General features: G+C 48.3%; 1 protein-coding gene across 1 annotated transcript; it reads right to left on the bottom strand.

Annotated features, from left to right (window-relative positions):
• Positions 1 to 29,707: 29,707 nt before the first annotated feature.
• LOC146822052 (uncharacterized) lies at positions 29,708 to 79,298 on the bottom strand. The gene is made up of 3 exons (XM_085613169.1): positions 79,148 to 79,298; positions 38,010 to 38,111; positions 29,708 to 30,452 (listed from the first exon to the last, which is right to left on the bottom strand). The coding sequence occupies exons 1-3, from the start codon at positions 79,197 to 79,199 to the stop codon at positions 30,250 to 30,252; spliced, it is 357 nt and encodes a 118-aa protein (XP_085469295.1). The 5' UTR covers positions 79,200 to 79,298; the 3' UTR covers positions 29,708 to 30,249.
• Between the last annotated feature and the right edge of the window lie 64,881 nt (positions 79,299 to 144,179).

Below are 144,179 nucleotides of genomic sequence, written 5' to 3'. Positions count from 1 at the left end.
TGGGACTCGCTCTTCCCCGGGTGGGGGGTGCCTTGACAGGAAATCAGCCGGGTTGTTGGCCCCCGGCCGGGAGTTCAGCTGGAATGAGTAGGCCTGCAACTGCACCGCCCATCTTTCGATTCGTTGAGGTGCCAGCCTGTTCGATCCGCTGAAGAGTGGCACCAACTCCGTGATGACTTTGAACGGGTGTCCGAATAAGTACAAGTGAAAGTGCTGGCAGGCCCAGCGAATAGCCAGAGCCTCGCGCTCAATCTGCGCATATCGCGTTTCAGTTGGCGACAGCGCACGGCTGGCGTACGACACGGGAGCATACACTCCTGGTCTTGCTTCCTGTAGCAGCACCGCGCCAAGCCCTACCGGGCTGGTGTCCACCACCAGCTCTGTGTTCCGTCCTGGGTGGAAGTATGCCATCGTTGTCTGGTCCAGAAGGGCCTTCTTCGCCTCTTGGAAAGCTGCATCCTCCCGTGGTGTCCAGGACCATGGCGTCCCGGCCTTTGTGAGCTGCCTCAGGGGCTCCGCCAGCGTGGCTAGGTTCGTCAGGAATCAGCCACAGTAGGTAGCCATGCCTAGAAAGCTCCTTATATCCGTGGGACTTTGTGGCACGGGTGCATTCCGGATTGCCGCCGCCTTCCGCGGGTCCACCTTCAGCCCCACCCTGGAGAACACGTACCCGAAAAAGTAAACCGAGCTCTGGTAGAACGCACACTTCTTCCTGTGCAGCGTGAGGCCACAGTCTACCAACCGCTGCAACGTCGCTCGAAGCCTGGCGTGGTGTTCTTCCCGGCTCCTGGAGTAGATGAGGATGTCGTCGCTCAAGTTGATCACTCCGACGAGCCCTGACAAGGTTTCCTGAATTGCATTCTGAAAAACCTCTGCCGCCGACGACACTCCGAAGCTGAGCCGGGTGTACCTCCTCAACCGCACGTGCGTCGAGAAGGTGGTAATGTACCTGCTCTCCGGAGCCAACTCTAGTTGGTGGTAGCCCGAGTTGAGGTCCAATTTCGAAAACCATTGCGCTCCGTTCAGATCGGCCACGATGTCATCCATCGTCAGGGTTACATGCCGCTCCCGCTTGATGGCTAGATTGGGAAGTCGCATATCCACACACAGGCGGATCACGCCAGGCTGTTTTGGTTTGGGCGCCACCACCAGAGGGGACACCCACGGCGTGGGCCCCGATACCTTCTCGATGACGCCAAAGTCCTCCAATGCTTGCAGTTCTTGCTCCGACAGCGGGCGGATGTGCAGCGGTATCCTTCAGTGCCGGAGCGCCCTTGGTTGTATGCTCCTATCTATGTGTAGCTTCACCTGCATGTTCTTTAGCTTCCCTAACCCGTGAAGAGCTGGGAAATGTCTTTCAATATGTCCTCCGCGTGACTCTCATGCGCCTGTTTGGCGAAGAACACTAGTTCGAGGTCTTCCGCCGTATGGCACCCTACGAGCGTCTTCGTGCCACCCTCCGTGACGTGGAACGTCGCCGTCAACTTGTTTGTGACACTGGCTACTTCCACCTCGATCATTCCCCGCAGGGGAAGTGGTTCCGTTCCCCCGTATGTAAAGATTTTGGTTTTGCTCGGGGACAGCTTCGGTTTCGGCTGTAGCCGGTCAAATTGGTGGGAGTCCATGACATTCACAGACGCCCCTGTGTCTATCAGTGCCTGCACCGGCGAGCCATTGACTAGGATGTGACACATAGGTGGCGGGCGCCTCTTCTTGCCTCCACGTCCTGTGAATGAGATGACGAAAGCGTTGTCGTCGTCTTCGTAATACGCCGTGTCTGGGGCTTCGTCTGGTAACGCTCCTGGCTCCCTATCCTCTAGCGTGAGAAGCTTCAGGCTTCCTGGGCGCCCTCGTGGAGCGCCGCCACGTGCTCGGCCTCCTCGACCTCGACACACGCTCGCATAGTGGTTGGCTTTTATGCATTTTGCACACGCCTGTCCTCTCGCGGGGCATCTCTCCTGGTCTCCGTGATTGAAACCGCAATACCCGCACCTGTTCTGGGATCGTGGCCCAGTCCCTCAACGTGCTGTGCCTCCGGGGCGCCTCTGTATGGCCTCCACCACTTCCTCCTTGACTCGCACCGACTTGGGTGTCACTGACCCCGACGTATTCCTCAGCCTCACCGTTTCCATTTCTTCTGCTCGTTTGTCCGAGAGTTCATGCGAACGCGCTAGGATCAGGATGTCATCCAGTGATATCCCTGGTTGCCGCAGGATAAGGCGCCTCAGTGACACGGCCTTGCATCCGGCGATCAGCTGCGCCCTGATCTCGTCATTTACATCTATGCCTGTACACGTGGCCACTAGTTTCCTGAGCCTCGCATAGTACATGTCCATCGACTCGGTCTCCCCTTGGCGGGCTTGTCGCAGATTGAACCGTTCATAGTCCGGGTTCATTTGGGGATCAAAGTGCTTGTTGAGGGCTGTGATTGCGGCGTCGTAGTCGTCCTCCTGTCCCGTGTTTGGTAACGTCTCGAACAGCTCGCAGAGCTCGTCGCCTCTAAAGTGCATAAGGAGGGACCTCTTCACCTTTCCATCGTTTTCCCGCGTTCCCGTGAAATAGTGGTTCAGGCGGCCCACCCAACGCTTCCACCGCGGCGCCGCGGTTGCTGGGTCCGCCAGCTGGCTGAAAGGAGGCAGGGGCGTTACTGAGGCGTACGAGAAGACGGGTGGGGTTGCTTGGTCGTCCGCCATGCTGCTGCTCTCTGTGTCCCTGTCCCGCACCGCTAGGCACCTTGACGTCGAGTTGAAAAGAGAAGACCTCCTGCCCTTGCTCTGTCTCACTGAGTTTCGTGTGTGCACTTGACCCTGGTGCTGTGCGCACTTGAGGTGCCACTCCCTTCTCACTGGCTCCGGGTACTCTGCTCCCGTGCACCTCCTTGTATTTTTTTTTTTTTTTTTCTGGATGCACTGGCCGGTCCCTGTTCCTCCTTTGTCGCTGCACCGCTGTAGCCTCCCCCACTGTGACTTAATCCTGGGAGTAATGCCTCTATTCCGGCGTGGCCGGTGCTGTTGTGCCCCTCTGTCTCGCAGGGTCACCTTCCCTGACACTAGGGTCATCTCCGCGCCCTCACCGAGTCCTTCGCCGCATCCAACTCTTCCTGCCAGCCCCTGTTTGCACTGCGCGGTGCTCCTGGCCGTCCCAGCCTCTTTGCGCGGATCGCGCCACTCCCCTGAGCGCTCCCGCGCTACACACGCGGAAGGCCGATTCCGGCACCACGATCACGCGCGTGCGCACCGCCTTACCGGGACAGCAGGGCTTCACAGGACGCACGCACCGATCGCTGCAGACCCGCGCCGGGGATGCCGTCTCGGCGGGGAACCTTGGCAGCCGCAGGACCGCTCCGGCCTCCGTCGCACCTTCTCCGAGCACCGCGTCGGGCGGGTGCGCGCGCGCTCTCCTCCAGGCAGCAGAGACGAGGGGCGCTGCAACGTGGATCCGCTCCACACCTTCGCCGTCAGTGTGGTGGTTCTGGTGACGGGGGTAGCGGCCTACACTCGGGACGGACAAGTAAGGACACGACTACTCAGATGTATGGTCCGGCCGTAAGGTCACGTGCGACCTTCGCCCTTTTATTATATACCCCGTGACCACGCCCGGCCACAAGGGGTGCGTGCGTACGCCTGAGCGCGTAAGGGCCGGGTGGCCCGCTACAGTTGCCAGACATCCAACATCCGTTATCCTTCCTCCACCACCCAACCCTTCTCCTCTCTGTGCCCCACCACGTGTCCTCTCCACCTTAGTGAAACGTGATTAACGTCTTGTGCTGCATTAGTTTGTAACTTGTCACAGCAGGAGGCTCTCACCAGCCCCGGAGCTCTGCCCTCCACCCCTGACACTGGAGTCAATGCACCAGGTACTTTCACCATGGGGGCGGGGGAGAACATGAGCGTGGCTTCGAGCAGACAGCGCGCCTCCGGGCAGGCCCAGTCTGGCTACAGGATTTGTAAACAGACACATTCCAGGCTGTAATCATGCAAACAGCAGCGCCAGTCTGATCCGGGGCAGGAAGTGCCCGCTTTGTGCTGCCAGCCATCACAAGGCGCACACTCAAGAAGGGTTTACATTCAGCCCAGGGTTTCCTCTCAGCAGATTACGCGTGGTGGTGTCTCGAGATGCAGGTGCCCGTGAGTGACAGCCCCATTATCCAGCATTCGCGGATTCTTCTTCTGAGAAACGAGTAGGTGAAGGAGGCAGAAAACTGCCCGTGGAATTATTAAATGGCGGCTTCTCTACTATGAGCAGGACTGCGCAGAAGCTATCTTCATATGCTTTTACTACGTTTTACTGCAGTTTCCAGTTGTAAATAACCACGTTAAATTACGTTTGAAGCGAAAAGGCTGAACCGAAAGTGGATACCGTATTTCAGGTTTCTTGGTGTTTTCTGAACAGATCAGCTGATTTAAAGAAACAGCGCCCTAGAACGGCAGGTCAGCGCGTGGGCTATGCCGAGAGAGTCTGATTCAGTTCCTGGACTTTGCAGAGACAGTTGGGGTTGAAGTATAAATTGCACAGAGACAATCATGGTCATTGTATGGACTGCACATTGACTGTTTGGGACAATGAATGTATAGGCTGCCCAGAGGCAATCACTGTTGATGTATGGACAGACAAGCTCCTCGCGATAGCAGCTATATTAACCATGCAGAAAAAGGCCAGGCCATGAACTTTGTCGAGATTGTTGAGTCATCGTGTGCAGTACACCAGGACACTTGAGTAGAAAGGGGCCCTTGCAGTGTGTTAGTGTACTGCACATTAATTCATATGAGAATTGCACGCAGAGCCGTACAGTCCATTCAGTGTATAAACCCTACCTATAGTCAAGCCACGGTACAGACTGCGCCAGGTGAGCACCTGTCACATTAAATAAAAACACATAATCTTACCGACTAGAGATGTACGTTAACATGGTGCATGATCTCTGTATGGTGCTGGCTGGGAGGGCACGTTAAGAGGTGATTGAGACGCATTCAGTTGGCCGCAGTCAGGCAGAGTTTACTAACTACATAAGTGGAATACAAGTGGCACAGCTTTAATGTGTGTACAGTTTCATGTTGAGGGTGCCATGTCTGTGCAAGAAGGGTGATCGCTCTCCGCTTTGGCTCTCCTTTAGAAGATGGATTTTCAGGGAAATCCTGAAAAGAGGGTGTGAGTGAAGTGATTGCTTAGACCTTGCGTCGCTTGAAGTGAACTGAAGCCATGTGTTTTGCAACTTAAACAATCTTGACGTGACATTAAGATTGTTAGAATCTTGAAATACGTGTTGGCTACAGTTTATTGCTTTAGTAAATTGAATTATTGAACAGCTCGATGCCAGCACAGAAAAAAAACAAGCATTGGCATAGCCAATAGGTCTCGCCTTTGGAACCTTATAAGTGTTTAGTTATCCAGCAGAATATCCTTGTTGCAACAACATCAACTGTTGCATGGCTAAACACTTATAAGAGGGAGAGGTGTGGCTCCACTGCCAGGATGACTGACGCTGGAATCTGGGGATCATGATTCGATCGCCGGCGGCAGATTAGCTCAGCACCATGTCACTCTGGGCAATAGCTTGCTTAATCTTACCGACGGCCCCCAGGCGCCTGGACACCCTTACGGGTGATTGTTCGCGCCTTACAAATGTGGATGATTATTATTATAAGGTCCCAAAGGCGAGACCTATTGGCTATGTCAATGCTTGTTTTATACGCATCCAGTGCTCTAGAAAAGGTTGTCCATAATCAGAATGTTATGGACATAATGTTGAACAGGTTATGGTCAGATTCTTGGTGGGGATGATCCGTGTATTTGTAAGGACTTGCCCAGACTGGCTGAGTTTTAGGGGTGCCAGTGGATGCCTTGCTTCAGTCTCCTGCTAATGCCGATTTCTTTCAGATATTCAAAGTCTCTCCTCCAATTTTCACTTGTCCCTAGGCCCCTTAACTTTTCTCACAACAGACCCCAGTTAACACTGTAACAGAGGTTGTGAAAAAAACAACTGAAAACTTTTTCAGGTGGACAGGACGGGGGGGGGATGGTTACGGTCGGAGTGGTGCATTTAGATGTCGTTTTCACCAATATGCATGTAAAATATGGTAGAGTCTTGCCGTATACAGAGCGCTCATTCTCGAGTGAAATGGCCGCTTTCCAGAACTTAATAACCAGACATGACTACTGTAAAACCAATTCAGTTTGGATTGGGAAATAGCAAGTTAGTTCCACATAAATATATAAAACATGAACCTGTGTGTCTCATGGGAGTTGTGCGTGGTGTTTGTGTATAGGAACAGTACACAAATATACACACAAGTTAGAATGTACAAACTTACAAGAATCTAAGCTACAGGAATACTGATACAGAAGCATTGATGAACAGTTACCATGGTAACATTATACATCTGAGAAGAACAAGAGAGGAGTAACTAAGTGATGACACAAACATTGGCTTCCCTCAACCGCAAAGTCCAGCTTTAAGACTGACATGGAAAAATGCCCCTGAAAACATATTTTGTTTCACTTTTGAAGGCTTAATTGTGAGATAGGTTTGAACAACAAGCAGGGTGGAGTTCCAAACCTTCAGTCCACTCCCTGGGAAGTCTTGCTTAACCGCTCCCTCCTTTGTTCATGTTGTTTATTCAAGCATGAGAGGATCAGAGCTCTTCAGTGGACACGGTCTGCCTGAGATAACCAACTTAGATGCTAAATAGTCCAGCGCCCTAAACAGTAGGGATTTGTAAATAAAATAGGCCAATTGAATATACTCCTAGCCTCAGTCGGGAGCCACCTGCAAGAAATCAGGGTTGGAGTCAGTGACCATCCTGGCTTCCTCATCTTATGATCCTCCTACAGACACAGAACTAAGGTATACCCTTTCCATTATTGAAGATACTGCTGACAGCAGGACAACGCAGAGCCCCGACAAACCCTCCTGCCTCCAACCGCTCTTGGTCAAACCCTGCATTCCATTTCCCATGGCAACCATTACATCCCAGAAGGAATGCAAGAGCCCAACACATCTATCCTGCAATTTTTTCAGAGGATTCCTTCTCCTGGTGGACACCCTCCTAGGCACTCCCCCTTCAGCAGCCCCACCACACCTCTCATAACTACTCTGGGCAGACATCCCAGTACCACCTCCAAACCTTTCCCTGCCAACATCTTGAGCTATGGCAAGCTTGTCTTTATTCCACCACTTGCCATTTTCCACCACTTTCTTGGGTGTGAGAATTGAGACCCCTCGGGGTATGACTCAGGGATTTGGTGAGTATTTAAATTCCCAAACAGTCACCTTTGACATACGTTCTTGGCTCCTGACATTTGTCCTGAGCTAGTTTTCTCTTTCTACCAACATATCTTTGGAAATGGAAAAATCTCCCATCCACGGTCTCTTCATTTCGGACGCCGAAACTATGCCTCTCAATACGAAAGGTGACACACCTGTCTCCGAGTTGGGAGTTGTACGAACATCCCACAACAACTTTCTTAACTCCATCTTACAATTCAATCTTTTCGCTCTAGATAACTGAATATTGTCCATGAGGACTTTAGTGAACCTTTTAACTAGACTGTTACTCCTGGGATGGTATAAAGACGTTCTGGTATACTAGATACCAAAAAACCCTAAAAACTCAGACAATTGTGAAGATGTTAACTGACAACGATGGTACAACAGAATCTCCTCAGGTATACCTTCCTTATCAAAAAGGGAATCCAGAAAAATCAATGATCTTAGAAGTATTAGGATTTCACAAATTTGACCTCTAGCCAATCAGTGGCTTAGCTGCGGGGTGCCCCCCATGCGGAACAAGTTTTGGGGGAGACCGCCTCCCCTGCTCTTACTTGCCACCCCGGGTCAGCAATAGCAAGCCCCACGCTCCTCAATGCATTTGCCATGGGGCGGCAAACAGAGAAAACTCGCCAGCACCCCCACACTCCTCACTGCGGCCGCCACTGGGCAGCAAACACAGGGACCAACATGGGTGGCCAGAAGGCTAGCTACACCACTGCAGCCAATGGCTGAAAAAAATCCATCACTACCATTCCATGCTCTTACACTTCTCTCATCAAAACAACGGGACCAATAATATCAATGGCCAATTTGCTCCAAGCCTTAGATGGTACCTCTATCTTCCACAGGTCTAGGAACAGTAACCTGGGATTTATCACTGCTAGCATAATTAATGCAATCACATACACAATGCTCCACACACCTGCCCAACCCAGACCACCAAAAAGGTTCTGTATCCTTCTCTTTCATTGCTTACATGCCTATGTGTCACTCATGAGCTAATGCCATTACCGTACTTCTCATTCCCTCCAGCACCACCAGCACATTGACTGAAACAGACCATTAACTAGGGACAACTCTTCAAAAACGTGCTTCTACACAACACTTTTCACCCCATCAGATCTCCATTGTGACCAACCTTGAAAAATGCCCTCCCTTGCTTCCTTCAATTGCTCATTCTTTTCACACGCCACAACCCATTCACTCTCAGATATAGCCCTATGTCCAATCCTACATAACAATTCTGCTTCCACTCAGACTTCATCCATGTCTTCATCATTGCCTAGCTGATCAGAACTATGAAGGTGAGACGTGAAATCCGGCAACACATTTTTAGATCCAGGTACGTTCTCCACAGGATGATCATATTGCTGAAGTCTGTATTGCCACTTAGCAATTCTTGATGTGGCACGTTCCAGGCCTTTGGTAGTAAAAAGTTGAACCAGAGGTTTACGGTCAACTCACAATGAAACGTGTGCCCCACAAATACATTTTAAACTGTGCAATATCTCACCAACACACGAATGCCTCTCTTGGTAACTGAATAAGATAACTCGGCTCCCGTCAAGCTCCTAGAAGGGAAAGGTACAACATCATCCTTGCCATCCCTCCGTTGCATTTATTCAGCACCAGGACCCAACTGACTGGCATCAGTAAGAATGATGCTTTTGTCCTGAGTATCAAATGGTTTCAAGGGTATGACATGCATAACCTCCTTTTTAATGCACTCAAATTCTTGGCTGCACCCCTCACACCATACAAATCGAACTTTTTAAAGTTAAAACGACATGTTGAAAGTTTTTTTGTGCACACCTGGGAATTCACCTGGTGTAGAATTAAATAAAACCTAAAAAGGATCGTAACCGAGCTTTGTTCTCAGGAGATATGAAACTGCCAATGGCATCCACTAATTTGGACTTGTGTTCTACACCCATAGCAGACAATTTGTAACCCAAGTAATCAATGCTAAGAGACCTGAATTTGCATTTTTCCACACTCACTCAATGTCTCCCCCTTCTCTCTTAAAATGGACAAGACTTGCCACTCTCTCATTGTGTTGATCCTGGTCCTTGCCAAATACTAAAACATCATCCTGGAACGCAATAACTTATTCTTGGCACTTGACCGAACTCTCTACAACCCTCTGAAAAATGGCTGAAGTGGATGCCAATCCAAATAGCATACACTTGAAACTAAACAACCCCCCCTGGGTTATGAAGGAAGTTAGGATGTAATCAATCCAAGTCCACACATATACCAACAGTGCAATTAGCCTTGCATGCTAAAACAATGGGAGCTACCCAATCTGAACATTCTATAGGTTCAATGACGCCTTGCTCGCATAACTTGTGCAGTTCCTATATTAACTCAGCGCGCAAGGCTAAGGGTACTCTCCTAACATTCTGTACCATAGGGCACACACCCTCCTTTACTTTTATTTTATGCATGAAGCCTTTCATTGTGCCCAACTTCTCTTGAAACCCCTCAGCATACTCTTTCCATATGTTCTTCTCGCTAACCGGAAGAATCTGTAAAAACTCATTCCTCAAAACAACCTGAGCTGGATTGTTGGGCTCGAACACTTTGTCTAAATTCTTCCGAGCTTGCCAGCCCAGTAAACAAGCGCCGTCTTTTACTCCATATACCACTTCATTTCTAGTGCTAGTCTGGAATCGAAATTCCACTTTAAATTTAGATTCTTTTAAATAACTCTGAAATCATTTCTCCACACTCTGACCTAACAGTAAATGGGGATTCTGAGTCCGCCATGACCTTAACATCAAACCCATTGATGTTTAAGGTACAAAGAGGCCTTACAAGGGTATCCTCAGAAACCCTGTATACAGGGTCACAATTCGCATCCTTAACATTCAATACCTCACACTCTCATTGCCAACTTTGCTGGAAGCTACACCATGAATTTTACTTTGATCCACTGCCTGACCTGCAAACTCTAGCAAAATGCCCCTTGCACATACACTTAGCGCATGTATGATCACTGCATTCCCAAAGTGAGCTATACTACCACATCTAAAACACTGCCGATATCGGTCGGAAGGGCTCAATCAGATTCAGGTTTGCCAAAACTGATCTGAGTCAGGTCTGCGAAAACTGATCTGGAGTCATTGTTCCCAGCAGACTCGTTCCCAGTTCCGAAAGACCCAGTACGATGGCTGGAAACCATTAGGGCTCGCCAAATCAGTTCCAGAAGGCATTCGAAGAGGTTGAGCCTTTCCGGAGCCGATTCAGACAGCTTTATGGACTTGGTGTCCGAACGAGCGAGTACAATGACCGATTCAGACAGCCTTTCCGAATCGATTTTCCCAGAACGGAAAGGCTGCCAGAATCAGTCTTTGGGGGGCTCGTAGCAGGCTCCCCTTCACCCAAGGCCCTCCAAAGCAGGCCTGTGGGGGTACTCAAAGGACCCCCCCCTTTCCAGCCATACACAATGTGGCAGGAACCATGGGGAGCCCGCCAGAGGGTGCAAGGTTTTCCCCAGCAATCCCTTTCTTCAATGGGAGACTGTGTTCATGTTTGGAAAAAAGGCTCCCATTGAAGTCAATGGGAGTCCCACCAAATTGTATCCGGATGCATCGTACTTGTTTGGCCGGGCTCCCCCGATCAGAGCCGTACGGAAAGCATTCTGTAACTCATTTGGTTGGCATGCTTTCCAAACGAGATCGGCATCGGTGCCTCGGTCTCAAAGATTGAGTTTTGTTAGCCCCACCGGATGTTCTCTCCTTGACTTTTCCTTTCCTGTGTTTCAGCTTCACAGCTAAGATGTCCTGAGGTGGGGACTTCGCATCTGACGACGCCATTTGGTCCATGGACATAGTTGTGCTTTCTATTCTAGACACTATTTTGAAAGCCTTATCTCACATGAAGTTTGGTCTGGACAACACCGCCTGGATTTTTTTTTTTTATTATTAGTTCTCAACCAGTTAGTCTCTTAATATTTCTTCAGAATCTTTGTATTCACGCAAAACTGATAACATTCTTAAAGCACCAACATAACTGGCAGCCCATTCACCTGAAATGATTGCCCCTTCTGTAAAACGTGTGCCTCCCTATAACAATATTCCTAGCTTTGAATCTTACATCCAAGGATTTAATATCCGTTGCATTCTCAATTACTCAGTCGCCCTCTACTTGCCCATCAATAGACAAGACAACCTCGCTAGGAATAGGATTTAGACTCTTCCAACCATCAGAACCGAAGCAGTGATGATTAGCACATTTTTTTTATTGGTGAAGGAATCACGCTCAAAGCATCCGAATAAGCTTCAAAAGCTTCTTTCCATTGTTCCCAATCAGACTCAGGAGTTGCTAGACTAGGAGAAACGCCCGGGGGAGGAACCAATGAATGCTGCGTAGTAATAGGAACATTTGTAAAACCTCGAGCAAAGAAGCAAAACTGTCACAATGATGAATCTTCAAAAGATGGGCTGAAGATATGGAACTATGCTGTGGATTGAGAGGACCTGTGGAAAATGCTTTAACAAGGTGTGCGTGTCACCGTGTAGCAGGCAATAAGGGCTCCTTGTTGACGGTTCAATTACTGTGCCAAAATCTGGTGTGGCTGTCGCCATCAGTGCAGGCGGAAATATTGGCAAATAGTGGTTCCCAAATCATCAGCGTGTATATGTTCAATAACATGCAAATAGCAACAGGTAGTGTGTGCGTGTCATTGAACACACCCAAAATGGCCAGGGTGCTTTCAGTGTGGCAAGAAAAGCGCGGCCTAGATGCAGACAAGTCACGTGATGCATGCAACCAACGGAGCATGAGCGCGAGGCAGTTTGCAACAACAGAGCTCCCGCTAGAGAACGGGAGTAAAAGCAAAAGCCAGCAAATTAAATTACACACTGTACCTCATAGGGCAAGACTTGCTTTACTTTTCCTGTAACACCAATGGGATGCAGAGCCAAAAGCGCACCAGGAACTCACAGGAGCAGTGCAGCTTGGAAGGAGAGACCGCAAAAGCTTGACACATGGTTTTATGGGAGACCTTCCTGCTGTTCAATCCTGTCACCACTAAAAGGATGCACAACAAGGGTATATCCTTTCCTTTCATGCTACAGCGGACAGGACAATGCACAACCCACTAACCCTCCTGCTTAACACTTGCCTGCTGTAATGTTTCCCAGGCAGTCTCTCTTAAATTCAGTTTCCTTCTTTTCAGGGCCTGTTTGTTTTCTGCTCTGCATTGATGAACCTCACTAGTGCTCCTGGGTGTTTTGTGTAATGCCTCCTTCAAACGTTTGTGGGGTTTTGTGCATAAACCTTCAAACCACCCTTCTCCCCCCCCCTATTTGTTCTTCCATTATTAACAGAGACTCTCCTTTACACCCTGCAACACAGTCAGGAAGGCCGCAATGATTGCATACGAGGGCATGGTATCATTTATGCACAGATCAAATGCTTCTCTGTTATCGCTTATCAGTTGTTTAAGGAGTTCTTTCTGGATAACTGGAGGCCAGCACAAGGTAGAACCATTGGGCCGTGCTAATTCAATCCTTTCTGCCTGTGGGATGATCTTGTCGGGCCCTTGTTTAAAAAAGTTCCGCCGATAGCTGTAAGGATTGCTTTGACAATAGGACAAGACCTATGATGCTAGTGCTTGTCCTCCCATTGAAAGTATTCTTTCTGGTAGCATAAGTTGTTGAAATCTCATTTGCAAATGTCAATTCAAATGTAAGTCTCAATTCATTAATCTTATCGCCATACATACTGTGTATGAAATGGGGCCGTTCTTGATCCTCAGAACATGTCATACCACACATTCTGCCCGACTGTGCATTACACTGGCACTTATTAAAATCACCCCTCCATAAAATAGTCACATTTTGTTTTCAGTGACAATACCCTCCAAATCATTGTTTATTTCCTGTATGACCTCAGTTATTCTCGTGGTGGCATGGTTGCAAAAATTAATTATTGCTAGTCTGGCAACACCTTTCGAGTTACATACCATTCGTCGATAGTGCAGATTATCTTTAGCAAAAGCAATATTACTAAATTGTAAGGACTTCGAGGCGTAGGTGCACAGACCCCCCTGTGGTAATGCTAATTCATTTCCTCTCTCTCACATATTGATGTAGCTGTGCATGGAACTCGGGTACTGAGAAATCTAGAATGTTTAAGTGATCTATCGGATTTGCTTAGCAAAGGAGTTACTACTAGCCCTGCTGTGGATAGGACGTTATGTTATCTATAGCTTAAATAAAGAAGCTCTTCACATCTTTCTGCTGTCTGCTGTACTTTTCTACACTGGCGACGATCGTGGGATTCATCACAACCCTACATTAACTTCAAGCATCATCACATCAAGTCTTCTACAGAAAAGTCAGTAAGATCTAACTGCCTCTTCATGATCTGAGGAGCTGTTCTAATTTACTTCGCCATAACATCTTAACACGAACAACTCGACGTGAGCCAACAAAGAACTAAGGTACTGTTGTTTTATTTCCTTAAAATTGGGTCTCACGCTCAGCGCTACAACGTCACTGTAGACACTCTGCGATCTCTCTCATCATCGCGCTACAAGTCTACTTCGTGATTCCTAGTAGACTAACATTTTGTTCACCTCCGATTTCATTTTAATGGCTTTTGCCTGATTCTCACACACAGAGCTGCACCGATACTGTAATTACGTTGTGATGCCATTTCAAAATAGTATTAAGTGACTACTTCGTTATTTCTCCGGGGCTCACATTTGTCACAGCTTCAATTTTCCGCTTATATGTCATCATTTATTATTGTTTGACATTCGTTCTTAATTGCAAGGACACTGGAAAGCACAGCGGCATAGTTAAGCATTTTTTTTTTTAAAAACTCGCTCGAGCCTTACCTACCTCTGCTGTGGAACAGGCCCATTCTTCGTCACAGCGCTTCTTGGCAAAGGAAGTGGAACGTCATATGTCAGCACAAAGAGATTCGTGTTTCCTCGACGCTCCGTGCTGTTGCTAAGAAACCAAAAGATGCACTGATTTTGCTCGCATTGAGTGACAGAAGGCTAACTCCAGAGGCCTCGCTCTTCAGTGCGATAACGCGAACGGGTTATAAAAAAAACTTTCTACGTGACCTACGTTGCAGAAATTTATTGCGCTGATGCGCACAGCCAAAATTTATATAAACTAGTCGGCACATTGAGAAAAGAATTACGCTGATGTGCTCAGCTGTTTGAATTTAGCTGCGCTGATGCGCACAGCCTATTGAAGTCTCCCATACATCAACTTTTTTTTGTTTTGTTTATGTTTGGCCCTCACATCTATCGGGCGCTTTTCCGTGGGTCCCCTACCTTCTTTCCAGCCGGGCTTGGCTCCGCATCCTGCTCCATCCTGCTGAGACGACCGGCTGGGCTTGGCTCCGCCGGTCTGGTTGCCCAGGACTTCATCCCCCAGGATCCTTTAGGACCGGACACTGTCACTGCAAAGCGCCAGGAGGCGCATAAAGCCCCGCCTGGGGCCGAGTCCTTTGTTTGTTTGTCTGTTTGGCCCTCACATCTATCGGGCGCTGCTCCATGGGTCCCCTACCTCCTTTCCAGCCGGGCTTGGCTCTGCATCCTGCTCCTTCCTGCTGAGACGACCGGCTGGGCTTGGCTCCGCCGGTCTGGTTGCCCAGGACTTCATCCCCCAGGATCCTTTGGGACCGGACACTGTCACTGCAAAGCGCCAGGAGGCGCATAAAGCACCGCCTGGGGCCGAGTCCTTTGTTTGTTTGTCTGTTTGGCCCTCACATCTATCGGGCGCTGCTCCGTGGGTCCCCTACCTCCTTTCCAGCCGGGCTTGGCTCCGCATCCTGCTCCTTCCTGCTGAGACGACCGGCTGGGCTTGGCTCCGCCGGTCTGGTTGCCCAGGACTTCATCCCCCAGGATCCTTTGGGACCGGACGCTGTCACTGCAAAGCGCCAGGAGGCGCATAAAGCCCCGCCTGGTCCCTCGTCGCACGCGGGACGCGCCGGGCTAAGCTCGGGCAAAGGGCGGGCCGTCTACGGCCGGAAGAGGCCGTGCCGGGCTCTCCCTCTAACATCTGCACCCCGTTATCGGATTGCGGACTACCCCAAAAGGTACATTGGACGGACAAAAGGTGTCTTTGTGGTACATATAACCAGTATCATAGCTGCCTTATTTTGCTATTGGCCTATACTGCTTACAAATCTTGTGGGTGGCAAGGGGACATTCCTTGAGCGAGACTTGTTCTGTCCAAAGTAGCCCATTAGTATCAATGGCCACAATGGGTAAAAATAGTAATAAATCTTATCCGATGACCAGACAACATGTTGCCGCGACTCAACCTCTTCCGAGTCTAACAGCAATCGATAAGATGCTCCAAAAAACGATAGGGGTGGTGGCGACAGCAATAGAAAATACGGAGAGGCGATTATCGATCACACCAGCTGGCCCCCCATTACAACCAGTGGGGGACTCTTCTGTAGTCACGGTTAATCCCCTTGATTGTAGTTTTTTTCTTACGACATCCTTTTCTGAACTACCTTGTGCCCAGGCCGCTATCAGTACTACCAATAGTCCACTCTTGTCCAAATCCCTCCTGCATGCTTTAGTGGAAAAGGTACCCAAATCTCGCCCCAAAAGCAAGAAAAGTAAAATCCAAAAGAAATTAACTAAAAATATACACCCCCCCACTGAACCTACACAGGTTGTTGACTGCCCTTTATCATCTCCTGTAGGAACCCCTCTTTGGATTGATTTTCAGATCCATATCGAACAGATTATCAGCTCACTTATTAAACCATTGGCATCCAGATTGGATAGACTGGTTTCCACACTTAGTAACATTGATCTAGGGAAGGCGAAACCGGTGAGCTTAATAGTAAAAGAAGTTACTGGACTGAGCTCGAGTAACACCAATCCTACCATACGAGTTGCTAATGGAGCAGATGGGAACCTTGCTGTCGGGTCAACCCTTGACAGCACTAAATTAATCGATGGTGCCCGGGCTCCATCCAATAGTAACAGCAACAACATTGTACTTGCAACCTCTCAGGCAATAGGTAACCCAATCACAGGACCGGTTCTGCCTTTGCCTAGTGATGGGAAAGTAGTGAGTGGCCCTAATACAGCATTGAGGGGAGGGTCTAACAAGGGGACAAGAAACCCAGATCAACAAGATTTAGGTAGCATAAATAGCCCACCAAAGGGTTATACCATGAAGCTGCCCATCATTAACCTACCCCCTGAGTCCCTGCCATATGTTGTGGTCCTCATTGGGGTTTCCCCCCTAGCATATGGGAAAAGTGAGGATCACAGTGACCTTAAAAATAAATGTATACATTGGTTAAGGACCAACAGGCCTTCTCCCCCTAGCTCTTCAGGAGAAATTCTATTTGTTAGAAGAGTCGACTGGATTGGGTCGGGACCTAAAACTCTGACAGGAAATTGTGTGGTTATAAATTTTAGGCACAAATGTGCCGTAGAACACATATGTAATGGATCGCCAATCTGGTCGAATACTCAATCTTCCCCCTGCCTCTTTCATATTTTTATCCCACTGCCCAGAGAAGAATAGGTTGGGATCTGAGTTCTAGGCAACAGGGCGCTTACAATGAACCTTCTTATAGTACCCATCAGGGAATTTCATTTTGGGAGGGCACAAGCCCACATATCCCCTTACTCTCCCTACTCCCTCAAGAAAATAGGTTCAGCCGCATGGAGTTAGTGGATTGACGCCCCGTGGGGCATTACTCTATACCTTCTATGGCTAATAGTACTTATAAACAAGTCGATGAAGTGGAGGGAAAGGATTCTAGCACTGATCTAGTGAGAACAAGTATACACCATCTTCGTATTCCCGAAGATGGGATGCAATTGGGGGCACCAAAACAACTTGTGGAGTCTAGTGCCCCTAATGATCCACTATTTTGTGGTGAGACCAAGAAAAGGATATCTGAGCCTAGAAATCTAATTCCAGGTGTCGGGATTCGCCCAGGCATGGAACGAGCACCATCCGATCCTGTGAGACTTGATGGTAATATAAAAATTTTGTCCTGGAATGTGGCTGGGCTGAAAAATAAACTGCTGTTGCCCGAGTGGGGTTCCTTCATGGCTTTGCACGATATCTGTTTAATGCAGGAAACCTGGGCTTTGGAGGAGAGCGTTAGGTTTGGTTTTGCCACCTTTGATATCCTGGCTAAAAAAGGGGGTAGGGGCAGACCATCGGGTGGGCTTACAATATGGGTGGCCACGTACCTGGGTGTCAGGGCTGTACAAATGCCTACCAACTCCCCAGATGTCCAATGTGTACTTCGAACCCCAGAAAATAGGCCCCAGGTGGCTATACTGAATATTTATTCAAGACCAGTTAAGAGTGGGCGGGAGTCCGTTGCATTGGATGCACTAAAAAAAATGTTATACAGTCACTTGACCCAACAACGGTTTTGGTTATTGGAGGAGACTTCAATTGCCAGTTTGAGCCCCTGGCGAGTACAGAGCAGGGTGAACAGGATGATGAAGATCAGTTCTGGCATGTTCCTGATCCACAGATCCCCCCTGTTAAGGCATGGTCTCCATTGGTCCTACAATTACAATCATTCACTCTCACAATGTCAATGCGGGCATGCAATGGGCGGGTGGAGCCGGATAGACCTGGGACAGCTACGTTTAACAGGCTACGCCAAACTTTCATCATCGATTATATAATGATGGAAGTAAAATATTCGGATAGGCTGCTGGAGTTCAGGGTGGTACCAAGTTATGATAGTGACCACAATGCCCTCGTACTAACATTGAAAGCTGGAAGTTTTGGGCTGACAAATTTGGTGCCCGAAGCAAATAGTGTAATCCCGCCCTACATTATGGCTAACAATAGACGTAGGGTAAAATGGCCATATCTACAGGAGTCCCCCACTAAACTGGTTAAAATATATAATATAGCCATACCATTGATTTCCGAAATGGGGGATGATGTCTCTAAGGGCAGAGCTGTGAAAATTCACAAGCAATTGGCAGACGAGCTAGTGGATGTGCTTTGCTCCGCGGTTGTGGTAAACCCACTGCGGGCTAAGACACACCCCTGGTACGATGCCGTCTGCAGAAAGGCAAAAAAAAAGAGCTATTAGCATCAATTAAAGCCCAATATAAAGTAGGTATAAAGAATTCTCGACTTCTCTATAAAAAAGCAATTATAGGGCGTAAGAAGGATTGGGAGGATAAGATGTGGGAGGAGCTCGGATCTGCACTTAAGCGCAGGGACACCAAATCCTTTTGGGCCATTGTTGCTACAGGCACTAGCGGGGGCGACTGGGTATGCACCCCTAATATAGCATCCACAGTGTGGGAGGCACACTTTGAAGCTCTATATGCTAGCGTTGAATTAGAGATTATATTAGACCCAAGTAGTAAACTCCCTAAGGAACCAGGATTGATGGGGTTGCCTGTTTTGGAACATGGGGAGGACGGGGTGCCTCACCCGCCGGCCTCCCCGGGCTCCCGCCATGAGTATCGACTGGTGGGGGCCTTGGGCGGCCGGCGGAGGAAGGAACATAATGAGGTTGGGGAAGTGTGCCATCTTCAATGGCACGAGGTTATTACCCTGAAGGAGGTTGAGTTAGCAATAGGAAGCTTATCTCCCAATAAGGCCCCTGGTGTGGACAAACTGCCAGGAGACCTATTTCGTACCCAGCCCAAAATTTGGGCCCCTGTAAGACCTGGGGGTCACCAGGCCCTAAGGGGGTAACGTGACTCGAGCGGGTGGGCACCCGAAGGCTTAAGTGTAAAGCGACCATACAACACACACATCCCCTGAAGCAGGAAACGCACACAATAATGGACGCCACACAGTAGGTTCAATGAAGATCAATCAAGTTTATCTAAGCAGTTAGATGCAAATGCAGTTCATTGGATGGCAATGGGCATTACTTGAATACATTAGCGTCAGATTCACCAGCAATTCATCATAGCTCCACTGGCAACACCTGGCGAACCTGGGGGAGCGTTAAACACAGCGGTTAACCAGCGCGCTGCGCCCCTCCCACCACTAGCGTTTCAATACGCCGTGGGCACCTCGCGCGGTATTTAGTAATTACTAGCGCTTTGACCTAGGACTGGGAAACGTAGCGCCCCACCTGGGAATCTAACAGCGTTTCAGGGCACAACTTGCGGGCTTACCGCTTCTCATGACACCGTTGGCGCTTCAGAGCAGAACTTAATAACAGCACTACTCGTAATAATCAAGCATTAAGCACTTCAGAGCAGAACTTGAGAACACAGCGCTATTCATAATAATCAACATTAAGCACTTCAGAGCATAACTTAAGAACACAGCGCTATTCATAATAATCATGCATTAAGCACTTCAGTGCAGAACGTGGGAACACAGCGCTACTCGTAATATTCAGGCCTTAAGCATTCAGAGCAGAATGTGGGAACACAGCGCTACTCGTAATAATCAGGCCTTAAGCACTTGGTCCTCTTGTACGCGGCAGTCAAGAAGCAAGGGGGCAATCCCACGGAGGGGAACCAGAGTCTCGGTTGGCCACCGGGAAGCGGTTGCAGTAGTGCGGTGCTGCTCCCGGTCACTAGGGGGCACACCGGGTCCTCCTCAGACCTCCCGGGGAGCAGGGGGGTGAGTCCCAGGCCTCAGCACGGCCACGCTACCTCCCAGCCCCCGGGGGTTACCTTGATCTCGGCGTCCTCCCCAGGCAGACACTCTGGGGACCTTCACTGTTCCGGCCCCGCAGTCAGAGCGCTCAGCGGCGGGGGCGGCGACACGCAGTACGCCCTCGTCACGTGGGTGCAGGAGCCGGCTTCACAGCCTTCCACGACTCCGGCAGCAGCTGCAGCGGCGGGGCCCCGGGCTTCTCCGCGGGCCCCAGGTCGATGAGGGGCAGACTTCTGGGTCCTGGGCCGCGGCGGTGAGTGCGCCTCTGGTCCCCGCGCCAGGGGTGGGGTTACAAATTAAGCAGGGGCAACGGCGGTCTCAGCGCCCGATGTGGGACTGACTCGGGGGGATCCCAGGCAAGGTCGGGGAGTGCAGGGGTCACAGCACTAGTACCTGGTTGATCCCCCAGCAGTCCAGCAGTCACTTTCAGCTTAGGTTTCAATAGGGAGCTTCAGCATTAGGTTTCAGCATCCAGTTTCAGCATGAAATTCCAGCGTTTAGTTTCAGCATTCAGTTTCAGCATGAAGTTCTAGCGTTTGGTTTCAGCATTCAGTTTCAGCATGAAGTTCCAGCAGTCTTACTGGCGCAGATGTCTTTGGCGCCCTTAGGGGTTCTGTTTCTTGGGGGGTAGGGATTGAGTTGGTGACTAGTTCCTTCCTAGTCAGGTCTGGCAGATGGCCCCTGGGTTCTCCTACCGCCGGGCTAGATCAGTGGGCTGTACAGGATCCCTCACTCACTGAAAAGGCAGTACCTAAGTCCTGTCACTTTCAGAGGCATAAGTCCCTGGCTAGGCCCTACCGCCTAAAACTCCTGCGTGGATCCTCCAGGTCTGCTTTACCCCAACTGGCCAACTGACTAGAAAATGTTCCCTCCCTCTGTTAAGTAGCCCTAGGTCAGGTGACCTCTATCCAAGGCGGCAAAAGTAAAAACCCCACCTCCATTCTAGAAGGTTCCAGCACATTCCAGGAGCTTCCCCATTCTACCTATGGGACAAAAAAGGCGGGCTGGTGTCGCAACATTGTTGTGGGGTTCCAGCCAGCTCCTGGCAGCTAGGGTGCTACTAGAAAGACCACTCTGCAGTAGCAGGGGCCTGTGGCAGCCATCTTGGGAGAAGGGAGCACCTGCACCTTAACACTGATTGGCAATGAAAAGGCGCCCGGAGACCTAAGTCCAACACAAAAATGAGGGTGGAAAAAATGAGGCACGATCAAAAATAGAGGGGGAGACCACCCTAAGGCTGACAGGTCTAACAGCCCCATATTTGGTTGTCTTGTTCAATGAGATTCTATCGGGGACTGATTTGCCGGGGACATGGCTCGGAGCGGAGATCGTTCCCATTTATAAGAAAGGTTGTCCGTTATCCCCATCCAACTATAGGCCAATTAGCCTTATAGATACAACCTAAAAACTAATGGGCAGGATTATTCTGGATCGGATTTTGGGTTGGATGGAGGAGAATGAAGTATTGACAATTCTCCAGGCTGGTTTTAGGCCAGGCATTTCCACCCTGGACCAAATATTTCGTCTGCAGGTTTTATTTTGTAAAACGGCAAGGGTGGCAGCCTCTACCTTGTCTTTGTTGACCTGCGGGCTGCTTTCGATCTTGTGCCCAGGGATAAGCTATGGAAGTGCCTGACAGATCTGGGTCTCCCACCCTACTTCTTGGCCACACTAATTAGACTACATACTTGTTGTGGGAGGCATGGGGACCTTTCAAAACGTTTCCCTGTTCTGAAGGGAGTACGCCAGGGTTGTGTTTTGGCCCCAACACTATTTAGTCTGTATATCAATGGTCTTGTAGATCATTTGTCTGGTATAATAGACAATGATGCTCCTAGACTAGCGACCGGGCAAGAGTGCCCGCTCTGATGTTTGCGGATGACACTCTGTTGTTATCCAAAACATCATCGGGCATTCAGCGTATTCTGGACGGCTTCGCGGCGTTCTGTGCTTCGCGGGGTTTGGAGATTAACTTGGATAAAACCAAGTTTATGATCTTCAATCCCCCCCGAGGCAAACACGCCCGATCCCTGTCCTCAATGGTATTTCCCTGGAGAGGGTCAAAACCTTTGTTTACCTTGGCATAACCATAACGGAGAATTTTGATTGGGGCTTTCAAAATTTCCAAATTGGCCCTCAAGCGAACACAAATAATTGGGGGCATTAGCAAAGTTCGTAGAATATCTGATCTTAAACCGGTTGCCCCGGCCCTTGAAATCTATCGACTTCAAGCTACAATGGCCTCAATCTACGGCGCTGAATTATGGGGCCATAAAAATACATCTAATCTATTGAGGGTGGAACAGAATTTTATGAGGAATTTGGTAGGATTACCTCTAAGCACACCACTCATTCCTCTGCGATTCGATCTGGGGCTGGAGTCGATAGAGGAGCTTGTAGCTGCAAGACCTATGCTCTATTGGAAGAGGCTGTGGTCTTTCCCTGAATTGGCTCCCTATAGAGCAGAGTTTTGGGAGATTTGGCCCTTGCTAAAAAGTAAAAACATCCCATGGTTGCTCCATATTAGGGCTCTTAGTAAGCGGGTAGGTATCCCACAACTTTGGGAGACACCTGAGCTGTCTTGTCCGGGGTTGCCGAAATTGGAATTACAAACCCAGTTGAGGAGGCAGAATCTGTTAGCCCTGCAGACATCGGTAACCCTGGGCAGGCTGTCCGCTGAGTTCCTCCTAGCAAAAATGGAACCCCGATTCGAGGAATTCCTAGATGCAATACAACCTCCCCTAGCAAGGAAGTTGCATCTCCAACTAAGGTATGGTAGCCTGCCCATTAGGTCTTTTACCTCTAAATGGTCCAAATCAGATGGGGAAGCTTGCCCTGTATGTAACCATAAACGTGAAGACGTTCCCCACGTTATGTTTTTTTGTACTGCATATGTCAAAATAAGGAAATGTTGGTTAATCCCACTATGTAGGAACTTTGGATTTCGCCATTGTGCGCAGGCCAATCGAGTCTTGACTTTCGATACTCATCCCCTTGTTGTCTTTTCTGTATCCCGCTTCCTACATGGCATGTGGCGCAGAAGGCAAATCTTTGTATAACATATGTGATGGAGTATGGTTGTTTTTATTTTTTCTTCTGATAACTTTTGAGTTTAATTCTTGTTTTTAACAATTGTTGTTTTGTATTGTTTTAATCTCTTGCGCTCTGTATGTATTTTATATGCACTTTTATGGTCTTTGACCGAAATAAAGTTATCAAGAGAGAGAGAAAATCTTCGCGCTGATGCGCACAGCTTAAATTCAACTCCATGCACATTAAGCACAGTGTTACGCTGATGTGCACAGCACCTGGTGTCAAATTTTCCTTAACTTTGTCTTTAAACTACACCTACTAGTTAAGTGGGTTGACAACAGTAGAAAACAAAGTGAATAGCACAACATTTCTCTGACTGCTTGTTTGGTTTAGTCCATGGTTTGGGTGTATTTGTATTCACCGCATTCTGATTCACTTTCCCATACTTCCTCATAAATAGTGTGACTTCTACCTAACACTCATACACTTTGCTCATAATTTACAGGAGATATGTTTTACATTTGCATTTCTGTTCATTAACAAAAGCTTAATTTAATTAGTATCTTACATTATTCTGCACTGTGTTAATTAACCATTGTTAAAAAATGCAAAATGTTACTTCTCCATTCTTCTTGTCCAATCCTGGTGCCCCAACATACGCTGGTCAAAATGGAAAAAAGTGTTCTTAAATTATGCGCGTGTTTGTGGTGTATCCTTGAGTGCAGAAAGGAAATCAGCCTTACTCCTACATTGTCTAGGTTCAGAGGGACAAGAAGTCTTTGAGCATCTTCCCGGTCTAACTGATGAATTAGAAATCTGTCTCAAAAAAACTTGACAAGCATTATCTCCCAAAAGTTAGTACAATCCTTGAACGCTATCATTTTGGGAGGAGGGTACAAAATCCTGATGAATCAGTTGAAAGTTATGTTACAGCTCTTCGTAAATTAGGTGCCACCTGCAAGTTCGATAATACCATTGAAGAACGCATACGTGATCAATTCATGCTGGGTTGTTCTGTTGAAAAAATTAAGGATGAACTTTGGCAGAAAGATGACCCAAAACTTGATGAAGTTCTAGAGATTGCGAAAAGGTTAGAACACTGTCTAGCCTGCGTGGAGGTGATAAAAAAAAAAAAGAGAAAATGTCTTGGTTGATGAAAAAGTTCACTCAGTTACTAATAAAACACCTAAACCGGTCTTTTAGAAAAGTGAACCCAATCACATTGATCATTCATCTAAGTCTCAACCTTTAGCTGGTACAAAAACCAAATGCTATTGTTGCGACATGTTAGATCATCTTGCCAATGAGAAGTCATGCCCTGCTATTAGATTTACGTGCAAAAATTGTGGGAAAATTGGCCATTTCACCAAAGCGTGTAGGTCTAAAAAATATAAATCCAATAGACGTGTTAAAGAGGATTTGGTACAAAGTGAGAATGAATCGGGATCAGACGATAACGAACTGCACTGTGGTGAAATTGTTTCACCCATGAACAAGAATAAATGCAAAGGTCCCATTGATGTGGTCACAGTAAATGATTGCCATATCAATATGCTATTTGATTCAGGAGCCAAAATCTCCCTTATACCGAAACAATTCTTTGAATCAAAGTTATGTGGGAAGGTCACCATCTATAAACCAGATATCAAACCTTTAGCCTATGGAGGTCAGCCAATAAAGTTATTTGGTTATTTCATGGGGAGCATTGAATACAAAGGCCGCATGACTGCTGGGAAAATATATGTTTCATGCAAGGGTGACAGTATAGTCAGTTGGTTTCACCAGGCAGATCTTGGTATATCTTTGGTCCCTGGACCTGATCCTTGCATAGTAGCTCAGAAATAGGTCAGCTGGTTCAATTTCAAACAATGTACATTCTATTGAGGAGCCTTCAAATTTTGCTTCCAAAATTACAGACTTGAACACTAAAACTATTCCAATCATCAATAACTCTAATGAACATCTGCGTTCAGAGTTCAAGAATGTGTTCTGCGAAAAATTGGGGTGCCTTTCAGGATACACCCATAAAATTATGCTGAAACCTGATTCACAACCTGTCGTTTGTAAAGTACGTAGTGTGCCATTAGCTATGAAAGAGTCAATGTTCAATGAACTTGAGAAATTAAAATGGGAAGGGATTATCACTGAAGCAAGCAAATGGATTTCTCCGGTAGTCTTAGCACGCAAAGCTTCAGGCGAGGTTCGCTTATGTGTGGATCTTCGTGCTCTTAACCGTGCTGTTGTCGCTGATAGATACCCGCTTCCTAATATAACCGAAATGCTGACTCAGCCGAATAATGCAAAATGTTTTACCTCGTTAGACCTACGCGCAGCATATCACCAGGTTAAAATTTATGAAAAATCTATGGACCATACTGCATTCATAACTCCTTTTGGAACGTTCAAATTCACACGTCCTCCCTTCGGGTTGATTTCTGCCGCATCTGTTTTTCAGAGAGTCATGGAAGATGTATTGGGCGGTGTTCAAGGTGTTAAAATATATCAGGACGATGTTCTAATTTATGGCTCATCTCCAAAAGAACATGATGCAAGACTTCGGAGTGTGCTTGAACGTTTCAGCGAGAGGGGTCTTACATTAAGGGAGAACAAATGCAAATTCAATCTAGCTGAAATTGATTACCTAGGTCACTGTTTAACTAGTAAGGGTGTTAAGCCTAAAGTGCGCCTGGTAAAAACTATTGACGAACTTCCTACCCCAGAGTCAAGGGATGAATTGGTCACTTTCCTAGGAATGGCGGAATATTACAACAAATTCATTCCGCAGTTTGCCGCTCCTACATCGGAGTTGAGGGCACTGCTAAAAAAAGGGTGTCAAATTCTCTTGGTCCCATCTATGCCAGGTGGAGTTTGATTATATAAAAAAAGCTCTTTCCTCTGCTCCGTCATTGCAAAGTTTTGACACCAATTTGAGCTCCATTTTAGTGACCGACGCAAGTTCACATGGTTTGTGTGCCGTGCTTAAACAGATCAGAGATGGGAAAGAAATAACCATACTCTCTTTCAAGAGCTCTTGTTGGTCCAGAACTTCAATATTCGGTAATCGAAAAAGAAGCGTTATGCCTTTTCTGGGCAATTAAGAAGCTGAAAAAATTCCTTTGGGGCACTCCCTTTGTTGTTCATTCAGACCATAAACCTCTAAAAGAGGTCTTTAGCAAAAAATCTTTGGATACAATTTCCTCTTGCATATGCAAGTGGGTAATTGCACTCCAGGACTACCAATTTATTGTTAAGTATATACCGGGTGTCGACAACAAAGTTGCCGATTGTCTTTCTCGCCTGGTCTCAAAAAATGGGGTAAACTCTCTTGATCCTAAAGATACGTGGGAAATTGACAATTTTAAAGTTAGTGAAGTTGTTGAAGGAGTGGTTTCTGAATCTCAATGGCGTGACATTCCATGATGATATAGATTTACTTAGTGTGAGTAGGCTTGTTTCTGAAGGATGGAACAGTGTGCGACCTTTGGGTGAAGGTGTTCGTAAGTTTTGGAATGTAACAGACGAACTTTCTCTGAAGGTGACTATCTTTTATCAGCAGTGTTTCCTTAAGCATCTTCATGGGGGTGTTTACATCAATAGGCATTTCAATAACAAGACTTTTCTGGCCGTTCTTTCTGGCTAGGAGAGCCACCTCAAGTCAATCCAGACCATCCGAGGACAGGCATTAAAACCTATTGTGGGTTGGAATCAGAATTTGGAAAACTCGGTCTCTGCCCTATGTTAAAATGTGGTCTTGAGCTATTCCTTGGGTATACGGGGCGGTAAAAGTAAGCCAGAGGGCGAGAGGAGATTCCATTCCCATAAGTGTTGGTAGACCCGGCCCCATTCAGGACTGCCTCCACCAACTGAGGTGATCCAAAGGACAGTATCACACAATCACCACTCTGGTCTTTTTTCCCTCTCCCTACACATTTGGCTCTCCTTCCCATCTTAAAATTGTTAAATAGATGGTTGGACCCGATCTAACGCCCACCCAATTTAGGGACTTATTTCTTAGTGAAATCCAGTTCTCCTTGTTGTTTAGGGTTAAAGGAGGAACATTAGTCAAAACTACCACATATGGGGCTGCCGCTAGTGGGAGGTCCAGACGGTCAGATAATGTTCTGCTGGCTATCTAGACTAGGCAATAATTGCTGGGGGTGACTACTGCTAGGCAAGGATCGTTGATTGCCCAATCAGTCTCCTGGAAATACCCCATCTCTCCCCCTTCTGATGTTTTTGATGCCTATATGACCAAGAGGACCTGTAGTAGAATCTGTTGGTGCAATGTTATCAGTTGCCCCGTTAGATGATGCTTCAGTCGCAGGCATGGGATCTACTCCGTGTCACCTTTGTCTTTTGCCAGTTACAGAAAAATTGTCAAAAGTTCCAGGAGGAGCTAGTTCTCATTTCTTTAATCTATATTGTATTGTCCCCAGGATATTATTCACATGCTGGTCAAGAGTTCTAAATGCCGCCACTAAGGCATCCAATTTTCCAATACTATTATGATTGGGGTCCGGAAGGCTTTTAGCTAGCGTTATTTCTGTTTGGACCGATCCCTGTTATTGGTCATTTCCCTTCTTATTCCGGGTGGACTCTGCCAGGGCAAGTGTCTGCACAGTGGGTTTGAGGTTTTTGGACCCGTTTAGTTGGCTGTAAATTAGATCTAGATGGGGACACTCATTCAGGTATATATTGTATACAGCCATTTGCGCCTTCCCCTTTATTCTCCCTTCTAGGTTCCTTCCCTACAGATGTATCTCCAGGGGAGTCAGTCATGGACCAGAACATGGGCTGTTACCTGGGCCACATTGCTTCCTCCGTTTGTTAAAGGATTCCTCAACTGTTAGAATCCGCTTCTCGATAGCCCCCATCGCTCCTGGGATATATTTTATCAACGACGTTTGCGTCTTATCTGGGAATGTGTTTTTCCTACTGTGGCTAAAGCTTTTCTTTAACCATTTTTTTAAGGCTATTATAACCAGAACAGCGAGAGCGTGGCAAGAGCACAATTGTTTCAGGTTAAGTCCAAGGTAAAGTCAATATGAATTAAGACTTTTAGGAAGGAGGGGGGGGGCGCGCGAAATACAAGTGATTGTAGTAACCGCATTACTCGGCTGTTAAGCAACCCACCCTCTGGTACAATATTTGCATAAATATTACTGCCCTTGTCTCTCCTTCCCATTCAAAAGTTCTTAAAGTCCCGAGGTCACACCTTACTTGCCTGTGTGTATTGAGGCCAGGACTCCACTTAGGACGATACAAGGAACGCCCGTCGGCTGGTGTGTTCTGGTGTAGCTAATAAGTGTTGTCACACGGTCTCTGTTGCTCGATCAAAGATGGAGAAAGAATGGCCTGTCGCAGGACAGGCCCGGGCTTCGCCAGGGCGTGTCCCGCCACGCGGGGGCCCGAAGTAGGATTTATGGGGCCTGTCGGTGGCGGCGGGGGCCCAAGTTAACTGGGGATGGTAGTCCTAGTCCCTTCTCGGGCTCAGCACGCTTTTGGCAGACTTAAACCAGTTTGCATCTTTCTGTTTGGCACTCAGCCCAGCAATGTTCATCTTCCAACATATTAAAGTACTCTGAGAAGCAGGAGGTGGGCCCACAGAGGCAGACTGCCACATGGAATTCGTTGGCGTTGCAGGAGTGCTTGGACCCGTTGCCCCAGCTTACGATGTACGCAGTCCCCCCGGCGGCAATCAGAGGGGGAGTATATCCCGCGTCTGCGGAGGTCTTTGTGGTTTATAGGGCATTGGTGATGAAAGAGCGCTTGACCCCAGCTTGTGATGTATTGTGGGGTAAACTAGTACTTTAGCCAAGAAGGGTAAAATAGACAAGAGGCAGAAGTGTGCAGGTATTCTAAGGCTGTGCCCGCATTTTAAAAGAGTTGCCTGGTGTATTACAAAACGCACACCAGGTCCCTCCCCCCTGTCCCCCCACCACACCCGCACTGCGCCACCAGGCCCCACATCCCCTACACCCCTCATACCAAGCCCATCACAGACCAACATCGACACACACCACCCCACACGCGCACATGCCACCCCACATGCTGCCTCACACACCACCCCACACGCATATGCTGCCGCGCACACCACCCCACACACACGCCGCGCACACCACCCCACACGCCGCGCACACCACCCCACACACACGCCGCCACGCACACCACCCCACAAGCCACTGACATGCCCACCCCACACGCACATGCTGCCACACACCTACCCCCAAACCTCCAGCCACCCCCACACACACAGCCACCACCCCCACACACACACAGCCACCACCCCCACACAAACCAGCCACCACCCCCACACAAACCAGCCACCACCCCCACACACACACACCCAAACCAGCCTCCACCCCCCCCCCACACCACCCCACATGCCGCCGCGCACACCACCCCACACACATGCCACCCCACAAGCCACCGACATGGCCACCCCACATGCACATGCTGCCACACACCTACCCCCAAACCTCCAGCCACCACCCACACAAACCAGCCACCCTCCCCACACAAACCAGCCACCCTCCCCACACACACACAAACCAGCCACCCTCCCCACACACACAAACCCAAACCAGCCACCACCCCACACACACAAACCCAAACCAGCCACCACCACCACCACACACCCACACACCAGCCACCAGAGCCCATGCTTTTTTCAGCCTAGCACCAATGCTCCTGATAACATCGGTCCAGTGTCAAGGGACGTTCTCTAGTACTGCATATTCCAGTGGCAAACCTCGACTGGTCACAGTAAATAATTGTTGCCCATAAATAATTTGATATAAAGTCTTTATAACAAAAAAAAGATTTAAAAAGCATGGTTATTTCAGACTGCGTGTTAAGCACTACATTTGCTACAAACATTAACATTAGTACATGTGCAACTCAAAGCAAGGCACTGCAGTCAAGCAAGTGCAGGAGGGGCTGGGGCACCAAACAGGGAAGGAAGAGGCGCAGAGATCACTGGACAGCAGTGATGGGTACAGATTGCGGTTTCAAAGGACAGCCGACCCTGCTCAGATTCAATGAGTGACTGGAGCCGGGTGGGAGCCTCGCCCTCTGCCGCCTTCTTCCTGCATGTTCTGGTTCTGAGAGCACACGGTTCAGGAAGGTTTGGTTTCTTCCAGATAAGGTCCATTAGAAGAACTACAAATCATCGAAAAAAATGGAACTGTTAACAGTCGAAACATTTCAGGCCACACACAGGAGAAGAGAACTGTAGTTCACATTCAAGGCATCAGACTGAGTAGCTATTCTCCCGAGCCAGTCCGACCAACGTCTCATCTCAAAGTGCCAAGAAGCCATCATGATCCCTCAGAGGAGCTTTAGCAACACCAGCGGCAGGAGGGCAGCTAGTCCAGCCAGCATAGAGAGTTTGACAGCAGTGCCATGGTTGCAGAGGTCACCGGCACAGCAGGAATGGGTGACCGTGTAATCTATGCCTACAATAGAGTTGGTCTCTGTAGAAAGACACTTGGTCACATCCAGGCACCCCTTGGCCTTCATCTTCATGTCACCTGCAGAAAGAGAAAGGGTGAAAGTCAGACTCGATGAGTTCAGATCACAGTGAAACAGGGAAGGGCACGTTAAGAAAACAGGAGGTGTGCCCTCTGGCATCACCCACTTTGTTCTCAACACTTTAAAGTTCATAGTGACCTCATGTGGCACTTAGCACACCCTTCCTACCCAAGCAGAGACTGGACCAGAGCCCCATTAGATGGTAATTCAGGGGGTTGTTTTTGTCTGCCAGCAGCTGGCATGGACAACTTTTTGCAGGGCCTCTGGAATATGCGGCAATATTGAGTAAATTATGCAGCAAGAAAAGACAAATTTCAGTGTAATGCAGCAAATTGTGATAGTATTACTTTATTATTTTTTTATTTTATACTTTTTAACATAGTCTGGTTTCCAGTAGTGTAGGAAGGTGGAATCTGACTACATGGTTGCCCCCATTTTTTTCCTGGTGTTTTGCTGGTTTTTGACTTATTTTGGCTGGCATCCTGCTATTCCGGACCCCAGCCTATCTGCTTTCCCCTTTAAAGGGATTACAAGTACTTTAGGTACACTCCAGATTGGATTCTGGGGTACCCTTAGAAGTTCCTAGTATATGGTATACTATGTCCCCAGGGAATAGGTACCCCAGAGGCCTACCGGGGGCTGCAGCATGTATTATGCCACCCCTGGGAAGCCTTCTAAAATGACACCATAGGACTTCTACTGCAGCCTGGGTAAGGTGGTGCATGCACCCCTTACTGAGATATAGGTTCACTATCTCTCTCCATATCACTGCACATATAAACCGATCAGTCACCCCTATGGCAGGCCTTACTTATCCTGAAGGCAGGGTGCTGGGTTTTATGCGAGAGGGTGCCCATGCATGAGCAGAGCCCCTCTGCAGCCTTCGGAACCTTGATTCCGGGGGTGGTTTGTGATGCAGCCAAACCATATGTGCATTATAACCAAACGGTAAATGCTAACTTTGGGATTGTTGCACGGAAACATGTCGTGTTTGGTGTCAAACACCTTGGAATCATACCCCCACACCAGTAACTGGTGTGGGAGTATGATTCCACCCTTCCAGCGGGAGAGACATGACAGCACCGGTATACCTGGTACCAGCTAACAAAGCCCTGACATCACAAAATGGATGCTGCCACCCACAGACACAGGTCTGCCCTCCTGCTGCTGGACGAAACTCCGGCAGGGGAGGCCTGGACAATAGGTTTCCTGTCACAGGGAGGTGTCTCCACCTCCCAGACAGGCTTTAGTGTATTGGGGCTGGGTGGGTGCACTCCAAGAGTGCTTTGAAGTCAGCACTGGGGGCACATTTGGTGTCCCTGTGGATAGTCCAGCTCAAACAGTACCAACCTGCTCTGGCGCGAAACTGGACAAAGGAAATTGGTGTAGCCACCCCGCATTCATGACCCTCCCATAGGTGGTTCCCTAGAGTTTGTCCCACCTCTTCCTTGGGTATGAGATAGGAACCCCTGGCAACAAGACTTTAGATTACACCTGGATAAAACTCTGATACTGAATCCTGCAACTTTGACGATCTACATTGAACTAGATGACTGAAGAATCTCCCCTGCAAGGCAGGCACCAAAGATGCATCTGACCGGTTTGCATCTCCGAAGCTCCCGCCGGACTCCAAAGAATTTTGCAACACAGGAGGTGGGTTTCCGTGATCTTGGAGGTCGATCAGTGCCCACAGCAAGTCTGAGGCCCGTATCCCTTGTGGCGACCGTGCAACCTGAACCCCTAGACACCGCGTCACTTTGCAGAAGCATCAGCTTTCCAATGACTCCTTCAGCTGAGCTTTGGGTTACTTGAAGCCCTGCCCCAGAGCAGCATTTGCACCGAAGATTGCCCGTCTACACTCCACGAGTGTTCCGTGAGCTGGCCCTTTGTGTTTTCTCTCGAGGTCCCTTCGCGATCCCTGGTCCGTCAACTGGTGGGTCCCTGTGAAGGTAACTTTAATTGGGCTTACCTGGTTGCTCCAGACATGCCCTGACTCTCCATGTGGGGAGTCCCCAGGAGCTTGCTGGTCCGCACCGAGGCATCTTTTCTCTTCCTGCGTGGGTTGCTGTTGCCAAGACTTGTTGGGTCCAATCCGGGCACCGACACCACAGCACCTGACATCCTTTGTGGGACAGCTCAAATCCAGCTCCTGGTCATAGTAGACGCCTCCTGGTACTCGTGGCTGCAGAGTCAAGCTTCACCTCTTCGCATCTGAAACACCAGACATCGGTGGGCATTCGTCTATCGTGCCCCTGGTCACTGGCAAGTGACCCAGACTCTGTCCACTCTGCTTTCAGGTTCTTCTGATCTTCGATCCAGGATTGGATCACACCGGACACTTTCCTCCTTCCCGGCAGCAGCAGATTGCCATTGAAATCAACGAAGATTCCCGACACCATTTGACACCTATGCACCCGGCTTCCCTGGGTGAGGTAACTCAAGTACTACGGTGCTCCAGTGTGTGCTGGCCCAGAACCCCTCTCCCCTCCAAGTCTAAAGGGGTTTGCTCAAAGTCCTCTCCTAAGTGTCCTTAACTTCTAAAATTCCAACCGCGTCTTTCCCATAGAATAGTACGGGGCTGGCGGCTGCGTTCTCACACTGCACACGTCCCCCGTGGGTCTCCTGTGTCACTACCTTGGGTGGTTCCTTGGGGGTCCCAGCGATTCTACATGCTCTAGGCACTGTCTAGTCAAGTCGTGGTTCTTATACCACTTTCTTAATATATGGTTTGGTCCGCCCCTAGGGCCCATTGTATATTGTGCTATTTACTGTATTATCTTGGACTCTAATCCCATAAAGAGATTAGTAGGGAGTGTTTAGAAATAAATACATATATTTTATATATACCTTGTGTGGATCTCCTTTCCTTTAGTAATTCAAGAGGTTATAATCTGGTAAACCAAGCTGCTTTACACTCCTTCAAGACTTAGCCTGAAGGCTGCTCTCCATTGCTACCAGTAGGATAGCTTTCAATAAAGGTGGTCTTTAAACCTATCATCAATAAGGGTTGTTTGGACTGGTGCAAGGTGCCCACTATAACTAGTGGACAGCATATGCCAGGCCAACTTCTCACAAGAAGCACCTTATTAGTGCCTGTTAAACACTCAAATATAGAAATACACAGAAATATGTTCAGTAAACCATTGCCAAGGGCCTTTCTCTGCACTCCACTTTGTCTCGCTGCATTTTTAGTAATTTTAATCCTTTGCAGATTTTAATTTAAAAAAGCCTCAGCTCAGATTATGCAGCAAATTACAATTTTGTGGTAAATCCATAATCATGTGAAAAACAGAGGACGCACAAGCGCATAACTCCATTGGCCGGGGCTATCGAATGTCTTGTTACCCCTCAAGTAACTTGAAATCTATGCTCTTGGCAAATTAGCTGCAGCTGTAAAGAGACAAAAGCATGTAAGTAAGGGGGGGGAGAGGGGTTCAGTCGATCAAAGTCATTGGCAAAGCGGAGCTCGCCCTTAGGAATTAAGGGTACTAATTCACTATATTTCTTAGTTTCTTGTTCAAGTTTGTTTCTAATACTAAAATGTTTACCTTCTGCATACATGCACCAAGAGCAGACTGTTTTTCGCTTTCGAAATGGTCTTTCTGAATATTGGACTAATTAGAAATCCATTAACTCCTCATGAAGTTCTCAGAAAAGGGTAGATTTTGCTAAAGATTTGAGAACTTGGAAAGTGAATCATTTTCTCTCAGCTGCATGAATGAGTCACTTGTAAAGCTTTGCAGCGACCAAAAACAGGCATCCAGGAGCTACTGTAATTAGGAGGCACAATGAGTGTAGGTTAGGCCTGGATGGGAGGGGGGGGTTACTCGTCTGTTGAAATACAGGGATCTTTGGGAGACTTAACCGGCCAGTAAAAGCAGCTTGTTTTATCAGGGGCTGAAAATCTCTTCCGATTCTGCAATATGTTCTGGATGACGTTTGGGTTTCCAGTTCAAAAGGAGAAGCTTCTACCGAGTTTCTTCAAAGATTTGCCTCATGGGGGGGGGGCGTGGTTTGAGCCACCGCGAGATGGCCGCGCTCTCTACTGAGGCTCTGCGCCCGATCTGGACCTTTTTTGTTCGACGGAGCGGCATTTCATCCCGGTCTCCGTTATGAATTGAGGCATCAACTAAGCAGGCGCGGGGGAACAGGTAGCTTATTCATTTTTTTACTTTTGTGCTGTTCTTTGCCTGTATTCCCCCACGCCGATCCACCTCATTTTTTCTGGTGACGCCCGCCATTTTGAATATCGGCGGGACGCGACCCCTCAGCGTTGCTTCCCCGGTGCTGCCCACGGGGAAGACTTTCTGCACGCCGCTGTGGTTCATTTGGAGGCATTTCTCCCTGAAGGGACAAATATATTTTAAGAAGCCTTACTTTTGTGGCACCTGTCTCCTCACCTCTTAGACCTCTGCAAGCTCTGCTACCCAGGAAATATACCGGTATTGTGGTGAGCTCTTTGCTGAACCTGCCGTTACCATAGTTTAACTCAACGCTGCATCACTGTCCTGATTTGCCGTTTACGAGAATACCTTCACCTGTTTAGCCAATGTATTTCTCCTACAGACATGCAAGATAGCACCTTGTTTATGCATATTTAGTAAGTCATTGGGACTGTTTATTCTGCTCAGCTGGAGTCATATGGCGAAGCAACTTATGTAGTACCATATAGCCTTAGTTTTATACCTCATATTTGCTTCTTCCCTGGTCTATGAACTGCATCTTGATATCCATGGTCGAATTGCCCTCTTTAATGGTTCAGAGTTATTTTCAGATATAGGAAGGCTAATACAAATTTCAGTAGATTGAGAAAAAGTAGGTCGCACACCGCTCGTCACACCAGCAAGTTGCCCCAAAGGACTGTCCATTGCAATTGTTTCTAAAAATTGGCTCCCTCGAGCTTTGAGCTGACGAGCTCCTGGACGACGCACCTGCGTGCCTGTGCGGGCATTGAGGCCTTTGACGGTTGTTTGGCGGCCCTCTCTTCCACCCCTAACTATTTTCTCTACTGATGAGGGAAGTTATCCCGAAACCCGAGCCATGTCTCGTGCGATATTCTAAAACCCGGGACATGTATCGGGTCTAGAGATCATCAGTCTAACAAGTACTTACTTGCACCCACTGGGGTGAACCACTCAAGAACTCCATGTACCAGATTCCCCAGGGGCGACCCGGAGGAGGGGCTAGCGGAGTGCGGTCCATTGCAATTGTTTCTACAAATTTCAGTAGATTACTGATTTTTTACATAACTGTATGTACTAGCAGCGTCCGGTTATTTCAGCTTTGTTGGACGAGGATCAAATATTTGACGGCTGTCTGTTCGACCTGTACTTGCTCTTATACACTGTATTCTTGGAATATCTCATTATCTCAACATGCTCACTGAATGGAGCACTCTTACTCTCTGTCAAACTCCTTCGACAAATATATCCTCCTCTCACAAGAAAACCAATCCTGCTGCTCCCCCACCAAACGTCATAAGAAAGAACCTAACTCGCCTACCAAATCGCCTTTACCCATAACTATGGAGGATCTAATGGAAGAGATAAAGCAGATTAAACCTTTCGTCATTGAAACTAATGCCACCTGTTAGACCTGAACGGGTAATTGGGTTTCCTATTATATTCACCTGTTAGACCTGGCACCTTGGCGTGGGTCTCCCATTTTTTGTTGCCTCATGTACTTTTGCTGGTGTTAGATGCTTTGGGTGCTGTGCCACTGCTGTCCAGTGCCACAGTGCAAGTGCTCCCTATTGTAAATTGATGTGTGGATTAGTGATTCCATGATTGGCTGGTTTGGGTTACCTGTCAGACCCTAGTACAGTGCACCAGGAGTGCCCAGGGCTGGTAATCCAAATGCTGCTGGTGGGCTTGCAGCACTGGTTGTGCCACCCACAGAAGCAGCCTGTAAAAGTGTGTCTAAGGCTTGCCATTGCAGAGCCTGTGTGCAGTCTGGTACTGTCATGCTGACTGGGTATTACACCCCACTTGCCAGTCCCTAAACCTTCCCTTTTCTTCATATCAGACACCCCTATGGTAGGCCCAAGGGCAGGGTGCATTGTAAGTGTAAGGTAGGACAAGCCCTGGTGTGTGTGGCATGTCCTAATAGTGAATTACAGCCATTTTCGTTTTTCACTATTGCAAGGCTACTGTTCCCCATAGGCCAGAATGGGCAGTTTGATGATTACATCTTATAATCCTGACTCAGGGAACATGGTAGAAATTAGAGTTTAATATGCCCGAACTCAGAATGATAAAATACATCTTTTAGTGAAGTTGGTTTTAACATTGTGTTTGAAAATACCACTTTTAGAAAGTAGGTATTTTCTTGTCTAACCATCCAAACCTGCCTCTGCTAGGTTGTGTATTCCTTGTCTGGAGTTTGAGTGACAAGGGGGTTCCAGGAGACAGGGTGAGTCAGCACAGGGTTGAATAGAGAGATCTGCATCTAGATGGGTGGGAGGAGTTGCACCTGCAACCTGAATAGGGCTGTGCCTTCCCTCCACAATGCTGACTCCATCTCCTGTGGTGCGTCTGATGTCTCTGCCCTGCACTCTGAAAGGAGAGAAGGAGTCTTGTCAACAAAGTGCTCCAGGACTGACCAGAACTGGTTTGGACTAGGCAAAGGCCTTCAGAGAGCAAAGAGAAACTGGATAAAAATATTGGGACCCAAGAACTTTAGATCACTTTGGGAACCGAGAAGAAACCTTTGTTGAGGAGAGGAACCAGAGAGACTGAGGATAGACTATCCCTAAGCTGAAGTGCTGGTTGGTGGGGAGGGGGTTGGGGGTGGGGGGGGGAGGATTGGCCTGCAGTGGTTGCCTGACTGCCAAAGAAAGGAGAAAGGAACTTTGTATGTACTTTATTCAACTTGTGAAGGATCTCCAAGGGCTTGAGAAAAGAGCTTGCCTCCTGCTGAAGTCTCAGGGACAGATTTCAACCACCAGCTCTGCAGAGTTCTTTGAAAGTGCCTGCAGCTGTATTGGGGCCTTCTGAGGGACTGCGTGTCGCAAGGAGCTGGAAGCGCGACTCACGAAGCAGAAGCGTGTCGCCGCCACAGCCGTCGCATCACTGAACAAGGGTGTCGCTGCTGTACCTGTCACACCGCATCGTGAAGAAGCGTGCTGCAGCCACTGCCGTCGCATCACTGAAGGGTGTCACTGCTGCAGTTGTCGCAAAGAGCCGAAGCGCCTCGCATCACCGGAGAAGCGTGCCGCCGCCACGGTCGTCTCATCACTGAACAAGGGTGTTGCCGCTGCAGCGGTCGCATCGAGTCGAGACGTTTCGCATCATCGGAACCCCGACTGCAACATTCATTGCATGCCCCTTTTATGCTAAGAGAAGGGTGAAAAGGGGCGTATTTACAAGGCGGCATTAAGCGGCTTAATGCCGCCTTTTAAATAAGGCGATGGGGTTAGCGACTTCAGAATGTCAAAAAAGTGACATCCTGGTGGCAATAACTCCTTTTAAATATGCCCCTTAAAGTCCCACCCACTGACCGTACCAATAAAAAGGTGCACTTGCAGCCACCAGGGGTGCTAGACTTCCTTCACCTACCTTTAGAGGCCGTGCGGGTGTCGCACATCTGGAGGAGGCTACAGGTGGCAGTGGTGGTGATCAGACATGGATAGTCACACTGCTTGCATTCCAGCCCCTCACCTGAAGGAGGAAAGGAAAGATTAGAAGCCACGAAGTAATGGATAGCATTTCAGGCAGACAAGACGATTTTTGGGCTTTCAAAGAAAACTGCTTTACAGAAACTCTCCACCAAGTCACCCCCTCCTTCGCACACCCCTAGACTAAACAGTTTGCATAAGGATTATAGGATCAAATACAGTGCAGCGTAATGGGCCGGAGCTGCCGCATTTGGAAATGGGTTCTAAATTGGAGTCTTGGCGCCAGTCAACATCTTGTGATTTTGGGCAAATCGCATTCCACACACTTAGTGGCGATCGTTAGCCACTGAGCCGGTGGTGGCCCCCGTTACGCCATCGTAATGTGAAATACCCCCCACCCCCGCTTTAACGCCGGCCATCGAGCCAGTCAGGCGGTGCTGGGCCAGTAATATGCTGGTGGGGGCCCCCGGGGGGTGGGGGGGGGGGGTGCGCTTGGGGGGTACCCATGCTCCCCTGCACTTCCATGCACCAAGTGGCAGGCACAGTGTGGTGTCTGCCACGTGGTGTGGGGAAATGCCAGGCATGCGATTTTGACATTGTGGCGGCTGCTGCTTTAAGCAGCACCCGCCACAATGTTAAAATGCAGAATGTGACCAGGGTGGCGGTCGCATTCTAATTCACGGTGTGGGACTGCCGCATGTCTGGCGGCCGGTCCCAACACCACGAGGATGGCGGGCAGACTCAGGTCCACCCGCCATCCTAATAGGCCCCTAGGTCACGTAACTCGTGCGTTTGTAAAGTGCTCCGATGCCTTCGGGTAGTGTCCACGCTATAAAAACTACATAAAGAAAAAGGTCTTCCAAGTTTGCAATTCCAAGATTTGTTTTGAATTAGCTTAACTGGGCAGTAAGAAACAAACAGTGGTACAAATGGTAGCATGAGGCACAGAGCCAATTACACAGGATGGTACATATGTAACAAGACAATCACATTGTAATAAGAGTCTTATGGTCCCCTCCATGGGATCAGCCCATAAAAATGCGGTCCACAGGAGCGGTGTTGTATGGCAAGGGTTAAAGCAGTCCAAGGTAATCTCTGCATGTGCCCTACACATTCGTGCATTTAGGAGTGCAAGCTCTTCCTTCGTATACAACTCTTTTATGGGCCATAAAAGAAAGTTTGAGCACGATCATTCAATTTGTGGTAATGTCGAAGCTCCTTATAGTTGTGCCAAGTAGCATTGTGCCACCACTAAACCCAAGTTTCGAATCATGTGTTGGTACCTTCGTGGTGTCCCCCATAACCCCAGGATACGGAGCTTCCCTTCTGGGAGCAGCATTAGGCCGGTTGCCATCTCCAGGGTCCGCACCACCCTCCAATTTGTCTGCCAGGTGGGGCACTTCGTGTGTATAGATGTACCCTTGTGTCCACAGCCTCTGAAGCACTTATGACTATCAGCCCTACCGACTGCAGTCAGCAGCATTCTGGTGTCATAGGTTCTATGCAGAATGTTTAGCTGCACGAGGCATAACCCCGTCTTAATCGTCGCCCACGTGGGTCCAAGAGAGGTCTCATTCCACTCCCCCACCCGAGAGTTTGCCAATATTCCGTTCCCATAGCAGCCCTCCCCTCCCCCCCCATTGCCGACAATCCATCCGGCATATGGTTGCTAGCTTCCTATAGATGAGACCGCCTTTCACCGAAGGGCCCCATCCAGTAGTCGAACCGCTAATGGACTGGCCTTGGGGCTCCTTCGGAATATCCTTACCCAAGGCACGGCAGAAGCCCAGGTACCTGAAGTACTCTCCCTCTGACATGTAATCGTCCCTGTGCACTCCGAATTCCTTCATGGTCGCGCCCACCCACACCTCACCAAGCGTGCTAATCCGGTCCCAGTGTCGGAAGCAGGCTAAGGCCAGTTCTTGGGTAAGTTCCCAGAGTGCCACAGTGGGTAGTTGCCTGTGAAAGTAACAAACCATCCAATCTGTCCGAGAGCCTTATCCCAAACCTGGAGTATCATTTTGGAACACGTTGGCCAGTAAGAGCTCCTCCTCTGCCCATACAGGGGGTGTCATGGCCCACTGGACCAGAGGTGCCCTGTCACCGCCTCATTGAAGGTTCATGTAAATCTGTGTACACCCAGTCATTACCTACTACCAGTTGGGCAGCCCAATCCCACAAGTGGAGATTTGGGAGGGCAATCTCTTCTCTGTATCCCTCGTTGGTGAGTTTGGCCAAGGCAATCGTCCGGGATTGTGAGTTCAAGGAGTTATCGTAATGCACATTCTACACATTGGAAGAAGCCATCTGAAATGGTATATACTAGGATACGCACAGGCATTTACACAGGATGTTCACTTTAAAACGGAGCCAACCTTCCCAACAGAGAGTGCTAATGCTTGTCAGAGCGCAACATCTCTCCGGAATTTTTCCAATGCATCATAGGATCTCCCCAAGACATGCCTCAGGAGTGGGGAGTGTAAATGCCCGAATACCAAAATCCGTTTTGAGATTAGAGGTTTCCCTGTAGTGATGAGGCAGCGCTACATGTCATGAGGCGCTAGAGGACCGATTTTCGACCAATTACAAAAGCCGCTGCATTTCTCAAATATCCGTATAACTTGCATTACCGGTCAATGGAAAGTTCTGGATGCAGGACTTAAGATAGTCAGCGGCGTACAATGAGATCTTCTCAGCCCAGCCCAAGACTCACTGCTGACTCTAAAGAAGGTCTCCCCTTGCCCAACATGCTAGTGGTTCCATTGCTAGGGCGAACATCCTGTGAAAGTGGCCAGCCCAGTGTAGGTCCCCATGTACAAAGGAGGAAGTGGCGTAGTGGCCATGGAATTTTAAACTGGTCAAGGATCAGAGAAGTTTCCTTTCTACCTATGCACATATCGTGGTCCAATGTTTCAAATGGGTAGGGCCGCTTGAGTTAGTCAAACAAGCAAGACGCATCCAAAGAGACAAGTACATCCGGTGCTAGGACGTAAATTGTCCTTGCAAGACCTCCAAACAGTCCGGTTCAGCTCGGTACTCCTCCCATGCATAAAACCAGACTGGTCGGGATGCAACAGGGCTGCAATCACCCATGATGGGCGATTTGCCAGGACCTTGGCTATGATTGTTTTTTTCTTTTCTAAAAGCTGAGACCAAAGAGCCAGGAGGAGCTACATAGTTCAATGGGCTTTGTGGATAACCACAGTTGCGGCTGGGCGAGTCTCCCACGGCAGGCAGCCATCCTCCTGCGCCGCCGTACACACCTGGAGAAAGTATTTGGGAATTCCATTAGCAAGGTCTCCCAGGCTAATCTGGACACGGCTCTCAGGACAGACTCAGGACTGGCCGGAGGGCAGGCTGGGAGCCTGTGGTGGAGCCAGAAGAGCTGTGATGCGACGAGATTCAGGCAAGTTTGCTTTTTACATTTTGTTTTAGTCCTCCCCCGCCACTTTACCAAAACAGCAGCTGCTACTGGCCATTAGGGCCAGGAGCCTTGCCAGACTGTAGGGCTCCAACCCAGGGTCAGATTGGCAACGCGAACAGTGCCCGAGGGGCTGGTGTCCGAGTTCCAGCTGTGGGCTGCTTTTTTTGCGCAGCCTTAGGGCCGATTTGGGTGGTTTTGCATTGTTCGATGGGTGCCCGAGTGGCCTTTCTGGAGGTAGATGGATGTCCATTACCTCCCTTTAATCACTGGGCAGAGGTGCCACCCTTTCTCTTGCTGGGCCGGCCATTTAATATATGCATATTGAGCGGGGTCAGGGGCCCAAGCAAAAAGTGGCCTTACTTGTTTTCAGGTGTTCCACCATGGTAAACTAATCCGTGCCCCCCCCCCCCCCCACCACCTTTTTTTTTTTTTTAATAAAATTTCGCTGGAGCAGTGTTTTGCGCAAAGGCAATATGCAAATATGGGCCACCCTAAAGGGTTGGCGTTTTAGAAGGATTGAGTTAGTAAGAGCAAGACGCATGTTCACAGCGGCAGTACCACTGACTGCCAACTCAACACCGAGCATTGCCACTAGATGGCGCTGAACGCTTAGATAGTTAATTTAGGGGTTTTGTAAAGCGGCAGACGTAAGAAAACTTCGGAGCGAAGAGGCAGACCCAAATGCAGAGCAAACCACTATATGTAAATATAAAATACATCAGCAATTTAATGCATGCTTCAGGTCATGATTAAGGAGCCTACATTTGAGGCAAAGATGGTTCCACAATAAAGCTGGTTTGTTATTCACACGTGATGGAAATTGGGAGTGCTCAAAACCCATGCCAAGATGCAGGCCGTTTTTAATTTCAGTTCAACATGGTTGATTACCCGTATTATAATGGGAATTAAAGTATATATTTTTTTAAAGTGTGCAATAAGGTTGTGGCTGAAAGACCCACAAAAAAATTTTACATGAAAATGAATTAAAGTGTAACAAGCATTGGCATAGCCAATAGGTCTCGCCTTATAAGTGTTTAGCCATGCAACACTTGATGTTGTTGCACCAAGGATATTGTGCTGGAAAACTAAACACTTATAAGGTCCCAAAGGCGAGACCTATTGGCTATGCCAATGCTTGTTGGTTATTATCGGCCCAATTCCCTCCCGTACACGGTTGCTGGGTGACCGGTATCTTAGCACCCACTTTGACAGGAACAGATGCGGATCTGATCAGCAGATTTCCCAGAGGGGCCTGAAATCACAAACAACTTTGTCGGAAAACAAACAGCGTGGATGTCTTGTTCGCCCAACCGTTCTTCTGTCCTTGCCCCCACCTCCCCCCCACGCACAGCCTTCTTGCACAAGTCTCAATGCACAATCACGCCCATCACACCAACATTGATGTCAGCCCCTGCCTGCAGAAGCTATGGTTGCCAGGGGCCAGCTTAGTGTAGGCAAAATGGATTCCTTCCTATGCATATCGAATTAGTCATATAGTTTGTTTTAAGGGGGTGATTGGTTGGTTGCTTAAAGTTCTTGCCTAGCGTTTGATAAATGTAATGCATTAGGTCAATGCAGAGGCATATTTTTCTACTATATCGAATATTTCAGATGTCATGTCCTGCTATGAAGTTAAGCAAATGGGTGTTTCGGTGAAATTCTGCAACATGTTTTTCACCTTTGTAGGTTTTTTTAATCCTGTGTTCATGAACAACTACTGCCATCTGTTGTCAACCATCTGCTTGTCTTTTAGCGTCTGGAATAGTTATGTGTTTGATTGAAATTGATCTAAATGTGTGTCATACATTTTTAGGACATTTGGGATGGTCTATTTATGAATTTGGTAATGTGCAATATGTCTGCAAGAATGTAATTCTTGGAAATAAAGTATTGTGATTGAGTACTGGCATCTGTGTGTGATTATATTTAGGTCTGTGCGTATTTCTTGATTTTTGTTTGTTTTACTTGCATATGAATTAATGGGTATATAATTGTGTACGGAACATAAACATGGCAATAATTGGCATGGTTAGGTCAGGAATTTCAATGAAAAGTCGTTTGTTTTCTTAAAAACCTTGATGACGTTCAATGAATCTCAAAAAAACTAAATCTACATGGGGTCATGTTAAGTTTCCAGCAGAGCTGTAAAGAGGGGCTTAAAAGGGAAATTTTCCGCGCTGGCTCAGGCGAGACCTAAAAACGGGTGGGAGTTGGTGGTGTGGGGACGGCTCCGCACGGGGAGATTAAGTGAAGTGGGAGCATACCAACTGTGTTTGTACCACAGAAATGAGCAGTTTCCAACGGAGATGGCTGCTGCGTGTAGGGGGACGATGCAATGGAAATGCAAATAACATTAAATGGGATGGCGGGGTCATTAAAAAACACAAGACAAGATCAATCCGGTGAAAGCACACAGTAAATCCAGTAAGAAAACAAGATGCGGATGCCTCTTCTACGAACGGATACAAACTAAATCCATCTTTGCACTACAAAAATGCATGTGCGGCTGATGCAAATAAAAATAAAAGTGGCTGCTGTGAAGCACTGGTCATGCAGTTTGATCCAGGAGTCCATGCTTGCCTCAAACACTTATGGACACTAGAGTACTGAACAGGAATCTAAACGTCACACCTAAGCACCATAAAACATGGAAATGTTGCATACAAGCAAACTCAGAACTTGGCAGCTGTGGCTCACAAGTTAAAATGTTTTGGGGTACACAAGTGAAAAACCGAACGTTCAAGTGTATACAAACCTATGAGCAGAAATTAAGGTCGCAAATTTTTACCCACCCATTTTCATCACAAAAACCCTGCTATTCTGAGCCGCCCCTGGTTTCACCTTATAACAAGGCATTGAGGAATTCACATCACACAACCTCAAGTTTCACAGAAATGGAACAGAAAGCAAACTAACATTACATTAAACTGCACGTTCCCTTATAGGTCAAAAGCGCCAGCCATTTTGAAAGAGTAAAAACCGCTCTTTTATGTGCCAAGTACACATGCAAACCATCATCGTCGCTATGTTCGAAGTCATTGAAATATTCAAAAATTACGTTCACAATAATTAAACTAAATAAAAGTAAGCCCTAATCTTTGCTACGGAAAGTGATGCAAATAATAGAAAGGTGCAAGACGGGTATGTTCGATGATTCAAACTCGTTAAGTAATAACGATCGTCGAGAATGAGAGCTACGTAAACAAAAGCAACGGGTAGGAGGTGGTGGTGTGGGGACGGCTCCGCACGGGGAGATTAAGTGAAGTGGGAGCAAATTAACTCCATGTTTGTACCACAGAACGCGCTGCCAATGCAAACAAAAAATAAAGCGGCGGCCATGAAGCGCTTGCCATATGTTTGTACCACAGAAATGAAACGTTTACGCCGGAGATGGCTACTACGTGTAGGGGGATGATGCAACGCAAATATAAACCAGAAAAGAAAAACGGCATGTTGTGCTGCTCAAAAAAAAAAAAAATAATGAGAAATCAGAGTTGGGAGAGCCGTGCGACCGCCATTGTTTAAGATTAAGAGAGGTGTGCTGCGCTACTTAAACAAATACAATTTAAAAAAAATTGAGTTTGGCGAGCCATGCAAAAGAAAAGAAAGGTGTGACCTTCATTGTTAAAGATGCTGGGTCGTGTGCAGCATCACCGTGCATTTAAACTGCAGGGTGGGTTGCAGAAGCGGGATAAGCTCACAGTTAAAATAAAATTATTTTTTTTAAAAAGCTGCGAGGCACTCTGTGGTGGGGGAGGGGCAGGTGACGGTAAAAGGAAACCAGGAGTTGTATGCGCGCGGTGAAAGTGCATCGCGATCCACTTAATGACCCATGACAGGAGGAAAGACAGATGCACGCAAGCTTCAGGCCACCAAAATGCCTGTGGTAGCACTTTGAAATCCCGCTTTCTAAATGTCTCGCAGAGCAGCACATGCGCTGGCTCAGGCTCAGGCGAGACCTAAAAATTAATTGGAATAAGGACCGGCCACCAGCAATGGTGTGCATGCATTGGACGGACTAGCATGTTTATATAAAAAAATAAAAATAAACCTACACCTGAATCCAAGGACATAGTAGTCAGGGCTTTCAGTGGGCCGGATCTCAACAGTGCTGAGCACCAGTAGTTTTTAAAGGGGGCCTCGAAACGGGTCTATCGGGCTCTGTTTTGAGCCTGGCCACAGACGGTCCGTTTTTTTCCCGGACTGCAGTGAAAGCAGGCACATGTGCACGTGTTCACACTGCTCGCTTCTCACTAGTGGCGAAGTTACGGCATGACGTCATGCCAGATTAGTGTTGTAGAGGAAGAGAAATCCTTTGAAGGGAGTCATTTTCTCTCTGGATTTCCCTTCTTTCTTTGAAACTCAGGAGCAGCAACATTGTTGTGGTGTCACCAGGGCTTTAAGTGGAAGCTTTTTCAATATTATACACAAGTCATAGTTGCTGCTTATTTATCTTATAAAAATAACAACCATTGACAAAGCCCATAGTTCTGACTTGTTGTAGGTATGATGTTACTTGTTGTATCATATAGCTGGATGCAATGACAGAAACGGCAAAATACAAGTCGGGCGGCACAGTATTGTAAACAGATTTTTGATTACGTGTTTAAGCCACGCCCTTAATTACATTGGCCACGCACCTTTGAGAGATCCAGCAGTTTTTTCATCCCACTTAAAGCCCTGGTAGTATTGTCAAACGTTAAATATGCACGAAACATTGCTGGGGGTTACATATTTAATTATAAGGGCAGGCATCTCGCGGCCAGGATGCGCATCTCATCATAAGGGTATCTCACTACTAAGGGTTACACATTATAAGGGCAGGTGACTCACTGCTAGGAGCTACACATTTTATCATACGGGCAGGGCTTTAAGTGTGCCGGATCCATCCGGGTGTCAGACCCGGTAGTAATTAACGGCAGCCATTGAAACGGGTCCCTATCGGGCCCAAATTTCATGTACTTAACTTAAGGCAAATGCTCTGATCGATTTATGAACAAATGTTAAAAACTTGTTAAAGTAATCCACGTCCGGTATTTACTTCACTGTTTTTCACTTTTAATTAAACTTGCATTCTCTAAAAATATTAAATTTCTTTCAGGATGTGGTTTATTTTATTTTTATGTAGCATATCACCCTTGCGAAGTGAACTTCAATGTTGGACGGGCTATGATGAAGAGCAGTGGAGGCTGAAGACAGATTTGCCAGAGTGCCCGTCAGTGGTTCATAAAGTGCCTCAGAATGCATGTGGTCATCCAATCTTTGACCTCCGCAGAGCGCACAGGCCTCATTAATGTTTATTCAGCCTCCAAATTACAAAATGTAGCCATGCCCATAATTATATAGACGTCATTTTAGAGACCACCCCCCCCCCCCCCAACATATGCTCCAATACATTCATGCCCAGTTTGCACTATACAACTTCAAGAGTCACCACTGATAAATCTAACTTGACCATAGGGCCTAGAGCCCTAAAAGCACAATTACTGGAGAGGCATGCTGGTTTGGAACAAACAGTTAGGTTTAAAAAAAAAAAAAAAAAAATTTTAATTAAAAATAAAAAAATTAAAAAAAAAAATCCACAGAGTACAATAGTCTTAAATCAAGTTTAACAGCTTAATGGATTAAAACCAACATGACTGAGGTGACAAGGTAGAACTCCGCATCAAAACACGGAAAGGTAGGAGACACTTCAGAAGAGCAGCGTCAATGGCTGGGAGGGAGGGATTCAATCACATCAACGTTTAAAGTCCACTCTCCCTAGGAGTGAAAACCCCTTTTCTTTTAATCTCTTTCCAACATGAGGGCTGGGGTGGGCGGGTCACAACGCCGTCCATTTCTAACCCTGACAGCCCAAACCTTGACAGCAGAACCTAACAATCAGCACATAAGGCGGGTTCCCCGGGCCCCGACTCCTCATGGAACATAGCAGGCTTGGTTTAAAGGCACTGGTATAGTCAATAGCAGTGCGTCCCTTGGGGCGTTGCTCCACTTGTATTTTGCCTCTCTAAACCCCCAATTAAATGTGCATTATTTTTTTAACCTGCCCACACACTGCAGCAGTCAGCAGGGTTAACACAGCCCCCCCATACCCCAAGCTGCAGCCCCCCCTCCCAAGCTGCAGGGGCCTCCCCCAAGCTGCAGGGACCCACCCCAAGCACAGTACTCAGACCTGAGCACTCCAGCCCCTCTGTGTGCATTGCAGGGGGTCCCTTACGCCACTGGCAGTCAGCCTTCAGCCAAGCAGAGCAGCGCAGCTGAGGCAAGTTGTAAGTCTGCATGGAATGAGGGGTTGGGGCTTAAGTTGCTTGTTGTCAGAGTCAGCTGCAGATGGGTCCAAGTGCGCATGTCAGATCGCCTGGCTGCCTCTCCACCAGCCCGACATGAGCACAAGAGGCACCTTCACCAGCACATTCAGTCGAGGGAAAAAAGTCGCATCTCCCCCAGTCTCACAAATGGGCAGTGAGGCCACCTGCCCCAGCGAACCCGGACGCTGCTGGCAGCAGCACCAGGATTGGATTAGAGATCGAGAGGTGTGTGTTCAGGGGAGGCAGCACAGGTTTGATGAGGCTCTCTCAACACTCGCCCCATAGAGCCCAAAGAATCCGCTCACATTCCGGCAGCGTGGAGAGCGGGGCCCGCGCCCTTCGTGCTCCGCGGCAGATTGACAGGCCGCGTTTGGCGCAGTCACTCCGCATGAACAGGTCTGTTCTGAGAGCATGGCTGGTTCAAGGAGTCGCCCAGGTTCCATCTTCCTGTCCCTGCAGTTTAAAAGCACCGCAGTGAATCAGACACCATTGCAACCACAGGCGCCCCTCCCTAGCAGACCACCTTTGAATCCGAATCCATGCTGCACAGCCAAGGCGGCCCCCGGGGAATGTAGGGTCGGCAGACCAGTCTTACCCCAGGGTGTTTACGCGAGATCAAAGGACAGAGCTGAGTTTAGGGTTGTTAGGGGTGGGGTTAGGAGTTGGGTATAAGGAGGGCAAGGAAGTAGTTTTCCACCTCTTCCTGCCCTCAGCGCCATTAGGGAAGGGTCATAGCTTAAAATTGAAAGCCTAGTCAGGGAAAGTTAGTGTAGTTCGGCCCATCCTGTCGGTTGGGGTGGTGTTTTTTTGTGCACGAGCAGCCGGTGTTGTGGTCTGCGTGCAGTTGAGGCAGCATTTCCTCTGATTTTCAACCTTGGGAGCCGACGCTCGGAACATGGAAATGGCAGCGCCGGAGGCGGTCCGTGCTGCAGCTCCTGGGCCGGGCAGGGAAAGCGGATCTCCTGCAGCCCGGGGTTGCGTGGGTCAGGATGTCCCACACGCCTTAATCTGCCTCTGCTGGTGTTGCGGCGGTGGCATGTCAAGAAGAGCCACCACCGCCATGGAGAGGTATGTCTGAGTGGGGCTGGGGCAGGGAGACACGGGGAAGCGCGGCGGAAGAGCCTGCCTCTACATGGAGATGCGGCTGCACCCCTGGCTTTTATGGGCTGGGGGGGGCGGCTAGACACGCCGGTCCAACAGTGCATGGTGGAGGGAGAGGCTGTGAAGACCGCCCCTGGCCCTTCACAGTTACAGGGGGTGGGGGGGGGGGGGGGTGAGGGAGTCAGCTGAGGAGGAGGGGAGGGGAGGAGGTGGGACGATGTGCCCATCGACCTCTCCAGTGGTGTGGGGAGGGCCCCCGCCCCAACGGGCAGGGGGCAGGCAAAGCCAGTTCTAAACAGTAGCATGGGTAAGCATCCAGTACAGTGTGCAAGGCCCTTTTGGTTAAGGGATAGCTGGGACAGGCGATCAGCAGCTTCTACCCACGCTGCCCAGATTGTCAGATATGTCTCTTGAAGAGAGGATATGCGACCAGCGTCGCATAATTCAGGAGATCGTTGAGGTGGCAGATAGTGTGTGACCAGGGCAGGGGGCGGAAGGGGGGGCTGGGCCACCAGCCCCCGGTTTGGAGGGAGAACCTGGTCGAGAGGTCAAGGGACCCCAAGGTAAATGGGCTTGGGTGGACGAGGTGAGGCCCACGTTAGGGGTAGGGATGGCCGCAACAGCTCCGAGACCTCATGGCGCTGGGGCCCCCTCAGGTTCCAACAGCCTGGGGTGGGGTGGGGGCGGGTACAGGCCAGCGGTGGAAGCTGGTAGAGGCATGGGAGGGCTGGCGGGCGCAAGGCGGCTCCTAGACGCCAGGCAGAAGTTGCAGGGGTGCACAGCAGCCTGCCCTCCACTGAGGGAGCAGGCATCAATGGCGCCGGATTGTGATTTTGTACCTGGTGTGAAAGGGAAAGGTCTGCAGAGGGTGGTGCAGGATGTGTTGGATGCGTCCGCTAAGGTTGAGCAAGAGGAACAACTGAATTATGATGGAGTGATATGAGCTGGAAGAGGGCGAAGCCGAAGGCAGCAACAAGAGGGCTTTGTGTTTTGTAGGCTACACAGGCCGGAACCAGCGGGACCAAGAAAGCAAACCAGAAAACGGTTGACGCCCGAGGAAAGGAGCGGAAGGTGCCTACGAAGCTCTCAGGTGAGGGTGCTTGGTGGGGCGCATGGGATGATGGCTCTAATTGGGGGTGGGGGGTGGAAAAAAGCCTGCGGGTGGGTGTGAGGGAGGGGTCCGTGAGGGACCCATGTGCACCTGCTAAAGCAGCAGTGGAATCAGTGGGTGGCGGCAAGCATTTGATAAGTGCAGGCTTTCAGACGGACAAGACTGACGATCAGGATAGGAAGGTTGACACGGGTGAGGACAAACACCGTAAAACATTACGGTATATGGTGTTGACGATGGCACTGGGGTCACATCTGTTGGAAAAAAATAAGTCCAGGATTTGGAAACACGGATAAGTGGATGTATTCATGCTCTTGCATAGGGAGATACAGGCCAAGGAGGGCTCTAAGGAAGAGGAAAGGGAGTTGACGAAGAAACCGCGGGTGCCGGTGAACATGGAGAACTGGACGTCAGCATTTTTGATTTGTGAGAGTATATATTGTGAGAAGCATTTAGATCGCGCTATCGCATTGCTTAAGTACATGGACATCATTCAAAAAGCGCAAATGCATTTCAGGGCGTTGGCTTGGCTCAGTTAAGACGAGGAGTTTAGGGTTAGGATCAGTGTCAATCCGGAAAAGCCATGGGGGGCGGCGAAGTTGATCAAGAGCTTTGGATGCAGTGGACGTCCTCCACTCAGTCGTCAGCATCCACACACACGGCTAGTGGCTTGCCAGTTATTTACCGGCCTTTTCAATCGCGTCCCGCCCAGACTGGGGGTGGGGGGGTGCAGAGCTGGTACACCGGAGCAGGTGGTCAGATCAGTTACACTGGGTCCACAGGCCAGTCGCCCAAGCCCGTGGGAGTTAGTACAGGTGCATGTTGGAATTTCAACAAGGGATTCTGCATGCGGCACCCCTGCAAATTTAAGCACGAGTGCTCAAGTGTGGCAGACGCCATCCTCTCACGCAATGTTTCACTCTGGCCACGCCCTCAGAGCAGTGGCGAATTACCAAGGGACGGGGCAGGCTGGGCCCAAGGGCTCCTACGCCGGTTAGGGTGGGGGCCATGGGTCCGTGGCTCCCACGATATCCTGACAGAGGCCGCGCGGAGGATCCGTTGGGGGTTTTACTGAGGGTTTTCGGGTGGGTTATCAGGGCCCCCGGGAACAGAGATGGGTGGAGAATTTGAGGTCTACAAAAGAATTGGCAGGTGTTGCAGCAAAATTGCAGAAGGAGGTGGAAGGCAGGATAGTCGGCCCTTTTGACCACTGGCCTGATCATATCACCTTTGGGAGTGGTGCCCAAGAAAGAGCCAGGGGAGTTCAGGCTGATCAATCATTTGTCCTGGCCGGAAGGGAGGTCTGAATGATTTCATTGCCAAGGAGGATTCCAGAGTTTTGTATGCTTCTGTTGAGGATGCGATCAGTTAGGTACGGGTGTGCGGGCAGGGCGCAGAATTGGCCAAGTGTGACATTAATCGGCCTTTCGCCTACTTCCCGATGGACTTCTCGTTGTTGGGGATGCAGTTTGAGGGTGCCATCTTTGTGGACAAGGTTTTGGTCCATGGGTTGTGCCATTTCCTGGTCCTTATTTGAGGCTTTCAGCTCCTTTTTGCAATGGGCATTCACAGACAGGAGTGGTCATCGTGCGATCTCATTACTTGGATGATTTTTTGTTCGTCGGGAGAGCGCAGTCTGGTGAATGTGAGAGCTCTTAGGCAATTTCAGGTTCTGGCACAGGATTTCGGGGTTCCATTGGCTCCGGAGAAGACAGCTGGGCCCAGCTGCAGATTGGGCAATGAGTTGGATTTGGTCACATGGGTGGCCAGGTTACCGGAACAGTAGGTGACAGACATGGAGTTTTTCTGCTGCACGTGATTGGTGAGAAAAAGATCGATTTGTGGTCGGTGCAGCGACTCCTGGGTTTCCTGAACTTTGCGTGCAGGGTGGTGGTGCTGGGAGGACTTTCTGCAGATGCCTCGGCATGGCCATGTCAGGTGCGGTGCTTCCACATCACAGGGTCCAGGTCTCATTGGGGGTCAGGGCGGACCTTCGGGTGTGGCTGAAGTTTGTCGGACTTCAGCGGTGGGTCACTGGACTTTGTGGATGACAAAATGGTTTGGCAGGTGCAACTTTGATGCTGCGGGGGCTTCTGGTTTTGGGATCTTCTGGGACAGGAAGTGGTGTGCAGAACAGTGCCAGAACATTGGTTGAAACAGGGAAGGAGTATTGCTTTTAGATTTTTCCCACTGCTGGTCGCATTAGGTGTGTGGGGCACGGAGTTCCAGGACAGGTCAGTATTGTTCCATGTGGAAAACAGGACGGTAGTGGACTTGGTGAACAATCAGAAAGTAAGAGACCTGCGGGTGCTGCACCTGTTGCAAAGTTTTAGGTTGCAATGCCAGCGACTGAATGTGATGTTTCGCACGCAACATGTCCCAGAGCAAGCAATGACATTGCGGATGCATGGTCTCGTTCGTAGTGGCAGTGTTTTGACGCCTGGTGCCGAGAGCGGATGCTTGCAAGACCAAGGTGCTGGATGGCATCTGGGCCTGAGGGGAGTGAGAGTGGTGGGCCTCATCGAGAAATCCGTTGCTGAATCTACGAGGCGCACTTAGATTGGCGTGGTCTGAATTCAGAGCGTTTCTGGGATGGACCAGGGAGACGTGGCGCATGTCGCGACAGGACTGAACAGGGAGTTCTTTGCTTTGAACTGCATTGACAGGGGGTTGTCTCAGACGACGATTGGGGGCAAATTGGCAGGATTTTCCTATTACAGCACGTTGTACATGGGTTATGATCCAGCCAAGAGCGAGTTGTTGAGCAGAATGTTGAAAGGTTGGGAGCTGAGTAAAGGGGGGGGGGGCGAGGTGCCTTGGGAGGTGATTACTTTTGATCTTTTGCAGGGGCTGTTGGTGGAATTGCCGCACTGTTATGATGAGCACGAGGTTGCGTTCTGTTTATGATACGGTAGGGTGCACGAGGGAGGGGAGAGTGTACGATGACGTGCGACTGGATGGGACGAGTTTGGGTATTTGGTTGGGCTGTTCTAAAACTGACCAAGTTGGTAGGGGTAAGTGGGTCGGGCAGAGTGAAAAGAGTTGCAGGGCGGCGTGGAGCGGTTTTTGTCAGAAGGTCCGGAGTGTACCTGGTGAGATTTGTCATGTTTAACAGAATCGTGTGACTGCGTATCAGTTGCTGGCAGTGTTGCGAATGGCGTTTAGGGCAGGAATCCTGCTAGGTATGGTACGCATTCCTTTAGCATTGGCTCGGCGAAGGCGTGCTTGGGATGGTCCTGGGAGAAGATATGGCGGATTGGGCAGTGGAGATCTTGCTGCTGCAAGCGCTACGTGCAAAAAATTAGTCCAGATAGAATGGGGAGAGGCACCAGTGGAAGGTTTTGCTGTATTTGTGGTGCAGTTTGTATTAACAAATGTTTTTCTTCGTAGGTTGCGTTGGGGGCCCAGGGGTCAAGACTGTTCCCTGGATTGTTGGGCACTCACTTGTACATTGGGTGTCAAAGTACACGGACAGGCAGGTATACGGCCGTAGCCTGGGCCTGCGCAGCAGCCACCATGAAGTGCATTGGTGGGGGGGTGGGGGAAAGGGAGGAGAAGAGTGGAATGCGCTGGGGAGCATTGTTGCCCTGGCTTACAAAAAAGGTGGCACAAAAGAGGCTGCCCGGACATGTTGGTAATTCATCTGGGAGTAAATTACTTTAAAAAGCACTCGTGTGTCCCTGTTACATTTGATGTAACGCGACTTGGAAGCCAAGAATAGCAATCTTGTGGGCGCATGTATTGTTTGGACAGAAATTGTACCAAGGAGAGTCTGGAGGTGAGCTCTTAAGCCAGCTGCAATTGAAAAAGCGAAGGAAATTGAACAGCGCAATGAGTTTTTTGTGGGAACGCAGGGATCAAGGAGATTGCACATGTGGGTTTGCGGCTGGAAGAGCCATTGCTTTTTTGCAATGATGGGGTGCACCTTCGCACATAGGTAATGCATATTACATGATGGAAACGAGGGCTGTCATCAGTAAATTGTGCAACGAGTCCATTTGGTGCTGCCGGGTTTGAAGGCGAAAGGTGCACTGAACATGGGTGGGGGCAGGTAACCACCCTACGGGGGTTCCCTGTTTGGCAGACTGTGGAAGGGTGGGGAGTCTGACTGGCATACTCACCCCCCCCCCGGGGAGGGGGAGACAGGTGCATGATGGGGTGCGGGATGCAAGAGTGTGATGGCTGGAGATGCTGGAGGAGGTTGAAAGATAAGCGTGGAAGCGAATGGAAGGAGGGAGGAGATCGCGGAGTGAAGCGGGAGAGAGTAACTGGAGTGTGGGAATGGATGAAAGACATGACGTTGGGGATTGTTGATAAGTTAGTGATGTGTTGGTTAATTGTTGTTGTCAACCCTGTCCTAATAAATGGCCTTTTACGCTAACATTCAGCATTGGAGTGGTTATTGCGCGATGTAAGCTTTTGTGTTCCTGTCGGTTGTCACTAGAAAGGCTCCGAGGACTGCCACCATGGTCTGACCTCCTTTGAATTGCAAACGTTTGGATGTATGCAACCCACAGGCACGCAGGGCCGGTTTTACAAGGCCCAGACAATGCATAATTGTACCCGATTATCTCACCTCTTAACAGAATCAGAGCAACCCGGCTGGATGGAAGGATTAGGAAAACAACTGGTAGAAGTAAAGTCTGCACTGCTCACGTAGAGGCAGTGATACCAGCCAAGTGGGCAGAGCAGGGACAGCTTTGTGACAGCTCTGAAGTGTGCTTGGGCTTTTAAAGGGGTCGGAACGCTGTCTGAGCTCTTAAAGACCCAACACGATTCAGAATACGTACAGCGTCACAATGTATCTCGAAAGACAGAGCGCTGTTCACAGATTACAGACACTGTCGCGATAACCTAAAACATAACACGATTGAGGGCTGGACTAAAACGCATTCACTAAACTGCAGCACGACCACAAATTCCAGCTGGCCAGTAAGCCATTTACTCGCTCGACGGAAAGCCACACTCCAACCCTTCATTCAGAAGGTTTACTTATTGCTACGAATCTCAAATTGGTCACTTGTAAAATACTAAAATGTAGTTTCTAATGTTTCAGTACCTTGACAATTAGTGGCTGGATGAAATTCCTAAGATATAACCGCAGTATCTCTGCCGACATGGAGCAAGGTGAAATAAGGGACTTCAAAGAGGTTAAACACGCCCGCTCCCTAGTTGCAACTTTGTCGAATGAAAGATATTAAATTATTCCTTTTACAGAAAACTAGCTCCTCATGCAAGAAGCCTCACTTCAGGTAAAATATGCAAAACGCGGGGACAATCGAATGGAAGGTGCAGTCTCATGGGAGAGTTAAAACAAACACCACAGCCGACAACTACTCCAGAGATGGCTTCAGCCTCCCCCACACTCCTTGCCCAGTACAAGAATACGCACCCTCTTTTGCAAGCAGGTAAACAGGAGCACTTTTTTGTAAAGAGAAAAAAAAAAAAAAAAAAAAACACACAACCAACAAAAAGACCAACCTTTGGAAACTACGGAAAGCGCTCAAGCATTCGACCACAAGATTCTGCAATTAATAAACAGCCTGAGTACCGGCCAGCGGTCATTGCTAACTGGTCCTGCCTGCAAAAACCAGTTCAGTTCTGCTGCAGCCGCCCTGGCCGCCACTCTGGGAAGACATGGCTTGGCAGTTCAGGCTGCACTGTTCCCATGAGGCACAGGGTCGTTTCTGATTTGCATATAGCTGTGTCTGAACTGGGGTGGCAAAGTGAGCTAAAGAACGATGATGGACTCGACCCAGATCTGTGACTGGGGGTGAGTGTTTGAAAAGTTTCAGCGCTCCTTGTGTTTGCTTTGTGTGCCACTCTGAAGCAGCCAGACTTCTCTTCATGGTCCTTGATGGGGAGGGGAGGGCAGAAGAAAGGCGTTGCATGTTTTCTGAAAGGAGAGCCTGTGTTGGGCTGCTCTTACTGCAGAATTCAGGCTGTGAGCAGGTGTATTTGGGAAGCGTGCCCTGCCGGGGACATCAGTCTCTTGTTGCCGCCCCTCTGGTGACATCTGCTGCCTGCGGTTTCTAAACAAACCGAACATGCATTTCTACCAGCGATATTCCTAGAAAGGGGCGCTCTGTAGCACTGTAGCTCCCGGAGGCAGGAAGTTCTCAGCGCAAGCAGTCTGTGGGCACAGCCTTCTGGGAGCAGCAGGGAGGGGATTTGTCCTGCTAATCCACTCTTCACGAAAGAGGGCACCACTCGGACCAGAAACCTAATGCAGAGGATGTACCATTCCTTCTACTTAAGTGTGATGTACAACACTGAGACACATCCCCACACATCCAGCCCGAAACGGGGAGCATGTGACTCATGTGAGAGAAGTGACCCACGAATCACCACTTCATGTGCGATAGATCAAAGGAAAAGACCCAGAATGCAATAGTACGAGCATTAGAGGTTGGGGCGAAAAGAAAGAAGGCCTGCTCGGGACAACGCGTCATGACTGGTTTAGAACAGAGTTCTGATGTAAAGTTTATACAGCTTCAAAGCACTACGTGGGACTTGAAATGAAGTAAAGAGCTATCCACTTCACCAGCACCCACCGCCTAACACTAAACTTGAGTAATCAAGGGAACTCCCTTCCCATGCGCTCAGGGAAACAAAGGGAGGGAGAGGTTAAGGATGGGTGCATGGAGGGAGGGTCACTAGGTGAGGGGAAAAAAAAAATGCTCGTTGTGAAGAGAGGATGTGGTATAACATCCAGAGCTTCAGACTGTTCCTCAGATTCAATGACCTAAGAAAAAGGAACTAAGAGCCATGCAGCAGGAAGATGACAACTGACTTGCCCCAAGACCCACCAGCCTGTCTCCACCTTAAAGGACCCTGCTCACAGATACCAGTGTCTCGCAGCCAGCAACCTCGAGGAGCCCTAGAGACCTGAAGTGCATTCGACATACTCTTTAGTCCCATGGACACCAGATTTGTCCAGGAAAAATCCAAGGACCCCGGATCCATGACCCTTGCACCACTCTGCACTCGTTCCCCCATGGCCAGAGGCCAGGTGGTCCATTGATGTCTCCCCGGCGATCCGGACCTGGGATCCAGCATTGGACAACCTCTCCCGACCTCCCACGATGCCTGCAGCCTCATCCTGAAGGCCCCTGACCAGATATGGTGAGAGAAACCAATGCCTTAAGACACCCCTGCACCTGCAGCCCAGAGGCATCCCCCCCACCATCCAACTCACCTCTGCAGTAGCTGGATTCCTTCTGCCAGTCTTCTGGACTAAGCCTGCAGCCTTTGTCTCCAACTTAGGATCTCCGTTGCTTTCTACAGGGCACCTGACGCCCCCTTTGCACCCTGCCGCTCCTGTGCCCCTGGTGATGCATCCTTGGTGCTAATTGATGGCCCCTCCAGTGCTGTCCTCAACCCCCAGGGAATGTGTCTCTGAACCGCAGGTACTTACCTGCAACTGGTGCCTCTTCGAGGTACCCCCCAGCTTCTATAGGCTAACATTGGGCTCAGTGACCCCTGCACCCTGCCGCCCCAGTGCCGCTGGTGGTGCAGTATCTACCTCAGTCCCACCCTTGCCCAGTGTTGGTCAAACCCGTCGAACACTGAACTTTTAAGTCTAGTGCTTACCTAAAAAAAATTACTCAGTCTTTCCTCCCATATGGATTGCATTGGTCTATGAATTGCACTAAGTGGATTCGGAGACATTGAAGCATTACATGCACCTGTAAAGTATTTTTAATGCTTATACAAACAGTTGCCAACTGTATATTCAAAGTATTGTATTTCTGAAAAGCCTACTTACCTGTAACTGAGTTCCACTCGGTTCCTAATATAAAAGTAACTAAAGTAATATTTTTGCAAACATTGGCCTCGAGTCAGTCCTTGAATGTGTTCCTGCCTTGAATGAGGAAGTGTACAACAAATGCATTCACACTACCCTCGGATGAGCCCAACTGCTCAGCCCAGCTACAACTACATTTAGTGCAAGATCTTATCTACTTTATCCTCTGCTAAACCTTTGGCAACTTACAGGACACTATCTTTTTCATGTAATATATATTTATTTTAAATAGGAACTGTAACCTGGCAGGATGATGATCTACTAATAACGCTGGATGTCACTGCCCTATATACCAGCATCCATCATTTGGATGGAATCAGGGCAGTAGAACACTATTTGCGGACTAAATCTGTTCACATGTTGCAACACAGTAAAATGCTGATTGATAGGATTCAGACATGTTTGAACAACAACTACTTTCTTTTCCAAAGCCAGGTGTGTCAACAAATGAGAGGCGTGGCTATGGGGGCTTGCTTCTCCCCCAGTTACGCCTGTTTACATATGGGACTGTGGGAGGAGCAGATCCTCAGGGCCCGCTTCGGCTATGCTTTGGACAATCATATAGTAGCCTGCAATCGTTATATAGACGATTTGTTTGTAATTTGGAGAGGGTCTGAAACAGCAGCCAATGTGTTTATTGAAGAAATCAATGTGAACAACCTGAATCTAGAATTCACGGCTCACGTGAGCAAAGCTTCTGTCAATGTTTTAGATGTAGAAGTGTTTTTCAAAGATAATCACCTAGAGACCAGATTACATCACAAGGTCACGGCAGGTAATACAGTTCTGCATGCCTCCAGCCACCACCCTGACCATCTGATACGCAGTATCCCCTATGGGGAAATGCTGCGCATCAGACGGATCTGTAGTATGGACACTGATTATGTGGAGGCTCAATTGAAGAGTAGGCAACGCTTCTTGGCCAGAGGATACACAGCTAAAATGCTTGACATAGCAATGAAGAAAGCTAATTCCATCTCTCGCTCTGTAGCGCTAGAACACAGTTCTGTTTCTATTGCATCATCTGAATCATCTAGTTCCAATCTAGAGCCACCGAGGCTATTCACCACCTACAACCGGCAACATAACAAATTGCGTATGATCTTCAATAGAAATTGGCCGGTTGTTCGTAACGATCCAATACTGGGTGATCTATTTCCTGAATCCCCGGCTATCACATTTTGGAGGGCTCGTTCCATGAATGACATGCTGGTAAAGAGGAGCCCAGAAATCAACACAAGCAATTTGTGGATACAGAGCTCTAAAGGTTTCATCAAGTGTGCTAGTTGCAAAGCTTGCAAATTGGGTAGGAACAAGACAACATATAAAATTCCTTTCAGTGACGTTCCTGTCAAGATATCGAAAAAACTAACGTGTAAAACTGAATATGCCGTGTATGTGCTGGAGTGTGCGTGTGGCCTGCAATATGTTGGCAGCACCAAGTTGCAGGCTCACAAACGCATTCTCCAGCACATGCGGGCTATCAGTAACAACGATGCAGCATACCCAGTTGCTAGACATTTTAAAGAGATCAATGGTAGCTGTTTAGACTCTTTAAGTTATTTTGTAGTGGATGCAGTCCCACGGCTACGCCGGGGGTGGGGGTGGGGGGGGGGGGGGGGGTGACCGCGAGTCCCTGCTTAGGCAGTTGGAGACCAGGTACATTCTTGAGTTGGATTCCAGAACCCCCAATGGCCTAAATTCAAGTGAGGATCTTTTTACCTGTCTATAATGTCATTCAGTACCCCATCAGGCAGTTGACTGTAACGGCACGACATTGAATTGGGTCATATCCCGCTACCACATATGGTTTAAGCATGTGTTGTCCCTTTCTGCCGCTCTTGCTGTATATATTTATAGCACAGATACTAGTATTTTAGTTGTCTCCATTTTATAATTACTTCACTCCTCCCCTTTTTTTTTTTTTTACACACTTCACTGGTTCGTGACTTTTTAGGGCAGATTAGATGTGTGGTCAACAAGGTGTGTGGTCAACAAGGTTTTTGGTATCATATCATCGCAGCTTTTTTTATGGTTTAAATATTTATGAAATAGATATTTAGCAATGCTCTCCCAGAGACTTAGTAATCTTGTTCTTTCAATTAGAAAGTTGTATGAATCTTTCAATTAGAAAGTTGTATGAATTTTACAATCAAGATGGCAGATATTAATTTTCTTCCAGTAAAAGATTCCAGGTCTAGTATGTGGGGAGTCTTAGGGAAACTTGTCATTGTTTAATGTGTGTTTTTTTCTATCTTTAAGTGCGATGAGATTATAGGCTAGATACTCGGATGACAATCTTGATAAATTGTGTGTCAATATTGGGGTCACTGAGAACAATAAGTGTGGTGATGTTGTTGCTTTATGAGGATCGATATTGCAGCAGAATTGTTTGGTAAAAGATGCGATTGCATTGCACTTTAGCATGTTATATATTATTTAGTTGTTACCTCATTATGGGGAACATTTCTGACATGGCCATACTTTGTACTTGCGGAAATGTGCACATTGCCCAGTTTGCAGATTTGCTCAATACTGCTGCTATCACACTGAGTAACTGTCATACTGTATTTTGCACAGTCTTTGCATTGACTAAACAGTATTATGTATTAGACATCTAGCATTACTATCCCAATAGAATACCATTGTTTGTCCACATGGACTTTGAACTTTGATGAACTTGGCATATTCTGTATTTTGCACAATTGTTTTTTGCACGCTTTGCGCCTAAATTGACAAGATTTGTATCAACATTGTAAATCCTTGTAGTTACCAAGTCCGGTTTTAAGATCTCATGGCTATATATACACGTATATATATATTTTTTCTATATCTATTGGCCCGAATATCACGCGATACAATTACTTGCACTTTAAATTTCTTGGCTTCTACCACATGCGTCATGTGATCAAGGCCTCCGTGTTGAGGCCGAAACGCATCATGGTGGTGCGTGGTGCACCCATGGTTATATAAAATTACCTTGCACTGAATGGATCTGGGTCCGTTTTCGTCTTTCCAGTGAATGTGGCAGGATAGATAGAGAGAGCCAGCTTCCTACAACCATCCTTAGGGAGAGTTGAACACCTTAATCTTAAAATATAATCACTTGTGGTAAATTAACTGTCCCCACCTGTAATTGAATTACCATCATTTACGGTGGGAGGGGGGGGGGGGGTTTGCAGTCAAATAAAATAGACTTATCCCCTCACTTATTGTGGAACGTCACATTAGAAGGTGTTAAATCGTGAAAGTGACCAATATCCTTTGATAACTACACATTTAGATAAGAACTTGATTCTTCAACTCAATTACTTTTGAATTTAGGGTGGGCTCAAGGGCTACTAAGAAAATAGGCAAACGCCAATCAATTGACTGTTACGCGCGATTTGCTATTGCTCAATAGGCCCTGTTTGAGAGGTCTCCAGGAAGGAACAAACACAGTAGAACTGTGGGCACCATTACGGTGTTAGGGCAGTCCTTACTCTGTTCCCCCGCTCTTGCTCAAAGGCGGTGATTCGAATTTAAGAACGGAGCCAGGAATTACCCAATTTATATTCCAATCTCAGTCCTGGACATCTCGGTAAAGATCTTGGGGGACGGTCCTGCTGAACATATGAGAAGAAATGCCCTGTGTATTTTGCCTTTATGGACCTCCGTGCGGCATTTAATAATGTTGACCGATCAAAACTTGGGAATTAGTGCTAGAGATGGGTTTAGTGTGTCAAATGTTTAACCTGTAGATGGGGGATGCCCAAGATAGTTTCAGCAGGGTTTTTTTTTATGTCTTTAAGGGGGAAATGGTCGACCCCTTTAGCAACAGGGGTTGGAGGGGTTGGGTTCATCAAAAGGTATGTATTGGCCCAGTTCTCCGAAAATTAACAAGAAAACTTCCTTTTGCAGCGAGAAGGAGATTTCGCTCAGCTTGAGAGAAGAGCCACCCCTATACTCCTCCCCGCAGAAGTCGCAGTACGTATGACTGGAACCACAAACAGATTAATAGGTTTGTGTATTTAGGGTAGTCAATAAACATATCTAAATCTCATGTGAGGAGCTGGGCCCCAGAAATGATGAAATCAAAGGCCTACCAAATTAATGGTATTAGGTGGAATACTCACTGGTTTTTATTATCAAAGGATACATTTCAACCATTTTTAGGTCTTGCCTACGCAGCGCGCATGTGTGCGACTATCACCAGGTATGTTAAACGTACCATACGATAGGCTGTACGCAGGCGAGAGGTTGGAGCTCGGTCTTCGAGGAGGCATGGCTACTCAAGCACATGTTTTAGGAAGCGGCTTAAAACATTTTACTTTCAGTAGCAATGGCTTTGACCATGCACATAAGCAGTCACTCCTTTTTGACAATTTTGTTCTTCAAAGCTACAAGTGTGAAGAAAATTTAGATTTTATTAGACCCAGGGTTCAAATTAGCTCTCCCCGAAAACCCCTCCTTTGTTGAGGACATTCAGATTGACAATTAGTTGGATAATTTGGTTTAGATAAATGTTGTGTACTTCTCTGGTAGATTTTGAAAGCTATTCATCTTGGGTGTACAAATGGATTCTTTTATTGCAGGTAAAGCTCGGAGGCTAACTCATCAGTTCTTTAATGGAGGAGAGATGTTCTGGTTAAAAATGACGAGTTACTTCAGATTGCAAGAAAGCCATTACTTTAGAAGACCCATTTAAGAGGGGGTACCCAGAGCTGTGGAATAATCTAAAATGATCTTCAGTTGCTATGGATCTGTGCTGATCGAAGAACAAGCATTAAAGGAAACTGAACATAAATAGAGCCTCCGTTCTGAACACAACTAGTATTTTTCTGTGTGCCTTAAGCCTGGGCTGTGGCAAACACCTGCTAGAAGGAAGTCAGGCAGCCTCGAGGAAGGACACATCTGAAGCCAGGGGTTTCTGAAATCGGATCCGCAGACCAGTGCTGTTTGCCGAGCAGCTGCAGGAGCATCCGGTTCTTTTAATTAGGTTGATTGCGAGTGCAGTCTGCTTTCCTCAGTTGATTTGTGAGTAATATTTTCATATTATGGCTTTTTAGCGGTGACAAATTTGACTGAGAGTAAGGGTCGGGTTCAATTGTAAACTAGTCTATAACCTTGGGGCTGGTTCGTGTTATAGAAAACAGCTAAAACTGATAAGTCCCTGGTCTTTTCACGGATGTGTATTCAAGCCAGACTGCCGTGGTTACAAATAATTCTAGAGGTAGTGTGATGGGACAGTGATGTGAGACACGCACAGACAGAAGACATGTTACTGTAAAGTTTCAGCGCTCCGTCCTTTATCTCCTTATGTTTGATTTTTTTCGCCCTAAGTTGGCAGGGTATGTCCAGACGTGGGTCCCTTGCTCACTTTGCCACTGGATTCAAGATAGCCTGGCTGATGAGGGGGGGGGGGGGGGGTGTTACCCCGAAACTGGTCCCAGGATGCTTGTTTCCAGTCCAGGGGAGACCTAGTTTGGCAGTTTGGGCTGGTCTGTTCCCATGAGTTAGTGAAGACTAATGTTCCCATGAGTTAGTGAAGACTAATTTGCATATAGCTGGGTCTGAACTGAGGTGGCAAAGTGAGCTAAAGAACGATGGATTCAACCCAGATTTGTGACTAGGGGAAGAGGGTCTGAAAAGTTTCATCGCTCCGTCCATCATCTCCTTGTGTTGGTTATGTTACTGTTAACGCCTAAACCCTGCACTCCAGCAGAATCCAAGGTGTAGTCATGACCCGATTAATCACAGGATGCAAGAAACATACAACCCACTCTACCCCAAGAACCGAAAGTGAAGGAAGGTGCTGGCAACGACAACAAAATGTCTCACATTAATGACACTAGATTTTTCCATTAGATGTACTAAGGGAATTACATTTGTCAACCCACCATCAGCCTCATGCGGGTCCCGGGCACTGGAGTTATGGCAGGGGGCACTCGTCATATGACGGACCTGCAGACCGGTAGCAGGCCAGAATCCCCCCTCTCCCAGCTACAAGCAGCGCAGCACACGTCACATGTGATGGACTATGTTAGGTCATTGGCAGGGCATGGCCGGGGCGCAAATTGTTACTTCGGATAACTGAAAGTGCTAAGTTTCAGAGCTTTGTTTTTAAACAATGGGGTTAGTAATTTCAACATCCAGCTATGACGTATAACCTCACTAGCCTCAGGTTGTGTCACTGTATTAACAAGTTATAATTAAGTTACTTCAGTCCATTACAAAAAGTGTACCTAGAAAGAGATAGATACAGTCATACATCAGGCGTGCAACGGCCATTGGGCTAAACGGACACTAAATAGGGTTATAAAATAAAAAAAGTATGTATTCATCTGTAATGTGACTTTTCTTTTTGTTGCCTTTAATTATCAGTCATGGGTCATTCAGGCAGCACTAGGACAATTAAGAGTGCTTTCTAGCTATAATTACTGTTCGAAGTATGCACAGATAAGTGCTAAAAATACAGCTTAGCTTTAGGTGACTGCTTATTTTTGTACTGTCTGGGACATCAAAATAATGAGCTGGCAACCCTAATCATGAGACTGGAAGTTTGTTGCAGGATCAGCACATTAGTTCTTCCACCCTCGATCCCTGGTTCAATCAGGCGTTTGTTAAGCGCAACTACTCACCTGTAAGGGTCTGTCGAAGAGCCAGGTCTTGAGGTCTCCTACGAAGATGGGAAATGTCTGTCTGAGGTAGAGCGAAAGTGCATTCCAGGCCTTGGCTGCGAGGAAGGAGAAGGAGCGGCCTCCTGATCTGGCTTTCTGGTGCAGGGGGGGGGGGGGGTGGGGGGGGGAACCCAGCGTAGGAGAGCTGGGCTGATTGTAGGGTCCCTTGGGGTGTGTGGAAGTTGAGTCAGCTGTTCAGGTATGCTGGTCCAGTGTCGTGTGGGGACGAGTATCTTGAAGGTGATTCTAGCATCGACGGGGAGCCAGTGGAGTGTGCGCAGGTGCTGGGAGATGTGGCAGGTTGGGGACCAGTCTTGCGTCGACGTTCTGGATGTTCTGTAGCTTGCGGTGAGGTTTTTGTTGATTCCGGCATAGAGTGCATTGCCATAGTAGAGTCTGTTTGGTGACCAGGGCGTGAGTGACGGTCTTGCTGTGTTCGAGGGGGATCCATTTGAAGGTCTTACGAAGGAGGCAGAGGCTTTGGAATCAGGAAGACGAGACGGAGTTGATCTGGCGGTCCATTTTGAGCGCGGAGTCCAGGAGGATTCCGGGGCGCGGAGGTTGGCGGGTTTCCAAGGGCAGGGGGCCACCAGGTTTCGCTCCAGGCGTTGGGGTTTGGGCCCCATGACGAGTACTTCTGATTTGTTGGCGTTTTGTTGTATGCAGCTGCTTTTCATCCATTTGGTAACTGCTTCCATGCCTTCTCGAAAGTTGTCTGGCGGTGTTGGATTCGTTGGATAGGGAGAAGACGAGTTGGATGTTGTCTGCGTATGACAATGTTGCGTTCGTAGGTCCTGACAATGGGGGTGAGTGGAGCCATGTAGAAATTTAAGAAAGTCAGGCTGAGGGAGCTGCCCAGGCAGGGGGGGGGTGGGGGGTTCTGACCAGTCGAGGTCCTTGTTCTGGATTCCTGCGTCGTGGAGTCTGCGTATTAGGGTGCGGTGAGAGACTGTCGAACGCCGCTGAGAGGTTGAGGAGGATGAGGGCTACTGTTCCTTCTTTGTCCAGCAGGGTGCGAATGTCGTCTGTTGCAGCGAGGAGGGCGGTTTCCGTACTGTGTTTTTTTCTGAAGCCGGATTGGGAGGAGTCGAGGATGTTGTGCTCTTCGATGAAGGTGGAGAGTTGGCTGTTGATGGCGCTCAATGACTTTTGCTGGGAACGGGAGCAGGGAGATGGGTCTGTAGTTTGGAGGTCGGTGGGGTCTGCCTAGGGTTTCTTCAGGAGGTGGTTGACCTCTGTGTGTTTCTAGTCATCGGGGAACGAGGTGGTCGCCAGGGAGCGGTTGATGGTGTGGCAGAGCATGGGTGTGATGGTGTCTGCGGCTCTGTTGAAGATGTGGTGTGGGCCCGTTAATTCCATAACAGAAATAGTTTAACATATCTGAAAACCTACGCCACCGTCAATAACATGCTGAATTACTTCAACGTTTGTCTCAATGCAAGGTGCATTCCAACAGCTCTCCTCATTCTCACCCTGCACTCACGCTAAATCACCCTGTGTTGGAAAATGAGGCAGCATCTGTGAGGCCTGCACAAATAACATGACTACATTTGTCCTTCACTGGGAACCAAACACCCAATTGTAGCGCCTGACTCGGAGGGTAACGTTGCAGAGCAGTCTGAGGCTTACTCAAGGGAGGTGGTGTGGGCTAGTAATCGCCATTTGCAGGTGCACAAAAATAACACTCAATAATTGATTGTCCAATCTGTACTTTGCTTTATAAAAGAGTACATTTATTAAACAAACACACACACACACCTCAATACTATGCACAAATTTACAGATATACATAAGCTGTTGGAATTACTTTGTGACATTGCATAACATCTTCACCCCTCCCCCAGTGGGGGGGGGGGGGGGAAAGGGGGGGGGGGAAGGTGGGGGTCTAGTACCACCACTCCCATGTATGCACATCAACTTGGCCCCAATGCAGATAGTTGAACATAACCTGGAGCGAGGGCCCTGCGCACTGGCACCATCCCAGTGGCGACCCACCCCATTACCTCAACAAGCATTAAAAAGGGGTAAACCTGCCTTGGTAACACATGACCCTGACTTAGCATCTCCTACTGACCATAAAGTATGCACCTCTATATCTTAAGGGCTAGCAGTCTGGGGTCTTCACCTAAGCGCAGCAGCAAGAATCCATGTTTACGCACACTTTAGAATGACAGTACTCATCACCTTGGTTGATCATTTGAATGCATTGCAATTACAGCCCCTAAAGGCACCACAGATTAAATCACAGGATTGCGCATATACAGCCAAACACCCTAGCAGGACTGTCTGGCAACATAACCCCACTTGGCTTATGACATCTCCTTACACATGTGACTTAGTCCCTTCAAAAGAAGTACTCCTGGCAACTACACTTCTCCTGCAGTGCGCCTCTTCACTGTAAAAAGAATCACAGGTAAAAGCAAGATCCAGCAACAAAACTCCATTTAGCTTAACATCACTTTACACATGGTTTCAGTCCACCTAAAAAGAAATAACCAATAGTAAATGCATTTCTTTACAATTACACCACTTTCCCTCCAGGGGATGCACTTCTCCACACATCCCCAACTCAGCCCTTCACTTCATGATGCACTTCTCCACACACACTCAGCTGTAGAACAAAAGTTCCAGCCTAGAAGGGGTTTAAATGCTAGCTGAGCCCTCGAGGGGTAGTTTCCTTTAGGCCCCCATGACACGGAGGGTGGGACTTTTCTCCGTGCGGGAAAGGGGGGGGGGGGGGGGGTGAGAAAAGAAGACCGCTTCTCCAGCAGCTCCCCCCAGCACCTTTTCACAAGTGAGGGTGACCCCCCTCCTCTAGGGGCCACAAAGCACCAAAACGGCAGATTTCCAAATGCCTGGCGAGGCATTATGGGGCGCTTCATGCTCCTCTTTACCAGCCCCAGCCACTGGGAACACTCTCCTCCGCCCTCGGGGTCTCTGAGAGGGTGGAGTCAGCAGGGAGCTGTCTTCACTGGCTCCCTGCACCAGCTTGAAGCCTGGCTCTCCTCCTTGGCCTCTCTTCTCCCTGCGCAGAGGCCACTGCTCCTGCACACCGGTCCTGGGCTCTTCTTCTGGTGCTGTTAGGGTCCTGGGGGCAGTCAGGGGGGGTCTCTCCTTCCAACTGCCCATTGCACCAGGCTCCAGCACCTTCAGCAGACCAGACCCCAGAGAGCTTATCTTCCTGTGCAAGCACTTTTTAAAAGTGGAGTAGGGGGCTGGCAGGAAGTCTCTGTTGGTCCTATCAAACAGCAACACATCACTTTCCTGCCCCTGCTCCCTCCTTCTTGCCCAGCCTCTGGGTTTGTTCAAAATGGCGTCATTCAGTGTCTCGGACCACATGGCCCCTGAAACCCAACTCCTTCCCCCCATGCTGCCTTCCCTCCTTGGTGCAGCCTGGTGCCTGGCACCCAGTGACAGTTGCTAATGGATGAGCCTGTAGCCCCACCCATCTTCTCTTCATGGAGAGGAGGCCCTTGCTTGTGGAAGAAAGGTTATCAATCCATCCAGCTAAAGGGCAGCCCTCAACCTGGGTCTGTTCATGGCTGGCTCAGAAAAATAAGACCGTTCTGGATGACCCAAAAAGCAGTACAAATATGACTTTGGACTCTGCAGAATACTTATGGTCACATCCTCTACAGTGACTTAAGCGCATGTCTGGAATCTGTAGGCCTAATGTAAGTTAATCTAGCCCATGGCTCCACATTCCCATAGGGGAATAATGAAGTTTAAAAATAAAAAAAATAAAAAACAGTAAGACACACTGACTTTCCCTGGCATGTTTCTTTCCAGTGTATAAAGCCTATTCCATGTCACCACCCAATACCGCATAAGTCCTGCCACACCATTCACTTTGTAGCTGCTCCTGGACTGCGTACGCTAGGAATCTCCCCTGCGCAGCCCGTACACGTGTGCACACACATGTACACAAGTGCCTGCATGTAACCTGCCCCGTGTCCCTTACTCCAGCTGCTGCGCAGTGGCCTGGTCAAGCCAGGGGAACACCAGTAAAATCCCCATGCAGTCTTACATCCAGAGTTCACTGTGGGTGAGTCCCAACTTATGAGGCTCCCCCACAGTAAAAGATCAACAATTAGGTGCTCAAAAAGCGAAAAATACGGGCGGCCCATAGTGTCAGAACCACCTTCTAACACCCTGCACTCACGCTAATCACCCTGCACCTCATTCTGCAGCCACACAAGCCCACTACTCATGTGACACTTCACTCACCTGTCCCCCCACTGCTCAATCTGCAATCTCACTCAAACAAGCCATCACTAACCATGCATTCATTCCCCTCTGCATTTACATACGCACCCAAATTCATATGGTCACCTCACTCACCCCTCTTACCCTACTCACCATCGCTTTGATCACAGTGCACTCACTTGGCCACTCCTGCCGCCCACACAGCTCAGAGGGTTAATGGGCCTCCTACAAAGAACGTGTACCATGCAGCCCACAGAACTGAGTAAACTACAATTAACGCCATGAAAAAATGAAAGTGTTTGTCAGAAAGGGGCTATAGAAAGATGAGGTGCATTGTTGGCGAGGGAATTCACGGAGGAGGAACTGAGGGAGGGGCACCCCAAAAACTGTTGCACTGTGTGCGACCAGTGCTTGGGCCAGCCCTGGCTGGGACTGTTAACCCCCCTGCCCCCCAAAGTTTGGGTATAGTTGTGCCCCTGACATACATACACCCTAAATATTTTTAGTGTAGTCCTTTTGCTAACTGGATCCAGGCCCAACCAAAATAAGTCCTATTTCTATACCTCCCCCACCCCCCCCCCCCCCCGTTTTCCATTCCGTAAAATTTGGTCACCCTAGTTTAGCAGAAACTGGCCGTTTTCGGAGGGGGGGGGGGGGTGTCAGAGGGGAATCATGGCTGGCAGCAGCCTCCTCATGCAGTGAGGGGAGGCCCCCCCAAAGGCAGGTGCTTAACCATCTTGGAGTGGATACTGTGGTGTGTCGGGCCTCAGGCCTGCATGTTGGATGAATGACCAGACACCGCGTATTTGGGTACTAAAAACTGGCCCAGGGAACGTGCGCCCGGCCCCTTTTATTTCCAGGGTCACCTGACCGGTGACACCTGTGGTGGGTGGGTGTAAAGTGTGGGGCACAATAGGGAGAACACTAGAACGTGTCCAGACAGACACTAAATCTCTCCCAAACTTTAATGAAAAGCAACAGTCAAAGGTCCAACCTGTAAGAAAACAAATAAAACACTACACAGCACCAAATGAGTCTCTTCAGGCCATCAGCCAGGCAGCGCTAGAGTTTTGGACCGCATGGTCAGGATGCTTTAGTCCGCCTTGGAGATGTATTTCAGACCGGTCTGGTCTCACAGTGTTGGAGTATATTTACAAAGTTCAAGTATCGGTGCATATGGAGCGGTGGTGGAGTCCACTCTGGAGATCTCACCGACGCCGAGGTTCCGGTGGACGACAAAACTTACAGCTGTTTTAGAATACCCTGACCCGAGAAACTCCTCTGTGGCATAATGGGCACCTGCCTGACCTGGCGGCCCTGCAGGGCTTCTGGGTATGGGATGCTATAGGCATCTCAACCCTGGGGGATGTCGTGCTGGATGGTTCCCTCAAGTCCTTTCGGGATTTGCATGCCCTGCTCCCAGTTCTTTCAGTACCTCCAACTCCGCCATGCACTCTCAGAATTTAGCCCGTTGGAGGCAAAGGTCTTCATGGGGGATCTGGAGACCAAGAAGATCTCCCAAATCCATCAGTCCCTAGTCACCCACTGCTCTCCTACGCTTCGGGGGGTGTGGGAAGGGGATGTGGGTACGCTGAGGAGGAAGACTGGAGGGAGGCCCTAGCCGCCCCTCGGGGAGCGGCCATAGCGATGAGTCTCCGCCTCATTCTATTTAAATACCTACACCGGGTCTACTTTACTCGGGTTCGACTGGCGGGCAGGATGATTGCCTCCCCGGAATGTCTTTGGTGTGGTCGGGAGGAAGGCACATTTCTGCACACAGTCTGGCAATGTCCATCACTTGATCGATTCTGGAGAGGGGGGGGTATTTCATGTCTGTCGGAGGTTTTGAGGTGGACACTCCCATGTACACCACAGTTCGCCCTGCTTCATGTTATGGAGGGGATTGGGTGCAATGTATATTAAAAAGGCATCTTATGCAACTGGGCCTTACATTGGCGAAACGCGATATCCTAATCGTCCTACTATGTCTGTTGTTTTGGTAGTGCCTTTGAAAAGGTCAGTTGCTTTCTTGCTTATGTACAATCTGATACTGCAGCTGCCTCTGCAGTACAGGGCCCTGCGACATATGTGCAATTTGACACATATATATATATATATATATATATATGTATAAATAAATAAATAAAAACTTACAGCTGTTGGGAATGATTTCAGTATGTGAGGCCTTTCCTTGGAGGAGACATGCTTGATGGTCTTTCAAACGCCTGACTGCTGAGCAGCTTCCGACTTGCCTCTCCCGCCTAGACTCCTCTTTCACTGGAGCCTCCTAGAGAGCCTTCCTGCCTTCCTGCCGGGCTGCCATGGGACTGTGTGGGCTTCATGTAAGCCGCGCGAAGGCGTCACTGAGGAACTGCCAACAGGACTCCCATCCAAGTCGCTTATGTAGCTGCAGAGGGTGGTGTCTCTGTCTAGATGTTTCGCCGTCAGGACTCTGGTCCTGTGCCTTCCTCTGATGGTCTTTGGTTGACCAGTCTTCAACTGTGACCTTCATGCATCCTGTGCCTGTCGTGGAGCTGCTGCCGACGCATCTCTCCCATTTAGATTCCTCTCACAGAAACTCAGTCGAGGCCTTTGCCCCTGGATTGCCACGTGACTGTGTGGGCCTTTTTGTAGGCCGCGCTGAGGGAATCGCTGCAGAACTCCCAACAGGGCCACGGCCAAGTCTTGTGTAATCTCAAGGGTGGATATTCCAATGGTCGGGTATGCTCTACTCCGGCAGGCTTCAGGTGGACGGGGGCACACAGAAGGTTCCTGGGTGGCTCGCTTCATTGAACTCCGGTTGTCTAGAGTGCGGGGATCCACTCTGGTGGTGCGACGCTCCTTGGTGATGATGCACATGGTTACTTTCCTTTATTTGGGCAACAGGCAACGATCTATTGACTTGGGGTGACCTTGTGGAGTGAGGAGGCCTACAGGGACTTTGCCACCCGTGTCTTCATCTTGCTGAGGCTGTTCTTCACCCATGGCATCTGCGGTGAGAAGCAGGGATGCTGTCCGACTTAGACTGCCAATGCTCGGGACTGGACGGTCCCGCTGGGAAGCGTTGGAGAGAGACGTGGTTCGCGATGGCTGCGGCTTACATTCGATTCTCCCATGGGTCTGTCTCCAGGGATGTCAGTCCGGCTTGATGGCTGTCTGGTGTCTCTCGGTGCACTCATCTTATGGTGGTACGAGTCCTCTGTCCTGTCGCTCTGCTCCTTTTCCTTCTGCGCGCCTGTGGTGGTTGTCTGCCCTGTGCCACTGTTCTTTCTCCGTTCGCGGAGTGGAGTCCTGCCACACTCCGCACCTTCTGACCAGGTTCCTCACATGGATGTGGCAAATCTGCCACATGTCTCATGTGTGCCACATAGACATCTCACTGGTCACATCAAGTACTTACGACCGTCTTCACCCTTTTGCAGACCAGTCACAGGTCTGTTCTGTCAGTAGGACTTGCTTCTTCCTCTTGGGGACTTTCACAGGCACCATCCCCTCCTCAGGGATTTCGCGTTGCTCCTCTCCTCTTGAGGGAGTCATGCTTGCACCTAGAGGCTACACCATTGTGGCACTTGATCCTGCCTCCCTTCGGGCATGCTTGGGAGAGTTGGTCACTGAGTGACATGCTCCTTGATTGTGGTATGAATGTGGCATCCAGCCACATGTGTCCTTGGAGCGCGTTGCGGTGGTAGCTTGCCACGTGGAGTGTGCGACTCTTCTTGCCTGTCTTGGGTCATTGGCAACTCCGCCTTAAGGCAGTGTGAGAGAGGACACTGCTGTCTTCTGCCCACTGCAGGGCTTTGCTGGCATGGTGGAGATGTAGAGGATCTCCCTTCAGTCTTCAGCAGTGCACTTCTCTGGGGAGAGCTCTTTCTCCTGGGAGCCTGTCCGGATTGTCAGGTTTCTGGGTGCATGTGTCGCGCACATTTCGTCTTCTTAGGTGCCCTCTCCTGGCTTGCAGTGGTGGATATTCACCACTGGGATAGGTGGTGCGTTCTTCTCGCTTGCTGTGGCGCAAGACAGCCACTGGGGGTTGCACGTAGTGCAGTGTCTATTCCGTGCCTTCCGTAGGCTTGCTGCCTTGGGGCTTGACTCCATTCTCTTTGTTGGGTCTCAGTCTCTTCCCTCAAGAGGAGCAGCGTGGCGTTCCCTTTTGCTCGTCAATCCTCTGGTGTGCATGCAACTCCGAGTGAAGTAAGGGGGGGGGGGGGGGGTGCCCTCGTATACCTCTTGAAGGTCCCGGGTACTTGGCATTGCGCATGAACAGCTTAAATGCAGTTGTTCACCATGCAGGAGTCTGTGCAGCTGATCTCTCACTTACATGGCAGTGGTGCAGTGCCACGACATGGTCATGCCATATGCCTTTAAACAGTTTCATGAGGGAAACACTAACTTGGAGGTTCAGGAGCAGACTGCGTTCACCCCCTTACCATTTACTGGAGGCAGTATGCTCAAACCCTTTCAGAATGCCTCATATCAACTGGACATGCTGGTTACAGTGCAGGGGAGTTGCCACTAGGTGGTACCAAGAGAAGGTGCAGTCAGTCTCCTCCCGTTAGTGTGGTGCTGCTACTAGTCCACACGCGATATGGGCAGCAGAGTGTCCCAACAAGCTGCCCGCCTTTCTTCGTGGCCCACGTGGTGCTCAGGTGACTGGAGGGCATTATGGGCTCTTTAAACACGTGGGGTGGCAGGTCCCTTTTGACCGTCTTCACCCGATTGGGGCTGCTACCTACGTTCCTGACTGGGTGCAGTGCAACAGGGCGACCGCTAGGTGGCTCAACTGCATGCATGGGGATAGTGCTCTTATTTTACCTCGGGCCACGTAGGGTGTGAGTTGCAAGTGGGGGAATGCACTACCGGTGCAACGGTCGCGAGCACGTCATTCCGCTCTCACCTCCTGGCGGGAACACTACCTCCGGTGCCTTTTACTTATCTTCCTGCTGTCAGGGTCTTCGCCGACTGCTGGTGGCAGGTGTTACAGGTGCGCGGGGGCCTCGCAGCGCCAGCCCTATGGTAGCGCGCCAATAACTGAGACCACACTGATACTGTCTCGGCGCGAATGCCCGGCAAGGCGCGCCCCCTTTATTTATACAACAGCGTACGCCACCGTTGTGGCGTACGCATAACGTCCTTTACTTGCGCGCTCTAGCGTCGGACGCTAGAGCGCTAACTGCAACATCCCTCTCCAACTTGGATGATGAACCCGGATGTGGATATCATAGTCACTCACTTACTTGGCATGCGAAGTCTTTGAGGCAGCTGCTCGGCGGGGGATTCCCCCTCAGTCCATACCTGGCCGTTGCTCGGGTGTTGGGGTTTGACGGGTAGTCGAGTTCAGCCCCGCCGGCCGCGAGGTCAGGGTGTTCTGGCTCTGTTGTCGACTCGTGCCTGCTCGGGGTGACTGGGATTCCATTTCGGGCATCTCGGTGTCTTCTTCCTCGTCTCCTGCGGTACCGTGTCGATGTTCCGTGGCCTCGGGAATCCGTTTGAACCACAAGATGTTGCGTGTGGCCGATTCACCCCCTCTCCTTGCTGTCACCATTGTTCCGTGTCTGCGCTCCACTGTCTAGCTCCCGGGCTCATACCGTGGTTTGAATTTCCCTCCTGGTCTCCGGTTCCTTATGAGGACATTGTCTCCTGGTCTTAGGGCGCGTTCCCGACTGCCCCTTGACTGGCTCACTTGCTGGTTTCGGTGCTTCCTTCTTTGCAGCGCTTGTTCTTCCTCAAATGGTGGAGGGGCCCACCCTGGGGCTGTGGGCAGACCATCGCGGCGAGTCCCTTTTAGCATGAGGGCCCAGAGGCCTGTTTGGTGGAGCAGTGGGGTGTGCTCCGATATTCCCCTAGGAACCATTGAATCTCTCGCTCAGGGTCTTGCTGCTCAGCAACCGCTATCCGTAGGGCTTTATTTAGTGTTCGCATAAAGCGTTCAACCTCGCCGTTGGCTTGGGGCCAGTGAGGGGTGATCCGCCTGTGTCGTATGCCCTGGAATTCGAGGAACTCTCGGAATTCGTGGCCTTGGAATGGTGGCCCATTGTCACTTTTCAGTTCTGAGGGGCGCCCGAACATGTTGAACATCTTCTCTAAGGCTGGCCCTAAAAACGTGAACGCCGTGGAGGGTAGCGCCTCTACCAGGGGATATTTGGAGAAGCTGTCAAGAACTACCAGTGTCACTCTCCCGTCTGGGAGGCTCCCGAAGTCTACGCTGATTCTGTCCCATGGGTACTTCCCTGGTTCTTCAGTTACGATGGGGGCTGGGAGTTCTGGTCCGCTAGTTATCTGACACGCGGGGCAGCTCTTCACGATGTCTTCCACTACGGTGTCCATCCCCGGGAACCATACCTTTTCCCTCATCCGGGCTTTCCCTCATCCGGGCTTTCATTTTCTCCGTTCCCTGATGCCCCTTGTGGGCGAGGAGGGTGGCTTGGCGGCGTAGCGCAGTTGGTAAAACTATTCTGGCTCCCCTCAGGATGATTCCCTCCCTGGTTGCACTGAGTTCATTCCGTATCCGCCAGATCTGTTGTAGGTCCTTTCTCTCGTCATCCGTCCACGTGTTGGCGGACTGTATGAAATTGGTCCATGACCCCTTTTGGAGGGCCTCTCGGGTCTTGGCCATTATGGTGTCGTGCTCTGCTGCCCGTAGGATCTCATGGAGTGTCAGCACTTGGGGGCAGGTCAGGGCAGCTAATAGGTCGAGGTGTGCTTCGGCGTCGTCTTCCTCCTCTCTCCCAGTCGGGGTGGGTTCACACCTGTCCGGGTGTCGTGACAGAAAGTCGGCCGGATTCTTGGCGCCCGGTCGATAAGTTATGTCCATGTGATATTGTTGCAGCCCAATGGCCTATCTCTCTATTCGTGGCGGGGGGTGCGGTGCTGTCCCTTTGAAGGGGGGCACTAGCGGCTGGTGGTCCGTCACGACAGTGAACGGGTGTCCACAGACGTACAGGTGAAAGTGTCGACAGCCCCACTTTATGGCCAGCGCCTCCTGCTCAATTTGGGAGTATCTTTGTTCGGTTGCTGTGAGTGCCTTGCTCGCGTACGCCAGTGTTGCCCATCGCCCCGGTTCTTGCTCCTGGGTGAGAACCGCCCCTAGTCCCACCGGGCTGGCGTCGACTAGCACCTCGGTCTTCCTTGCTGGGTCGAAGTAGACCAGGGTGGCCTGGTCGAGGAGCGCGGTTTTGACGGCTTGGAATGCGTTGTCTTCGCGAGGTCCCCACTGCCACGGGATGTCGTTTTTCGTGAGGTGTCTGAGCGGTTCGGCAATCTTTGCAAGGTTCGGGATGAAACGCCCGCAGTATGTGGCCATTCCCAGGAAACTGCGTACTTCTGAGGCGGAGGCTTATGCAGGAGAGGGCACTGGGGGCCTGGTCAGTGGAGGTCGACGCGAGGCAGGGGCGAGACTAGGCAAGCGGGGGATGTTCATCCGCTGAGTTCAGGTGGTGATTTTGGTGTACACTCGCTCACCGTGTGTCCGACAGTCGCAGCACGCCGTTTCAAGCCACCGCGTCTGTCCACGTGGCAGGCGCGCGTTGTCCCCGGCTTCTGTCAGCAGCAGAGCGGACTGGAGGAGGTCCGGCGGAGGGACGGGTACGTGGGACTAACGCGAGCGGGCTGTTGGGAAGCGGCACGGGTGGTCGTGCACGCGGCGCGTCTGGCCGCCCTCGTCGCCAGTGTTGCAGGTGCGCGCGGGCCTCGCAGCGCCAGACCTATGGTAGCACGCCAATAACTGAGACCACACTGATATACTGTCTCGGCGTGAAAGCCCGGCAAGGCGCGCCCCCTTTATTTATACAACAGCGTACGCCACCGTTGTGGCGTACGCAGAACGTCCTTTACTTGCGCGCTCTAGCGTCGGACGCTAGAGCACTAACAGCAACAGCAGCGTCGCGCAGCAGTATTCTTCTCCGACGGCCCTCAGCACGTCTGTCCTGTACAACGTGGCATCCCACTCTTCAATGCAGGCCGCATTGGGCTGACAATGCAGCCTGGAGGTCGTTGCGCGGCCAATCCCCCCCCAGTTGTCGGGATGCCACACCTCTCCCCATCAGCCGTGGAAGTTGGAAACTGCTCCGCAGCGGCACATGGCGCCGAGCCCCGATGCTCACCAGCAGCCACAGGCTCACACCCACCTCCGGAATGCATGAACAGCACGATGAAGGTGGGGGGGCCACAGCAGGGATGGGCGGCTCTCCTTTCTTCCTGCACACACACTAGCACTGCTGGGGCGTCCTCCCACAGTTTGCTGGCAGTGAAGGAGCCATCTTGAGCCTGGAGTTCACTCACAGGTGCTTCGTTTCAACTTGCCTCAGAAGGTGCAGGCTTCGCACCGGGCGATCGCAGCCTCGGTTTCCTCGCCGGCAGGATGTGCATCACATTGGCGGGTGGCAGCTGTCTCGCTTCCACTCACACTGTAGATGCTGGGCACCGTATCACACCAATGCGGGCGGGTAGCTTGCCATCTAATGTGGGCGTATCCATATCCTTTTGCTCTCGGGTGCCAACCTCACTGCGGGGCGATGTGCCTGCTTTCTCAGGGAAGGCTGTCGCGGCATCCGATTCTCCCTATCAGGCAGGCTGCAGCGGTGCTCTGGCGGACCTATCCACCCCTTACCTCACGACTTATATCGCCGATGGCATGTCGTGCGGGTAGGGTTGAAGCAGGCTAATCGTCATCTGTGAGGAACGTTAGGATCCCCCTTCCACAGGCACACAGGGTCAGCCCCGCCTCGTCACCATTGTGGTGTGTCGGGCCTCAGGCCCGCATGTTGGACGAATGACCATAGCGCAGTCAGGTACTAAAAACTGGCCTAGGACACGTGCGCCCAGCCCCTTTTATTTCCAGGGGTCACATGACCGGTGACGCCTGTGGTGGGTGGGTGTAAAGTGTGGGACACAACAGGGAGAACACTAGAATGTGTCCAGCCTGACACTACCCTAGCCCGCTCCTACACCGCTCCCCGAGTTGTGGCTGCTTCCGACTGCACATACACTCACCCCTCGGCACCTCTCACTGCCGAGAGAGGCTCGCAGGCCACCGTCTAATATGGAAGATATTTCACAGTTGCCTATGGAATGTGGGGTTCGTCGTTTCAAGGATGGCCCCTCCCACCCCCACTTCTGCCGGGCTTTACCACTGCCTGGGCCGCCGGGGGGCAGCAGAGAACCGAATTATCGATCCTATGCAGTGTAGCACATTCTGGGAGCATGTTTTTGCTTTGAGCTAGAAAGGTAATATGTTAAAATCCACACATCAGATCTGAGCAGCAAATGCATAATTATATGGTAAACCCCGAATCCGCCACGGAATCACTTCGCGCGCCTCTAAAAATTTCAAAAATAAGTTTCTAGATGCACGGCACTTTGGAAATGTTCTTCCCAGTAGATAACGTTCACGGTCCCCAAACACACAAAAAACAGAGCGGGAAACAGCTGCAATCTCCTGTCATTTACAAGCCGGGTGAGCCGCGAGGTGGCCTGTCGGACAGAAGGCACATTCGCTTCAGAAATAACGTGTTCATTGCATCGTCTTGCTGGAGGCGCTGTGCAAGGAGGGCCTGGCGGGTCAGGGGTGGGGTGTGATTTACGGGGTGATCGAGCGTTATTATGCGTACCCACGGGGGAATTCTAGACACTGCTGTCCCAGTCATTTCATTCTCGCAGCGCCTTAGGCAGACAAAGGAATCCGCCCAGGGTCTCACATGGCGCTCTCCTGGACCTCCACCTGTGCCGAGAAGCGCGGCAGCAAGCCGTTTCTGCCCCAATATCCCCCTTCACCAATAACACCGATTGCTCAAGCGCCTAAATGCGGGTCACAATGAAACGCTATCAATGACCTCATAAAAACAAAACGTAAGTCACACCCTATAGTGAAGGCATCTCAGATTCACCCACACACTTGGGGCTCATAGTAAGCCCTGCCTTGCCACAGGTCCAGCCCTGTGACTTTTTTTAACGAGTCATTATTCACAGTGCTGCGAGATCAGGTGGGGGTCGCCAGCGCTATATACAAACATATTTTCAAACTAAAGATACAGACTGGAAAGGCTATCCCGCTGACGCCGAGCGAGGACTCTGCCGTTTTGGGTACCCGAAGCATGAATTCCCAACGCGTGACGTCTTAAACAGAATCTAAGAACGGATTAGAAGGCAAGGAAGACAGCATACAGCACAAAAAAATCCCACCCGCTATTTATTCTTAAATTGCCCATGGTGTCCGGTGCAGGAACGCCGCCTGCAAAGGGCAGTAGTATAAAAAGGAAAGATTACTGTAAGAACACTCTGAAAAAATAAAAAATAAAATATAAAGAGTGAGGCGATCCCCACGACTCCTCAAAAGAAAGAGGGAAAAAAATGCTCCCTGTTGTTCGGAATTTACCTACATTGGCGATGAGGGCGATCTTTCTTTACGTATACACCGCCTACAACAGGGGCTACATCTGCAAAGGCGCTTTATTAAGTCTCGTCCTTACCCAGGGCCAGGCTGCAGAGCAGGAGGCACGCGACGCTGACGAAAGCCTTCATGCTTCTAGGAGCTGGACAGAGGACCTTGTACAAGCGGAGGCAGAAGAAGGACGGGTAACAATGAAAAGGGGTGGGGCCGGTCCTGCTTATAAACCGGCCCTCAGCTGGTGCCTACCCGCCCGATGGGACCCCTCCCCCTCTCCTTTGCGTGCCGGTGATTGATTCCGTGACGGGGTGTGCGGTTTATTAATTCACGGGTCCAGGGCTCCCTGGGCTCTGCGTTTGTTCCTCACTTTATGTCATGCAGCTGTTTCGCTATTTGGGGTGCTGCGCTCGCTTGCCGATTTTGTTTTATCCATTATCTGTTGATGTCCACGTTTGTGCATATTTTTAAACCGTTATCAATGTAATCGTTTTCTTGTTTGACTCCATCTGTTTAAACGTGGTTTATTCGCTCGCGATCGCAGGATTTTCAACTCTCTTGATGTTTTTACATTTTCGTTAAACGTGAGTTATTTTTTGAATATTTATTATGTATTCGTTATTAGTGCTTCTCTTATGTATTGAAGCCGTGTTTTTTAATTGCGCTACAGTCATGGGTATCATACAGCTGTGGGACGGGCTACAACCTAAAACGTTTGCGCGTGGGGCATTGGGTGGGTTTGCAATGGGACTAATAGTCCCGGACTATTGAATAGGGGGTGAGGCGGGCACCTATATCCATCCATCCATCTCCAAACCCACCCATTCATCCATCATTCCACTTATCCATCCACCCTTTCACTCATCCCCAGTCATCCATTCTTTCAATCACCCATCAATCAATCAATCAATCATGAAATTTGTACCGCGCGCTACTCACCCGGGAGGGTCTCAAGGCGCTTGGGGGAGGGGGTCTGCTACTGTTCGAACAGCCAGGTCTTGAGCGGGTTCCTGAAGGCGAGGTGGTCCTGGGTCAGCCGCAGGTGGATGGGCAGGGAGTTCCATGTCTTGGCCGCCAGGTAGGAGAAGGATCTTCCTCCAGTGGTGGCTCTCTGGATGCGAGGTACGGCGGCGAGGTGCGCGGATCGTAGCTGGCGGGTGGGCGTGTAGAAGGTCAGGCGGTCGTTGAGGTACTCGGGGCCCAGGTCGTGGAGGGATTTGTGTGCGTGGGTGAGGAGTCTGAACGTGATCCTCTTGTTGACGGGGAGCCAGTGTAGGTCTCTCAGGTGGCTCGAGATGTGGCTGCGTCGGGGGACGTCCAGGATGAGTCGGGCGGAGGCGTTCTGGATATGTTGGAGTCTTTTCTGAAGCTTGGCTGTGGTGCCGGCGTAGAGGGTGTGTCCGTAGTCTAGTCGGCTGGTGACGAGGGCCTGGGTGACCGTATTCCTGGTTTCGGTCGGGATCCACCGGAAGATTTTGCGGAGCATGCGGAGGGTGTGGAAGCATGATGAGGAGACGGCGTTGACTTGTCTGGTCATCGATAGGGAAGAGTCCAGGATGAAGCCCAGGTTGCGTGCGTGGTCTGTTGGCTTGGGTGCGGTGCCTAGGGCAGGGGGCCACCAGGAGTCGTCCCATGCGGAGGGTGATGGTCCAAGGATGAGGACTTCTGTCTTGTCTGTGTTCAGTTTCAGGCGGTTGATGTTCATCCATTCGGCGACGTCCTTCATCCCTTCGTGTAGGCTGGCTCTGGCGGTGTCGGGGTCTCTGGTGAGGGAGAGGATGAGCTGGGTGTCGTCGGCGTAGGAGATGATGTTGAGGTTGTGTTGGCGTGCGATGGCAGCGAGGGGTTTCATGTAGACGTTGAAGAGGGTGGGGCTGAGTGACGATCCCTGCGGAACGCCGCAGATGACTTCGGTGGCCTCAGAACAGAAGGGGGGGAGACGAACTCTGTGTTCTGCCGGCGAGGTATGAGGTGATCCATTCCAGAGCCTTTCCCTGGATGCCGGTGTCGTTGAGGCGTTGGACTAGGGTGCGGTGGCAGACAGTGTCAAATGCTGCGGAGAGGTCTAGGAGGATGAGTGCCGCTGTTTCTCCGTTGTCAAGCAGGGCTCGGATGTCATCAGTGGCTGCGATGAGGGCGGTCTCGGTGCTGTGGTTGGCTCTGAATCCGGACTGCGATGGGTCGAGGGATCCGTTCGTCTCGAGGAAGGCGGTCAGTTGTTTGTTGACGACTTTCTCGATGACTTTGGCAGGGAAAGGAAGGAGCGAGATGGGGTGGAAGTTCTTGAGGTCGGTCGGGTCCGCTGTTGGTTTTTTCAGCAGGGCGCTGAGCTCGGCATGCTTCCAGCTCTCCGGGAAGGTGGCTGTGTCGAAGGAGGTGTTGATGTCCCGGAGGTGGGGTGCGATGGTGGAGTCTGCCTTGTTGAAGACATGGTGGGGGCATGGGACGGTCGGAGATACGGAGTGAATGGTGTTCATCGTGCGGGCCGTGTCTTCGGTGGTCACTTCGGTCCATGTCTGGAGGTCGGCGGCGAGGTGCGTCGGTCCCACCGATGGGTGCGGGGGTGGTGCGCCGAAACTGTTGTGGATGTCGGCAATCTTGCGGTGGAAGTACGAGGCGAGGGAGTCGCAGAGGTCCTGTGAAGGAGTGATGTCGTTGTTTCCGGTGCTGGGGTTGGAGAACTCCTTGACGATGTTGAAGAGTTCCTTGCTGTCATGGGCGTTGTTGTCCAGTCGTTCCTTCAGAGATTTCTTCTTGGTGGAGTGGATGAGCTGGTGGTGTCTGCGGGTGGCGTGTTTGAGGGTGGTCATGTTGTTGGCGGTCTTGTCGAGGAGCCAGGCCTTCTCGAGGGTGCGGCAGGCCTTCTTGGAGTCCTTGAGTTCGTTGGTGAACCAGGGGGCCTTCTTGCTTCTGGGCCTGGTGAGTGGGTTCTTCAGTGGGGCGAGGTCGTCGGCACAGGTGGTCAGCCATTGCGTGAGGTTGCGGGCTGCTGAGTTGGGGTCCGTTGTGCTGACAGGTGGGTTCTGGCTGAGGGAGGTAGTTAGCTGGTCGGCGGTGATCTTGCTCCAGTTTCTGTGGGGAGCCTGCTTCGGGTGGTGGTGGGTTGTGTTCTTTCTGAAGCTGAAGTGGACGCAGCTGTGGTCAGTCCAGTGAAGTCCGGTGGAGTGGCTGTAGGTGATGTGCTTGCTGGATGAGAAGACTGGATCAAGCGTGTGGCTGGCGTAGTGGGTGGGGGTGTTGACCAGTTGCTGGAGTCCGAGGTTGGCGAGGTTGTCGAGCAGGGCGGTAGTGTTGCGGTCCTTGTTGTTCTCCAGGTGGAAGTTGAGGTCCCCGAGGAGGATGTAGTCGGTGGAGGGGAGGGCGTGTGGGCTGATGAAGTCCGTGATGTCTTCGCAGAATTGTGTGCGTGGTCCCGGGGGTCTGTAGATGAGGGTGCCTCTGAGAGTAGTCTTGGGGTCGGTGTGAATCTGGAAGTGCAGGTGCTCGGCGGCGTTGAATGCGTCGATGGAGTCAGTCGAGATGCGAATGGTGCTTTTGTGTACGATGGCGATACCTCCTCCGGTCTGGTTGACGCAGTCCTTCCTGATGATCTTGTAGCCGTCCGGGATGGCGATGGCGATGTCGGGGGCTGAGGAGGCGTTCATCCAGGTTTCCGTGAGGAAGGCGACGTCTGGAGATGCGGTGTCGAGGAGGTTCCAGAGTTCCACGGCGTGTCTGTGGACGGAGCGGGTGTTGAGCAGGATGCACTTGAGGTGGTTGCTGCTGTCCGTCTTGGTGGGCGCGGTGCAGGTTCGGAGGCAGGAGAAGTTGCAGGATCGGCAGACGAAGGGTCCATGGGTGCGTCGCGGGGATGCTCGGTAGCATCCGGGGGTTCGGCCGGTGTTGAGTGCGTTGAGTGTGGCCTCATCGTATGTCCTGCGGGGGAGCTGGCGGGCGCGGGGGCCAGGGGGTCTGGCGCTGGGCACGGTCCAGGTGCGGATGGGCGCAGACGGGCTTACCTTTGGCTTCCTTCGGCGCTCCCGCTGCGCGGTCGCTCAGGGGGCGTCATAAGTAAGGAGCCGGGAGGGAGGAGCAGCTGGGAGGCGGGAGCGGGGTGGCCAATGGGCAAGGAGGGGAGGCGGGACAGCGGGGGCAGCGGCGAGAAAAGAAAAGAAAAGAAAACTTCACCGGGGCAGCGGCGGCGGAGAGCAGGCAGAAAATGGGGGCAGCAGCAGGCAGGGAGCAGGAGGCGGCACTTACAGGAAGGCGGAGGGCAGCGGCGGTGAAAATGAGGTAAGCGTCGTCAGCAGCAGGCAGGCGCCAGGAAGCAGCAGGCAGGCGGCGGCAGAGCAGAGGGAGGGGAGCGACCGGCTGTGGGGGCACATCCACTCATCCATCCATACTTTCGCTCACTCATCTTCCACCCTTTCACTCCCTCCATCTACCCTTTCACTTAATCCACCTTCCTTTTCACTCATTCATCCATCTATCTACCCTTTCTCTGTCATCTTTCCTTCCACTAATCCATCGACCCATCCATGCACCCCTTCACTCATTCTTCCACTCACTTATTCATCCAACTTTTAACTCATCCATTCAGCCACCCTTTCAGTCATGCACCATCCGTCCGCCCTCCATTTCACTCATCCATCCATCCATTCGTTCACTCATTCATCCTAACACCCACCCTTTCAATCATTCAGCGCGGGATCACGTTACAAGGTCCAGATGTGTACCCCCTTCCCTGGGCCTTGCAGCCCTAGTGTAGCGCTGCGAGGCCCAGGGCTGGGGACCCTCTCTCCCTGGCCTCGCAGCGCTACACTAGGGCTGTGAAGCCCTGAGGATGCAACTCCCTCCCCTGGGCTTAGCAGCCCATGGAGTAGTTTGATGGAACTGGGGAGCCAGATACAAGGCCTCGGACTCACTTAAACTTCCCCATGCCTAAAAACAAAGGACCTGTTCTAATGTAATTGGTCCTCGTGTACAGCGCCTCAAAGTCCTCGGGCCGAGTTTACGCTCTATAATACTGGAAACAATAGGAACGAGAACGCCCTGTCAGTCACCTCCCCTCCTGGCTCTGTGCATCATGCGATGGCCCGCTGGAGAGCAAGGAGCAGACCGAACTGAGCTCGGTACCAGCTCGGCCACAACTGAATGGCTGGGATGCTCTGGATGTGCTGGTCTTCTTGGAATGACTGACGTCATTATGTAGACCCTCTCCCGCCATTCAAGGGAAGTGCCCTAGAGCCAGATATTTTTGTAAGTTCTAATAGGACTTTTGACCATCTCCCTTACAAAGGGAAAGATGCTGCCAGCATGGTTCTGCCCCTCTCGAAGAAAGATAATCTGGACCCTAAAAATTTCTCTAATTACAGACCAGTCTCAATGCTCCTCATGATGGCGAAAGTAATGGAAAAGCATGTCAACAGACAGCTCTCAAATGGATAGTCTCAAGAGTATTTCCATCCCTCTCAGGTGGGGTTCAGGATGGGACACAGCATTGAATCCGCCCCCCTAAGAGTCACAGAGCATCTGACACAGGCTCCCAGAGGAGGGCGAGAGGGCCACCTGACTCTTCTTGATACCGTATCCCATGCTTCTCTTCGAGAGGTTGGTCAAGTTAGGCATACAGGGCACGGCCCGTGCCTGGTTGACATCCTTCCTCGGTTGGTCTTTCCAGGTGATGTCTGTCACGGATTCTTTGGAGCGGCATGATCTTAGTTCAAGAGTTCTTCAAGATTCCTCCCTAAGTCCACAACTTTTTAATATCTATGTGCGTCCACTGGCGGACTTGGTGGAAAGTTGAGGGCGCACATTATTTTCTTACGCAGATGACACACAAATCATCTCCTTGTCGTCTGCACAGTACCACAACTTGGAAGCCTTGAACTCCTGTCTGAGCAAGCTGGCAGAATAGATGGACCTCTATTCATTAACAAACATTGGTATAGCCAATAGGTCTCGCCTTTGGGACCTTATAAGTATTTAGATATGCAGCACAATATCATTGGTACAACAGCATCAACTGTTGCATGGCTAAACACTTATAAGGTCCCAAAGGCGAGACCTATTGGCTATGCCAATGCTTGTTAGAACTGCCGGTGCTCAGGACCGGCAAGACCCAGCCCACCAAAAGCCCCGAGTGAAAGACAGGATGGATGGATGGATGAGTGAATGGATGGATGAGTGAAAGGATGTATGAGTGAAAGGATCAGTGGTCGAAGTGGGCGGGAACGGCAGGGCACGGCGTGCCCCTACTTCTTTAATTCTATAGATTCCGTTCCCCTACTTTTTTATTTTGAACATGCGTCCCTGGACATAAGAAACATCCAAGTCCTGCAGAGAAGGCTCGTAATTTGTGGCTGTTCTGGGACGGGCGGGGAGCAGAGAAGGAAGAGGTCTCTGTCCTTTGCTTCCTGCCCAGACAAGACAAGAAAGGTGTCCGCTTCTGCTCTACCGCTGGCAGCTGCTCCCCCCCTCTCTTTCTTACTCTTATACACTCTCTGTGTCTAGCTCCTCCTCACTTACCGAAAACCGTGACTCAAGAAATGGTTCTCACTCTCTTTCTTCCTGTCGTTCATTTGTTCCCCTGCGAAATGGATGCAAGAAAGAAAAACACTTTTGCTGGAAATGCTTCCAAAGTGCAGCCACGGAAATAAAAGGTTCAAAATATGAAAAATCAATAACTAAATAAAGCAAGACGGAGTGTTCTTAAAGTGGCCAGATCGGTTTTATTCAAACCCCAAAAACATTAGCGTCACTTTACTGAGTTTGCCAGTGAAGCGCTGTTTTTCCCCCGTAGGGAAGTGCGCCAAACCTGGAGGTAATGCAATACCTGGTTGATGGGTGGATTGGAAAACAAAATGTGTAGGGCGGCTTTGTGTTCACAAATGTGATCTTTTTAAACCATACAGCTTACGTTTTGTAAGCATATAAGCAGTGAACATTGAAACAGGTCCTTTCTCGGCCCTGTAGTTTTCAGGCAGAAGCACTCACTGATTTCTGAATAGTGAGTGTAAAAGCGTTAAGTTCACCATGTTGTTTCTGCTTACATTTCACATGCTTTATTTACTCTTTCATTCCCTATGAGTGTTTGCTTTTTCCAGGATGTTGTTATTTTTTCCTTTAGGGAGCATATTGCTCTTGCCTAGTGTGTAATTTGAATTGAGTCGCATCCAGTTGTTTATAGCAGGTCAAATTGGATTGTAGTTGAAGGCAGTGTGAATTTCTCTCAGTGGGGCGGATGGTGTTCAGTGAGGGAGCGGATGTAGCACTGGGGACAGAGCTGCCGAATTTAGAACTGGGGAACCAGGTTTTCAGCCTTTATGACCAGTCCCCCAGACCATTCTCCTGAGGCAGCACATTCCTATGCTAGACCTTAGAAGGCCCCGCAAATCCGGAAAAGCCCTGGTGTCTTAACACCAGCAGGTGGACCCTAGCAGTGGCAAGTGTGGGTTAACCTTGAAGGCCTGTCCACCACAATCTATGCTGAAGTTCACCTCCAGTCTTGCAGGCAGGCCTATGAAGTAGCAGACCCTAGAGCAACAGTGACTCTGTCACTGAGGTCACAGGACCCCTGAGAAGAGCTGGCTCTAGGGCAGTGCGACTGGTGTGACCGCAACGGGTGCTGACTTTGAGTGGGGGCGTTGTAAATTATGGGTTTAAAAGCACTTGCTGCCTCCTTCCTGGCCTACAGCAATTTTCGGCAATAATAAAAATGTCATGATAACTCCGGTGAATAAACTTCTTCCTAGAGCGAGATCAGAGTTTTGTCTAGTGGAAGGTTTGACTCATGGAAAGATAGCGCAGAGGGTTAATGTGCCTGCTGCAAAGAAAATGTACCATGCCCATCACAAAGTGCACATATTGTAAATAGGTCAGTGGGTTATTGCTTTTGTCAGTGAGATCCTTTTGCTACTTGCAGTTTATAAGTTAAAATCCTAACAAAGAACAGTGAGCTATTAACTTTCATCTTAGAGCTGCATACAAACTGCAAGGTATAAACTAGAGCTTTATGGGTTTTTTCCCTAAGCCTTTGATTATCCTAATGTTGCAAAAAGGGTTAATTTGGATAGAAATCAATAATGATTATTAAAGTGAACCCCCAAACATGGTATTAAGTTTTAAATTCTGAGTTTGTGTTTCTCCAGATCAATCACTATTAAACTATACTGCCTACTAATATGGTTGTCATGTGACTCCTACACCTTGTAGTCCTTTGTCTTATGTACCATTTCCTAGACAGTGATTTACAGACGTAAAATTGATTGTCTCTATGTATATTGCTGACTACAGAAAATCCATGGCTCGGAAACAAATGGCTTGTGCTTCCAATTTTAAGAATATTTGGGACATTCTGTGATTAGAAACGTATCCCACTTTGTGAATTTATTTTAATGTCAACTCATATTAATCGTTAAATAATCATGTGTATCCATTGGTTGAATTACATAACATAATAAGCTGTAACTGGTCAGTGAAATGCCAAACAAATACTAAAGATTGGGATGTTTTCCCAATCCTGGCCACACCTCTAACTCCGCCCACTGATCCAATCATCAGGTTATTTCTGCCCTCTGTATCTCCGCCCACAGTTTCTCTACTTTTTAGGTCTCGCCTAGTGAAGCAGCGCGAAAGCGCTGCCATCGCTTTGCGAGGCATGCAGTATACACTATAGCTGGAGGAAGCTCTGCCCACTTTCCATCTATAAGTTTCATTGGCTTCCATTATAAATTGAGCATTCTGATTGGTTTTTACCTTCTTAGTCCCGCCTCCTGACAGCCATGTCGTCATTATTATTCTTCCGAGGCTATCAGCCCCTTTACTGTAAAAAACGTTTTGTTCCCCTGCCTCTAACCCTTCCCTCTCGCAGTCCGTAATTTTTTTCACCACAACCAAACGCCCACCCCCTCCCATTCGTGCCTTCTTTAATGCCGGCACTTCTATTTCAAATGCAACAGGGCTCCTGTAAATACGAGTCCCGTTGCATTTTCAGTGCTTGTTTGTTTTCTGATTGGTGGCCCAAATTGCACTCTTTGTTTCACATGCGCGTGATGCCTTACATCGTACGCATGCGTGACAAATCAGTGCCGTTTTTTCCAATTGACTGTGGGAGGCAGAGACAGCACAAGCAGCGGCAGGGCAAATGCTCATTATCTTCTCCCAGCATTTTCCCGGTCGCTGCTTGTGCTGTCTCTGCCTCCCACAGTCAATTGGAAAAAACGGCACTGATTTGCCGTTGGACAATGGAGGTCGCCGGACGTTTGCCAGAGTTTGACAGGAGGACGTCAGGAGAACCGAGTGGACGCCTCAGCAGGTGACTTCCAGGGCGCCAGCACCAGAGCGGGAGGAGACGCGGAGGCTTCATCAGGGAGAGTACAACGCACTTGGTACAACGCTACCCTGGCTTTCAAAGACAGTCATAGCCTCAGGCAAGGGACTAACAACAGATTGGGAAAGGTTGGGTGGCATAGCTGAGAACTGACACTTTTGGCAGTCGTGGTAGCACACTTGCCGTAATGTCTGCAATGACACCGTGCACTGGATCCCAGTACTGTGCTATGCAGGAGCAATGCTGCGCTAGTTGTAAAAATCCGACCCGTTCCGCCCGCAGCACGCACATGTCCAACAGCAGTATCGTCACTGCTGTTCTGTAATATCCTCACCGAGCTAACCACGCCACTCCTTCCTTGTCCTAAGCACCGTCAGTGAGGCTGTGGTCCGTGTGACCAAGCGCGATACGTACTCTGCCGGGGCCGAGGCTTCACATAGAGTCCTTGCAGTGCAGAGGAAACAGCAATAGCGCTTTATAAAAACTCTAGAAAACAAAGAAGAAAAATACTATTCAGCATGGGCAAAAAGCCGTAACAACCCCAAAGGGTCTGCACGTAAATCGGTGACTCTTGCCTTTCACTGAGTCTGCCTCTCACTAAGTGCCCAGCCCCCATCATTGCCATCCTGGACCCGCTGGGGCAGTTTCCTTCTTACGGTGATGCACAAACACCCCCGGCCACTGTCTCGTGGAGGCATTCGCACTCAGTGCGCGCTCTGTTGTTCCTTGCCCCCATGCCTGTACCCTGCACCCCCCACACAATACTCGGGCTGCCCCCTGTCAGGAAGAGTGATATCCGAACCATTATCACTCGTTGCAGCAGTGATATACTGCGGTAGATGTCACCCTGCCTTTATTCCAGGCTGGTAAAGAAGAGTCGCCCGTGATTCTGCAGCAGTAAATCACCTCCTCCACCCCCAACAATGGCCGTCTGAGGGGCCGTCACTGTCTGGCCGGAGCAATAAACCCCCCAGGGACTGAAGAGGGGAGGGGGGAGTCACACCAACAAATAAACACAGCTACGTGCACACACACTGTTACATAATGGACGCCACACTTGCAATAAGAATCTTTCTTTGATGTTTTTTAACTTTCATTATAAGACCTCAATTCCAGCTTAAACACTGGGGCGCCGCGAGTATTTAATCGCATACGGACACTCATACCCTGCTCCTTAATGTGGACCAGAAGGAAGTGCGGGACTCGGATCAAGGCGAAAACGTCAGGTTAGTACTCCATTGGCATGGGGAGGGGTTTGAAAGCATTGCCAGAGACTTGTGTGAATTTCCCATGCTTTATGGTACCATTTCCTGTGGTTATTGGGCCATGGTCTTGTTGTATAAATTGCTTTTCATGCAGCTTGTAAATAAGCCCTCCATGACATAAGCGGTCCCATTTGCACCTGGTGGAGCATTGCTCAACACCATTATCCCATCAGTGTGTCCTCTAAACAGCAAGGTTTGAGGGCTTTAACTCCTCGACCTCGCGAAACGCAGTAGAGCTGCGGCTGCCATGTGGGGGATGGAGGCCCCATCTCAATTAAGGTGGTAGCAGGATATTGCGTTCCAGACCGAGTCATTAATTGGGCATCTTCATTTACGTGACTGAAGAAAACTTTGTTTTTGCGAGGAAGCAGCAGCTGATCGGGTGTTTCTGTGCTGCCCAGTAAAAATGCCTTTTGTGCCCTCGAGTGGGGTCTTTGGTTCGGAAAAAATGCAAGTCATTGAGTCTTATTACAGGTTTACACAATCCACGGCAGCTACATTACTCTAGCTTCCTCTGGACCAATTACCACAACTTAATTAGCTTTAGCATGGATTATTTTTTTCTGCCAAGGAATCCGGAGCCAAAGGGCAGCAATGAGGCAGATGTCTTGTACTACTATTAATCGCACACATTGTTCTCCTCTCTCATCCCACCGTCCTTCCCTCTGTTTTATTCCAGCTGGCTCCAGCACATTTTCTCTCTGCTTGTCCTGCACTTGTGAGTGTGCACCCATGCCAGGCCAGATCCACTGTGCATTGTGCGAGGTGAGGGTAGGCTTACTCGCAAGGTGTTGACACATTTCAGTGTTAACAATCTATTTAATAAACCACCATCGGGCTCACACATGTGACATGTCTGGTGTGAGGAGTTTCTGGGGCCCAGGAGCAAGGGCAGAGCACAGCCAATTGCATCCTTTGCAACACCAGCAGTGCTGCTCCCCTTCACGAGCACAGGCAGCGACGAGTCGGGCTGAAGCTGAACTCAGCTGCTAAAATGCGGCTGCCCGCGGCCCCCGCAGGGGGCCACCCTATGCGGGCGGCCACCCTTAGTCGCATTTGGCACTCCCCGACCCCCACTAATACGGGGGACTATAGGAGGAGTCCCCTGGCCAGATACGCACTTCCGGCACAAAGAGGAGGGGGAGGTATTTATGCCTCCCCTGGCCATCTTGGCGTCCTCTTTGCGCCGGACACGCGGACACTCTTAAACAAAAGTTGTGTTGTGTATTTATTTATGCATGCATACTCTGTTGTGGTAAGGGTGGGGCCTGGTGCCATAATGGGACTATGATCAGCCTTAAAACACAGATTTGCAGACGTGGGCTCAATAACACACAGAGCTGATCACAGCACAGCACCAGCAGGGACACCGAATGTGTGAGTACTGTACACAGTCTGTCGCGGGTGCGGCTGCACTGTAGTCAGTGCGACCCGGGGTGCCCGGAGAATTTAACATATTTAAGGCTCGAAGCGCCCTCTGAAAGATCATCACCGGGAGCAGTTAAAGACTGCGCCGACCTCCCGGGCCAAGGGCTCTTCTCAAGCGCAGCGCACGTCCTGCTCCCTCCGTCCCAGTCGGAGTCGCCCTGCCACACGGCCGTGCATGACTCAGAGCTGGCTGCATGCCATGGCTCTCTGCCCCAGCCCTGCCCCAAAAGCAGTCACTTGGAGGCCGCGCTGCTGGACCTGGGGGTCACCGTCACTTTTTTCTATGAACTGTATAGAGGTGCACAGGGCTTTAAGTGGGATGAAAAAACTGTAGGGGGTGGTCACTCTAAGCTAAAAATATGCACTTAGCATAGTGTGCCGCCCGACTTTTATTTTGCTGTTTCTTTCATTGCATCCAGACATATGATACAACAAGTAACATCATATCTATCTACAACAAGTCAGGACTATTGGCTTTGTCTATGGTTGTTAGTTGCATAAGATAATCAAGCAGCAACTATGGCTAAATTATAATATTGAAAAAGCTTCCACTTAAAGCCCCTGTGACACCGCAACAATGTTGCTGCTTCTGAGTTTCGAAAAGCAAAGTGGCAATTTGAAGTGTGCGCTATTCAATAGGGCCCCGTCACTCGCATCAGCGCTCGGAGTTTTGTGTTTTAAAAAGCAGACACATGGGAGGTGTAAGAAGCAAGGATTTCCCTTACCCTACAACACTCACCTGGCATGACGTCATGCCGTAACTCCTCCACTTATGAGAAGTGAGCAGTAGGCCAATGTGCGGCATAGCTAAATACATATAAGGTCCCAAAGGCGAGGCCGTTTGCATTGCAAATGCTTGTTTTCCCCTACTTCGACCACTGGAAAGGATGGACTGATGTTTATTGTTCTGCGAGGGGGCAGGGTGTCACGAATCACGTGTGCTCAGTTAAAGCAGGTGAAAGCGTCACAGGAAAGAGGCAGACTACCGCATAGTACACATTTTAACTGTGACAAGGTAAAAATGTTGTCTCCGTCCTTGTGAACGCACACAACACCGGCTGGTTCCGTATGACCGCTAGCAGTGCAAAGACTAATACACATGGATGGGAGCAGTGCACACACGTGTTCTAGTGCAAGCGTCCTGCTGTGGCCGCACTACCTCATGTCCAAACTGCCATGAAACCACAGCTAGTGTGCAGCGTGACCAGGGAACAGATTTAAGAAGAAACCAGGGCAGGGCTCAAACATCCAAGGAGGGCTGAACATCCGAAGGCCTGTGGGCGCAGAATGAAATGACTCACTCGGCTTCTGGGAATCACTCAGAGGCCCAGGAGAGGGAGGGAGGGGGTAGGGGGTAGGAGGGGCGGGCTTCCGTGGGCCTCGAGGAACTCTAATGGATTACATCCCCGTCTGTACCTGACCTTGCAGTCTGATCCAGCGCTTCAAGGCCCAGGGGAATGCGCTTTACTAACCACTGCCTTGCTAATCTAATCAGGCTGCTCCCTCCTCTCCCCACCAGATAAATGCCGAGTGGTTTTGGGAACAAAGAGGGGGTTTTGTTGCCTAGCAACTCAAAACAGGAAGGGTAGACCAGGCTTCAGGGTAAGGGTTTTAGGAAAGGTGATGCCCCGCCCCTGCAGATGTGAGCCAACACAATGTGTGGCTTTGCTGCTGCCCACTTCCCCGCCCACTGTTTCCTTTCCCCCCCACCGCTGCACCCCCAGCCCTTCCACGCCCTTGGTCCAGAAAGCTCAGGACACTAAAAATACATGTGTGATGTGATTGGATGAGGGAGGGGGTACCTCGCATGGAAGCAAGCGGGCTGTCTGACCTGAGCGCGGGCCGCGGTACCGGGCGCCTGCCCACAGTGCACGTGACTAGCACCGGCCACTGCAGGAGTTGTTATTATTATAAAAAGTACTATTTAAGCGAAACATTCACCTAATCATTTTGCTCCTGGAAAAAGATGGAGGTGCCGGAGAGAGGCTGAAAGCTAAAACCAACAGCGAAGGATCAAAGCCTACGCAGGGCAGGCAGGGCTGGGGGCGGGAAAGTAGTGTTTACCGCAGAGCAACAAGATCTGAAAGCGTGATTACGTCACCGTCCTTCCCTCGCTTCCCTTCATTACAACACTGAGGTACTCCTGCCTCACTGGACACCCATACCGCATGCTTTTTGTCCACAAATAAAAACTTCCCTCCCCCTCCTTCCTCCAGTAAATACCACGCTGCCGACACAACATTAGAGGTTGGCCTGGACTACTTGGGAAGGAGGGAAGGATGTTGTTCCTGCCGGCTGCCCGGGGTCCACGCAGGAGACCCCATAAGAGGGCGGCCGCCTTAGTGCTGTAATGTTACTGGGTACCCTCAATGATATGCTGGAGGCAGGACTGGTGTGTAAGTACCTTTATTGCAGCATTAGGTAGCACACATCCGAGAGAGCGCCGGGCAACAGGCTCCGATCGCTTCTCTCGCGTCGCGCTAACTCACGCATGCGCAGTAGTGTCCAATATGGCCGCTACACGCATTTCCGTCATTACGTAGTGCGCGTCAACTAGACCGCGACACTACATATCTCCCCCTTTTATACCACACAACACAATGTACCTGACTGGGTGGTTAGTCCATTTCATAGTCTCTAAACTTGGACGGTCTCACCACCGCTCGCCCAACCCGGGTGTGTCTTACTGGGGTAGTATGTCCTTCTTGCCCTCCTTCTGCGACAGGGCTTCCCCTTCTTCCTTCCGGAGTGCCATGACCTTCTCTCTCTCCATTCTCACCCCCTTCCCGGGTCCTTTCCTCCGTGGCCGGTCCTTCGTGTACCTTTCTCTCACAGTTTTGCTCTTCATGAATGTTCTCTCCGCACTCTCCCTTTGGAGCTCCTGCTTCCCTTGTCACCTCTTCTGGTGGTGTTGCCCCTTCCATGTCCTCCCGGGGCCATTGTAAGATTTTGTTGCATTTGGCCATATGGTCTTGGGACCACACGTTTCCATCGCTGAGCAACGCTGCTCGGTCATACACTTCTTCCACTCTTAGGGGTGGGGAGTATTTGCTTTCTCCCTTTCGCTTTAGAACAGCCAGCTTCACTCTGACCCACTCCCCTTTTTCTAACGCTGTCTCCTTCACCTTTTTGTTGCGGTTGTAGTATTCAGTGTAAATATGCTGTGCCTTCTCCAGGTTGTGTTGTACCACCGCTGGAGACCACTTGCTGGTGATGGTTTTCTCTTTCCAAGCAACATTGTCTCTGGTGAAGGGTTGCCTTCCTCGTTGGATTTGGAAGGGGCTGTACCCCGTGCTGGTGGGGGTGATGTGATATGCCCAGACCGTACTTTGTACTTCTTTTTCCCAGTCTTTGCCCCTAGTGATGGCAGCCTGTATGCAGCCCATAAGCACCCTGTTGAACCTTTCTACTTGTTCATTACTGGCCGGGTGATATATCGACGTGTGTCTGAGTAGAATGCCATTCCTTCCCGCAAATCTGGACCATTTGTCCGAGGTAAATTGGGGACCATTGTCACTGATTATGGTTCTGGGGATGCCCTCCCTGAGGAATACCGTCTTGAGAAAATGCAGTATTGTGTCAGTGTCCATTTCCTCTTGGATGTGTACCTCTGGCCACTTTGAGTATTTGTCCACTAACACGCATAGGTATTTGGGTATCCCCTGATGGTCAAGTACAGGTCCCAAGATGTCCACTGCCACTTCTTCCCACGGGTTACTGGGATTCGTGAACTTTCCTAGAGCTGGCCTTATCGGTTTTAGTATTTTGTCAGCTCCTTGGCACTGCACGCAGTCTCTCACGTGCCTCTCCACCTGCAGATCCATCCCCGGCCACCAATACGTTTGTTTGGTTCTGGCTTTCGTCTTCACGATTCCAGACAACAGATCCGGTATTATGTTCTCAGGTGGAACCACTCTATTTCCTCTGTATACAAACACACCGTCGTTCCCCACCGACAGCTCCTCTCTAACCTCGTAGAACTGTCGAACCTTGGGCTTCTGTTGTCTCCTCTCCGGCCACCCTCGTACGATGTACTTCTTGATTTCTTCCAGGTCTCTATCAGCTGCATACGCATCCTTCCACTCCTGTCTACCAATGGCCCTTTCCGGATCATCTGTCAGGGCTACCATCTCGTCTTCTTCATCGGTGCCGCTGGTGGCGCTTTCCATTGCTGACGCCCTGCTGAGATAATCCGCTATCTTGTTTCTTGAGCCAGGTATGTAGTCCACGTCGTACCGATACTCCAAGAGTTTTAGCGTCATCTTCGCTATCCGGGGTGTTGCGCTGGCATGACCACTTGACCTCAAGACCTTCACTAGGGGTTTGTGGTCCGTTTTCACTTGAAATCGCGTGCCCCACAGGAACTGGCGATACTTTCCCATGGCCCATACCACGGCCAACATTTCTTTCTCGATCACACTGAACTTTTGTTCCGAGGTCGTCAGTGTCCTGGACGCGAAGCTGATCGTCTCCGTCGCGCCTCCTTGTCTCTCTTGCAGGAGCACCGCTCCTAACCCTTTTTCGCTTGCGTCTGTCATCAATATCGATCTCCCAGGGGATCGTATCCATGCAGCGGGATCGCCTGGCTGAATTCCCGTTTCACCGTGTCAAACTCTTTTTGCCCCTCTTCCGTCCATGCAAACACCGTCTTGTCCCTCGTGAGTTGTCTCATGTTGTGTGTTTTCGTGGCGAAGTGGTGGACAAACTTACTATAGTATTCCGCCATCCCTAGAAAGGACCTTACTTCTTCTTTGGAGGTAGGCGGGGGCACGTCACAGATAGCCTTCACATTCCCTTTCTTCGGTGTTATCCCGTGTTCTCCAATTTCATGCCCCAGGTATGTGACTGATGTCATTCCGAAATGACATTTCTCCCACTCTGCCGTCAGTCCGTTTTCCTCCAAGATCTTTAATACCGCTTCCAGCTTCTCATTGTGGTCTTCTAGCTCCTTCCCCATTACTAGGATATCATCTTGGAAGTATTGCACCCCCTCTATACCCTTGAATAGGCGGGCCATTAGCTTTTGGAAAACTGCCGCTGCTGATGCTAGTCCAAAGGGCATGCGGCAGAACTGATAGCATCCAAACGGAGTTATGAATGACGTCAGTTTCTTGCTCGTGGGGTGCAGAACTACCTGGTGGTACGCCGATTTTAGGTCGATGGTGGAGAACCATTTCACGCCTTTCGTGCGGGCCAGCATTTCCTCTATGCGTGGTAACGGGAATTTTCTACCACGATGCATTTGTTGAGTTCTCGGAGGTCCACACATAAGCGCACCTTGCCTGACGGTTTCATGGCCACCACCAGTGGCGCCAACCATTCTGCGCTGTCGATCGGTTCAATGATTCCTTCTTCCTCCAGTCTGTGTAGCTCCTGTTGCACTGCCTCTCTCACAGCGATCGGTATGTTTCTTACTTTGTGTGTAACGGGGCTGACGTTCTCCTTGAGAACGATTCTGTGGGTAAATTTCTCTAGTTTACCGATCTTGCCGCCAAATATTTTTGGGTGTTCGCACCGCCATCTCGCTGCCGTCGACCATTCTCCGTCTAACGTCACTAGCACTTGGGTGTCTCCTCCCGGATTCAGTTGTATGCCCAACTCTCCTTGGTCCATCCACCCGAGGACTGATGGTCCCTTCTCCGCGACGTATAGTTTGCACTGGGCTCTGCGTTCTTTGAACTGGAACAGCAGTCTCCTGAATCCTACCATTGGAATGGGTTCCCCCGTGTAGGTGACCGGTCGTATGTCGGGCGGTTCCAGATGTGAGACAAGTGTGGGTTTGAATCTCGCGTTCCACGCGGATCTTTCAACGATCGTGTAGGGAGACCCCGAGTCCGCTACTATGGTGATTTCTACTCCTCCAATGTGCATGTCGCACTGGGGCTTGCGCGCTCTTTTCCCGTCGATGCCCAGTACTTGGTCTTCCACGCATAGGACTTCATCATCTTCCTCCTGACCTTCTTCCTCTCCTATGCCCTGCGCCACGCATTTCACAGCACGTTGTTTCCCTTTCCTTCGACACACCTTCTCGTAGTGGCTGACCAGGCCGCAGAATGCGCACTTGGCTCTGAGGGCGGGGCACCGTTTGTCGTGCGCCGCGTGGTTCGGGCTTCCGCACCTGTATCACCTCGACGTTCCTTCCTTTTCTTGCTTCCACGGTTGTCCCGGTTTTCCTTTCCCCTTGTTTGTTCCTTTGTACTCTCCTGGCGCCGTTTTTCCTCTTCCATACTGATCCGCGTCCTCCACCTTATTTACCGTGAGTCTCGGGGCTTGGTCTCTCTTTGCTGCTTCTGCGCAGCGCTTAGTTAGTTCTGCCCTTTTCACGAAGGCTATCACGTCTTTTAGCGTCGCATCTCCACTCGCCCACAATTTATCTTGCACTGTCTTGCTTGTCGTATGCATTACTATTTGGTCCTTAATGAATTCGTCGTGTAATGCACCAAATTTACATGTTATCGCTAGTTTCTCAGCGCCGCCACGTAGTCGTCTATCGTTTCCCCCGCTTCTTGCTTCCTCTGCTGGAAATTGTAGCGGTCGATGGACGTGCAAACTGCGGGTCGATAGTGGTTGTCCAAATCTTCAATGGCGTGTTTGAATACATCGGTGTCCGCTGCTGGTCGGGTGACCAGTGTTAAGTTTTGGAATACCCGTATGCCTTCTGGTCCCAGATTATGTAAGAGTATCCTCTTCCTCCTGGCGCTGGAGAACGCCTCCTCGTTCTCGTCTTCCAGTGCTTCGAGGTAATTTTTGAAGTACTCCCTCCAGTCTTCCCATTAGATTTGGGGTTCCCTTGGCCTTGGTAGGAACGGGACTGGCGTCGTTAATGCTGATGCCTGCGCACTCATCTTGGCTTCCGCCTGTTTCCTCGGACTGCCTGGCGCTTCCGTCCTCTCCCCCTTTCTTCGGGTCGTCGGGTTCTCGTTGGAGCTGCCTGCGCTGTCTCCACCCGCTTCCGCCAGGGTCTCTGCTGCGCCTCGCTACGGTTCGCCCGCTTACGCTTCTTTGCCTCTGGTCGGCACACTTACTTCTCACGTGCCTCCCTCTGGTGTCCGTCTGCCACTGCCGCGCTCTCCCGGTGTGCTGGTGTCCGTCCTCTACCTCCCTGGTCTGCTCGCTTTGTGGGACGTCGTCCCCTCTGGCTCTCCTGCTGGTCGGGGGCTCTTCCCTCACTGGGGTTCACCAGGGTCCGCTCCGTCCAAGCCTCGTCGCCACTGTAATGTTACTGGGTACCCCCAATGATATGCTGGAGGCAGGACTGGTGTGTAAGTACCCTTATTGCAGCATTAGGTAGCACACATCCGAGAGAGCGCCGGGCAACAGGCTCCGATCGCTTCTCTCGCGTCGCGCTAACTCGCGCATGTGCAGTAGCGTCCAATATGGCCGCTACGCGCATTTCCGTCGTTACGTAGTGCGCATCAACTAGACCGCGACACTACAAGTGCCACAAGAAGGCACAGGAAGCAGCCGCCCAGTCGTTGGGACCCTCTAGGGTCCAGTAGGGTATCGTCCCTTCCGGGGAAGGAGGTGGGGGGAGCGGGGTATGTCGTTCCTGAGCGTGGGGTCCACTACATGGAGCTAGAGCAGTCGACCTCGAAGCTGGGGAACCGGGATTGAGTTGCTACAGGGACACTCAACATCCTGTGACTCTGGGCAAATCCCTTAGGGGCATATTATCAAGACAGGCGATATAATTATCGCCGTTTTAGCGGCAGTTTTTAAACGGCGATAATGGTCTTTATAATATGCGCTTTGGAATTCCAATTGAAGCCCATGTTAGACGTCCTTGACATTTAAACATGGGCTTCAATTGGAATTCTATAGAGCATATTATCAAGCCCATTATCGCCTTTTTAGCGGCAGTTTTCTACCACTAAAGCGGCGATAATTTTATCGCCTGGCTTGATAATATGCCCCTTAATCTCCCCGTGCCTAACAAAACAAATGTGTCCGTCTGTAACGCAACTGGTGCTTGTCTCTCTGATACCTTTTGGTCGAATTCACGCTATATAAAACAAATACAAAGGCTCTGACACCACACTGCGATTGTTTAAACCGAGGCACACGTTAAAGAGAAGCAGCAAGCACTAGTGACGCCAGGTCCGGTTTTCCAAGCACGCCTCTGTAAGTTGAACTGCCCTAGATTTAAAGGCTATGGGCAGGGCCGGACTGGCCGTAGCGGGCACCGGGCAATCCCCCGGTAGGCCGCACAGGTGGGGCTGGTTTTGGGGCCTTGGGGGCCGTTTTTGTTACAGGGCCCTGTAACAAAATCTGACGAAAACCGGCCCTGGCAAAGAGCTCGGCGGCACCCCCAACCCCCAGGGGGTGGGGAGGGGCCTGTCGAGCACTTTGCCAGGGCCGGTTTTGGTTCCCAGTCCGGCACTGGCTATGGGACTGCTGTCACATGTGAAATATATTCAAGTGTCTTCGGCCCGTGCACGAGTAGCTCTCCCTGATGTTTTCTGGTGAATTTTGGGGTCTTATAGACATGTTTATCTGATTATGAAGTAGAACTGCAGGTTCCGCCATGCAGAGCCACATCCTGTAGGAATACTCACACATGGGCTTGTGAGACTTAAGAACTTTCCTAAGGAGGAAAATAATCCCCGCATCATGGCTGCCACGGCAATTGTGCCACAACCACTGTAGACTTGGCTTTTTCAGCGGGTTCACCCCCAGACATTTTGCTTTTTGGCCTCCGGTCTTTTACCCTATTTTTGTTGGTTTTAGGACTCTGGGCACCTTACCACTGCCATTCAGTGCTAAAGTGCATATGCTCTTCATGTAAATTATGTTATGGATTTGTGTTTCAATGATTGGCATATTTGATTTACTGGTAAGTCCCTAGTACAGTGCACTGTGTGTGCCCAGGGCCTGTAAATCAAAAGCTGCTAGTGGGCATGCAGCACTGATTGTGCCACCCACATGAGCAGCCTGTAAATGTAACTTAGACCTGCTATTGCAGTGTCTGTGCACAGTTTGATACTGCCATGTCGAGTTGGCAAGTGCACCCACTTGCGAGGCCCTAACCTTCCCTTTTTTTTTTACATGTAAGACACCCCTAAGGTAGCCCCATGGACAGGGTGCAGTGTATGTGAAAGTTATGACATGTGCTGAGGTGTGTGACATGTCCTGATAGTGAAATACAGTGTATTTCGTTTTTCACTACTGAAAGGCTATCTGTCCTATAGGATAGAATTGGAGTTTATTTATAACATCTTATAAAGATAACTTCCCATTGAGACAAGATAGGGAAATGGAGTTTAGTATGCCTGGACTCAGAATGTAAAAATGCATCTTTTATTAAAGATGATTTTTATGTTCTGTGTTTGAAAATACCACTTTTAGAAAGTAGGTATTTTCTTGCTTAGCCATCCTGTGCGCCTCTGCTGGGTTTGTGGATTGACTGTCTAGCTTTGGAGTGACAGGAGTTGGGGATGTGCATTCTTTCAGACAGGTGTGGGAGAGTGTGGGGGTGTGATTGATGTGTGTCCTGCCTTTCCTGAATGAGTCAGGGCTGGGGTGAATAGACCTGGGCTGCATTCAGAGTATTGGGAGGAGTTTTCACTAGCACCTGAAAAGGCCTGGTCTAGAGTGGGGGGAGAACATTTCCTTTGCACCTGAATAGACACTGTCTGCCTTGGACAATGCTGTCTCCACCTCCTGCTGGGAAGCTGGGCCAAAGAGGACCAAACTGGTTTGGACTAAGCACAGACACTCTCTGCCTAAGAGAACAAAGGAATTTTGAGTATAAGTATTGGGTCCCAGACCACAGAACTTTAGAACTCTTTTGGGAACCAAGAAGACCGCCAAGAAGAACAGCTGGAGAAGCTGTTAGGAGGGATTGCCACTTTGCTGTGTGCTTTGCTCTGTTGGCCTGCAGTGGCTGCTTCTGTCTTGGGCAGTGAAAGGACTGGACTGAACTTTCTGCAACTTCCTTGTGTAAGTTTCTACAAGGGCTTGAGGTAGAGCTTGCCCCCTGTTCAAGAAGTCTCAGGAACAGCAGAGACTTCAAGTTAATCTGTTACCAGCACTTTGGGCTGTGTGTTTTGTGCTGAAACAGAAGAAAAAGCAACCCGATGCCGTCAATGACACTCCTGCTGACTCCGTGTCCTGAAGGCTCTGCAGAGGGCACCGCCGCACTTTGCACCGCAACCCTGGTCTCACCGATGCTGCCACTCGACCTAATAAAGATAAGGGCACTCTTCGAATGCTTTGGACGTATTTTCTCAACTTAGGGCATGCAGCCCAATCCCTGCAAGGTCACTACTTTAATAATGGCACCACCCTCAGACAACGTATCTACTCTTTTCTCCTTTCTGGGGCTTACTAGCTTCTGTTTCAGCTACCTACTTAACTTTCCCTTAATAAGTGGGCTGTTGAGGAAACTCAGAAAAACGGATCCATCTTTGAATGGTCTTTGCAGTGTCAAATCATATTTCAAGACATGAAAGACAAAATAGCAGCAGCGGATAGTCTTGGATATTATGATGCCTCTTTACCATCTGAACCGACTGTTGATGAAAACCCTATGGGTCTTGAACCAATCCATTAACAAAGAGATGCTGACCCTGAAGCACCAAGGTGTGTGACTGTGCATGCCAGTCGCAGTTTCACCAAACCAGTAACTGTCTACTCGCAGGGCAAGAAAGAATCTATTGCTGTAGAGTGGGCCTGCAAGCATCGTCAGCTTTTCTTCTATAGAAAATCCTTCACAGTTGTAAAAGACCATCTAACCTTGTTGTCAATATTTGGTAACCCAAAGGTCGAAATGTCCCCTCGCATTGAAAGGTGGGGGGTTATGTCTGCAGTACTACAGGCCCAAAATCATCCACAGACCTGGAAAGGAGAGAGACCGTGCAGTCTTCATCTCTCATTTTACCCATAAAAAGCTAAGCAACCACTCCTTCCATAGCAGAAGAATACCCAAGATACGTCATTCAATAGCCATGTCCCTGTGACCCAAACGTTGAAAGTTAATACAAGCGTCTGGACAAGACCCCACTATGTGTGTTGGAATACTCTCATCGATTCCCAAAGATGGAATGAACTTGAGAGTACTCACAAGGTCCATCCATAGAGCATATGGAAAGATCTTTGGTCTTTCAAAAATGTGAAGGTGGAACTACATAACCACTCAAGGGACTACTTGCTTTCGTACTCTGTTAACATTGAAAAAGTTGCTGTCAATATAACTAACAATGCATTCATGTATAAAAATGAAATTTCATTTTTATTGATTAATTCGCCCGTTGTGAACTCCATGTCAAACCCGACTCAGAAATACATTGTGAGACAGGCACTGAGACCCAGGCCTGAGGTCACTGATTGACGTCACAGGTGGGGTGGCATGTAGTGGTAGACAAACACGTGAACAGGAAATCCCTGATCAATCCCCTAGATAGGCGCAGCGACACCACCACGGTCCAGGGAGATTGGCCACAATAAAACACATATGGCTAGAGGGGTGCATGTGTTCCCAAAACACCATAAAGTCATATGCCACATAAAGTTAGGAACACATAGCCAACCAGGACACAACACACACAGTACATGCAGTGATCACATGCTCCCCATGACAGACAAGTTACCCACAGGCCACATTGTCTCCACACAAGGTCAAGGCCCACCTGGATCCCTCATTTAATACATTAATTTATGACTCCAAAGTCAGAGGTTCCCATTCCTACTTAACGACTTTGCCAATGCTTGCTTTCCCCCTTCATCTTTCCAGAGTGGAAGGAAGGAATTTACCAATTATCCTTCCAAAGAGCTGGATGTTTTGTCCAGCGTTTGGGTCCCTCTGTTTTGAGACGTCCCTTGCTCTCCCTATCCTGTTATGGTCCAGTATATGAGGTCCAAGAGATAATGGTACTCATTAGGCTTGCAAGCAACCCATGCCCTAACCAGCTCACATCCACCAAGCAGATCACATCACCTAAGTACCATGGCTGCGTCACTTGTCTCTGTTCTCTGGGTACCCTCAATGCACCTTTGTAAACGCCCATTTCGAACCGCTTGTTAATTCTGATTGCAGACAATTGTTTTGAACACCAACAGCATAGAATAACAAGCATTGGCATAGCCAATAGGTCTCGCCTTTGGGACCTTATAAGTGTTTGGTTATCCAGCACAATATCCTTGGTGCAACAACATCAACTGTTGCATGGCTAAACACTTATAAGGTCCCAAAGGCGAGACCTATTGGCTATGCCAATGCTTGTTCAGCTTGTTCAATTTGTAAGTGCAGCCTTTAGGCAAACTACTCCAGGTTGTGGGCCATTTCTTTATGTACGCAGGTGACACCCAACATATTTTCGTACATTCGAATGTGACCCAAACCCACCCAGTCAGTCCAGATTTAACTACGTTTAGTGCCACTCACTCTTGAATGTTTACCAACTTCCAGAACTTCCTGTTACGTGTCAGCTGCCTATTCTGTCAAGTACAGTTCACAGCCTTGGCTTTTATTCGAGCTCTAATTTAGCATTTTACATAAAGGTGGTCTAATGTGCTCTTTAATATCTGCTTCACTCACATAAAGGTTTTTTAAAACATCCGTCTGGTAATCGAGGGGCCCTTAGTTGTTCCAGTCATGAATCCCTTGATTCACTAGACTGATTTACACCAAATCAGTCTTCCTGGCCTCGTTCTTGAAGCTTTCGCAGCATGCGGCTGTCTGCCACCTCACAGGGCTGTTCCAACCGGATCATCTCTCTTCAGTCCTCATGCCCCATCATTGGCTTCCGGTTCATTCCAGAGTTCAGGTCTTATATGTGACAATCTTACGTAAAACTGTGACCAGGATCCCCTAGGTCCATGGCTGATATTTGAATGGTGCTTTATTGGTTGTACCAAAACCTAGATCTGTACCCATTGACGCGGAGCTTTAACACTTGCTGCATGTATATATACATATATATGTATATATGTGTGTGTATATATATATATATATATATATGTATGTATTTATTTCACACCACTATCTTTTTAACAATTTTAACTACTTTTTGCTGTATTTAAGATGAAATTTTTTGTTGTTGCCTGTTTTGCTCTAAATTGTCATGATTTTAAGTAATCGAACAATAAACTACTATACACTCCACTTGCTGCAGCAAAGATGTGGCCTTTTATTTACTAAACATCGGAAGCCGTTAACCCCTTCGCTGCTAGGCCTTTTACCCTCCTGTAAGCCTTTTTTGGGCTATTTGGGGTAGTGCGCGCTTAGGCCCCTGTAACTTTTTGACCACATTAGGTATCCACGCCAAATTTGCGTCCTTTTCTTCCAATATCATTGGGATTCTAAAGGTACCCAGGGTTTGTGAATTCTCCTAGAGGATTCCCAGAAATTAGTCAAAATACAGCAACATTTTGATTTTTTTGTGAAAAATGGGGAAAAGTGGCTGCAAATGAAAGCGTCTGGGTTTTTCTCTGCAAATGATATCAAAAAAGGGTTTGTGGGGCTGAAATCACAATTTCTCCAGATTTTAGGGAATGACAGATGTTTGTCAGAAATCCAACATTTTCTACACAGTTTTGACATTTTTCTGGGACATACCCTATTTTTGCTATTTTTTGTGCTTTCAACCTCCTTCCAGATAACGGTAAAAATGGGTAGAAAAGCAATAATGGATCCTGCAAAGTTATACATTTTTGAAAAGTAGACAAAATTCTGAATTCAGCAAGGGGTCATTTGTGTAGATCCATCAAGGTTTCTTTATAGAAACTAACAGGTAAATATAGGAAAAATTAAAAATTTGTTGAAAAAAGCAGCCTTTTGAGTCAACGTTTTCACCTGTAACTTCTTCGAATTATGACATCTCTTTGAAAGCAATGTACCGTTACATCCGGTGGACCTTCCTGGTTGTGGGGATATATAGGACTTGTAGGTTCACCAAGAGCCCAACGAACCCAGAGTAAAACACTGAGCAGCATTTTGTAATGGTTTTTTTTTTGTTCCGGGTATATAGCAATTATTGTGGGAAAATGTATACATGGAAAAATCGGTATGAAAGACACCTATGTATTTCCGAAATGGGAACAAATTACAGAGTTTAGAAACAGTGCATATTTGGACATTTTCGAAATTGGGAATACTCATACTTGCATGACAATTATTGGTCATTTTTCAAAATGAGTTTTTTTTTACACAATGTCTTTCATTTGGAAGGGAGAAATGCATCAAAAATCAATAGGTAATAACAGTTGCTTTACAAATCTGAACTACCCTAAGTCTCCCGATAAAAATGGTACCTCACTTGTGTGGGTAGGCATAGTGCCCACGACAGGAAGTGGCTCAAAACCTAAGGTGAACACACCACATTTTCACACTGAAAATTTACACTTTTTTTGCGAAGAGTCCTAGCCCTGCCGGCACCTAGGGAAACCTAGCAAACCTATACATTTTTGAAAACTAGACACCCAGGGGAATCCAGGATGTGGTGACTTGAGTGCCTCCCACCATGGTCTGTTACCCAGAATCCCTTGCAAACGTAAAAAATGGACACAAAAAACACATTTTCTCCACATTTCTGTGATGGAAAGTTCTGGAATCTGCATGGATCCACAAATTTCCACCCACCCCGCGTTCCCCAAAGTCCTACGAGAAAAATGGTACCTCACTTGTGCGGGTCGGCATAGTGCCCGCATCAGGAAACGGCGCAAAACGTAACGTGGTCACACCTCAAGTTTGCAGTGAAAAATGACCCCTTTTTGGCAAAGTGACTAGCTGTAGTTTTTTAACCCTAGCCCTGCCGGCACCTAGGGAAACCTAGCAAACCTATACATTTTTGAAAACTAGACACCCAGGGGAATCCAGGATGGGGTGACTTGACTGCCTCCCACCATGGTCTGCTACCCAGAATCCCTTGCAAACGTAAAAAATTGACAAAAAAAACACATTTTCCCCATATTTCTGTGATGGAAAGTTCTGGAATCTGCGTGGATCCACAAATTTCCACCCACCCCGCGTTCCCCAAAGTCCTACGAGAAAAATGGTACCTCACTTGTGCGGGTCGGCATAGTGCCCGCGACAGGAAACGGCGCAAAACGCAACGTGGTCACACCTCAATTTTGCAGTGAAAAATGACCCTTTTTTGGCAAAGTGACTAGCTGTAGTTTTTTAACCCTAGCCCTGCCGGCACCTAGGGAAACCTAGCAAACCTATACATTTTTTAAACTAGACACCCAGGGGAATCCAGGATGGGGTGACCTGACTGCCTCCCACCATGGTCTGTTACCCAGAATCCCTTGCAAACGTAAAAAATTGACAAAAAAAACACATTTTCCCCACATTTCTGTGTTGGAAAGTTCTGGAATCTGCGTGGATCCACAAATTTCCACCCACTCCACGTTCCCCAAAGTCCTACGAGAAAAATGGTACCTCACTTGTGCGGGTCGGCCTAGTGCCCGCGACAGGAAACGGCGCAAAACGCAACGTATGCACACCTCAATTTTGCAGTGAAAAATGACCCTTTTTTGGCAAAGTGACGAGCTGTAGTTTTTGAACCCTAGCCCTGCCGGCACCTAGGGAAACCTAGCAAACCTATACATTTTTGAAAACTAGACACCCAGGGGAATCCAGGATGGGGTGACTTGACTGCCTCCCACCATGATCTGTTACCCAGAATCCCTTGCAAACGTAAAAAATTGACAAAAGAAACACATTTTCACCACATTTCTGTGATGGAAAGTTCTGGAATCTGCGTGGATCCACAAATTTCCACCCACCCCGCGTTCCCCAAAGTCCTACGAGAAAAATGGTACTTCACTTGTGCGGGTCGGCATAGTGCCCGCGACAGGAAACGGCGCAAAACGCAACGTGGTCACACCTCAATTTTGCAGTGAAAAATGACCCTTTTTTGGCAAAGTGACTAGCTGTAGTTTTTGAACCCTAGCCCTGCCGGCACCAAGGGAAACCTAGCAAACCTATACATTTTTTAAACTAGACACCCAGGGGAATCCAGGATGGGGTGACCTGACTGCCTCCCACCATGGTCTGTTACCCAGAATCCCTTGCAAACGTAAAAAATTGACAAAAAAAACACATTTTCCCCACATTTCTGTGTTGGAAAGTTCTGGAATCTGCGTGGATCCACAAATTTCCACCCACCCCACGTTCCCCAAAGTCCTACGAGAAAAATGGTACCTCACTTGTGCGGGTCGGCCTAGTGCCCGCGACAGGAAACGGCGCAAAACGCAACGTATTCACACCTCAATTTTGCAGTGAAAAATGACCCTTTTTTGGCAAAGTGACGAGCTGTAGTTTTTTAACCCTAGCCCTGCCGGCACCTAGGGAAACCTAGCAAACCTATACATTTTTGAAAACTAGACCCCCAGGGGAATCCAGGATGGGGTGACTTGACTACCTCCCACCATGGTCTGTTACCCAGAATCCCTTGCAAACGTAAAAAATTGACAAAAAAAACACATTTTCACCACATTTCTGTGATGGAAAGTTCTGGAATCTGCGTGGATCCACAAATTTCCACCCACCCAACGTTCCCCAAAGTCTTACGAGGAAAATGGTACCTCACTTGTGCGGGTCGGCATAGTGGCCGCGGCAGGAAACGGCACAAAACGCAACGTGGTCACACCTCAATTTTGCAGTGAAAAATGACCCTTTTTTGGCAAAGTGACGAGCTGTAGTTTTTGAACCCTAGCCCTGCCGGCACCTAGGGAAACATAGCAAACCTATACATTTTTGAAAACTAGACACCCAGGGGAATCCAGGATGGGGTGACTTGAGTGCCTCCCACCATGGTCTGCTACCCAGAATCCCTTGCAAACGTAAAACATTGACCAAAAAAACACAAATTTCTCCACATTTCAGTGATGGAAAGTTCTGGAATCTGCGTGGATCCACAAATTTCCACCCACCCCGCGTTCCCCAAAGTCCTACGAGAAAAATGGTACCTCACTTGTGCGGGTCGGCATAGTGCCCGCAACAGGAAACGGCGCAAAACGCAACGTGGTTACACCTCAATTTTGCAATGAAAAATGACCCTTTTTTGGCAAAGTGACGAGCTGTAGTTTTTGAACCCTAGCTCTGCCGGCACCTAGGGAAACCTACCAAACCCACGCATTTCTGAAAACTAGACACCCGGCGGCTTCCAGGGAGGTATGGCTTGCGTGGATCCCCCAACGTTTCCTTACCCAGAATCCCCTGCAAACCTCAATTTTAGCTGAAAAAATCACTTTTTTCACACATTTTGGGGTGGGAAAGTTGTGGCATCACCGGGCTCAAACAAATTTACCACCACCCAGCGTTCCCCCAGGTCTCCCGCTAAAAATGGTGCCTCACTTGTGTGGGAGGCCCAAGTACCGGCGGCAGGCAAGGGCCTGAAACTTAGCAAAAGTCATCTTTGACTCAGGGCAAGAATCCTGGAACACAACAAAAGCATTAAACATTGCCAAGTGGAAAAGATGGATAGCCAACTTCTTGTACTAAATGTAAGCCTTACGAAGAGCAGTGTAAGGTTCCAACCTCTGATCTACTCTGTCAACACCACCCATGTGCCTACTGTAGTCTAAAATGCACACAGGTTTGCGCGCTTCAGCGACCTGACCCCAAACAGTCACAGGTGCAGTGCTTTCATCATGGATGGTAGTCAGCATGTAGACATCTCTCCTGTCTGAAAACTTCACAGCAAGAAGCTCCTGGCAACGCAACGCACTGCACTGTCCCCGCACAAGCTTTTGACAAACAAGTTCTTTCGGGAAACCTTTACGGTTAGAGCGGATTGTGCCACAAGCAACAGTGTCCACTTTGGCCAATTCCCTGAACAACCGCACACCAGTGTAGAAGTTATCTACATATAAATGGTGGCCTTTGTTAAAAAATCCTCTACCAAGTTCCCAAACAATTTTCTCAGTCACTCCAAAAGTGGACGGACAACCAGGGAGGTTAATCCTAGATTCCTTACCGGTGTACACCCTGAAATTAGAGACATATCCAGTCCTACTGTCACACAGCATATACAGCTTTATTCCATAGCGTGCCCTCTTACTAGGAATGTATTGCCTAAAAACCAAGCGGCCCTTGAACAACACCAAAGACTCATCCACTGCAATTTCTTTCCCAGGGGCATAAATCTCAGAAAATCGATCAACAAAGTGATCAAGGACAGGCCTAATCTTAAAAAGACGGTCACAGTCAGGGTGATCTCGTGGCAACTCTAAACCATTATCAACAAAATGCATTATCCGAAGCAGAAGCAAATACCTGTCACGACTCATGACTGCCGGAAAAATAGACGTTGCCATCAAGGGACTGCTAGACCAATATGAAGACATTGATGGCTTCCTTAGCAAGCCCATCAAAAAAGTTAAACCCAAGAACTTCTTCATCTCTTCAACATTTGTGGGAGTCCACCAGGTAGCTCTAGAGTGTGGCTTAAGACTGGCACTGTTGTCCCTCAAAAACTGTTCGGCATACAAATTAGTCTGCTCAACAATCTCTGCCAAAAACATATCGTCCATAAACAACTGAAAAAAATTTACCGGCAAAAAGTTTTCAGTATTCACTCTAGACCCTGGAACACCAGTAAACTCTGGCAATGCCGGCTGCACCATGCCAGGGGCAACCCAGAGGTCATCACTTTCAAAGGGAAGCCTTGCAGCCCCAGCCTGCAGCCCAGAAGCCTTGCAGCCGCACTACACCAACGGGAAGCCTTGCAGTCCCAGGCTGCAGCCCAGATGCCTCTTGCCGCACTATCGGCACATCAGTCTCCTCCTCTAACACAGGCACTTCATCCGCACTAAGAGTATCTTCATCATCCGATGACTCCATACGGAGAGACAACTCACTGCCAGAATCGTCCCCTGCCTCCTCTCCCTCAGATGCAGAGTCAGTCTCTGAACCATGGTCAGAGGAAGACTCAAACAGCAAACCAACAACCTGCTGAGCAGTAATCCTGCGGCTAGCCATTATACTTACTAAGATAGAAGACTGCACAAACAAGTCAACAACAACCAACAATGTGCAAACCAAGTAAGTAAAGAAATGTGTACCTTTATCACAAAGATCAATGTACTCAAAAACTATACAATTCAATTACAAGAGACAGCTGCACTCACCAGAAACCAACTCTGCAGTGACACAGCAAAAACCAACGATATCCAACTACAAAGAAGAAAAAAAACAAATTACTCACAAGACAACAAAATACACATCGAGCACCAATGCAAAAAGTTTTTGACACTCAAAAAACAAACATACTGCTATTATTACACCATTGGCAAAAACAATTCATGCAGAGAAATCAAACACATTTACATTGTACAAAAAAAAGTCTCTTACCAAACTACACAAACAGCAGAACCGCCAGTAACAAAACGGCACAATGAAAAGAGCAAACGCCTTCAGCTAGAACTAAAAAGTAAAAAAAAAAACATTACAATTGCAATTCACAAAACATATAACAATAAACATTATAACATGCTAAGTCACTACCCAAATGGTCAATCGGGTTGTGTGCCAGGTGGGGCAGAAAACAGCAGGAAAATAAAGGCTACTCTGTCCCGGGGCGGGTGGGCCAAATACATATTATAAAAAATTGCACCCTGGAAGCAAGGGATCAATTTGATTTTTATTTACACTAATTCCCTGGTGTCTAGTGGGCTTTTCTGCCCCCCCTGGGACCAGAAACGGCTACACAAAAGACCGATTTGCCCCCAGGAGGGGGAAGAAAAGTCTTGAAAAATATTTGAGCCCCCAGGAAGCGACCCTTGACCAAGGGGTCGCTTCCTACAATATCACAAAGATCCCTGGTGTCTAGTGGGCTTTTCTGCCCCCCCTGGGAGCGGAAACGGCAACAAAATTAAACCGATCTGCCCCCAGAGGGGGCAGAAAAGTCTTCAATTAAAATTGGGGGCCCAGGAAAGCGACCCTTGCCCAAGGGGTCGCTTCCTAAAATATCTAACAGATCCCTGGTGTCTAGTGGGCTCTTCCGCCCCCCCTGGGAGCAGAAACGGCAAAAAAATTAAACCGATCTGCCCCCAGAGGGGGCAGAAAAGTCTTCCATTAAAATTGGGGGCCCAGGAAAGCGACCCTTGCCCAAGGGGTCGCTTCCTAAAATATCTAACAGATCCCTGGTGTCTAGTGGGCTCTTCTGCCCCCCCTGGGAGCAGAAACGGCAAAAAAATTAAACCGATCTGCCCCCAGAGGGGGCAGAAAAGTCTTCCAAAAATATTGGGGGCCCAGGAAGCGACCCTTGCCCAAGGGGTCGCTTCCTACAATATCACAATGATCCCTGGTGTCTAGTGGGCTCTTCTGCCCCCCCTGGGAGCGGAAACGGCAAGAAAATTCAACCGATCTGCCCCCAGAGGGGGCAGAAAAGTCTTGCAGACATAATGGGGCCATTGGAAGCGACCCTTGCCCAAGGGGTCGCTTCCTTTATTGCTAAAACGCATCCCTGGTGCCTAGTGGTGGCATTCCTGCAGCACGATCGCGACGCTGTGCGCGATTTTGCTGCAGGAATGCCCTGTATTGAGACATCAGGGGAGAGGAAATACTCTTTCCTCTCCCCCGATGCCTCAATACTTTCAAAATCACCGCCGCGGCCCCCGCGTCCCCACCGGAGAGCTCCACTTACCAGATGCTGCAGCTGGGACGCCCGGAAGCAAATGGCTTCCAGGCGTCCCAGCTCTTCCTGATGACGTCGGCGTGCGCTGACGTCACCAGGAAGCGTGGGGGGGCTCGGGGGTGGCAGCGGAAACTCTTCCGCTGCCATCCCCGTCTGTGGGGGCAAGATCGATGCCCAGGGGGGGAGCGCCAGCGCTTCCCCCAGGGGCTGTCCTCATGACGGAGCGGTTCCGTCATGAGCACAGCCCAACCGATGCTCATGACGGAACCGCTCCGTCATGAGCATCGAAGGGGTTAAAGACCGGTCTTTGGAATCAATGACGTTTTTCTGCCCCCGTTTTGTTGTATAATCGTAGTATCTTTCACGGTTTCTGTTCCAGGTCTGTCAGAATTAAGATGCATCAAAATATTGCCATGAGGCGTTACAAGAATGCACTTTGTAAACAAATCAGCATAAAAATTCTTAATAAGTTCAACAACGGTGGTGTGGAAGTAACATCCGTAAAAGACTCTTGGCAAAGCTTTAGCCTAGTGTTTGGTAATGCAGTGCTCGCGGATTAAAGATGCCTTGCATCGGGACTAGTCCTAGTATTTTTGAAATTTTTTGAATCCATCTTTGAAGTGAGTGGTCTTTGAGCTGAGCTGTGCTACGACATTGCTGCAAGTACTGGTTTTAAAACTAGGTGGTAATTAAGATGGTGTAAAATGGTTGCTTTAGCATTGCAGCTGTGTCACTTCATATGTCCTTTGCTTTGCTCCAGTGGCGTAACGAAACTTGAGGGGGGCTTCCCTGCAAAGTACATGGAGGGGGGCCCCCTCCCAGCGGCCCAGCCCACCACGTACCTCTTTTCCCCACCACCCAAAAATATGGTATATTTTTATTTGAAACTGCCAACATTTAATGAAATGCCTTTCGTTCAAAGTTTTCATAAAAAAGTGGGAAGCGCTCTTAATATATAAACTACACCATTTGTAACATTATTGTCAAGAGCAGATTATTTAACTGAGACAACAATCAGAACAATGCCAAGGGGTGGTCCTATTCGCTAAGGAACTGCCTATTGCTGAATACAAAGAACTATTTAGGGTCTGAATTAGAATTTACATTGATAGACAATAACTTGACACTTTGAAAGACAAACCCAAACCTGCAATTTCACAGACTCGACTGACAGTATACATGAGGAGTACACAAGATATAACTCAGTATCCTGCCAGCCCCAAGAGAGATAAACTAGTGAATTATCTGCATGCCACACACTTGCGACTGTCAAGGGTGTGCATGATAATAACGTGACCTGAGGAAGCACTTTTCAAAATCTACCATCACGTCTTTATTAGTAAGCAGGACAAAAACAGGCAGGTAAACGAGGCTGATGATGAAAACTACTTGGATGCTTCAGAACATAGTTGCAGATGTTTGTTTGAATTTATCATTTCTGTAGTGTAACAATGCTAATTGCAAGATTTAAGGACCACGTTTTACAGACAAGAGAAAGCAAAAGCATAAATAACACAGCATGTAGCATAAAAACAAACCATATCAGCAAGTATCTAATGACATAATCTATACAACTACAGTTGGTAAAGCAAAGGAAAAAGTGCAAATACTTTCAAAGTGTAAAATAAAACTATCACCAGACCAGCAATATACAAAAATCAAGCATATTTTGTAAAATCAAGGAATGGATGCAAGAAGGGGAGTACTCAAGGGAAAGATACAAAAGAGGAAATAGCAAAAGAAATGGGATTAGCAGGTAATCACTCAAAAGTTGGATGAGGACGATAAGAGCCAAGAATGCAGGAGTTAAAGGTATAGATGAAAGAAGGGATGATCTAAATGTACGGCTGCAAGGAGGCGCTTGCCTACATGAGTAGCCAGCTACACTTTGTGTAGGGTGTGTGGTTGGAAGGGTGTTGTATTTGTTTTGATGCTATGTGGGAAGTGTTTACATGTTGTGTTTGAGGCCCACTGACTGGGGTGTGTGCAGCTTATTGTGCAATGACTTTGTCAGGGTGGGTAGATGGTCACGAGAAGTGAGTTAGTGATGGTGGATCGTAAAACACAATTAAGGTAAAGGATTGAAGATTAAACCTGTTTTTCAGAAGTTGAGAAAGATAATCAGATTTGACTGAGATGTATTGTCTAGTGGGCATGTAAATGAACACAAGCAGATAGCGTCTTTCAGTTGCACCTTGGCATGTGGTTAGTGACAGGAAGTGATGTAAGCAGCGTGTTGGTGCAGTTCATACATTATCAATGCTGTGCTATGGCAGGGAGAAGGGAAATGACGCTGGGTTGTTGCTGGGCTGGTTATCTGTGTGGTTGTAACTTTCTTTTGTTTCTTTCTGCACTGTAACAACAAAAAGTGTGATTTGATAACGTGAGGTGTGTTACCATTGGCATTGGCGCACATGAACTAGTTTGAGGTTTCTGCCTTTCTGTTCACAGAGTGATCACAGGATGAACCGAATCCCACTCCTTTTGAATCTACGCAGGTCCAGTTCCCCCACTTCCTACCTAGACGAAATTGCTCCTCCAGCTTTGTGCTATGAGTAATTAGTGTGTGCAAAAAAACATTTACACACCTTATTCTGAACTGTTTATGGGAAAAGACATCCAGTAACGTGCACATGTGCCAGTGCTTAGTTTGTAAACAAATTGTCAGTTCAAACTGCAGCTTACAGTTGAAGTTTTATAATTTAAAAAATATATATATATTAAATAGTTTTATGCTCCACTAATGACCGTTGCTTGAAAATATGCACACTGCGCCCTGACGTGGTAGTTTCTCAGAAGTCTGTGCCAGTGTTTACAAATAAGGGCTGGTGCTCAACACCGGAAAACACCAACACAAATTAAGCACTGCATGTGGCACTTATATGAGGGTGTTTTTTCATTCGTTGTAACTGTACAACTTCGAATAAGGCTCTTCGCGGTGTCAAATTTTGGAGGTTTGGAACATCATGGCCCCTTCCAGGGGTGCGGCCTACTTGAGTTGAGTGATAAATGTTGGTTTGTCTCCGGAGCTACACATCTTCTAGGGGTGCACTAAACTCACAAGATACCTCAATGTTTAGATAGATTTGACGAACTTCAAGATTATTTACCGTTGAGACAAGTGTCCTCTTTCCACCTGTACCCAAGGTATCTCTGACGTCACCCCAGCATTCTTTCCTTTAAGTACCCCTCACCTCCCCATGAACAGCTACGCCAGCCCATATTTTATGGGTGTGGACACTGCAGGTAAATCCCCATCCAGTTGCACCCCCCCACCTCACTGATTTACACCAAGAGCACACAAACAGCGGAAGTGTGCTTTACTCCGCATGAGATACGAATGGTTTACTCACTGGAGACGTTTCTACACGTGTTCAGTCGGGTCTGGTGGCTTAGTGGACTAATGCCTTCACTGTCACATGTTCAAATCCTGGCAGGTCCAGTCAGCTAGTCATCCTTCTGAGGTCGATAAAATAAGTACCTTCGAGTTAGTTGACATTAAACATCTGTTATTCAGCGTCAATATATCCTTCGCGGTGAACGTGCGCTTTACAAATAATACACGTTCTGTTATGCTTTGTGCAGTAATCATTTCGTTGAAAGTGAGACTGGTTCAGTGAAAATGTTAACCACGAGGGTGTCATGTTTGTTTGTGAAACACATGACAAAGTCTTTGCGGTGTGTTCTTTTCACCTGCAGCATATTTTCTTACGTTTTTACCTTCCAAAACATTTAACTACTCTAGCATCCTTGTAAAATAAATTGTCCATCCAACAACACCTTTAAATTTAAAATAATGACCAGGTTTAATTTAAAAGGATCAGCAATTTAACTAAAATGTTACTGGAGTAACTTAAGACAAAAAATATGACGCGGTGTTTAAATTCAGTCACCGGACATCTCTGGGTATCACAGGCATTGCAAACATGAAGGACTGCCCTGAAATGCAGAAAGTGGTGAGAAGAGAGAGTTTGGTGTTTCCGGTGGCACGCAGTGCCAAGAAAGTTTTGAGCACTTGCCAGCTTTTGTGCAGAACAATAACGAAGACAGAGGAGTTAAACTGCGGAGGGACTGGGAGGCTATTATTACAGAGGGCAGAGAGGCATTTTGCAGCAGGCCTCTGAGCCTGCTGGTCAGGTGGCACGCGTTGTGTCCAGAGAGCAGACGGCCACATGGACTACACGTGCGTTGTCACGGAAACAGTCACGGGCTTTAATTGTGTTGTACTTGTTTGTAAAGTTCATTTTAGTCAAAACATTGTATATTGTTAAAAACACAGAATCCATAATTCACTGTAAATCTGCAATTTTGTTGCACGTTACGGAAAATAACGGACTTTCATAATATCCACATATAGAGTGTATATACTGCGTAGGTACAAGTCCATATGTAATATGTTCAACCCCTACTGATTCTGCAACCAAAGTCGCCAGACACGTAAATCCACTGAATGCCAAAACATAAAAAGTCACTTAATAATCATTTGTTGACATCCTCCCAGGTCCCATCCCTCTGCCACTCTTTTTAAAATGCCATCAAATAGTCTCTGTATAACATGCAGCGTGCAGGGTTGCAGTTCTATGTGCCCCTCCAGTAACTCAGCGGAAGAAACTCTGCACCATTTTGCCTTTTTTCTGTCCAGCCTGTGACAGACCATGACAACTATGGCTGAGGCCAGTATGTCATCTCTCGGACTTTCGTCACTATGTTCATGCACTGCGCACTTTACGTTCGGGAAGTGGCACTAGCTGAAGAACTCCGAGCAGCCACAGAGTACAAGTCAGTGCTGAGGGGGCCCCCTGCAGCGTGGGCCCCCCCGCACTGCGGGGGCTTCGGGGGCCTGTGTTACGCCCCTGGTAGAGCTTTGTCCAGAGGAGTGAAAAAGTCCTTGTTAGCGCACGTGAGCTGAGTTTGAAGGAGGAAACACTTTTATTGTATGATCGTGAAGTTACTGAGGTTAGTTCTTAAAAATTGCCTTTTTTAAGGAGTTCTGGATAATTGTTCAGAAAACGTGCAGGTAAAGTGATGCTTCTGTAGACCGTTTAGTTAAGGATTGGCGATGCTAGTAGGTCTGTCTGGATTGCATCTGATCGTGGCAAAACATTAACTGTGCCAGGGGGTGAATGCTGTCAATGTAGTTCCCCAAAACCCAGCCAAAATCATCAGATCAAAGATCTACCCGTAATGCCTATTTTAAAGAAAACTTATTTTACCTTCACAGATAGGACCTCTGACGACAAGCAGTGGCAGTAGGTTTGTTTAATATGGTAACAGAGGCAGCATTAGACCAAGACCTACGGGAGGCTTCCAGCAAGAGTGGACAGAGCTCGTTGTGCAGTGCAAGGACTTGAGTGCTGCGTGCGTGTGTGCGTGCACGTGCAGTCTGCTCTCTTTCGAAGCACATACTCGTGCTTGTGGTGCGCTCCTGCTCGCTCCCGCAAGGTGGATGCCGCCACAAGCACGAGTATATGCTTCGAAAAAGGGCAGTACGACGGCTAAAGGTCTCCTATGAAGCGCATGCGCACTGCGTAGGCGAGACTTAAAAATGAATCAATATCTGTTTTACAGAGGTTGCTAGCACAGGCACATAGAATGATGCGATCAGGACCCGGATAATCCAGGGGTGCTGCTCTGCCAAACTGTACCACTTGATTCTCCATCAGCCAAGAGTCTTACCCCCCAGAATATTGCTAAGTAATGGAGTGCTCACGAACCATCAGACTGAAGAGCTTCATACATGGAAGCACTCTAGAGAGTAAGGTTTATGTGATTTAATTGAAAAACGATTTGATATAATGACATTACAGAAAACATTTCACCTAAACTGTTGAATGGAAATTTACAGGATGAATTGTATTTACCATTATATAGAAACCAATTTGAATTACGTTGGTGCAAATCTCCTAATTTTGGGAACTTCACATTACGCTTGTTCCCGATTTTATGCCATTAAGCCACTTTGCATATTTGCATGCCATTTGAGGTAAAACATTTACAGCATAAGCACAAATCACAGTAAAAATATACTGTTAATGTATGGGTATAACAGAACATGAGCGGCTGTTGTTCGCTGTGCTATTGTTTAAATGCGTCCTCATGGCAAAAAAGTATGCATTTCATGCTAAAATGTAACATGAAATGACAGACTTACATTTCATGTAATTATGCATAATTTAGCTCTAATATTACGTAATTACATAAAACCAAATCACACAACTTTCACACACCCCTCACCATGCCTAAACTCTACCTATCCCTGACCCCAAACTCCACCCATTCTGGAACCCTAAAAGCCTTTACTAATCCTAAACTCCACCCATCTAAAACCCTAAAAACCCCTTTCAATGCCTAAAACCCGCCCATACCAGATCCCTTGATACACCTCATCATTAATCACTGACCCTTAAAAAACTCTCAATCAATCAATCAGAGGGTTTATGAAGCGCGCTACTCACCAGTGAGGGTCTCAAGGAGCTGGGGGGGGGGGGGGGTTGCAGCTCCGGATCAATGGAAGAGCCAGGTCTTGAGGCTCTTCCTGAAAGTGTCCAGAGAGGGGGAGCGTCTGATGTCGGCTGGGAGATAGTTCTAGGTCTTTGCTGTGACGTAGGAGAAAGCTCTTCCGCCTGCTCTGGTTCTGCGGATGCGCGGGGTCTCTGCCAGGGCGAGGTCGGCAGAGCGGAGGTCACTTTTAGGTACGTGGAAGGAGGCTCTTTCATTGAGGTATTTGGGTCTGATGTTGTGTAGGGATTTGTAGGCGTCGGTGAGTAGCTTGAAGGTTACTCTCTTCTTGATGGAGAGCCAGTGGCGGTCTCGTGGGTGCTGGGTCATGTGCTCGTGTTGAGGGGTTCCGAGGACGAGTTTGGCTGCGGTGTTCTGGATGGTTTGGAGGTTATGTAGTAAGCTTTTGTTGATTCCGGTGTAGAGGGTGTTACTGTAGTACAGTCTGCTGGTTATGAGTGCGTGAGTGATGGTCTTTCTGCATTTGGGTGGGATCCACTTGAAGGTCTTACAGAGGATGCGGAGGGAGTGGAAGTAGGTGGAGGCGATGGAGTTGATCTGGCGAGTAATGGTGAGGGCGGAGTCTAGAATGATGCCAAGGTTTCGGGCTTGGTCTAATGGAGTGGGTGGGTTTCTGAGGGCAGAAGGCCACCAGGTGTTGTCCCAGGCGGTGGAGGAGAGTCCAAGGACGAGGACCTCTGTCTTCTCCGAGTTGAGCTTAAAGTAGCTGTTTTTCATCCAGGCTGCAACATCTTTCATTCTTTCCTGGAAACTGAGACTGGTGTCTTCGGGGTTCTTCATGAGGGAGAGGATGAGCTGGGTGTCATCGGCGTAGGAAACTATGCTGAGTCCATGCTGTCTAATGATGGCGGCAAGGGCGCCATGTAGATGTTGAAGAGCGTGGGACTGAGCGAGGATCCTTGGGGTACTCCGCAGTTGATCTCTGTGGGTTCGGAGAGGAAGGGTGGGAGTCTGTTCCTTTCGGTTCTGCCAGTGAGGAAGGAGCGGATCCAGTCGAGGGCAGTTACCCGTATGCCGGCATCATTGAGTCTGGTGGCGAGAGTGCAGTGGGAGATGGTGTTGAAGTCTACGGAGAGGTGTAGTAGTATGAGGGCCGCAGTATGGCCCTGGTTGAGTAGCATGTACATGTTGTCAGTGGCGGCGAGGAGGGCGGTCTCGGTGCTGTGGTTGCTGCAGAATCCGGACTGTGAGGAGTTGAGGATGGTGTTCTCTTCAATGAAGGTGGTCAGCTGGGCGTTGAAGAATCTCTCTGTGACTTTGGCTGCAAAGGGAAGGAGAGAGATAGGCCGGTAGTTTTTCAGGTCCGTCAGGTCGACCGAGGGTTTCTTGAGGAGGGGCTTGACCTCTGCCCACTTCCAGTCATCGGGGAAGATGCTGGATTCGAAGGAGGTGTTAATGGTCCCGCATACTTTGGGTGCTATGGCGGCGGTGGCTCTGTGGAAGATGTGCGGCGGGCAGGGGTGCATGGGGGCACCTGAGTGGGTGTTCTTCATGGTCACAGCGGTGTCTTTGGTGGTGGCCGATTTCCAGGTGGTGATGGTGGGCTGCTTGTCGGTGGTGGAGAAGAGGGTGGTGTCTGGAGTCTGTTAGCTGAAGTTGTCATAGAGGGCCATGATTTTCAGGTGGAAGTAGGAGCTGAGTTTTTTTGCAGAGGTCCTGGGATGGTGTGACGTCCGTGTCTTCGCTGGGGGGTTTGGTGAACTGCTGTATGACGTTGAAGAGTTCTTTTGCGTTACTGGCGTTGGTGTGGATTTTTTTCATGATAAAGGTCCTCTTGGTGTCCCTTATACGCTTGTGATATTCCGTCATGGCGTTCCTGTAAGTGTTCTGGTCTTCGGTGGTTTTCCTGTTCCTCCAGATTTTTCAAGCCGTCTGCAGAAGCACCTTGCTTCCTAGAGGTCCAAGGTGAACCAAGTGGCCTTCAGGGGGCATTGTCTGACGGGGTGGCGGAGGGGTGCGAGCTTGTCTGCGCAGCTGGTGATCCAGCGTTGTAGTTCTTTGGCTGCAGAGTCGTCGTAGGTCGTGGCGGAGGGGGGGGTCGTGGACAAGGGTGGTGTTGAGGTGTGCCTCTGTAACCTTGCTCCAGTTCCTTTGTGGCGGGCGCGGGGCGTGCTTGGGTACGGTGGTGGTGTTGAAGGTAAAGTGTACACAGTGGTGGTCGGTCCAGAGGGGTTGAGTGGTGTGGCTTAAGTGGATGTTTGTTCCTCCTGCGAAGATGGGGTCGAGGGTGTGTCTGGCTCGGTGGGTGGAGGTGGTGACGAGCTGCTTTAGTCCGAGGGTGGCGAGGTTGTCCAGAAGGGTGGGGGAGTCGGGGTCACTGAGGTTGTCGAGGTGGAAGTTCAGGTATCCGATGAGAATGTAGTCCGTGGAGGCGATGGCATGGGGTGCTACGAGGTTGGCAATGGTGGTGGCGGGAGAGGTGCGAGGCCCCTGGGGTCTGTAGGCGAGAGTCCCACGCAGCGTGGTTCAAGGGCTGGTCTGGAAGTGGAGGTGCTCAGTGTTTGAGAGGGAGCTGCTCGTGCTGGAGGTGGAGAGTCGAAGGGAGCTCTTGTGAACGATGGCGAGTCCTCCTCCTGGGCGGTGAAGGCGGTCCTTTCTCTGGATCTTGTATCCATCAGGGATGCCGGTGGCGATGTCGGGGGCTGAGGTGGCGTTGGTCCATGTTTCTTTGAAGAAGGTGACGTCTGGCAAGAGGGTGTCAGCAGGTCCCAGATCTCTACGACGTGTCTGTGTAAGGAGCGCACGTTGAGGAGGATGCACCTCAGGGCTTCGGTGGTACGGGTGTCCAGTATGGGTTCAGCGGTCGTGGGGAAGTTGTCGATGGTGAAGGATTGGCGGCAGTGTGGGCAGGAGAACTGGCCCTGGGTGGTGTATCTCTGGAAGTTTTTTCCCTTTTGGGGTTGAGTGCGAGGAGGGGGATGGAGTTGTAGCAGTGGGAGGTCGTAGATCCAGGGTTCATGGCGCTGGCCGCGGATGGGTCTCGGACGGGCGCAGACAGACTTGCCTTTGGCGTACCTTCGGTACGCCGTCAGTGCGCCCGCTGCGCGCGACCACACAACGGCTGCCACTAAATAGGGGAGGGGGCGGGAAGAGAGGCTGGGAGGTGGGAGCGGGGGTTGTCTGGGGGGGGAGGGGCCGCAGGGGCAGCAGCGGCAGGAAAACTGGCCGAAAATTAAAATTAAGAGAAGGAAGAGTCACCAAGTGGGGCAGTAAAATTAAAAATAATAGCAAGATGGGGACACCAGGCGAAGGCTGAAGCAGGGCAGAGGCAGGCAGAAATCGGACAGCAGGCACGAACCCTCACCAGAAGGAGGTCTCAATATTGCGGCGTGGCGACGGCACTGCGCAGCTGCTGGGGAGAGAGTTGACGCAGACCAGAGTTCAAGGTCTCACCACCATAAACTCCACCCAATCCTGAATCCTAACACTTTCTGCCCATAGACACCACCTATCCCTAACACCCTTCCGAACCCCTATACTCCACATATTCCTAAAACCTAACAATCATTCACCACTCCTAAACTCTACCTATCATTGAACCCTAAAAACCTTCACCAGCCCTTACCTCCACCCATCCGTGAACCCCAAACACCTTCAATACGCCTACACTCCACCTATCCCAAAACTCTAAAAATCCTCACCATCCCTTATTCTTCTGATCCGTGAACCCCAAAAAAAAACTTTCAGCGCCTGAACTCCAATGATACTTGATTGCTAACACTCCTCACCCTTAAGCATCATCATCCCTGAACACAAAAGCACTCAATACTCCTTAACTCCACCTAAGATTAAAGTAATTTGAGATTTTCCTTAAAATTATCTTTCCTTTAAAAATGTTTCTTCTAATTTTTTATTTAGTTGTCTTGCCTTAAAATCCGTCTTCCATGATTTGGTTTTCTCCACTTTGGGTTCTTAGTTTTCATTTTTTCATCAATTCACATACATCAGTGCTGCCGTTGTGCTGTCTTCCACAACATTGACTGCTTAGTTGAGATCATATCACTTTCAACCTCACTCAAGCTGAACCATTGTGTCAAGACATGTCCATCGAATGACCCATCAACTGCGCCAGCCCCCAGGACACTAGACCAGGCCATACATAAGATAGAGCGTAAAGACACAACGAGTCCTCCAGAAGACGAAGCTGATGAGCCCTTGCCTGTTTTGCAAACGGGGCATTCCACCACCAGGGATTACATCTTCACTGGACAGCTGGGGCTTCGGGTCACACGGACGTGGCTACCATCATGTCAGACACGGCCTTATTGGAGATGGAAGTTCTCTTCTGAAGTAGCATTACCTTCTACACTCCCTGGATCGTCCATGACTCACTTCTCTGTTCTAGGTCAGGCCTCCAGTTTTGGTCAATAAAAGTCCCTCTTCACTTGAGTAACAAGTTGAAGGCTGGACAGGAGAGAAGTGAACAGACAGTTCCCATCAAGTTCATTTGTAATGAGGTGAACCTCTGCACATCTTTGATTTCTCTTCATTTGCCACCAACCGGTTGTTTTTATTATACGCATACAGTGCGCTAGAAAAGGTTGTCCATAATCAGAATGTTATGGACATAATGTTGAACAGGTTATGGTCAAATTCTTGGTGGGGATGATACGTGTATTTGTAAGGACTTGCCCAGATTGGCTGAGTTATAGGGGTGCCAGTGGATAGCTTGCTTCAGTCTCCTGCTGATGCCTATTTCTTCCAGATATTCAAAGTCTCTCCTCCAATTTTCACTTGTCCCTAGGCCCCTTAACTTTTCTCACAACAGACCCCAGTTAACACTGTCACAGAGGTGTGAAAAAAACACCTGACAACTTTTTTAGGTGGACAGGACCGGGGGGGGGGGGGGGGGGGTAATGGTTACGGTCTGAGTGGTGCATTTGGATGATTTTTTCACCAATATACATGTAAAATATGGTGGAGTCTTGCCTTATACAGAGCGCTCATTCTCGAATGAAATGGCCCCTTTGCAAAACGTAATAACCAGACATGACTACTGTAAAACCAATTCAGTTTGGATTGGGAAATAGCAAGTTAGGTCCACATAAATATATAAAACAGAAACCTGTGTGTCTGTGGGAGTTGTGCGTGGTGTTTGTGTATAGGAACAGTACACAAATATACACACAAGTTAGAATGTACAAACTTACAAGAATCTAAGCTCCAGGAATACTGATACAGAAGAATTGATGAACAGTTACCATGGTAACATTATACATCTGAGCAGAACAAGAGAGGAGTAACTAAGTGATGACACAAACATTGGCTTCCCTCAACCGCAAAGTCCAAGTTTAAGACTGACATGGAAAAATGCCCCTGAAAACATATTTTGTTTCACTTTTGAAGGCTTGATTGTGGGATAGGTTTTAACAACAAGCAGGGTGGAGTTCCAAACCTTCAGTCCACTCCCTGGGAAGTCGTGCTTAACCGCTCCCTCCTTTGTTCATGTTGTTTATTCATGCATGAGAGGATCAGAGCTCTTCAGTGGTCACAGTCTGCCTGAGATAACCAACTTAGGCCACCATGCATCAAAGCAAAAACCGGTCGCAAACGGGCAGATTCTCAGAATCTGCCCCTTTACTACCGGTATTTTTGCATTTGGGATGCATCATCCCAAATGCAAAAATCGCAATTTAAGTAATCTCTAAATTGTGATTACTTAAATTGCCATTGCATTTAAGGAATCGCAAATTGAGATTCCTTAAATGCAATGCATTAAAGTAAAGAAACTAGTGATTTTGCTAATAGGGGGAGCAAATTACCATGAAGTTGAACTTCATGGTAATTTGCAAAAACTTTGAAAAATGCACTAAAGTGCATTTTTCAAAGTTCCATTGTACACACACACACATGCCCTTGGGGCATGTGTGTGTGCAAGATGTACTCATATGCAGATTTCAGGGGTGCAACAGGGTGTCCTTTTGACACCCTGGTACCCTTGAAATTGCATTCTCAATTTGCGATCTCTAATTGAGAATCGCAAATTGAGAATGTCTTCCCATTCATTCCTATGGGCCTCTAGGCCCATAGGAATGAATGGGAAGGTATTCCTTAATTGCGACTCGCAATTTGCGACTCGCAATTAAGGAATGTTTAGAAATAGCTATTTTTTAAGCAATTTCTACATGCATAGCCTTTTGCTATTCCTTATTAGCGAATCCTTATTTTTCGCTAATAAGGAATCGCAAATGGCATTGTTGATGCAAGTGCCAGTTAGATGCTAAATAGTCCAGCGCCCTAAACAGTAGGGCTTTGTAAATACAACAGGCCAAATTGAATATACTCTTAGCCTCAGCCACCTCCAAGAAATCAGGGTTGCGGTCAGTGACCTTCCTGGCTGCTCATCTCACGTTCCTCCTACACAAGTAGGGTGTTGCTTTTAGATTCTACAAGGCAAAGAGTTGCCATTGTCTTATCTTGATTGTGCGAATGATTTAATCATGTATCTAAATTCTACACTGGGAAGGAAAGGTTTGAGTCCTTGCAGGTGTCTGCTTTGAAATGGGGCCTTTTTACGTCTCGCTGAGCCAGCGCATGCGCTACTCTGCAAGACATTTGGTAGGTGAGTCTTCAAAGTGCTACCCCTCACTTTGGCTGGCATAGCTCTTGCGATCACGCAAGTGTGCACGCGTGCAGCCGCCATCTGCCTTCCTTATCTCTTCCTCCGCATCGCTCCCCATTACTTTCACTTTCGCCGCGCGGCCGTGTCACTTTCACGGCCGCGCGGCCATTGCTTGTTCTAAAATGGAATAAGCACTTCCCATAAGTGTTCATGTTTTGTTTCCATGCCTCAGGGCGGTGCTTGTCAAACTGTGTTACTTTCCTGTCTCTCAGCCCTTCAGCTAAGTCATGTTCATGGCACCGCCCCAAACCATCATGCTTCCTTTGGTCCTCCTGGACTGGTCGTTTTCGGGCCTCAGACTCTGGGAGCACCAGCCCAAGCGAGGGTAACGTGCTTCCGCCAGACCAAAGAAAGTACACTGACGCCAAGCTTAGCATGTACTGCGCTTGCGTTTTTCGTAAGAACTACTTCAGAACTGACAATAGACTGCTGGTGATTGATTCCGCTTTACAAGCTGTAGCCATCTCAAAGTAAGGCAAGACTTTGTGAGTGAGAGAGCCTTGGTTATCAGTTCCGTAACTAATTTATTCATCACAGAAAGCTCATACAGTGTTTTACCACAGCAGTAACACGTGTATACTAAGCAGCCAATCAATCAGCATGCTGAACTTCTGTGCAAGTACTAGGACTGGTTAAAGAGGAGACATGCTCTAATCTTAGCTCACCTTACGCATTACAGTCCCACCCACTCCCAGATGACTACCAGAATAAATTCAGCCACAGGATTGGTTGTTATACTACCCGGAAGTACTAGAATTGCAGACGCATGTTTTTCATAAAGCACTCAATAACGGAGAAGTGATGCTGGGTTGGATTTACAGGCAGTCCATTTAAGTAGTGGATACGTTGTCACCTTAGCTGCTTATATCAATGCATAATAAGAATAAAGGAGCCACCCTGTTTGACTTTGAGTGCAAGCGTGCTGCTTTTTAGGTCGAGGACTACCGGTCTGCCGAAAGGCAGAACCGGAAGTCGGAGATTTAATGACTTGGAGAAGAGGGGCTTGATCCAGCCCCTCTTCTCCCCTGTTCTCCATTGGCTGGCCTCGTAAATGCTGGCCAGCCACTGGAGAAGAGGTCAGTCACTCCGATCAGGCCCCGTCCTTTTCGGATCGGGGGGCGTGGTTTTTGCGAAAAGTCTCAGGGAGGAGACAACAGCAAAACACGCCCCCGAATCCGAAAACGACGCTGCCTTTTCGTGGTGTGTGCTTGCTCTTGTTTCTGCTCTCCTCGCTGCTCCCCCTTACATACCCCCAGTTAGCATTGTCCCTTTCCTTCTCCCACGAGGGCTCCACTTCGTTTTCTGCTAGCTGTCCCTGTGCGACTGCCCCCCCCCCCCACCTACCTCGTGACTCCCCTTCTCTGAACCCTTAATTCATGGTATACCCGCTGTGCATTGATGCCGCCCCCCACCAAAAGAACCCACGTTCTGAGGCTGCCACATATGCCTCCCCTTTGTTCTGTTCGAATCCTCCTCGCTTCCTGGTGCGCCTCTGTGCCCTCCCCCTCACTCCTGGGCTCGGGCTTCTTTGTTTACGAGTCAGACGCTGGATGGTTTGTGGAGGACGGACTGCGGGACTTGTCTCTTTTCTTGCCTCTGCTGCACTCTGTTAGCTGTCTTTTGCGCGCTATATACGGCCAAGGATGTTACTGTAGATGTAACATTAGAGTTGTTTGCATTTGTGCATTGCACACCCCGACCTGATGAATTTCAAGATGCTCTCATGTCAGTATGAAGAAAAAGGAGGCACTATAAAAAAAGTAATTGCTCCGGTTCACACAATGCAGTAAAATCGAAGCCGGGATTGAGGCAGTGTTTTCTTTCTGGTTTCACGTTGAGCAGTTTCTCAACAACATAGTTCTATCCTTCTCTGTTCCATTTTAGATCAAAGCCTAATGCTTTGCATTAAAATCTTTGCGGTGCTAAATCAGTGCGCTGTGTTACATACATCAGGGCGCTGTGTTACATACATCAGGGCACCGGATGTTTCACAAGGATTGGCAGTGGTAGTGTTGGGCAACATTCGAGAATGACATTTTAGTGCCGAACCTAAGATGAAAACCAGCGCACCTCCCTTTGGTCAGTGCATTGAGACCATTTGCTCCTCATAGCCAAAATTATTTATTCATTGTGATCGATTCTTGAAATATTTCATCCACCCACTCCTCACCATTCAACTATCCAATCATTCATTCAGCCATGCAGCCCTGTCTCTCGTCTCCATCCAGTAATTCAATGATTGGGCGCCGTTTTATAATCGAGAATTGTTGTAAAACGAAGCACGATTGCAACTTTTTGTTATACTCTACACCTGTGTCTATCACCTGTTTACAGCTGTTTATTCTTGCCTGTATTAATAGTGTGGAATGTTGGGTTGCTTAGTTACGAGGGATAGAACTGTGGGGAGTTGAGAAGAGAGGAGAAGCGGTTGGTGTGGGAGGCAGTTGTCCTGGCTCTTGTCTGCTGTGCAGTTTTGTTCTAATAAACCTCAATTCAACTCCACTCACCTTCGTCTTGATTACTACAATTTATTGGCGACGATCGTTTCTACTGCACAGCAACACGCTCTACCCTGCGTGCAACGCAAGCTTTGAAGGCCATTTACCCTCGCTTTCAACCTGCCTGGCGGTAAGACTGTTCAAGTTTTTCGTTTTAATCTAAACGGAAATCAGCTGCTGTACGCGTCTTTCTCGGAGGAAAAAGTTAAAACTGTTCCGTTTGGACGAAAAGGGTGTTTCACGTCTCATCGCAAGAACTCTGTTTTTTTTTCTCATTTGTACATGCCCTTATGTCTCGCAGAAGCGCCAGCAGTCCCATCGGTGCAGATATAAGTCATTTATTATTGTTTTAAGGAGTTTTCATGTTTAAACGTATCAACATCACGCGCAGGTGCATGCGCAGAGTTACTCTTGTGGTTGCCTGACAACGCGTCACATCCTTCCGAAGAATCCTTTCAGTCCGTGCATTCCTCACCGCTGAGTTACTTTTGTGGTTGCCTGACAACGCATCGCGTCCTCCGCATCAGTCCGTGCATTCCTCTCTGCTGTTCTTCGAGCCGTTTCTGCGTGCCGAGAGCCATCCGGTACGACGTGCTAAACGTGCCGCCATTTTCTTTTTACAGACAGTTGCCATCCCCGAGGGTTTTGCCAACCACGTTTTGTTCAAGAGAGTCACAGTTCTACCAGGCAACATCTCTTCAACTCAACGCTCAGCTGATCTTTGTGTCTACGTTTACAATCGTGAGACATTTTGTTGTGGGTGAACCCATCTACGGTGATTCACACACCTTTCTACATTCCCAAGACGTTTTGTTGTGGGTGAACCGATCTACGGTGATTCACACACCTTTCTACAACACTAAGACATTTCGTTGTGGGTTAACCGATCTACGGTTATTCGCACACCCTTCTTACAATTCACAATCTAGTAAACAAGTATTCATTTAAGTGCGATAGTGCTCAGGGTTATTTATTTTTTTTTATATATACCTACACGCGCTGAAGCTAGTTCCTAGTTTTCTCCTCTTTAAGCATTGGTGATTTCACCTTCGTTTACATTTCAGATCTGCATTTAGCTCAAAGTTATTTTATTTTATTTATTTTTTTTTATTCACTGTTTTCACCATGCAATCTGTTGCTCCTCCTCCCTCTTTCCTTGAATCTCCAGGGGAACCACCAGTAAGATGGGAAATTTGGTTTGATGCGTTTGAAACGTATTTAGGAGCAATAGGTGCTTCAAGATTTAGCAATGATCGGAAAAAATGGCTATTGCTTCATTCACTTGGTTTTGAGGGGCGCTCCATCTTCAAACACTTGCCTGAAATTGTTTATGTGCCTGATGAACCAGTCGATGTTTATCAAGATGCATTAACAAAGTTAAAGACAAGATTCGACAAACAACCCAGTTTAATGGTTCTACGTCATAAGTTTCTGAAAAGGTACCAAAATGAAGGTGAAGACGTTGACTCTTATATCTCTGCTTTACGCAGACTTGCTTCCGTTTGCCAGTTTGAAGCATTCACTGATCAACTCATACGTGATCAATTTGTCTGCCACTGTAGAGACAAGCAAATTCGTCAAAAGCTACTCTCGTTAGCTAATCCTTCTCTCGACGAGACAGTGAAGATTGCGAAGAGCATTGAAACTTCGCAAACATCTTTGAAGGAGCTAGAAGATAAACCCACTGATGCTGTTAATGTTGTTTCTTCTAATAGTAAAGTCAAAACTATTGATAATAAGCCCAAGAGCAGTGCTCAAAAACTTCAAAATTCTGGTAAAAGTAATGTTGATTTTCAAAATCAAAAACATATGTGCTATCGTTGTGGTAATCCACCCCACATTAAGGGTGCTAAGTGTCCCGGAGCTAATGTAACTTGCAACTATTGCAAGAAGATTGGACACTTCGCAAAAGTATGCATGAAGCGTAAATTTAGCAGAAGGTCAGTTGCTTGTGTTATGGAGTCAGATCAAGACTCAGATCCTGAAGTTGTATCTGTGGTATCCGTCATTAATGAATTTGTAGGCACCATTGACGAATCAATGGAATGTGTAGATCCTATTGCTGAAATCATTGTGGGGGGAAAAACACTCAATCTCTTAGTCGATTCTGGTGCAAAAATTACCATGATCACGCAAGATCTTTTTCTTCAAACTTGGGGAGAAAGACCTCTACAACCTCCAGACCGTTCACCTGTCTCTTATGAAGGACGGAAAATAGATCTCTTGGGGTTTTTTGAGGATGACTTGGTATTCAAAGATAGGTCAATTACCGGAAAGGTGTATGTGGCAGTAAAAGGTCTCAATATTTTAGGGTGGTACCATCAGGGTCTTTTTAAGATGATGCTCAGGCCTGGTGCTTCTGAGCAAGTGCTCCTGGTGTCTGATGATACACAATTGTGTCGATGGAGTAAACGTTTTCCCTCGGTTTTTAGTGGGGGATTAGGTACTATTAAAGGGTTCAGGCACAAGATTTTAGTAAAAGATGGTGCACTACCTATCAAACATAAGTTAAGAGGTGTGCCCTTCAGTGTGAGAGAAGATCTTGAGAGGGAACTTAAGTCATTGTGCGATCATGGAATCATCGAGCCCACTGAATCGTCTCTTTGGCTTTCGCCTTTGGTCGTTGCACGCAAGAGATGTGGGAAACTGCGTGTTTGCATTGACTTGAGATCCCTTAACAAAGAAATATGGGTTGATTCTCACCCATTACCTAAGATCTCTGATCTGTTTGCTAGTGTTAGAGGGTCCAAGATTTTCTCGAAACTAGATCTAGCAAGTGCTTACCACCAGGTTGAATTGGAACCTGAATCTCGTCCACTTACTGCGTTTGTATCTCCACTAGGTACTTTTCAGTACAAACGAATGCCCTTTGGTCTGGCCTCTGCGGCTTCAGTCTTTCAGCGGGTCATGCAGAACATGTTAGGAGGGATATCCGGTGTACTTGTTTTTCAGGACGACGTCCTGATACATTCTAAAGACAGTATAACTCACAACTCTATTCTTGAAAAGGTATTGTTGACTTTCCAAAATCATGGTGTTGTTGTCAAGCCAGAGAAGTGCATGTTCCTTACTGAGGAAATTGAATATCTAGGTCATCTCATTTCAGGTGAGGGGATCAAACCAAGACAAGGATTGCTTGATGCTATAAGTAATGCTCCAACGCCGTGTGATAAAAGTGGTGTAAAGTCGCTTCTTGGTTTGTTGGAATTTTACTCAAAGTTTATTCCAAATTATGCGACCATTGTTAGGCCCATCAGTTCTTTACTTTCAAAAGGTTGTTCTTTTGAATGGTCGCCTCAATGTGAAACGGCTTTACAGTTTGTAAAGGAATCCCTCGTTAAGAGTAATGCTTTGAAGCCTTTTGACCCGGTGTTATCCTCCTGTATCACGGTCGACGCCAGTCAAGTTGGTCTAGGCGCTGTGCTCACACAGAATAGTTCAAAAGGGGAGAACACTATCGCCTTTGCTTCAAGGGTTTTGAGAGATGGCGAGCTCCAGTATTCAGTTATAGAGAAAGAACTATTAGCTTGTTTGTGGGCAATCGAAAAATTTCGAACATATATTTGGGGTAAGCGGTTCCTATTGAGAACTGACCATAAACCGCTTATTTCTATTCTCGGGGGTGGAAGTAATAAATGTTGTTCCCCGAGGATCCTCCGTATGGTTTCACGTCTTATGCAGTACCATTTTGATGTGGTACATATCGCTGGAGGTAGGAATCTCAGAGCAGATTTTTTCTCTCGTTTCCCTGTTAAAGATGTGGAACATGAGAAGTCTTCTATTGAAATTGGTGAAGAAGATTCCGACGATTGCTTAGTAGCCTCACTTGATTTAGTTGAACATGGGGTTCAATCTGCTGAAAGTTGGATTAGAGCTCTTTCAGATGACGATATCCTCCAACGTGTGTGTGGTTTTGTTAAATCAGGTTGGCCTAAGGAACGGTCTCTTCCTTATTCTTTACAGCCCTTTTGGAAAATTGAAACAGAGATTTCTCTTGAAGGTGGTATTTTGTTAAGGGGGCAGAAGCTTATAGCTCCTCAAAGTCTTAGGAATGACATTGTTCTTAAGGCCCATGAGGGACATTTGGGTTCCACTCTCACGAAAAGACGTGTTCGTGAATTTTTTTGGTGGCCCGCTATGGATAGCGATATTGATAGTGTGGTCAGTCACTGTCACATTTGTAGGTCTGCTGACAAAGGTTTAAAAACTTTTACTCCTCCTCTTTTGCCTATTGAATGTCCATCAGAACCTTGGTCCAAGGTTGGCTTAGACGTTATGGGACCTCTAGAAATCCTTCCTGGTGGATGTCGTTTTATCCTGGTCCTTGTTGATTATGCTTCGAAATGGCCTGAGATAAAACTGGTTAAAGAAGCTTCCACCAAGAACATTATTCTATTTTTGAAGGATTTGTTTTTGAGGGAGGGTTTTCCTGGTTGTATGGTTACAGATAATGGTTCACAATTCACTAGCAGTGAATTTGATTCTTTTCTAAAATCGTGCAACATTCAACACACTAGGAGCTCACTTTATCATCCCCAGTCGAATGGTTTGGTTGAGAGACTGAACAGGGTTTTGGGTGATTGCATCAAATGGGCTAAGTCAAGTAACTGTGATATATTGAATTCCCTTAATAGTATGTTGTGGTTCTACAGGACCACTCCGCATTCAACGACTAAAGTGTCTCCTTTCGACCTACTGAGAGGAAGGAAGCCTAATACTAGTTTTAAGCCAGCTTGGATGAACAAGTGGATTAAAACTGTGCCGGATATTGACAGTCTCATGTTGTTAGTCAAAGAGAACGTTTCCAACTCCCAGTCCAAACAAAAATCTTGGTTCGACAGCAAGAGAGGTGTGAAAAGTGTGCCTCTAAAGGTTGGAGATCTTGTTCGTGTTAAATCGCCAGTGCACGTAAGAAAGGGTGAAAGCAAATTCGGTTCTCCTATATCTGTCACTAGGTTGGGTAGGAACTCTGTGCAAGTGGAAGGAGGTAAATGGTGGAATGCCAGCAAAATTGTTAAAGTTAGAATTACTCATGATGTTTCTTCTACTGGTACACATTCTTACAGCAGCGGTGGGTGTATTACTCCTGCTGGTTTAGGTAATGGCAAGAGTGCTGTTTCTTCTTCTCTTGCTCTGAGGAGAAGTTCAAGACCTAGGGTGATTCCCATGAGATACCGTACTGCTGTGTAATATTTTGTTCTTTCTTTCAGTGACTCTATATATTGCTTTAAGTCTAATATTTTAGAAATTTTCTGTTATCTCCTCTATGGATAGAATTATATGGAACTATCGTTGTTTTGAAGAAATGGGATTGTAGTACTAATTGTATTAATTTTCTGTGTTTTTTTTGGTTTCCTATTTTCCCTTTTCTTTTTCCCTTTTGTTTACTGGGTTGATTGTGGTATGTCTGTTCTTGAGTACAATGTATATTTTGTTATTATTGAGAAAGGAGGATATGTTATACTCTACACCTGTGTCTATCACCTGTTTACAGCTGTTTATTCTTGCCTGTATTAATAGTGTGGAATGTTGGGTTGCTTAGTTACGAGGGATAGAACTGTGGGGAGTTGAGAAGAGAGGAGAAGCGGTTGGTGTGGGAGGCAGTTGTCCTGGCTCTTGTCTGCTGTGCAGTTTTGTTCTAATAAACCTCAATTCAACTCTACTCACCTTCGTCTTGATTACTACACTTTTTCATGTTTTTCTTGGGGGAGAAGAAGTCGCCCTTGCAGTGGTCAGGCTCGCTCGCTGTATGCAGTGTGTGTGTGTGTGGGGGGGGGGGGGCTGGTCTGACAACGTTTGCTTCTTTTGGCTCCCAGTGTGGCCATGCCATAGAGAATATGAATACTAGAGAACTCGTGAGAGGGAAGGCGTTGGAATACGCATCATTGTTTACCTCATACGCAGAATAAACTCAAACTGGATTTCCGACGGTAAACACGCACATTTAACGGTCAAATCGTTCCACTTGACATGCCCAGCAAAAAAAATCCTTTATTATATTAACACAAACAGTGGTTTACAAGTGCATATCTCCCAAAATCATTAGGCAGGTAATGAAGCATTTGCACAAATGTAATTGCATACAGCAATCCTGACAGGTCATACCGCTGCATTAATAATCACCACAATTAGTCCCGATGATGGAAGCAATTTAGAACGCTCACGTTTATGAATGATGGTGCATTTCCTGCATGTGTCATTATTATGTATTAAGGATGCCACCTTGTTGTGACTTTCTCTGTAACGTTCCCCTTGAGTCTAAATTAAGGTTAGATGAGTGATTTTTATCCGAAAGGCGCAGCTGGGTTTGAGTACCTCAAATTTGCCTACTAATATGCTGTATAGTGGCGCCGCTCTGAAGAAAAAAAGATTAAAGGCCGCTTAATGCAAAAAGGTACCATAACACTTGCACAGTCGTTCAAGCGGCGTATTCTCTTATCACGTTTTATGTAAGATAACTATCATAATTTTTTCTTCTCACAGGATGAATGTAAAGTTAATGTTCTTCTTTCATGTGGCATATTTTCGGTATCTGCCACAGCGTCCCAAACGAACGGCTTCATCAGATGCTGAAAATTTTCAAATACGCTTTCCATGTGTAACCAGATAAGTGGCGACCGAGTACAGTTGATCTGGCCAGATTCAGGTCACAACCATCCGACATTACTATTATCATTGCTAGAAGCTGTAATTTTATTATAAATATACATAGGGTTTTTTAAATGGTAATTACTAACTATAATGTCCCAGAAACCTATTGTTTTTTCAGTGAATTTCTAACGTATTTTTAAATGCTAATTTAGAACTATAACGTAGTAGTTGCGTTTGCAGAGTGGTGCAGAAAGGGGGCTGGGCCTCCCACAAGTTCTCCAGGAATTGCGCTGCGTAGGACTTACAGGAGGTACCAGGAGGGCTTCTTGGCCCCCAAAGTCCCTCAGGAGTAAAGTGGACTTCATCCCCAAACCCGTAGTGTGCCAGAAGGCATGTTTGCAGAGTGGTGGAGAAAGGGGGGCGTGGCCTGCGAAGACCTCTTAGCAATACCACTGTGTGGGACTTACTGGAGGTAACAGGAGGGGTAGTTTGTCCCTAAGGACGTTTTTGGGGGCCAACTACACCTCAAAACAGGCCACGCCCCCCCTTGCCAACCAGTCTGCAAATGCGCTCCTGGCATGCTCTTGGATGGGGATTAAAGTCCCCTTCGATGCTGGGGGTCCTTAGAGGCCAACTATCCTACCTGACACCTCCAATAAGCCTCAGATAGTGGGATTGCTGAGACGTGAAAACAGGCCATGCCCCCTTTCTCCACCACTCCGCAAACGCGCCTCCTGGTGCCTCTTGGTTGGGGGACAAAGTCCCCTTGCCTCCGAAGTGTCCCTGGGGGGCAACTAGCCCTGTTATCTCCAGTAAGCCCCACACAGCTGGATTGCTGAGAATGGTCTGAGGCCCTGCCCCCTTTTTACAGCACTCTGCAAAAGCACCTCCTGGCACACTGCTGCTCGCAGGATGACGTCCACTTTAGTCCTGAGCTCCTCAGGTCATCTGTGGACCTCACTGCCCACCAATAGTGCTCCAAGAGGCACGTTTGCAGAGTGGTGTAAAAAGGGCGTGGCCTCGGACCACCTCTCAGCAATCCCACTGAAGCGGCAGCCGCGTGCACCCTCTGCAGAGAGGAAGCGGTGAGCTCGCGCACCGCCCTGTCCTGTCTGAAGTGAGAGAGGAGCTCCTTTGTTTGTTTTGGGTCAGTGGGTATGTAGGACCTCTGCCCTACACGTGCCAGTTGTGTCTGGGACTTCAGTGGCACACCTCTGCCCTCCATGTGCAGGTCTTTTCTGGCCTAGCCTGTGATTCAAAAGCAGACTATTTGTATATAATCTGCACATCCCACGGGGGAGGTTCTCCGCAGCTGTCCTACAGTATTTTTTACGTGCAGTCATTGGTATCCTGAAAGTGTGTATTATGCCAGATTTTAAAATTAAAATATATTTTTATTCTCCTCAAAACAGTATTTTTGGCAATAAACGTTACCCTTCTACTGGTTAAATAACATCATGTGTTCCCAGCTTCCCACATAGTAGAAAACGACCTAATTAAATTCCCTCTGCTGCCCTGAATGGATCAGTCCTTTGTGAGGAGATCTCCCTGGCCGACTAATGTCCACAATTCACTCATCCCTCCCCATACACAATCCGTCATACTAACCGTTCTCCATCACTGTATTATGTTTGTGCCGGATTTATTCCCGCTTGTTCATGTTCTTGGGACTGAAGTAGTTAAATAGGCCGGTGCTCTCAGGTACTTAGTACATGCATTTGTTTACATTTTGAGAGGGAGAGTACCTGCACTTCTCAGCAGAGCTGTGATACCGCATCACTTTTGATGGGAAGCAAATAAAGCTCAAGGCCTGACCCGCCTGCTTCTGCCTTCCTATGAAAGAAGCGTCATCTGATCTTTGGCCATGGTATTGGTAATCAAGATATTCCGCAATGAGCCTAGGAGCTTGGTTGATGCCATGCGAGCATTGCGACCCAAAGGATAAAATGTTGCAAAATCACATTTGAGGTGTGGCACACATTTGCTTCATAATCAAACCCAAAATTTACTCTGGAGAATGTGCAGAAGGGTTTGTGTTGGCTAATTGCCATACTCCGGACTGTGGGTACTCACAAAAATCTTCTCGGGCGCCAAAAAGTACAGTTTGGGTTGTGTCCCAGGGCAGCACCTATACAGTAGCACTCACCACCCCCCTACTCACTCCCCTGTTTTTTTAAAAAAATTTAAAAGGCACAATTAGCGCTATATCAAAAAATTGCATTTCGTACAACTTTTATTTACTAATTCACCTTGGATTTGTAAATAAAAAGCGAACAAAAATGTTCACCTTGTTTTCTAGGCGCCAGCATCCACATTAGCGTGTGCCTTCAAAATGCCACAAGAGTGTTTTTTTTTTTTTAAAAACCTTCTTTTCAGCCATGCCGCATTACAGCATGGCTAACAAGCATTTACAATGCAACGGTCTCGGCATTGTTAAAGTTAGAGCTATTGGCATTGCTCATGACAATGCCGTTTCTTTAAATGTTTTAAAAACAAAAACATAAACAAAAATAATGTCATGAGCAATGCCAATAGCTCTAATTTTACCAATGCCGAGACCATTGCATTGTAAATGCTTGTTTTATCTAGCCTTCCGTGTATTGAACTTGAGCCACTTGTTTGCCTACTGTCACCCCAACATACCTGTAACCACTTCGTGTCCCTTTGATTGTCCTATGCATACGTTGCTTGCCGCCACCTCTCTGCAATCATACATCCTGTCCCCAGTATTAATGTGCCACTTATCTTAACCCCTTCTTTATTCGTAGCCAATAACCTTAATTTCACCCTCTTTACTTGGTCAGTCTTATTGACTCTGAATTTCCTTACATTACATAGCGCCCACATTTACCGCATTCCAGTGGCACACTTTAAGCACCCTGAACAAGCCACATAAAAAAACATTGAGAGCCATACGCCATGTGAGGCAGCATAAAATGATGGGAGTGAATATTGAAGCAATGTGGTTTGGACAGAGAGGGCGTGTGCCACCGGAGCATAACAATTCAGGGTTACTGTGTAAATGTTTGGTTTATGTTTTTCACACATACAGTAACTTGAATGAACGTGACTCTTGTGGCTGTGCAACTTCAGCCATCTTATTTTCTACAGGTAGACAGGCTTTGATGTCCAGATTGTTTCTCATAGCACAGCTGCCGGATCATGGCCTCCAATTCACATCTCGCAGTTGCTAGTAAGGGACTATGGTCGCCGTCTTGCTGCTTAAAGCTCAGAAGTCTGATATTGCACCATTCTCGTCGGGTTGTTTCTTATTATGCTGGGCATTAGTGAATTTGAGTTAGTACTATTCGCACAAGATCTTAATTCAACTAGCTTGCAGCTGTTATTCTCCGTTGGTTACAGATCCAGTGGCACTGGGTTGGGAATTATTTTGGAAAGGCGGCGGTTTGCCACTGTCTCCAAAGTGCTTGATGTTTAGATCTGCCCAGAGATGGAGGACTTATATGTTTTCCTTTCGAGAGAAAGGAGAAAGTCAAATTTTGGTTCATCTCCATTTTCAGTGAAAATGTAACGAGTAAAAATACATAGGCAAGCTCTAACATGTTCACACCTTATGACTGGCTGTCAACATTTTTGGCTTTGCCAGTGCTTGTTTTGTTATCTTATTTTACAGAAACCTATTGATGGAGAGCAACAATAACAATCTAAAAAAAAATCCTAAGAATAAAAGCACTGACAGACAAAAGTTTGGCAACCAACTATGAGGTGTGAATATGTTGGGACTTGCCTACAGATTGGGAAAAGCAAAAATATTTCCTGGTCTCAATTCAATTCAATCCACTTTAATCGATTAATTAAAATCATAAAAGTACAAGACAACAATTACATTAATAGACAAACACAAATACAACAATTAACAGTAATATACTCATCATAAAAAAATCCATAAAAATTATTTCATCAGCATCAGGGCTAAAATGCATACAAATAACATGATTACTAATGAACTACCGACTCATCCAACTACAACACATTTTTAGAGCTACTAATCTAAATCATTGATCAATATGATCAAAAAAAGAGTTAAAACCTATATAAAAAATACAAAAGGTACCAAAATTCATTCTGGTCTCAAAAAGCAAACATTGTCTAGCAGTCCTTGGCCCTGAAGGGAACTGATTTGTGCATGGATGTGCTCCCTGTGAAAAACTAGACTTAAAAATTACTCTATGTTAATGCTGATTCTGCTTACATGGTCCTCCCACCAACTTACATTTTATTGTAGGGCTGATGTTAAATATCCACTTTTTTCACTTCACAGCGTTCTTGAAATGGTTTGTAAGTGCCCATGCTTGTGTTTGTTTTGTATTTTTACAAACACAATGCTTCACTTGCAGTCCTAGGTGATGTACAGTTTTGTTTGCAATTTGCTTCACATTCATGTGGCATCTCTTTTTGAAATGTTTGTCATAGGCTTGTTTTTATCCTTGCTTCCTGTGGAGCGGACAGGGTTAATGCTGAAAAGGCATTTTTCTTTTTTTCTTTGAAAAGCAACTGGGGCTAAATTGCTGAGTAGTTTTTTTTTCTCATGTCTGTTCAGCAGAGGACTGAAGTATTATGACCAGCTGACTATTTGGCATTGTTTCTCAAACCATAAAATGAAGCTCTTAACCTTTACACCCATGGCAGAGAGACTGGATATTGAAGTCTTAGATGCCAATAATGTATTTTGCAGTACTATGCATGAAATTGGCTTATAGAATGAGTATGATCTATGTTTATTACATATGTGGCCCTGTCGGCTGAAACGTGTTTCGAGGGTGTGAACTGTAGTTGCCTGCCGACTAGAAAAAGCATGTCAATTTTCCCTCTACAGTTTCTTGCTAAACGTGTTGCAAAGTATCGGCTAACTCCTTTAAAGCATACCAAGTTTGAGATGGTAGATGATCACTTTTGAGAGGAATGTTTTGTTTGCCTCATTTATTAACAGTTGTTTGAGTGCTTGGCTACTAACCACTGAAGTTTGCACCAGTAGTTTGAGTGCTTGGCTACTAACCACTGAAGTTTGCACCAGTAGTTTATGTGGTTTATTGCTATTTTTTTAAATGTATCTATTTAAGCCAGAGACCAGATGACCAATTTTGCAGTACTATTTCTGTAGCTAACACCAACCAATCCTAAATTAATTTATCCTGTGTACGCTTTTCTCAAATAAGGCAGAAGTTGTTTTTGCACAGTACTCAGGAAAATGGCTACACAGTTATAAGGTCCAAAAGGCGAGACCTATTGGCTATGCCAATGCTTGTTTGGTATTGATTTAAGTTGAGCGTGGAAGAGGATTTTTTTTCTCCCGCATTAAGCCCAGGGATTTTGGACATTCACTGATAGAGAAGGGACTATATAGCTGCATTTAACCAATGTATTCAAGCGCTGAGTATTGTTATGGCAAGATGTGTAAGATCTGCTTTTGAAGGGTTTAACTCTAGGAGGTGGTGAATTTTCCATGACACTTTTCTTTCAAGAATCTTTGGTAGATTGCGGTCTCTGCACTACATCCTGGTCTGAAGTCTTGAAGTTATCAAGGAAATCTGTTTCCTCTGAACTGTTTAAGCTGCTTCTCCGCACAGCTTTCTATTACTTTAGCCAAGAAGGGTAAGTTGGACAAGAGCCGGAAATGTTCAAGTCTTCCAAGTCTGTGCCCTGCATTTTAAAGAGTAGTGGCCTGGGTTATTATTACACCTTCCAAGAAATATCCTTTTAAGAGTTACTTAACATATTTACTCACACCTGCTGCTAAGAGATCATAAAGAGAGCAGGCTGCCTGAGCTTTGAGATGGTGTTGGCATTGTCTCTTGAACAAGCCCAAACTAGTCCTCCAGCTATGTGTATTTTCAGTTTTTTTTGTGAGAATGGACTGCAGGACGCTTGTCAATTTTCACAATGTGATTACGTTTTAACAGTTTCTGCATTGGTCAGCGTACGGGGGTTGGATTTGTTGACTGTTTCCCAGTTTCAAATATCTTCTTGGGGTGGCTGATTTCACTTTTGAGAAACAAGGCTTTCAGCTCACAGATACGCTATTACTATCATTTACTCTCACTACAGGGTTTTTCGAGGTTTTCCATGGACAGATTAAGGTGTGCATCCACTCAACGGCTCAGAGGAATTTTCTTTCTTCATGTACAGGCTGATTACAATGTCGGGAGCACTTACGTCCACCTGACACTGTACCGGTACGGAACCTCCTGACCATAGGTCAGTAGTTCCGGCCACACAATTAGGGTGCGATCACCTATAGGGTGGTCCGAAACATCCATTCTACAATGGAAGGTTGTGGGGTAGGAGGAAAAGTCTCGCAGCAAAAGCTTTTATAGCAGAACGGATGTTATGATGCCTGCCACAAGGTGCAGGGATGTTTAGGGGGGCACCATAGGTGCCTACCAGGCCCCACAGCGGAGGGCAAGGGGGCCCTGCTACGGGCCCCACAAGACACTTTCCAACAGACTGTTTATGTTGGAAAGCCCAACTGAAAAGGCTGTTGGAAAGTGCCATCATAATTCCGATGGCAGAGCCGAGCATGGCTCCACCATCAGTAGGGGATTATGGTGTTTCCCGACACACCAAAAAGCGTTGTTGTTCCTATAAAATGATATAGGATCTGCGCGTTTAGACAACATACACTGCAGGCTTGGTGTCCAAACTGATTCCGGACACCCCTACAGAGTATGTCAGCCAGTATACCAGCTAGCTCACAGTGCCACTAGAAACCCCTCTTACCAAGGAGAAAATAGTTCTTGGCAACTATCGAACATGACAACCTCAGAATCGTGGAAACAGTGCTACTAGTCGCTCAGTCATTCGTGCTCACTTTGTCCCAGAGAGACATACACAGAATAAACGATGGGGACATTTCTCAATAAGTATTTATTGAACCAGCGTCATTCTAGTGTAAAATTGATGTGCTGAAACAACCATCAGACAGTAATAGATATAAATGATTATAAGGACTAACAGAGTAAAAGGATGGTAGATTTCTACCAAAGGGCTAAAGCGATAAATACAGGCAAGTATAAAAATACATGGCAGTAATAAAAGCATACTCCTACGATGTGACCCTAACTAGATGTACCTGAAAGTACCAAGCATGTATGTAGGTGTGGAAGCCAAGAATCCCTCTAGGATAAGTCCAGCCCCATTACCTGAAGTGAGAGACTGTGGGACCCCATTCTGGTCTCGAGGTGGACACCCCGCAAGGAATGTCAGACCACTGCTAGCTGGAGTGTCTGCGTGCAGGAGTCTCAGTGTCTCGCATCAGTGTGTCGGCATGGAAGTCCTTTTCTCCTCTCCTCTTTCGGGGAAAACCCCAGGTCCTCTAGTCATTACCTCAACTAGGTGAAAGGTCAGTTCTAAGAACCGTTATGGAATATGGAATATAACAGCATTGCGGAAGGTCCCTCCGCTCACCACATTGTAATGCGGTGGCAGGTGGTCCACGGACATCGATGTCAGTGGTACTGACGGCATGTCGGTGTCGGTCCCACTGACATCGCAATTAGGCTTTAAGTTTTATTTACAGAACCATTGGGAGCATGTCATTTGTGTGTACAGATTTGTCTGTTTTTTAGTTGAAGATTTGAGGAGACTGTAGAATTTAGGTTAACTAGATTAAAGTTGTTGTACTCATTGTTGAAGTTATTTTGTTGGCCCGTGGTCGCAACGTATAAGAAGCGGAGGAAGACTAGAATCAAGTTATATGTGCAATATGAGGGTAATGTAGGTGAAAGGTGCCTTTAGTACCTGAGCTGATAGTGGGGTACCTATGTGGAATATAACACCCACTCCTCATCCAACTGGACGACATACTGAAAACTCTTAAGTATGGCTAAATATAGTACATAAATAAGTCTATAAAAATAGTCCTTAAAAAATGTAAAAAGTCCAAGAAATGTTAAAAAAAACATGTATAGCAGGTGATAGAAATCTAGAATATGTTTGGGGATATAGTTTAACATAGAGTGACTGAAAATCATTTATCTTAGACTAAAGTGACTTATTTAAAATTTCAAATTTGGTGGTTTTGGAAAAAGGCCACATTTTCCCAGCACATGATGAGCCAAATTTTTAAGTGTCCTGGCTGGGAGGCGCAACATCGCTGTTGCCTGCAACCGCAGATTACGATCGCTGAAACACCTCACAGATCAGGTCAATCGAGCTCAGATGTTCCTCCGTATTCACCTCAGCCGTTGCTGGTGAGGTGCTAGTGTCATCCAGAGCCTAAGTGTTTGTTGAGGAGCCGGTATCCTTCCCAAGAGGAGCTGAAGCATCCTGTGGTGGCTTTAAGAATTCAGACATTAACATTGGAATAAGCTGAGGACACTGCAGAACATGGGCCATTATCACTTCCAGTAAACCATCAACATCCAGTGGCGCAATTGTTGGAAGTGTTAGACAGAGATCCCACATGCATTCTTGGCATCGGAAGACAGGCAAATTACAGTTGATCCAGACTGGTCTAAATGAAAAGAACCAAGACTTGCTTAGTTCTCGAAGACGAGGTGTGCCCAGATGGAGTACCATGCGATCACGGTATCGGCGCACCAAGAGCATGCGTTCCATCTCCTTGGTGACTGGCATGTCCATTGCGTAGCAGAAAAAGGACAATCAGGATACCTGCTATTAGAAACAGGATCACCGGAAACCCTCCAAAAATGCTTCCGAAGACGGAATGTGTAAAGTTGGGAACAACTCAGAGGATTGTCTGAAAGGTGCTTAGCCGTCGTATCAGGCATGTTAAAGATATGTTGAATGATTTCTGTGAAATGGACAGGGCAGTTTGTTCGTATCAGTGCTTGTATCTCGGCCGAAGACCTTGCAACCTGACGATCATAAGTTTCTCGGGCAGAGGTTAAGGGCACACTTTGCTGTAAAAGCATGGCTTTCATTCGGCTCAGAGTATCAAATCGCATAAAGGAAACATTCAACGAAGGCCATAACGGCGCCTCCCTGATTGTGTGGGTCAGTGGAAACAATACTTGCATGCAGCAAGTAACACTGGAGTTTACACTTACAAGATATGCGATGCCTGGGAGCATCCCACAACAACCTTGATCATTCAGCATCAAGTAACTCCCATTTGCAAGTAACTCGAATACCAGATTAATCACCGCAGCTGGGGTCCCTTTCAAGTGACAGGATAGGTTTGCAATGAACCATTACAGGCCCCGTGAATCATAATATTCTGGCATATGAGAGAGCCGCTTAAAACCCTCTTACAGTTAGGACCGCTATGAAACACTTCTGTGTCCCTATTGTGGCATCAAAATCTGTACGGCAATTCCCAAGATTCCTTGATGAATTCCCTACCCATCACTTATATCTGCCTGTTTTGCGTTGTTCCAGGCAATATTGAAATTGGAAAGTAGTGACCAGTAGTGTGATATGGCCATAAATTAACCATTCTGTGGATGGTGACTCTGCCACAGTAAAAGGTAACTTGTCAAGTTTTTCAATACACAGCATTGTATATTTTGCTCCCCTTTGTGCCATTGTAACCTGTTTTTCAGTCAGATTGTATGCTGAAAATAGAGACGTACTGTTGATAAATCGCCAAGGCACATAAACAGCGCCCAATGATTGCAGCGTCCAGCTTAATAACATATTAGAACATAGCTGTGATTGTCCGTGCTGTAGAATGGACAAGTTCTGTTCTAGTATATCAATAGCAGAAGATACAATGTTGCCCAGTGAATAAATCCTGGATGTTAATGTAGTCATACCATTGTCAACTACAGCTCACGCTTTTTCTAGGTTAATACTATCTATTTCTCGAAGTCTCTCCGCAGCTTCTTGTTGAGAAATTTTCCAGATTTCATTATAGACAGCATAATAGAAACATTTCTGACGTGGCTTTCGGGGTTCTAATAAAAAGTCCCTTAAATTCACCTCATCTGAGAGTAAGGATAAGTGCTGTTTCACCTGGGACAGTGTTGAGGTCTTTAGCCAATCAAGGCACAACTTCCCTACAGTGGGTGATGTCTCTACCCCCGGATGTTCTCTTCGTACATATAGTGGGTCTGGCCTATGGATACAGAAACCTTCAGTTGTACCCCTGAATCTTGACTGACATCTATTGGTGTCTGTGGGCCAAACTAACCATCCCTTCCAATTGGGGTTTGATGTATTGTACTGTATGATGTCATCTGTTGTATCCCTTCCACGTGATGTAAAATTGATGTGTGAAGGTGTGGAGAACCGTGGTGTATTCAAATCTTTGCTCTTGGCTAGTACAAGACAGGAAGTTTGTCGCACAGTTTCATTCAAAAATATAATTTGTTGCGGAAT

Source organism: Triturus cristatus, chromosome 6, assembly GCF_964204655.1.
Source record: "Triturus cristatus chromosome 6, aTriCri1.1, whole genome shotgun sequence".
Classification (NCBI taxonomy): domain Eukaryota; kingdom Metazoa; phylum Chordata; class Amphibia; order Caudata; family Salamandridae; genus Triturus; species Triturus cristatus.
Note: the sequence above shows the minus strand (reverse complement) of the source record. Positions and strands in the feature narration are given on the sequence as shown.

Bases quoted from the DNA above. Each gene is read 5' to 3' on its own strand.
- LOC146822052 (XM_085613169.1), bottom strand. From the start codon at position 79,199: ATGAAGGCTTTCGTCAGCGTCGCGTGCCTCCTGCTCTGCAGCCTGGCC. The intron at 38,112-79,147 runs GTAAGGACGAGA...TTCCTCCTTCAG, and splicing joins GCTCTGCAGCCTGGCCCTGG to GTGAGGGGCTGGAATGCAAG. The intron at 30,453-38,009 runs GTAGGTGAAGGA...CTCTTTCTGCAG, and splicing joins CACCCGCACGGCCTCTAAAG to GTGACATGAAGATGAAGGCC.